This window comes from Pavona decussata, unplaced genomic scaffold (assembly GCF_977016875.1).
Source record: "Pavona decussata unplaced genomic scaffold, jaPavDecu1.1 SCAFFOLD_89, whole genome shotgun sequence".
NCBI classification, from domain to species: Eukaryota; Metazoa; Cnidaria; class Anthozoa; order Scleractinia; family Agariciidae; genus Pavona; species Pavona decussata.
In genome coordinates, this window is record NW_028145506.1 from 1,910,065 (window position 1) to 2,054,243 (window position 144,179).

Here is a 144,179-nt window from a genome sequence, read left to right on the forward strand (position 1 = left end):
GGGTAACGTGTCTCTTATTATGTCTAGATTTTTGCAGAGTGCAGTTTCGCCTCGCGATGCGTTGGATACCCCCCTTGATTTGAGCCGTTTTCAGCATTATTTACAATGCGTTGACGAAATTGCTTTTTGGCTGGTTAACTGTCCTAGTTTAAATTGTAAGAAGTTATTTGAGTATACTCAGCCCGTTTTATATTATTGGTACTGATGCCAGCGATTTTGCCTGTGGGGGACATGCCCTGTTCGTCGACAAGGAGGAGTTTGATTTGTTTTACAATGCTTTTTCCTCCATGGAATCGTCTCTTGACAGTAATGGAAGGGAGTTACTCGCCATTCTTTACGCGCTTAGGTCATTCAAGCCGCTTATCCAGGGTAAAGTTGTCAAATTGTATACTGACAGTAGAAATGCTTCTATTATAGCTACCAAAGGTAGTACGTCCCTTAGGCTTCAGCGTCAGGCTTTGAATATTTTCCAGTTTTGTGCTGTTAACAATGTTACGATCGATTTCTTATGGGTTCCCAGGACGCTTAACGTATATGCTGACTCCATGAGTAGGGTTATTGATTATGATGATTGGAGTGTTTCTAAAGTCTTTTTTGGGCATCTTTCTGCTCTTTTCGGTCCATTTACAGTTGATAGGTTTGCTACCCCAGTTTCGGCTAAGTGCGCCAGGTTCTATTCTAAATTTTGGTGCCCAGGCACTGAAGGTGTCGATGCTTTCAGTGTTAGTTGGGCGGGTGACAATAATTGGATAGTCCCACCTGTGTATCTTATTAGTCGCGCTATCTTTCATTTAGAGGTTTGCAAGGCCCGTGGTGTTATGATTATCCCTTGCTGGCCTTCTGCAGTTTTTTGGCCAATAGTTTTTCCCATGGGTGGTTTAAGGGCATCCGTTATTCAAGTCCTTGAGTTTCCCGACCCTTCTTTTGTTTTTGCTCCCGCTCGTGAGGGCCACAACACAATTTTTGCCCACTGAGGTTTAAATCTGCGGTTTTGGCTCTTCGTCTCGATGGGTCTGCTTGTTCTTTTTGATTTAGTTTTTTGCCTGTGAGCTTCATAGCGGTATTTCAGTTTTTTGTACGCTTCATAGCGTCAGTTATATTTCTTTTGGGCGCTTTTCATAGCGTTGCACTTTTGGTTTCTTACGCCTCATGGCGTTATATGTAATTGCCGTAGTTTGCTCCATTGCAAGATATTTTGCACGCTTCATAGCGTCATGTTTATACATTGTTGTCATATTTTGTTTTGTCTGTTTGCTGCGCTTCTTAGCGCCTACTCGTGCGTTATGCTTCATAGCCTTTTGGCTTGTTTATGGACATTCCGCCTTATGGTGGTATTTTCTTTCCTTGTTGTTTTTGTCATGGGTACTGTTTTCTCGTGATTTCCTGATTATTATTTTGTTTTCTATTTTATGCCGTTTGATTTTTTCTCCTTTTGTTTTTCTTTGCAAGTTTCCATTACTGATGGTGCGGCTGGTATTCAAGCTTTGAAGCCTTTGTCTGTGTTGGTTCCTGTTTTTCTCGCGGCGAGCAGGGCACCATCGACTGTGAAAGGATATCACACGCATTTTCGAAAATGGAAGGCATGGGCTGCCAAGTTTCCTGAAGTGGAATATTGTCCTGCTTCGGATAATCATTTTGCGCTTTATCTCATTAGTTTACTCCAGTCCGGTTATTCGTTTTCTACCATTGTTTCTACTTTTTACAGCATTAATTTTTTCCATAGTTCGTGTGCTGTTCGCAACCCTTGCAATAGTGGTTTTGTTAAAGCTATTTTGGAAGGCTGTAAGCGTCTCGCTGCTAACTCTGTCTCTTCCAAGAAGAGACTTCCTATTTGTCCTGAGCATTTGCATGCTCTCGTTTTGAAGTTTGCGGGTGTAGATGCTAGTTTGCTTGATATCCACGACGTTTGTATTTGCCTTGTTGCCTTTGCTGGTTTTTTGCGTTTTAATGAGTTTGCTATTGTTAAATGGTGTGATGTTGTTTTCAGTGATACTTATTTTTCCTTTTTCATCCCAAGGAGCAAGTGTGATCAATATGGGTCTGGCGCTACTATAGTAATTGCTAGGACTGGTAATCCTACTTGCCCATTTGGAATGTTGTCTCGTTATGCCAAGCTTAGTGGTGACAGTTTAAATTCTACTCAATTTGTTTTTCGTTCCCTGTACAAACGCAAGGATGGGCGTTATGCCCTTCGAGATGGTTCAAATCTCTCGTATTCTAGGGCTAGGGAGTTATTTATTAATAAGTTCAGAGCTATAGGTTTAGATATGAGGCTTTATGACCTCCATTCCCTTAGGATTGGGGGTGCGACTGCCGCTGCCAATAATGATTTACCGGATCGTGTTATTAAGAAGCATGGTCGTTGGAAGTCTGAGAATGCTAAGTATATTTACTGTAGGGAAGATATCCAACATCAACTCTTAGTTACTCTGAACATTGGACTCTAGTTTATTTTTGTTGTTTCTTTTTACTTTTTTCCTCCCATTCGCTTTGTCTATCTTGATAATTACTGGCGGCTCCCTCCACTACTGTTGTGTTCATTACTCATTCCACTTACATTAGAAATGATTTCTATTCGGCTGAGCGTAGCGATAGAGAATAGAAATGTATTTCTTTTGGTTGTTTATTTGGTTGTATTGTTTCTATTCCCATTAGGGGTTTCATGCGCCTTTATAAACCACTCCTTGCGCATATCACACCACTTGACGCCGACCAGTTTTTCTCGAGGCTAATTTTTTCCGTATATAGTTGTTACTAGTTATCATTTAGAGTAAAGTTCTAGCCTTGTCTAGACATTTTTGCTATATCCTACTTCGAAAATGTTTCGCTGAGTTGTACTTTTTGTTATTGAACTGTTCAGCATTTATATTTTGTTTTGTAATTGTATATTTTATATGGACTGTGTTTTGTCTTTGCTTGTATTTTGGGGAGGGAGGGGGGCTGGGAGGGTCTCAAAAGCCAAACCTTTTAAAGGAGCACACAGTCCACTTAGTCCCTAACCTGCGAAACCATACGTATCTCTCTCCGGAGAGAAGCGACAGCCGGAAAGACTTCTGCGTTCGCAGGCTACTAAGTCCCAGGGTGACTTATCGACTTAAACTTAGCCTGCGTAGCTGGCGGTATTGTAGGCGCGTAGGCAAGCGCGAAATAAAGTTTTGGCGGAAACTTTATTTCGCGCGCGCCTACAATACCGACACTCCTTCTCCAATGAAAACATCTCCATAACACGGACATTCGTCTGTCCCTGAAATTGTGTCCATGTTGGTATAACAGGACTGAGGCAGTCCAGTTTCATCTGTAATCACGTTTTGGCATGTGGTCTTGAATTCCTCAGGAGACGTTGCTCCAATGTTTTATGCGCTGTTTTGCGTTTTGTGCGCAAAAAAATCTATGATTATGAGCAAGATTTCCGTTTTATCTTAAAACGAAGCACAAAGCAGTGGATAAAACATTGAAGCAACGTTTCCTGAATCTGGCCTAAAACAGCAAAACGCGATCTGAAATACAGTTTTGGTCGGATTTTCCCCGAGTCCTTTAATTATAAACACAAGCTCTTAAATTGCTTCTGATTGTTGGCTCTTGGTTTAGCTGAGAACTTCACAAAACCAACAAAAAGATCGTAAAAGATGTCAACCAATTCCTATAGCACTAAATTCCATTTAACGAGGGTGTCTACTATTGTTACTGCGCATACGTTCTGCGCATCTCGTGATACTTAGGTTTCCTATGGGTGGTGCCTACCAATACAAAAAATTCTAAAAATTGTCAACCAATTCTTAACGCGCTTAATTCAATTTGATTACATTGCTGTAGTGTTTCACTGTGAAATATTTTAAATAACAGCACAAACCTGCCAAGTTCTGCAGATCGTTTCGCCAACATGTAAGTTATAAGTTCTGTTGCTATTCTAGTTCTTGGCATCCCACCAGTCAAGGCAAATCTTGGAGGAATTGTTAAGTCTGTTTTAAGAGGATCAAAGAGAAACAAATGTCATATGGTAAGAGTTCTGCTTGGTACAACCAGAATAAAGGTAAGATTGTGTCTTTTTAAGCACGCTTCAGTTTTCTGCAGGTAATTCATCTTGTGTTATTTTTTTTTTGATCAACCATACACCCCAGGTACAATGGTACGTAAGGCAAGATAAGGTAAACTTCATTAAGGCTGGGTGGCCTATTCAGGAACTAGGCTGATATCCAGAGGGACCCAGCTAAAACCCATCATCTAGCTAACACATAATATGAAAAAGACATGACAATAAAAGAAATTTTTTTATCAATAACGGTTTGTTAAGACACAAACAAGCAAAAACGAACGATAAAAACCGGCGTTTCGGTGTCATTATGACGCCAATGTCAAGACAAGTTGTGGACTAATGTAGATTTTGACAAGTAAGAAATATTTAAAATTAGAATACTGAATACAGTCAACTGCCGCCTTGCAGACACCTTGGACCACAGCTAAATAAATTGCAGACGTTTGATTTACATAAATTCCCGCTATTTAAGGACTCTCGCTGTTAAGGACACGAACTCACAGTCCTGAGGGTGTATGCAATAAAGGGAGTTGACTGTAGGTACTAAATATTTTGTTTACAATGTTTGATTTGCGCTAAAATGTCTGCTGTTGACAGATTCTCTAACCTTCTATAAGTCACTGCGTAAAATTTGAAGTTGCACAACTTTTCTATTTCAAGGATATCCCAGAAATCACAAACCTAAGTCTTTTTTAGTGAGTGAGACAGCTGTATACTTCCTTGAAATGTTTTAAATGGAGTGTACCAATACACATTTCAGTAACTGTAGGCATTGCTCGATTTGCTGCTTATATGACCAGACAATTAATGCCAACTTCTGTGGTTGATCCAAAAATAACTTATTAAAAGCTGGTCTACTATAATTACTTTTAAAATATGGAATAAGACATGTATGAGGGACACATTCCCTTGTCTTCATACTCACTTGATACATTGTATTGTTAAAAGGCATTATGATATTGATCAACAGGTAGAACTAACTCTGCTTTAAATAAAATAAATAAATCACTTTATTTAACTGTCACTGTATTTAATGCAGAACACTAATTGGGGACTCTCTCCAGATTGAATTGGAATTTGGAAATTTCGGTCTTTGAGGAGAGAGGAAAACTGGAGTACTCAGAGAAAACCTCTCGGAGCAAGGACGAAAACAAACAACAAACTCGACCCACATATGATGCCGAGTCTGGGAATTGAATCCGATCCATATTTGTGGGAGGCAAGTGCTGTCACCAGTGCACCGCGCCGTCACTGCTCCCCAGCATTCATGGAACACTCACCTAATCTCTTATCTCTGTGATCATGCCCATGGTCAGTGGAAATCACTGCTACATTACAGCGCTGTTCACTTTCCACTTTACCACTGATGGCCTAATAAACAAACAAGTAAATCTTGAGTAACTGCATAATTATTATGACCTGGAGGGCACTTACAGTAGCGCAAGAAACTTGTGGCCAGATTTCTTGTTTTAGAACCAAACTATGGACAGAGCTTCTGTGATCACTTGTTGAAAGATGATATTGATAGGGACACCATTCTATATCTGGCTGGGAATAAGTATGTAACAATTCATCGCAATAGTGGGAGTTCCAATAGCTATGCAATGTCAATCACAATTTCATCTATCGATAACTGTTGCAATAGTTTTCTCAAATATTGATAGTTTTAATAGCTTGTTCCAGGGTCTTATCTGTATTTAAAGAGGTGGTAAGTTAAGTCGTTCTTTATAACAGTGCACAAGCTGACAATGGGCGAAGACAACATTACAACGTTATTGCAATAGTATCGCAATGATATTTCAACTTCAACAATAGTCAAAATGAGCTCAATAGTCTCCCTAGCTAGGAAACAGTTAATGCGCATGTACATTGAGCAATCGAGCTGCGTGGATTCAACCTGTAAACAAGTTAACCATTTTGTTTTTCACAAACTCTCTTGATGTCGGAGTCATCTGAAAGAATCCTAGGCGAGAGACCCAGCTCAGAGAGGGTAGGGGTATTTTGCAAAATGCTACACACCAAACGTTGCATTTTACGCCATCTACAACAGTTAAGGGGGAAGCAATGAATGATATTATTTAGGTCTAAGCACTCTTCTATACTATTTAGGGTTAAGCACTTATTATATAAATGGCTAGGTTTTAGTCGTTGCTATGGCAGACATTTCACAACACATGTTTGACACTTCTATGGCAAAATACCCCCGCCGGCTCACAGGCTACAAGCAGTTAAAGCCTGGAGAAAACTTGTTGGTCTTCAAATCTTTCCATATTTCTATGATGAGTTCTGTCACTTGGCTGATTACATTTTCATCCCTCACCTCTTTTAGTAACTTCAGACATTGTATTTCAGTCGTAAAATTCCCCAGCTTTCGATATTGAAGACAGATGTTAAAAAGAGCTTCCAGTTGTTCAAAATCACTTTGAATGGCTTCCTTGAACTTGGATACTGCTGTGTGGTGTTTTCCCTGAAAGCAAAAATTTTACTCTCAGCCCAAAACTAAAATTAAATTTGCATTAACACCGCATTTGTGTTTTGGCAAGGCAGAGTAGTATTACACTTGAGTGTGGCCAATGTGTGAGCCAGCGAGCCAAACGTGCGAGCCATGCAAGCCAAACGTGCGAGGCATGCGAGCCATGCGAGCCAAACATGCGAGGCGTGCGAGGCATGAACAACCCCCAACATAAATGCTAACCGTTAAGCTAACCGGGGAGCTATTTAAGCTAACCTGAGTCCTATTTAGGCTAACCGGAGTGCTTTTTAGGCTAACCGGAGTGCTTTTTAGGCTGACCTGAGCGCCTCGCACGTCTGCCTTGCATGGCTCGCTGGCTCGCAGATTGTCAAGACTTATTACACTTGGCTGTAAATCAACCCAGTCCCTTATTTCAATCCAGCAAATGGACCCTTTTTGCTCTTTTATATTAATAACTGTCAAGATACTCAGGCTAGAGCTAACAAAACAACATGAAACATAGCTTCACATCATTAGGAACCTTGAGACTGTCAACAAGTTAACAAAAGATGCCTGCTATGCTCACACTTCATAGTGATAATGCCATCCCTGCAGGGATAACGCAGTGTTAAGAGCACTCGCCTCCCACCAATGTGGCTCAGGTTCAATAACAGGATTCGGCATCATATGTGGGTTGAGTTTATTATTGGTTCTCATCATTTCTCTGAGAGGTTTTTCTCAGAGAAGTCCAGTTTTCACTTCTCCTCAAAAAGTAACCAATACAATCTGGAGAGTGTCCCCATATTTGTAAAGCGCATTTGATCATCTTGTCATGGAATTATGCATTATACATGTACAAATTAACAGATTTATATATTTTTTCAATTTAACCATATCATGCAGCTGGCTATTTACAAACATGGCCCAGGATTTGAATGTAGGACTGTCATTAATAAAACACATCCAAAAGGAAAGAAGAAAGGAGTACTTGAGCCAGAGGACTTGTCCCACTGTCTGATTTTGTCTTACTTCAGATTCTCATATTTTTAATGTGCCACTGAAAGCCGTCTATCAGCTTGGTCTCACAGGCCTTTAAAGTACAGTTTTAGACTTGCCACTTATTATATGATTTTGTAATTTTGTTTGGTATTAAAATAAAACTGATTTGATACCTTAACAGCACAGCAACAGCCTAACATGTTTAAAGCAGCAGCTTTGTTTTGGCCCTGCGAGACGTGAACACACTGCTGGAACAATGATAATGCCTTGTCCACTTCATTTCGTACATAGAACACATATCCTGTATTTTACCAAACGACAAGCATTGGTTAGTTAATACCCTCTTACTCTCATACTACCTTTTCAGATAATACAAGATCTATAAAATGCTCATATATATTTTGTATAATATGTGCAAGTTCCAGAAAATGTCCATAGTGAAAGTGGAAATTTCAAGTGGGAGCTGTGTCCCAAAAGCCCAAATTTTTAAAAGAAAAGTACAAAGCTAGACTGAAAATTCAGGGGTGGAAGGGGAGGGGGTGGAGTTTCAAACCAGAAAACCTTCCATGGGGGAGGTATGGTTTTTTCCCAGAACCACACAATATAAATTTTTCTTAAAAGTACAAAACGAGGCACTATTTATAAGATCTGATTAAGCTGAATCAATCAAAGAGCTGCATAATGAGCCACATTGCCAATTGACAATGACGTTCTCAAAACTTTATAACTTGTGTCAACTTTCTAAAAGCTTTTGTGGCATTTGTCCTTGGCTATTTCCTGTGACTTATTCCATTTGATTGGGAAAATCTAAAGCCTGGTTTACACGTACGACGCAAGCATAAGCACAAGAAACCTACGTGTAAACCGGTGCGATGCAAGCATAAGCTCCTTGTGCTTGCGCTTGTGCTTATGCTTGCGTCGTGCCGGTTTACACGTATGAAGCAACGACGCAAGCATAAGGACAAGCACAAGAGAATGGAATGATTTCCATTCTCTTGTGCTTGTGCTTATGCTTGCGTCGTTGTGTCGTACGTGTAAACCGGGACGACGCAAGCATAAGTGCGAGGAAAGGAAACTGAAAAACAGTGACAAGTTGTCAGCATACAATCTAGTTACTCATGCGTTGCCATTTTCCGCCATGTTTGAATCAAATCTCAGCTGCTTCTGCGCTTGCGTATGTCACGTTATGCTTATGTTATCGCACGTGTAAACATCCTTGTGCTTGTGCTTATTCTTATGCTTGCGTCGTACGTGTAAACCAGCCTTAAATGGCTGAACTGTGACAGGTGGGGTTTCACATGTGCATGCATTTCCAACAGTAGACGAGAGCTTGCTCACAGGCTATTATAGTTCAGTGACAAGTCAAATCGTTGAAGTTCTAACCTTTGAGATAAAGGTCATTAAAACCAAGATCTTGACCTTCCACTCTTTCCTGAAGTGTTGTCAGCACTTTGTCATAGTCTTCATTTGCATAGTGTGAGAATGCCAGCATACTTGTCACCAGCGCTAACAGGTTCTGTGTATCTAATGAATCAAAATGATTGTAAAAAACATCATCAGACTTAAAGCATTCCATGAGAGCAATGTTTATGGCCCTGCATTTTCTAGAATAAATCCTGAAAGGCTACATGCATAATGCCTCAAATAGTTTTATATCAAATTTTACATTGTGGCTTTCTTCCAAGTTTGCTCCAGATTACCCTCATAAAGTCCTATGTTAGTTCATTACAGAAACATAGTCCCATTTTTTTTTCAGAGTTTGTTCATTCTTTTGTTAAAACCAAAAATCAAATTTGACATGATCACCCGATATACATGCAGCCTTTAGTGAAGTGATTGGTGCATAAAGGGCCTAACAATGTCAAAATTAGTTGGCTGTTTGGGTATAAGGCCTACATCAGTTCACTTCAGAAATGAAACCAACTTTCTTTTTCAATCCTGACCAGTTTGGTTGTAGTTTTGATATCATAAAAAAACCAAAATAAACTGAAATATAACATGCATCGTATCATCTGTACACAATAGATATCCAGCAAGATAAATAATTCGCATTTTGGAAAGAAAAATGGCAGCTTCCTGCAATAAAATTGAGCTTTGTTTGATTTCAATAATGTTAACAAGGTTTTACATATTATTTTCTTGCCTGTTAAATCTCCCGCTGATGAGGTTATAATGCAATTAGTGATTGAAGGAATGTACTCCAGACTAAACAGGTGCACGGGACATCGATCAGAAGATACCTTGGATGACAAAAGCAAAAGGGAAACAAACAAACTTTCCCATTTAAAGTAATGAATGTTTGGTTTATCAACAGAGTTGATGACTTTAGGTATTAGCTGGCTGCCGTAAAGAGATTCAAGTGCTGATGCTTCAAAGGGCCAATGCTAGAAACATCAGCAGTTGAATCTCTTTCAGTGACCAAATTTCCTTTCAGTTATCAACTATGTACATGGCTGTTTTACACTTGGTTCATACCAGAGATGGAAGCGACAGAAGCAGAAACAGAATCGGAGTCAGAATGAAAAGAATCCTCCTAGTGCAAACGGATATGATGGAAAAATGGCTGAAGATCACCATGTTTTCCCTTCTAAATCAATTGGGTATAGAGATTAGGAATGAGCTATGTGATTGGTTGATTCCCCAGCTTAGGCTTATGATTCTACTAAACCAGTTCACACAAGCAACAGAATCATAAGCAGAAGAAAAAGGAAATATTCTGATTTTGTTGGGGTTACAATCACGATTCTGTCTTCATTTTTTGATTCACAGTGGAATCGAAGATTCCTTCTGCTTCCACTTCTGCAGACTCTGCTCAATCTGATTCCGTTACCGGGGTGAACTAGTCCTTAGTGCAGTACCCATTAGAGGGTTAAATAGAAAGCAAATTCAGACCTGTCAATTACAGTTAATAGCACAGTCCTTTACTCTCCCGCCTCTTTCCCTGTCTTTCTCAGTTTTTTACTCACTCGCATCACTCTTTAGGCTTAGTCTCTTTCTCAACTATCCAGAAAAGGACTGCTGTCCAGTTGCTAGAAATGTTTGGAATTTTGTGCAAGCTTACTGTTTGTTATTATCAATAGGCATTTCTTCAACTTTGATTCTCACCTCGTCTATGACATTGCATTGCACATCATCTTTCAAATGTTTTAAATGACTTTGCACCAAAGAAAGAAGTTTTACAGCCTTTACTCTGTTCACTATAAAATGGAAAGTAAATCAAGAAACAAGGGGAAGAATAAATTGAATAAAACTTAAGATTAAACCAAAATACTAGATTTAAAAGTAAAGTACTGTCTAATAATAAGCTCTAGGCTCATTTATTCAAAAAACCTTTCATGGGACTTATTTTGAGGGATTGGCTTGTTTTCAGGGTGGGGTTGGAGGTGGTGGGGGAGGGTTTATAGTGTTCCCAATAGTTCTGCGACCATGCTCAATGCATTGGCACCCACATAACAATACAATGTATTACCACTAAGTATTACTTTCAGGGTGGAGTTGGAGGTGGTTGGGGAGGGTACATAGTGTTCCCAATAGTACTGCGGCCATGCTCAATGCATTGGCACTCACATAACAATACAATGTATTACCACTAAGTATTACTTTCAGGGTGGGGTTGGAGGTGGTTGGGGAGGGTACATAGTGTTCCCAATAGTACTGCGACCATGCTCAATGCATTGGCACCCACATAACAATACAATGTATTACCACTGAGAATTACTGCTCAAATATTTGACAAAGAACCTGTTTTGTAACATGAAATTGCTTTTAGATTTTTCTCCAAGGAAGAACAAACCATTAATTATTTTATAATCAATTTTTAGCTACTTCTTTAAGGCCGCGGTGGATACGTTGACCATGAATATATTCATTAGGCAAAATATTGGCAGGGGTACCACTTTTAAAATCCTAAAATCACGAGCAGTTCAAAGCCGATTTCGCCAAAACTTAGCAGACGTATTGGAGAATGATCAAAGTGCACTATAATCGTTTTATAATGTGTAGATGGCGTCTTAGGGCAATACAGAAAGTAACTTAAATTAAATTTGTTAAAAACGTGATTTTGTGTCCAGGTTTTCTCCTCCACGAAGACGCAGAGAAATTTGATTTTACCACTGAGTGATCTATTGTGTCATATCATAGCCGGATTTTTTAACTTCAAGCTTCTTAAGAAATATTTGCCCTTAAAGGCGCAAAATCTATCATGCTAAAATTCAAAGGCTTCAATCTTACCTTCTAAGGCTTATTTTAAAATTCGGCCCATGATATGACAATCTACAATATGCCTAGTTTATCATCTTGCCGTGTCAACTCGTGAAATTGTCTGTCCGCGCTATATTCTTGGACACAAAAGTGCTTGTTTTTACGCTTCCGAAGGCTTTCCGAGCAAACACGAGGGAGCTGATTAATTCAAACCTGGATTATGGTAATTTTGGTAAAATCTTACTGCACGGGCCATAGATAAGTGCACTCAGAAATCAACAATACTTTGAAATTCACTGCATATATATTAAAACGCACGGCCTTGCGGCGTTTTGCAAGTAGTAGCTGGCGACATGCAGTAAGGATTTTTTGATCAGCTCAATTTTATTACTACCAGTGGTAATTACAAAAACTCATTTTTGTGTCAAATAATGGCAACGATATTTCAACCTATCGTACGTGCATGTCAAAAGTGCTCGCCGACATGCACATGTACAGGTAGTTACATAGTCTTTGTTATTGATTGTTAATTGGTCTTCGTCCATCGAAAATTTCACAATTGTTTCAATTTACAAACCTGTAAAAAAGTAACTTAATCAGTAAGATTTTAAACGTTATACAATAATTAGTTATATTTTGCAAGCATTGTTCTTTTTTCGCACTAGATAAAGAAACTTGAAAAAAAACGAGAAACACAAATCTCTGTTAGAAAAACTCTTATATTACACGGTGACCATCGCAGGACATAATACAAATCTAAACGAAGATAGAAACAATACATAATACTACAGTCAAGCCTAGATCTTTGCCCTCTTGTTGTTTGCGGTACCACCGTTGTCTCTAGCTTTTCTTTTCCTTGCTTCTGTCGTCACGGTGCTAGGCTCTCTAATTGGTAAGCCCTGCGGGTGTCGGGGTGATGCCGTCTCGGGAAGCAGGCAATTAAAATAGAACCACTTGAGATTTGGGAACATCTTTCTCTCCCAAAATGCTGCATCATATTCGATTCGTTCCACATGAAGTCCAGATGGTGTCCAGACTACATAATCACACCATTTGTAGCCTGTAATGTGCAATTGTCCCTGAACTTGGTAAAAATGATTGTGATTCTTCTTGAGCGCCAATTGCCCATTCGGCTTTACTTCCAGGGGTAAATTCTTAATCTTCTTTGCTGCCTCCATTGGAGTGTATGCTTTGCCTGTCTTACGTGTAGCTGAATACGGACATTTAACTTCCACAAGGCCTTTGCGGGAGGGGCTCTCCTTCAATACAACAATTCCGTCGGGAGAAGCAGCAAGGTATCCATGCTCACTACAAATAAATAACCCGGCTTGTTGAACCGAATTCCCAGATTCTTTGCAATACTCTTCTAAGGCTATTTTTTCGTTTTCTGTTCCCCATCGTAAAGACTCGCTTGAGATTGGCCGAGGATAAAGTATTTCCACCACCAGCCTTGCGCACGGTGTTGATTTCCTCCGTTTACAGATTTCTCCAAATCTTGATGCGGTTAGACGCTGTTTCCGTAGTTGGTGCCACAGTGGACAATTACTTTGACCCCTCGTTTGAAGCTCCATTCTTATTATTTCCTCCGGGGACAAATTCGCTCGTTTTGAGTTCTCTTCGCACAGTTTATGAAGTTCGTTGGGATCAATATCCTCATGTGACGCGTTGAGTCCATAATCATTTGAAGGGCCCGTAGTTGACTGTGCTACTTTCGATTTCCTACGAATTTCCTTGTAATGTTCAGAGGCCTGTCGTTTTTGATCTTTTGCTCTTGTCTTTTCGACGCTGTCGCAATATGCCTCCAACACCGGACCTGCTTTCTGGCAGTTGCTCCGCTCCCATACCTCGGAATGCCAACCGGCTCCGTGCTGATAACAAAGGCCCGCTCCGTAACATCTGTGCAAATATGAAAACGCTTAATGTTAGGCTAACTCTGCAAACAGAAAATAGCTTGCGATACTGGACACAAGAAAGTATTCTGATATGTATTTTCTCGGGAATACGTACTTTAAGGCAGAGATTCACACATTCACGTGATTGCAAGGGTCCTTTAAAATTCACCCAAACTCCGTAAACTTTTTAAATATATAGTAGATAACCGAAATATACTCATAAAAGAGCTACACGAACAATCAGAGGACGCGTTATGTCACAAAACGGAAAATATACTTACCGTTAAAAACATGCCTGGTATACTACATATCTTGATTTTTGATTAGTTAACAGGGTATGGTATCTGGCTAATGTACTACGGACGACAAGTATGGTAGGCTCACGCGTCGTTTTTTGCATTGTATGTAGCAGATGTTATTAAGATATTTAACTTAATAGTATATGCTCTGCTATAAATTAGAAAATAAAAACTTAAAAAAATACTTTAGTACCTGTTCTCAAATGATCCTCGTTGTATCCGATTGACTTGTTTCCCACCGTTAAATTTTGCGTTTATAGACATGTATGTCTCAGCCATGTTGCTTGTTTTGTTTGTCACAAGTTGTGCTGCGAGACTGACTATACGATCTCCTTTCTTCAGAACTTCATTCATAAGCCCCGTAGGTAGCTTAATGTCGATAAGATACTGACCACCCAGACGTGCATTTTCTTCATCCTCTTCGTTGATGTCATCGTTGGCCAATCCATCAATCTGATCAGCGATTTCATACAATGTAGGCAGATCGTCGTTTCTCCCCTCCTGTCCCGTCATTCCGTCAAAACGTTGACCTGAAATAGCACTGGTGACGTCGGTTTCTGGTTGTTCGCTGGCAATTCTTGTTGAAAGTACGTCACAGTCCCCAGCAACTGAAGCCTGCTTGACTTTACAAAATGCAACGCTGCAGTTTCTGTGATCACCAAACACATGGTATGGCCCGTTTCTTAGATCTCGCCGTAAGGCATCTGCATTTCCGGTAGCTGAATGCATCCGTATAGCGGCTCTTGCACCAGCGGCAATTTTCTTAATTTTCATTTTTGACAGGCCATTTCTTCCTTTCCACTCAGAATGTGACTCAACTAAGTCGTGCAAAGACTTTCGGTAACATCTTACAGCGTGATTCGCACACTCGATCTTTTTAACACGCCTGCCATATATCGGAACACTATCGATAATGGACCTATGTACACTGCTATCTCCGTCAGCGATGAGCCCAGTGTAGCGTAGACCATGCATGTTTTCACTTTGTTTGAATCCCTCTACGATGATATCCTTTTCCATAGACGAAGATGAATGTTCCCAGTTTTTGTAACATTTGTGAGGTTGCGGTTGCGATTTCTTGTTGTCTGCAATGGCACAAATGCTACAACATTTGTTCCGTACCCCCAGATATAGTAACTTCTTTGTACGCTCTCCTATAATAACTGCCACGCCCGAATTGACAGAGTAGCGATGCTGGTGACTTCTCATCGACCACCCTCCATCGGCGATGACGTTGATGGCTGGTACTCCTTCATCCATGTTACCTGCCGCCATTGCCAGCCGTTTTTCTTCTTTTCCAGATTTGATGAGGTCGGCAGTTATCGCTTGTTTCCATAAGCTTCCGATTTGTTCTTCTATCTTCAGAAAGGTTTTCTTATCTGGTGACGGAATGTCCAGAACAGACAGGATCTCGTTCATATTAGCATGTCCACCACCAGTTGCCATAAACCCCCACACGGCGGCAACGTTTATGCTGTGTCGCATCTGTCCACCTGGCCCTTTTGACTTGGGTTGCGCTTCCACTGCGAGCGACATTCCACATCCACTGCATTTGAATTGGATTACACAAGCTAAGCCTTTCCGTTCAATTTCCTGCTCCAAACGAGGAGTACCCTTACAAGGACAAACTGAGGCATGATCAATTACTCCTTGAAGCGATCTTCCAAAGTGGCCAATATTAACTATTCGGTTGCCTTTTAAATTTAGCGCTGGAATTGATTTCTTCTTCTTTGAACTGGACTTGCCAGTTTCACTAGTCGATCCTTCACGTTGCGCAAGTAATTTGTCTTGCACTCGTCTCAGCGCCAGTGCTGTGGACGTTTTCTTCGCACCCTGTTTACGCAGTCTACCACTCTTTCGATATTGCCTCCCTCTCGCCGACCTCACCATTTTCGAGCGAAAGACACGTGCATGAATATTGCTGGATTTACATTTCGTCGCAAATTTCTCTGGTTCGCATAATTGATACATTTTTATCGTGTCCTGTCATGATGTACACAATCTCCCGAAGCGGACAGAGAGGAGAAGAAATTAATTTTTTTGAAACTCTAACATGTTTATTTTTTGTCACCGTACAGCTTACATTTTGAATCAGTATATCTATATATAGTTGTTTTTTAGCCTTTAAGATTTGCTGTTGTTTATAAAAACCAAATGCAGACTTCTGACAAAGAAACTTGCTGCGCTCAAACGGCCTATTTTAGTAATGCACAAAAAGTTCGTGCTACGCGAAATAAATCACGTGCGATTATTGAGGCAGAAGAGAATATTTTTAGAGACATTTTCATGAATATTTTGCTTTTTGTCGGTTTTAGTCGTTTGACTTCGTGCATATTATTTAAATAAATACATTCTGATAAGAATCCTGTCCACCGCGGCCTTAAAACTTAAAAAAATTGGCCAATTTTTTCAATTTGCTATCCACTTCAATCCTAGCCATCCACAGCCAAACAGTAGTTTCTGTGTTCTAGTAGGTTTATTGTTAACAAAACTCAACCACAACCATTGAAACAAATACGTTTTTTGGCTGTTCATACTGACACTAAAAATATGTGACACTGCCCCTTTAACAATGCCCTGTTAAACCTGACAGCGAGCAGACCACTTACCATGTTCATCCAGTAACCAAAGAAATGCAAGAAGACAGCAACTTAATACAAGAGGAGCACAGCCAATGTTGTTGTTAGAGAATGCTTTAAACAATGAATGTAGCAGCTGCTTCAATGTATGATCAATGTTTGATACACTGAATAAATCCGTCGCATCCCTTGAAGCTCCTTGATCCAAATCACCAATTTCAAAGGCCTCAAAAGCTGCAAATAACAAGAGAAGAAAAATAAACTACTTACAGGTGTATTAATAATTAATGAACTAAAAACAGCTTCTTTTTCTTGACATCAAGACAAATTACCCTAGCATGTACATGTTGTGGTTCAAAAAAAATGTTTGGTTATTTCCCTATTTATTATGGTAATGAATATTGCCCATGGAAAGGAAAATATAAGTTAAACTGGTTTGAAAAATTCTAAACCAAACAAAAAATAATAATAATAATAATAATAATAATAATAATAATAATAAACCACAACATAATATTTTACTGATACAGAACTGAGAAGTATCATTAGGTAACTATTGAGGAAATACTGCTCATTGAAGTTTGTCTTTTGCAAGTTTGGGAAAAAAAATGAACAAGATTAATAAGTTTCAGTACAAACTGAACAAGCTACGATCTTGGTCAAAACTGTACAGAAACGTTTTGTTGAACCACAAACTCCACCAAACAGTGACACATCAACAACATGTATAGGGGAGTACCCCCTTCCCCCCTTCCCCCCCCCCCCCCCCTTCAGTGAAGCTGCTTGACCTTTAAAGCTTTCTGTAAATTCTGGAAAGAAAGAGTGTGAAGTACCTCTTAAAAGGCTTTTGTGAAGAATGAAAGTACTTTTGTGATGCCCACCGACAGGTAGATTTGTGTGTCTCCGCAGCAACAGGTGGCTTAAATTATACACAATGGCAAGTTCATAACATATAAAGGAAGACTCTGGTGGAAGACCTGGAAAAACAAATCAAAATAACATTGGGTTTAACAACATTTAAGGTAGATTCCTGTCACAATCTATGTGAAAGAAAGCATTCAATTTAAGTAAATTATTTAAAACAGCTGTAATCTACTCAATGCAATAAGACTTAAGTTTATCTTGGGTAACAATACAAGTTATAGATCATATTGGAAAAGAGATTGAAAATCTCAGACTAAAGAAGGAGTCCTTTGGCATAATGCAACTCTGGAAGATTCCTGTTTAATCTATAACTTTTCCAAGGTCAGACAAACTACTTTGACGTCTGGTGTTAACAGACAAGATGTTTACACTCACATATGAACCATGCTTATTACAAGTGGCTTTGAAAATAATTACCATTTACGATTTTCATAATTAAAACAAATACCTTGGACTTTTTCCAGCAGAGATTTAAAGTTGTCCACAACTTCCTTTACTGTTTTTTGACTGTCATCTTCCTTTTTTATGGGGACAAAAAAAAAAGAAATGGCTCAGTTGTAATAATTAACTAACTGTCTAAAAAAGCAACATCAATGAAAACGTCTTTTGCAAATTACTACTGTCTGACAAATTCACTGTGAAAAATTTACTGTTAGTAATACTTATTCTGTCTGCTTGAGCCTGTAAAATGTAGCCAAACTATACTGGAAAAGTGTTAATGTTAACAAGAATGGAGTAATAAATTTCACCATTAGATGCTAACATTCTCTATAAAACCTTTCTTTTAGCATGTTGCAATACAATCTGCTACATTTCTATCCTTTGTTTTGTATGGCTAAAAGGCATAAATATCTCTATTCATGTCTCATCAAGTGCTATGTGAATCTCTTGTACAATGGTCTAGTAAAAGTCAGAGTATCACTCTCTTACTGTATAAATTGGCTTACTGTTGGATTGTTAAATTGGATCTACCTTAAGTGTCTCTAATTTTGTAATTAGTTAGGCTTTTACATGATTGTAGGTTGTGTAAGTTTTGGACCTGCCTACAACTTGGCCAAAATAAATATATAAATAAATAAATCACTTTATTTAAGTGTCAATGTATTTAGTGTGGAGCACTAATTGGGGACACTTTCCAGATCGAATTGGAATTTAGAAGTGTTGGTTTTTGAGGAGAGGGGAAAACCGGAGTACCCGGAGAAAAACCTCTCGGAGCAAAGACGAGAACCAACAACAAACTCAACCCACATGTGACGCCGAGTCCGGGATTCGAACCTGTGCCACAATGGTGGGAGGCGAGTGCTCTCACCACTGCGCCATCCCTGCTCCCCACAGTGCTCCAACCCAGTGCTGGTCTTAAATACAGTTAATAGTGCTAGGGAGATAAGTAAGGCTTTATGGTCATGCTATAGGAGTCGTCTGTTGCGCTGATCGCAGAACGGTGTTTGCCCTTTATGCCAAACATCACATTGTTATTGTTTGTCTGTTGAGATCTCTAGCTAAGTTAATGATCATAGGAACTGCAACGTTAAAGGAAACTTAACGGTCCATTATTATGCCAACTATTTTACTCACTTTTAACCGATGCACAAGTAAGTCATTTTCAGTGATCCATTCCTTGACATCAAAGCTCAGAAAAGAAACTGAAATGTAAACAAACTTGAATTTATAGATAGTGTGAATAAGTTGGCTTGTCAAGAACTAAAGGCAACAACCATTTCAAGCAGTAATATTGCAGCCGGAAGAACAAAATAAGTTACCCAATGTCATAGTATGACATTTGTTGCTTTAAAAGCAAGTATGATACTTGCCTTTACCACCCTAGTTGTTGTTACTTTTTTCTTATTGAATAATAATAATAATAATAATAATAATAATAATAATAATAATACTATTAAAAGAGATTTTCTCAAGCATATAACAGCAAAAATGAACAATAACATCTGACATTTGGGAGTGATCATGACTCCATTTTCAAGGGAACTATGTAACAGAGCATGCAAATTACATCATTTAAAGCGCGAGGTACCAAAATTACACAAATACTTTTGCACGAAATTATAGAGCGAAAATTGTAACATGCAATCGGACTCTATTTGTGCGAAAGTATTTGTGTAATTTTCGCACCCCATTATGTTAATTTTTGCGTGAAGATTGCTTTAAATGATGTAATTTGCATGATCTGTATGATCTGTTACATAGTTCCCTTGAAAATGGAGTCATGATCACTCTGAAACGTCCGATAATTAAATAATATTAATAATAATAAATGTCTTTATTTAATTGATTGTCATCAGGAAAACAAATTGTTGGACTCAATATTGTAACAGTCATTGTACTGTAACTGACAAATTATGACAGAAGCTTCCATAAAACATGTTTTGTAATCTTAATAATGTTGTGCTTCTTTGAAGAAAAGAAGCGCCTTCTCTCTATGACAAAAATGTTTATCAAACACAATGTATTGAATTCATTAAATCCTTGAACTAGCTTAGTTGCTTTTCTTGTGGACCCCTGAATATTATATATGCTGTAGTGGATTGTGGTTTAAAGACAATTTAGTGTTTAATATGTGAAATGTTTGCATGCAGTGGATTAAGATAGAATTGCTAAAAAAACAACTTAAAAAGATTATTGTTTTCTACTGCCCTTACCTCTTTCAAAAGTTAATGTAAAGGCACGCAATAAACGCAACAGACAATAATTATTGATGGGCAAGATTGGGCAGGGAATGTACTGGCAAGGCTCGGATGGGGATAGGACCCACCGACCGCATAAGGGATGAGGGGCCTCGGCACATGGCGCCATGCCGAGGGGGTGCCTCATGCCTGTACTGCAAGGCAGACATCGACCTGGGGTAATGTCCTGGCGTAGAATCCAGTCCAGAATGTCAAGATGTCCCCTCCCTGACGGGGCTCCAGCACAGGGCTGAAGAGGTGCCGCAGGCAGCAATTCCCCGCCCTTATTTTATTAATGGTACTTCTTACAGCTTGTTAACAATGCTAGGAAATGGCATGAAAACAAAACCGAACATGCCTTACAAAGGAGTGAAAGCGAAGAACAACAGTAATTAAAAAGGCTACGAAAAAAGGGAGGGTGGGAGGGATTAACCTTGCTGCATAGAAAACTTGCAGCAATATGAGAAGGGGACGAATGATCAATCGATAATATATGCTTGACCGATTTGTGCCTAATATGGTAAACACCCCGCGGGATGTACCGCTGGGACAACGCGGGCCTTGCTTTGCCAAACATTAACTTTAATTTTCTGCGAAAATATCATAAAAAATGCATATTTTTAAAATAAACTGATTTGGTCAAGTGAGGAGACTGTCATAATATGGAGTTTAGTTGTAGCAGGAGTCAAACTCAAGAACAGGTCAAATTATAATCAAACTCAGAAGATTTTAAGCTTCAGTTTATCAGTCACACAATAACAACTCATTAGTCAAACAAAGCAAATAAAAATTAAATACCTTTCTTGAAAATTTCGGAGCATTTAGTCAGACAACTAGCTGACTTTCTCATCTGAACATACTCCCTCCTTAATTGCATAGAAAACTGCAACTATTCAGAAATAAAGCAAGACGATTATGTATATGCATATTTGGAAAATTGCAAAACAGCTGGAGAAGATTAAAAACAACTAACATGAACCAGGCCAACACTGATGACAACCATACCCAGTTTGCAAACTGTCAACAACAACAACAACAATTTATTTGGTATTCCCACATGAGTACATGGTATTACCTAAAATTACAAAAGGCTCTTTCACTAAATTACATAATAATTATTTAAAGTCTGTCTATAATCCATACACGAATGGATATAAGCAGCTGTAAGTCTATCCTCCCACGCAGTCGTTTTTAGGGGACTCGTATTACCTCCTCCCCACAAACGCTTGCTTACCCAAGCGCCACATTCCTTTCCCATTGTTTTACTCCCCAAGCACCCTAGCCAATCGCCAGCGAGTCATTGTCTGATGATATCAAATCAAATTGCTGGTTACAATGGCCGCTTCCGTTTCCCGCGAGCTTTGTACAGTCTCTGGTACAGTCTTGAGAGATGAGGGAGTTAATTGGAATATATACATTTTTTAACTTCTGGAATGGCTGGTCATGGCTGAAATGCCAAAACAAATATCGAATGTGAATACAAGCACTTCTTGTGCGACGTTATCTGCCGGGAGACTCAAAATCTTGGGGAAAGTGTAATCGATCTTCCCCGCCTGATCGAGTTGACAATCGGTGAAGATATCATCTCTTACGAGTGCGGAAACTCTGGAGCAAATTTGTTTGTTTGTACGGAGTGCCACAAGAGAATTGCTTGATTCGAGAAAGCAAAGAAAAATGTAGAAGGTATCAAGGGGAGATCTGCAGTATTTATCAGTCCATTAAAAACTATTAAACGGCAAAGAGCGGATCAACTTGTGGTCGGTCCTTGTGGAAAATGTCGCACATGCCCCCGAACAAATTGCAACAACAAAGCGAGTTTCAACTGCAAAATCTTTAAAGTTTACGGACATATCGGGTAATATTTCGGTTTCCTCCACACCGACAAGGTCGACAAGATTGAAGGCAAAGCTTGATAAATATTAAAGCAACTTTGCGTAACCAGTCGGCAAATTGACGAAAATATCGCTATTTCCCGTCCTAAATTCTTTGATTGTAGTCAGTTTAAACGAGAAATTTTGAACGTGTGCGCAAACCTCATGTAAGCTCGGTAAAGTTCTGTCTCCGCCGTGATGTTTTTCACTGTTCCCGCGAGAGGCGTTCTGAGGTCAAGGTCAACCTTCCAGATTTTAGAGGGTTCACTGTGATTGGCTTAGCGGCAGAAAGGAATGTGGCGCTTGGGTAAGCAGGCGTTTGTGGGGAGGAGGTAATACGAGTCCCCTAAAAACGAATGCGTGGGAGGCTACTGTAAGTCTGCAAATAGTAGGATTAACATTGTTAAAAAAAATGATTTTAGAATTATCATAAAAATCATTCAAATAAGGATATTTTCTTGTTTTGTCTTCAAAAAACTTTGAACGTAAATTATCGTAAAGGTGGCAATGGAGTATAAAATGCAATTCATTTTCAACTTCATTTAAATGGCAGAAAAGGCAAATTCGGAGATTTTCTGGGGTTTTTGGTAGTGTGTGTCTGCCAGTTTCAATCCGTAATTGATGATTTCTGAAACTAAATTTACTTATTGTTTTCTTGTGAGAGGGATTGTTTATTGTGTTCAAGAAATCAGCTTTGTGACAGTCAGTTTTAAACATGGAGTAAAACTTCAATTTCTTGTTTTGTTTCATCAACTTTAATTGACGTTGAGTCAATTCTTTATTAAGTGTTAGTCTGACCTGAGAGATAAATGTGTTTAAATTTAATGTGTTTAGGTTTGAATTTTTACAGAGGTCATTTTTTGCATAAGGCTCATCTGGTTTTTGCCTGCCATATATGCTGATATGTGTAAGAATTGTGTGGCAATACTGTTTTTTAATAAATTATTGCTTTTCTAAATGTATCCAAAATTTGATAACGTTTAAGTCGGTTAGTCCTTTCAGTGACAATCGACCGAGTTCATTTCTACAGGCTTGAAGGTTTGGGCATTGTTTGTTTACACCTAGAACTTGTTTACAAAAATATTAAATATGTGTTTTTTCAGTAATATCTTTCTCCCACGAGTTATAATCATCTTTATCATAAATGCTCCAAACCTCAGAACCATACAGGAGAATTGGGAGATATAAGGAATTAAATATTTTGTTAACGACATCAATTGGCAAATATTTTAGAAAATCAAGGTAGCGACAAGTTGAAAAAATTGATCTTCTGGTTTTCTCCTTAAGGAGCATTTTGTTTTCCTCAAAACTACCAATTTAGTTGAAAATCTTACCCCGATATAAGTGTAGCTATTGACAATATCAATTTTAGCTTCATTCATGTAAAAAATATGTTTATCATGAGTCGATTTTCTGTCAAGGGGTGATACATATTATCCATTAGCCTATGGGCCAGGGGGGATGGGGGTGAAGCAGAACTGGTGAAGTATTTGGGTACCAAATACTCAAGAAGACAATTAGCTATTATTGTTGTCACTTGACAAGAATAAAAACCTAATATTTTGTGGAAAATAATCTTAACAATCACTGATCCAGTCTTGAGGATCCAAATGATTATAAGGCACATAATTTATGACAAAATGTCAAGCTAGCTACACGGTGCAGGAGCATGCACATACTAAAAAATCTAACCACACATAGGGCTGATAGCCGTTGAATTAACTTTGACTGCAGTTTACTCCCTCAAATGGTCGGTGACCCCGAAAAAATATTGCCAGTTCGCAGCTCAACACATTAAACATCACCCGGATCGTTTCCAGTTTTTCTGCAATAAAACTATGCTTTGTATCAGTGTGTTGAATAATAAAACAATTATCCAGTTCAATCTTCTGAGATGTCCCCTGATTTAAGTAGCTTAGTATTAGGCGATGTTCCGCGCGATTTCGTAGGATAATTGTGAAGCTTAAATATATAGTAGATAGCGAGGGTTGCATGCAGAGGCGGTGCAGAAGATGGTCGCTTGCATCAGGCCCCAGATTTGACTCAGATCAAAAGCGACATTGATCAACAGAGAATCAAGCTCACCTCATGGAGAAAAGCATCTGATAACTGTTTGTCTAGTTCGCTGAGCTCTCCCTTCACTACTTGCACTCCTTTGATCATCTTTAAGTACGTTCTTTCCTTGGTTAACTGTGGAAATCTCTCGCCATCTTGATATTGACAGGGCACATTATGCCTCATACATGATATACTGTCTTCCTTGGGATCTCTTCCCTAGGTTCTAAAACTTACAGTCATCTGACTTTGAAAATACATGAAAAAGATTACGGAAAACGTTTTTTGGGGAAATATTTCAAGCAATGGCTCAATATTTAACAGTTTCCTAAAAATCACTTGTCGCTATGTTTTCTTTTGAGATTTTTCTTCAAACTAAGGATATCTACAATCTTGGACAGATCAAATGAAAAATTAAGACCACCCCTCCCCCCCATTTCAATGATGGAAAAATGGCGCATTTTGCTTTGCGCGCGAAATCATCATTGAATTTGGGGGGAGGGGGGGTTTAATTTCTCATTTTATTCTGTCCAAGATTGTCCGACGTTCACACTGACGTTACCAGTAGCTTCATAGGTCAAATACTATAAGATGAAACCTGCGATCACGCTTTTTAAACTAAACCTAGCGCAAAGAAACTTAACCACACGAAAACAGCGGTCCTGTGTGGAAATGAAAACATCACATAAGTACTGTATTTAAAAGGAAATCTTGATAAAGTGTGTGTCGTGTGTATTCTATTAATATGGAGATGAAATAGGCATAGTTGCGTGTCATGACTATTGTCGCATTAGGCTGAGTTATTGCAGCCTTAGTGTTAAAAATTTTTGCAAGGCAAATAAAGAAGTGGAAAACTGAAAAAGCACCTGTCAGAACACGCTTGTACTCAATTCAAGCTACATAGTAACATTACATTCCAGAGGTATTATGAAGGTACTGGGAAGTGAATTCGTGTTAATGAATAAAAGACAAGAGAGGCTCTCGTACATGAGATGGAAAACCATTTTCTTTTTGTTTTTTGTTTTTTGTTTTTTTTTTTTTTGTGCTTACGGGCCAAAGCCCGTGTAAATCAACTAGCTTGCAGCTGTTGAATAGACTGGTGGAAAACTAGAAAAAAGAAAGAAGAAAAGAAGAAAAGTCTAGAAAGATTAAAAAAAAAAAAAAAAAAAGATTATGATGAGGAGACGAGGGGCTCGAACCAGAGGTAACATCTACGTTCAGCACACTGTACGCTATACACGCGCTGAACCCATGTGCTATTGCGTCTACACATTCAAACTCTTGTGAATTTAAAGTTCTAAAACTGTCTTTGTTTACACTGAAGATCTTGAAACAAGACTGTAAACACTTCATTTTATTGATATTTTTCAATTCTTGAGAAGTTACAACGATTTTCTTATTTGAAAGTCTCTATTGGCACGGTTTACAAACTGTTAGCAACGATTTTTCACGATTTACCACGGTTTTGTTGCAGTGAGAGACAAATGAAAGACTTGAATCAAATGTATTTTACTGATAGCCGGAATCGTCCAAAACCGTTTGAAACCGTTCAAAACCAGCCATAAACCGTGCAAAATACATCTTAAACCGTCAATAAAACGTTTGAAGTATCATTCCGGAAACATAGTTCCAGTAGGCGATGGCCGGTCAGTGAGTACTGTGACCCAAGGAGTTAATATTTTAGTCGTTCTCCGTTGTTTTGTATTATGCCGGTGATGCGACCACTCATAGACTGGATAGTTTTATCGATCACCTCCTGAGAAATACCACTGATTGTTCTCTGCACTCTATCACAGCATCCTTCATATGACTCATGTATGATGCCTTCGTTCAGGGCGTCTTTTTCCAACTTTTTGGAAGCAATGTGAAAAATGTTCTCAATAGGATTTAAATCGGGACTTCGCGGCGGTATTTTTAATAGTTCGCAGTGACAACGAGCCATAACTTCACGGGCTGTTTTACTGTTTTGGCTAGGATCACCGTCTTGCAGCCAGAGGCGAGTCAATCCCTTGGCAGATCGTTCAAACATGGTGTTAAAGTGTTGGTCAATAAACGATGCAAAATATTTTGCATCCATTTTTTCGTATCTTTCGCAAATTATTGCTCCTCCACCGTGAGTTATTGCTACCATCATCTTGGCAACTTTACCTCCTGTTCCGACTTTACTTCCCTTAGCCAAACACCCTTGGTTTAAACCTTCGGATTTTTTTCGCCATACTCTCCCTTTGGGTGCTCGGGCTTGGTCCATGGGGTTGGTCTTGTAAATAAACGAGACCCCATCTAAGGAAAACGCGATAGTGTCCGTCCAGACACTCTGAGGGTAATTTGATTGCATCCGTCTAGCAAATTCTACTCTTCCCTCTTTGTCGCTTTGACTCATTAGTCCCTTTTTACGAGCCTGCAGGAAGAAGTACCCGTTTCTATTCAACAAACGCCGAACCGTTCGATCAGTGACATGACGCCGAATTCCTGTCCTCTCTATCAGGCGCCGCGAAGAAAATGAACCCTCTTGCTCTCTTAACTCTTCAATGGTTCTAAGAATCAACGCTTCATGTTCAGGAGTAAGCTTTTTCTTTCTGCCGCTCAAATGTCTCCTGTTCTCATTTACTTCCTTGTATTTTGAGCTCGTTACGCGGTGAACACTTGCTGTCGAGACGTGAAAGCGTTCGGCGATCTCGTTTAATGTGAGATTTGTAGTCATCTTTAGGACTCTGATTGAAGCCTTTGTTTCCTCCGATATCCTTTTTCTCGAGGGCATGTTGTCTGAGGATTTTTCAGCACTTTTTGGAAAGTTGTGCCAACAATTGCGTATTTTATTTACTCTCTGTTACCAAAATATCGCACTTGTAATACCTAAACACAGATACCGCCTTCAGGTTGTGACGCGCGTGACTTCGTCAGACACAGTTGATATAGCCCGATAAATGTGTTGACAAATAATCTACTAATTAGTCACTCCCTTTGTTCTGTCACGTTTAAAGCCGGCTGACAATCTTGGACAGATCAAATGAAAAATTAAGACCACCCCTCCCCCCCATTTCAATGATGGAAAAATGGCGCATTTTGCTTTGCGCGCGAAATCATCATTGAATTTGGGGGGAGGGGGGGTTTAATTTCTCATTTTATTCTGTCCAAGATTGTCCGACGTTCACACTGACGTTACCAGTAGCTTCATAGGTCAAATACTATAAGATGAAACCTGCGATCACGCTTTTTAAACTAAACCTAGCGCAAAGAAACTTAACCACACGAAAACAGCGGTCCTGTGTGGAAATGAAAACATCACATAAGTACTGTATTTAAAAGGAAATCTTGATAAAGTGTGTGTCGTGTGTATTCTATTAATATGGAGATGAAATAGGCATAGTTGCGTGTCATGACTATTGTCGCATTAGGCTGAGTTATTGCAGCCTTAGTGTTAAAAATTTTTGCAAGGCAAATAAAGAAGTGGAAAACTGAAAAAGCACCTGTCAGAACACGCTTGTACTCAATTCAAGCTACATAGTAACATTACATTCCAGAGGTATTATGAAGGTACTGGGAAGTGAATTCGTGTTAATGAATAAAAGACAAGAGAGGCTCTCGTACATGAGATGGAAAACCATTTTCTTTTTGTTTTTTGTTTTTTGTTTTTTTTTTTTTTGTGCTTACGGGCCAAAGCCCGTGTAAATCAACTAGCTTGCAGCTGTTGAATAGACTGGTGGAAAACTAGAAAAAAGAAAGAAGAAAAGAAGAAAAGTCTAGAAAGATTAAAAAAAAAAAAAAAAAAAGATTATGATGAGGAGACGAGGGGCTCGAACCAGAGGTAACATCTACGTTCAGCACACTGTACGCTATACACGCGCTGAACCCATGTGCTATTGCGTCTACACATTCAAACTCTTGTGAATTTAAAGTTCTAAAACTGTCTTTGTTTACACTGAAGATCTTGAAACAAGACTGTAAACACTTCATTTTATTGATATTTTTCAATTCTTGAGAAGTTACAACGATTTTCTTATTTGAAAGTCTCTATTGGCACGGTTTACAAACTGTTAGCAACGATTTTTCACGATTTACCACGGTTTTGTTGCAGTGAGAGACAAATGAAAGACTTGAATCAAATGTATTTTACTGATAGCCGGAATCGTCCAAAACCGTTTGAAACCGTTCAAAACCAGCCATAAACCGTGCAAAATACATCTTAAACCGTCAATAAAACGTTTGAAGTATCATTCCGGAAACATAGTTCCAGTAGGCGATGGCCGGTCAGTGAGTACTGTGACCCAAGGAGTTAATATTTTAGTCGTTCTCCGTTGTTTTGTATTATGCCGGTGATGCGACCACTCATAGACTGGATAGTTTTATCGATCACCTCCTGAGAAATACCACTGATTGTTCTCTGCACTCTATCACAGCATCCTTCATATGACTCATGTATGATGCCTTCGTTCAGGGCGTCTTTTTCCAACTTTTTGGAAGCAATGTGAAAAATGTTCTCAATAGGATTTAAATCGGGACTTCGCGGCGGTATTTTTAATAGTTCGCAGTGACAACGAGCCATAACTTCACGGGCTGTTTTACTGTTTTGGCTAGGATCACCGTCTTGCAGCCAGAGGCGAGTCAATCCCTTGGCAGATCGTTCAAACATGGTGTTAAAGTGTTGGTCAATAAACGATGCAAAATATTTTGCATCCATTTTTTCGTATCTTTCGCAAATTATTGCTCCTCCACCGTGAGTTATTGCTACCATCATCTTGGCAACTTTACCTCCTGTTCCGACTTTACTTCCCTTAGCCAAACACCCTTGGTTTAAACCTTCGGATTTTTTTCGCCATACTCTCCCTTTGGGTGCTCGGGCTTGGTCCATGGGGTTGGTCTTGTAAATAAACGAGACCCCATCTAAGGAAAACGCGATAGTGTCCGTCCAGACACTCTGAGGGTAATTTGATTGCATCCGTCTAGCAAATTCTACTCTTCCCTCTTTGTCGCTTTGACTCATTAGTCCCTTTTTACGAGCCTGCAGGAAGAAGTACCCGTTTCTATTCAACAAACGCCGAACCGTTCGATCAGTGACATGACGCCGAATTCCTGTCCTCTCTATCAGGCGCCGCGAAGAAAATGAACCCTCTTGCTCTCTTAACTCTTCAATGGTTCTAAGAATCAACGCTTCATGTTCAGGAGTAAGCTTTTTCTTTCTGCCGCTCAAATGTCTCCTGTTCTCATTTACTTCCTTGTATTTTGAGCTCGTTACGCGGTGAACACTTGCTGTCGAGACGTGAAAGCGTTCGGCGATCTCGTTTAATGTGAGATTTGTAGTCATCTTTAGGACTCTGATTGAAGCCTTTGTTTCCTCCGATATCCTTTTTCTCGAGGGCATGTTGTCTGAGGATTTTTCAGCACTTTTTGGAAAGTTGTGCCAACAATTGCGTATTTTATTTACTCTCTGTTACCAAAATATCGCACTTGTAATACCTAAACACAGATACCGCCTTCAGGTTGTGACGCGCGTGACTTCGTCAGACACAGTTGATATAGCCCGATAAATGTGTTGACAAATAATCTACTAATTAGTCACTCCCTTTGTTCTGTCACGTTTAAAGCCGGCTGACAATCTTGGACAGATCAAATGAAAAATTAAGACCACCCCTCCCCCCCATTTCAATGATGGAAAAATGGCGCATTTTGCTTTGCGCGCGAAATCATCATTGAATTTGGGGGGAGGGGGGGTTTAATTTCTCATTTTATTCTGTCCAAGATTGTCCGACGTTCACACTGACGTTACCAGTAGCTTCATAGGTCAAATACTATAAGATGAAACCTGCGATCACGCTTTTTAAACTAAACCTAGCGCAAAGAAACTTAACCACACGAAAACAGCGGTCCTGTGTGGAAATGAAAACATCACATAAGTACTGTATTTAAAAGGAAATCTTGATAAAGTGTGTGTCGTGTGTATTCTATTAATATGGAGATGAAATAGGCATAGTTGCGTGTCATGACTATTGTCGCATTAGGCTGAGTTATTGCAGCCTTAGTGTTAAAAATTTTTGCAAGGCAAATAAAGAAGTGGAAAACTGAAAAAGCACCTGTCAGAACACGCTTGTACTCAATTCAAGCTACATAGTAACATTACATTCCAGAGGTATTATGAAGGTACTGGGAAGTGAATTCGTGTTAATGAATAAAAGACAAGAGAGGCTCTCGTACATGAGATGGAAAACCATTTTCTTTTTGTTTTTTGTTTTTTGTTTTTTTTTTTTTTGTGCTTACGGGCCAAAGCCCGTGTAAATCAACTAGCTTGCAGCTGTTGAATAGACTGGTGGAAAACTAGAAAAAAGAAAGAAGAAAAGAAGAAAAGTCTAGAAAGATTAAAAAAAAAAAAAAAAAAAGATTATGATGAGGAGACGAGGGGCTCGAACCAGAGGTAACATCTACGTTCAGCACACTGTACGCTATACACGCGCTGAACCCATGTGCTATTGCGTCTACACATTCAAACTCTTGTGAATTTAAAGTTCTAAAACTGTCTTTGTTTACACTGAAGATCTTGAAACAAGACTGTAAACACTTCATTTTATTGATATTTTTCAATTCTTGAGAAGTTACAACGATTTTCTTATTTGAAAGTCTCTATTGGCACGGTTTACAAACTGTTAGCAACGATTTTTCACGATTTACCACGGTTTTGTTGCAGTGAGAGACAAATGAAAGACTTGAATCAAATGTATTTTACTGATAGCCGGAATCGTCCAAAACCGTTTGAAACCGTTCAAAACCAGCCATAAACCGTGCAAAATACATCTTAAACCGTCAATAAAACGTTTGAAGTATCATTCCGGAAACATAGTTCCAGTAGGCGATGGCCGGTCAGTGAGTACTGTGACCCAAGGAGTTAATATTTTAGTCGTTCTCCGTTGTTTTGTATTATGCCGGTGATGCGACCACTCATAGACTGGATAGTTTTATCGATCACCTCCTGAGAAATACCACTGATTGTTCTCTGCACTCTATCACAGCATCCTTCATATGACTCATGTATGATGCCTTCGTTCAGGGCGTCTTTTTCCAACTTTTTGGAAGCAATGTGAAAAATGTTCTCAATAGGATTTAAATCGGGACTTCGCGGCGGTATTTTTAATAGTTCGCAGTGACAACGAGCCATAACTTCACGGGCTGTTTTACTGTTTTGGCTAGGATCACCGTCTTGCAGCCAGAGGCGAGTCAATCCCTTGGCAGATCGTTCAAACATGGTGTTAAAGTGTTGGTCAATAAACGATGCAAAATATTTTGCATCCATTTTTTCGTATCTTTCGCAAATTATTGCTCCTCCACCGTGAGTTATTGCTACCATCATCTTGGCAACTTTACCTCCTGTTCCGACTTTACTTCCCTTAGCCAAACACCCTTGGTTTAAACCTTCGGATTTTTTTCGCCATACTCTCCCTTTGGGTGCTCGGGCTTGGTCCATGGGGTTGGTCTTGTAAATAAACGAGACCCCATCTAAGGAAAACGCGATAGTGTCCGTCCAGACACTCTGAGGGTAATTTGATTGCATCCGTCTAGCAAATTCTACTCTTCCCTCTTTGTCGCTTTGACTCATTAGTCCCTTTTTACGAGCCTGCAGGAAGAAGTACCCGTTTCTATTCAACAAACGCCGAACCGTTCGATCAGTGACATGACGCCGAATTCCTGTCCTCTCTATCAGGCGCCGCGAAGAAAATGAACCCTCTTGCTCTCTTAACTCTTCAATGGTTCTAAGAATCAACGGTTCATGTTCAGGAGTAAGCTTTTTCTTTCTGCCGCTCAAATGTCTCCTGTTCTCATTTACTTCCTTGTATTTTGAGCTCGTTACGCGGTGAACACTTGCTGTCGAGACGTGAAAGCGTTCGGCGATCTCGTTTAATGTGAGATTTGTAGTCATCTTTAGGACTCTGATTGAAGCCTTTGTTTCCTCCGATATCCTTTTTCTCGAGGGCATGTTGTCTGAGGATTTTTCAGCACTTTTTGGAAAGTTGTGCCAACAATTGCGTATTTTATTTACTCTCTGTTACCAAAATATCGCACTTGTAATACCTAAACACAGATACCGCCTTCAGGTTGTGACGCGCGTGACTTCGTCAGACACAGTTGATATAGCCCGATAAATGTGTTGACAAATAATCTACTAATTAGTCACTCCCTTTGTTCTGTCACGTTTAAAGCCGGCTGACAATCTTGGACAGATCAAATGAAAAATTAAGACCACCCCTCCCCCCCATTTCAATGATGGAAAAATGGCGCATTTTGCTTTGCGCGCGAAATCATCATTGAATTTGGGGGGAGGGGGGGTTTAATTTCTCATTTTATTCTGTCCAAGATTGTCCGACGTTCACACTGACGTTACCAGTAGCTTCATAGGTCAAATACTATAAGATGAAACCTGCGATCACGCTTTTTAAACTAAACCTAGCGCAAAGAAACTTAACCACACGAAAACAGCGGTCCTGTGTGGAAATGAAAACATCACATAAGTACTGTATTTAAAAGGAAATCTTGATAAAGTGTGTGTCGTGTGTATTCTATTAATATGGAGATGAAATAGGCATAGTTGCGTGTCATGACTATTGTCGCATTAGGCTGAGTTATTGCAGCCTTAGTGTTAAAAATTTTTGCAAGGCAAATAAAGAAGTGGAAAACTGAAAAAGCACCTGTCAGAACACGCTTGTACTCAATTCAAGCTACATAGTAACATTACATTCCAGAGGTATTATGAAGGTACTGGGAAGTGAATTCGTGTTAATGAATAAAAGACAAGAGAGGCTCTCGTACATGAGATGGAAAACCATTTTCTTTTTGTTTTTTGTTTTTTGTTTTTTTTTTTTTTGTGCTTACGGGCCAAAGCCCGTGTAAATCAACTAGCTTGCAGCTGTTGAATAGACTGGTGGAAAACTAGAAAAAAGAAAGAAGAAAAGAAGAAAAGTCTAGAAAGATTAAAAAAAAAAAAAAAAAAGATTATGATGAGGAGACGAGGGGCTCGAACCAGAGGTAACATCTACGTTCAGCACACTGTACGCTATACACGCGCTGAACCCATGTGCTATTGCGTCTACACATTCAAACTCTTGTGAATTTAAAGTTCTAAAACTGTCTTTGTTTACACTGAAGATCTTGAAACAAGACTGTAAACACTTCATTTTATTGATATTTTTCAATTCTTGAGAAGTTACAACGATTTTCTTATTTGAAAGTCTCTATTGGCACGGTTTACAAACTGTTAGCAACGATTTTTCACGATTTACCACGGTTTTGTTGCAGTGAGAGACAAATGAAAGACTTGAATCAAATGTATTTTACTGATAGCCGGAATCGTCCAAAACCGTTTGAAACCGTTCAAAACCAGCCATAAACCGTGCAAAATACATCTTAAACCGTCAATAAAACGTTTGAAGTATCATTCCGGAAACATAGTTCCAGTAGGCGATGGCCGGTCAGTGAGTACTGTGACCCAAGGAGTTAATATTTTAGTCGTTCTCCGTTGTTTTGTATTATGCCGGTGATGCGACCACTCATAGACTGGATAGTTTTATCGATCACCTCCTGAGAAATACCACTGATTGTTCTCTGCACTCTATCACAGCATCCTTCATATGACTCATGTATGATGCCTTCGTTCAGGGCGTCTTTTTCCAACTTTTTGGAAGCAATGTGAAAAATGTTCTCAATAGGATTTAAATCGGGACTTCGCGGCGGTATTTTTAATAGTTCGCAGTGACAACGAGCCATAACTTCACGGGCTGTTTTACTGTTTTGGCTAGGATCACCGTCTTGCAGCCAGAGGCGAGTCAATCCCTTGGCAGATCGTTCAAACATGGTGTTAAAGTGTTGGTCAATAAACGATGCAAAATATTTTGCATCCATTTTTTCGTATCTTTCGCAAATTATTGCTCCTCCACCGTGAGTTATTGCTACCATCATCTTGGCAACTTTACCTCCTGTTCCGACTTTACTTCCCTTAGCCAAACACCCTTGGTTTAAACCTTCGGATTTTTTTCGCCATACTCTCCCTTTGGGTGCTCGGGCTTGGTCCATGGGGTTGGTCTTGTAAATAAACGAGACCCCATCTAAGGAAAACGCGATAGTGTCCGTCCAGACACTCTGAGGGTAATTTGATTGCATCCGTCTAGCAAATTCTACTCTTCCCTCTTTGTCGCTTTGACTCATTAGTCCCTTTTTACGAGCCTGCAGGAAGAAGTACCCGTTTCTATTCAACAAACGCCGAACCGTTCGATCAGTGACATGACGCCGAATTCCTGTCCTCTCTATCAGGCGCCGCGAAGAAAATGAACCCTCTTGCTCTCTTAACTCTTCAATGGTTCTAAGAATCAACGCTTCATGTTCAGGAGTAAGCTTTTTCTTTCTGCCGCTCAAATGTCTCCTGTTCTCATTTACTTCCTTGTATTTTGAGCTCGTTACGCGGTGAACACTTGCTGTCGAGACGTGAAAGCGTTCGGCGATCTCGTTTAATGTGAGATTTGTAGTCATCTTTAGGACTCTGATTGAAGCCTTTGTTTCCTCCGATATCCTTTTTCTCGAGGGCATGTTGTCTGAGGATTTTTCAGCACTTTTTGGAAAGTTGTGCCAACAATTGCGTATTTTATTTACTCTCTGTTACCAAAATATCGCACTTGTAATACCTAAACACAGATACCGCCTTCAGGTTGTGACGCGCGTGACTTCGTCAGACACAGTTGATATAGCCCGATAAATGTGTTGACAAATAATCTACTAATTAGTCACTCCCTTTGTTCTGTCACGTTTAAAGCCGGCTGACAATCTTGGACAGATCAAATGAAAAATTAAGACCACCCCTCCCCCCCATTTCAATGATGGAAAAATGGCGCATTTTGCTTTGCGCGCGAAATCATCATTGAATTTGGGGGGAGGGGGGGTTTAATTTCTCATTTTATTCTGTCCAAGATTGTCCGACGTTCACACTGACGTTACCAGTAGCTTCATAGGTCAAATACTATAAGATGAAACCTGCGATCACGCTTTTTAAACTAAACCTAGCGCAAAGAAACTTAACCACACGAAAACAGCGGTCCTGTGTGGAAATGAAAACATCACATAAGTACTGTATTTAAAAGGAAATCTTGATAAAGTGTGTGTCGTGTGTATTCTATTAATATGGAGATGAAATAGGCATAGTTGCGTGTCATGACTATTGTCGCATTAGGCTGAGTTATTGCAGCCTTAGTGTTAAAAATTTTTGCAAGGCAAATAAAGAAGTGGAAAACTGAAAAAGCACCTGTCAGAACACGCTTGTACTCAATTCAAGCTACATAGTAACATTACATTCCAGAGGTATTATGAAGGTACTGGGAAGTGAATTCGTGTTAATGAATAAAAGACAAGAGAGGCTCTCGTACATGAGATGGAAAACCATTTTCTTTTTGTTTTTTGTTTTTTGTTTTTTTTTTTTTTGTGCTTACGGGCCAAAGCCCGTGTAAATCAACTAGCTTGCAGCTGTTGAATAGACTGGTGGAAAACTAGAAAAAAGAAAGAAGAAAAGAAGAAAAGTCTAGAAAGATTAAAAAAAAAAAAAAAAAAAGATTATGATGAGGAGACGAGGGGCTCGAACCAGAGGTAACATCTACGTTCAGCACACTGTACGCTATACACGCGCTGAACCCATGTGCTATTGCGTCTACACATTCAAACTCTTGTGAATTTAAAGTTCTAAAACTGTCTTTGTTTACACTGAAGATCTTGAAACAAGACTGTAAACACTTCATTTTATTGATATTTTTCAATTCTTGAGAAGTTACAACGATTTTCTTATTTGAAAGTCTCTATTGGCACGGTTTACAAACTGTTAGCAACGATTTTTCACGATTTACCACGGTTTTGTTGCAGTGAGAGACAAATGAAAGACTTGAATCAAATGTATTTTACTGATAGCCGGAATCGTCCAAAACCGTTTGAAACCGTTCAAAACCAGCCATAAACCGTGCAAAATACATCTTAAACCGTCAATAAAACGTTTGAAGTATCATTCCGGAAACATAGTTCCAGTAGGCGATGGCCGGTCAGTGAGTACTGTGACCCAAGGAGTTAATATTTTAGTCGTTCTCCGTTGTTTTGTATTATGCCGGTGATGCGACCACTCATAGACTGGATAGTTTTATCGATCACCTCCTGAGAAATACCACTGATTGTTCTCTGCACTCTATCACAGCATCCTTCATATGACTCATGTATGATGCCTTCGTTCAGGGCGTCTTTTTCCAACTTTTTGGAAGCAATGTGAAAAATGTTCTCAATAGGATTTAAATCGGGACTTCGCGGCGGTATTTTTAATAGTTCGCAGTGACAACGAGCCATAACTTCACGGGCTGTTTTACTGTTTTGGCTAGGATCACCGTCTTGCAGCCAGAGGCGAGTCAATCCCTTGGCAGATCGTTCAAACATGGTGTTAAAGTGTTGGTCAATAAACGATGCAAAATATTTTGCATCCATTTTTTCGTATCTTTCGCAAATTATTGCTCCTCCACCGTGAGTTATTGCTACCATCATCTTGGCAACTTTACCTCCTGTTCCGACTTTACTTCCCTTAGCCAAACACCCTTGGTTTAAACCTTCGGATTTTTTTCGCCATACTCTCCCTTTGGGTGCTCGGGCTTGGTCCATGGGGTTGGTCTTGTAAATAAACGAGACCCCATCTAAGGAAAACGCGATAGTGTCCGTCCAGACACTCTGAGGGTAATTTGATTGCATCCGTCTAGCAAATTCTACTCTTCCCTCTTTGTCGCTTTGACTCATTAGTCCCTTTTTACGAGCCTGCAGGAAGAAGTACCCGTTTCTATTCAACAAACGCCGAACCGTTCGATCAGTGACATGACGCCGAATTCCTGTCCTCTCTATCAGGCGCCGCGAAGAAAATGAACCCTCTTGCTCTCTTAACTCTTCAATGGTTCTAAGAATCAACGCTTCATGTTCAGGAGTAAGCTTTTTCTTTCTGCCGCTCAAATGTCTCCTGTTCTCATTTACTTCCTTGTATTTTGAGCTCGTTACGCGGTGAACACTTGCTGTCGAGACGTGAAAGCGTTCGGCGATCTCGTTTAATGTGAGATTTGTAGTCATCTTTAGGACTCTGATTGAAGCCTTTGTTTCCTCCGATATCCTTTTTCTCGAGGGCATGTTGTCTGAGGATTTTTCAGCACTTTTTGGAAAGTTGTGCCAACAATTGCGTATTTTATTTACTCTCTGTTACCAAAATATCGCACTTGTAATACCTAAACACAGATACCGCCTTCAGGTTGTGACGCGCGTGACTTCGTCAGACACAGTTGATATAGCCCGATAAATGTGTTGACAAATAATCTACTAATTAGTCACTCCCTTTGTTCTGTCACGTTTAAAGCCGGCTGACAATCTTGGACAGATCAAATGAAAAATTAAGACCACCCCTCCCCCCCATTTCAATGATGGAAAAATGGCGCATTTTGCTTTGCGCGCGAAATCATCATTGAATTTGGGGGGAGGGGGGGTTTAATTTCTCATTTTATTCTGTCCAAGATTGTCCGACGTTCACACTGACGTTACCAGTAGCTTCATAGGTCAAATACTATAAGATGAAACCTGCGATCACGCTTTTTAAACTAAACCTAGCGCAAAGAAACTTAACCACACGAAAACAGCGGTCCTGTGTGGAAATGAAAACATCACATAAGTACTGTATTTAAAAGGAAATCTTGATAAAGTGTGTGTCGTGTGTATTCTATTAATATGGAGATGAAATAGGCATAGTTGCGTGTCATGACTATTGTCGCATTAGGCTGAGTTATTGCAGCCTTAGTGTTAAAAATTTTTGCAAGGCAAATAAAGAAGTGGAAAACTGAAAAAGCACCTGTCAGAACACGCTTGTACTCAATTCAAGCTACATAGTAACATTACATTCCAGAGGTATTATGAAGGTACTGGGAAGTGAATTCGTGTTAATGAATAAAAGACAAGAGAGGCTCTCGTACATGAGATGGAAAACCATTTTCTTTTTGTTTTTTGTTTTTTGTTTTTTTTTTTTTTGTGCTTACGGGCCAAAGCCCGTGTAAATCAACTAGCTTGCAGCTGTTGAATAGACTGGTGGAAAACTAGAAAAAAGAAAGAAGAAAAGAAGAAAAGTCTAGAAAGATTAAAAAAAAAAAAAAAAAAAGATTATGATGAGGAGACGAGGGGCTCGAACCAGAGGTAACATCTACGTTCAGCACACTGTACGCTATACACGCGCTGAACCCATGTGCTATTGCGTCTACACATTCAAACTCTTGTGAATTTAAAGTTCTAAAACTGTCTTTGTTTACACTGAAGATCTTGAAACAAGACTGTAAACACTTCATTTTATTGATATTTTTCAATTCTTGAGAAGTTACAACGATTTTCTTATTTGAAAGTCTCTATTGGCACGGTTTACAAACTGTTAGCAACGATTTTTCACGATTTACCACGGTTTTGTTGCAGTGAGAGACAAATGAAAGACTTGAATCAAATGTATTTTACTGATAGCCGGAATCGTCCAAAACCGTTTGAAACCGTTCAAAACCAGCCATAAACCGTGCAAAATACATCTTAAACCGTCAATAAAACGTTTGAAGTATCATTCCGGAAACATAGTTCCAGTAGGCGATGGCCGGTCAGTGAGTACTGTGACCCAAGGAGTTAATATTTTAGTCGTTCTCCGTTGTTTTGTATTATGCCGGTGATGCGACCACTCATAGACTGGATAGTTTTATCGATCACCTCCTGAGAAATACCACTGATTGTTCTCTGCACTCTATCACAGCATCCTTCATATGACTCATGTATGATGCCTTCGTTCAGGGCGTCTTTTTCCAACTTTTTGGAAGCAATGTGAAAAATGTTCTCAATAGGATTTAAATCGGGACTTCGCGGCGGTATTTTTAATAGTTCGCAGTGACAACGAGCCATAACTTCACGGGCTGTTTTACTGTTTTGGCTAGGATCACCGTCTTGCAGCCAGAGGCGAGTCAATCCCTTGGCAGATCGTTCAAACATGGTGTTAAAGTGTTGGTCAATAAACGATGCAAAATATTTTGCATCCATTTTTTCGTATCTTTCGCAAATTATTGCTCCTCCACCGTGAGTTATTGCTACCATCATCTTGGCAACTTTACCTCCTGTTCCGACTTTACTTCCCTTAGCCAAACACCCTTGGTTTAAACCTTCGGATTTTTTTCGCCATACTCTCCCTTTGGGTGCTCGGGCTTGGTCCATGGGGTTGGTCTTGTAAATAAACGAGACCCCATCTAAGGAAAACGCGATAGTGTCCGTCCAGACACTCTGAGGGTAATTTGATTGCATCCGTCTAGCAAATTCTACTCTTCCCTCTTTGTCGCTTTGACTCATTAGTCCCTTTTTACGAGCATGCAGGAAGAAGTACCCGTTTCTATTCAACAAACGCCGAACCGTTCGATCAGTGACATGACGCCGAATTCCTGTCCTCTCTATCAGGCGCCGCGAAGAAAATGAACCCTCTTGCTCTCTTAACTCTTCAATGGTTCTAAGAATCAACGCTTCATGTTCAGGAGTAAGCTTTTTCTTTCTGCCGCTCAAATGTCTCCTGTTCTCATTTACTTCCTTGTATTTTGAGCTCGTTACGCGGTGAACACTTGCTGTCGAGACGTGAAAGCGTTCGGCGATCTCGTTTAATGTGAGATTTGTAGTCATCTTTAGGACTCTGATTGAAGCCTTTGTTTCCTCCGATATCCTTTTTCTCGAGGGCATGTTGTCTGAGGATTTTTCAGCACTTTTTGGAAAGTTGTGCCAACAATTGCGTATTTTATTTACTCTCTGTTACCAAAATATCGCACTTGTAATACCTAAACACAGATACCGCCTTCAGGTTGTGACGCGCGTGACTTCGTCAGACACAGTTGATATAGCCCGATAAATGTGTTGACAAATAATCTACTAATTAGTCACTCCCTTTGTTCTGTCACGTTTAAAGCCGGCTGACAATCTTGGACAGATCAAATGAAAAATTAAGACCACCCCTCCCCCCCATTTCAATGATGGAAAAATGGCGCATTTTGCTTTGCGCGCGAAATCATCATTGAATTTGGGGGGAGGGGGGGTTTAATTTCTCATTTTATTCTGTCCAAGATTGTAGGTCCCTTCAACAGAGTAGTGGGGAGGGGAGGGGGAACAATACTCCTTTCCCGCCAAAAATTTCGACTTGCGGGAAAGACTGGGGAGCAAATTAGTTTTACAAAATTTCAATATGGCGAGCGGTCGAGAGCGAGCGACCTCTGAAAGAACATTAGTTTGTCTTTTACAAGCTGTACAAGGTCATAGGACCATTGTAGAACTACGAAACGAATCTTCAGCTGAAGGGCCGATTGATAATGTCGATGGCTTTATGAATATTTCCATGTCTGACGTGAAGTTTTCAAAACAAAATAGACAAGAAGTTAAGCTTATGGACTTTCCAACAATGTTTATACAGGGCAAGCAAATTCGTTACGTTCAAATTCCCGATTTCATTGACATGCGGAAGGCTATTGAAGAACAGCTAACAAAAATAGGGAACACGAGGAAAGCAAAAATCGGACGACCAGTGACGAAGGGAGGCAAAAGGTGACGCTTATACAAAGGCACTTGCTGCCCGATTTGGGGAGCGGAGGATTGCGTGACAGAATTTGTGAGGTGTCACATTATCACAAGCTCCTTTGTATAGCCCTTACTCTTTTTGGGGGTGGCGAATGGTAAATGCGAGACTTTGCGAGACGGCGAGACAAGCGTTTTTCTTTGCGATTCCGAGACATTTTGAATTTTTAGATTTCGAGACCGAGAATTCACAGTGTTTTGAGTGCGAGCGCGAGACGTTCAGAATCTTAAAATTCGAGCCCAAGATTTCGTTGAGAGCTATGAGAATGAGCTAGAATGAGCTCACTGGAATGAGCTTGTACAGTTTTGTAGCTTTTTGTGGAATTCAGACAATTTAGGAGAAGTTAGGATTGACTTTTTCTCGGAAATTAAAAGTTACTTTAATGAATTTCAATATCAAGTGACGAGAAAACGTCACAAAAAATAAAGGGAACCAAGACTTCGAGATCCTTAGCCTTGCAAAAAATCGAGACTCCGAGACACCTTCGTATAAAAATCGAGACTGCGAGACGCACATATCCGCTAAAAAAACGAGACTGCGAGACCCGTGAAATTCGACTTAAATTTTGCGAGACCCAGAGTTTTTGAAGGACCATTCGCCACCCCTTCTTTTGTTTCGGTTGACCACCTAGTGGTCAGTGAGTATGTCGAAGAAACGAGCTGCTGAATTTTTAATTTGAGAGCACAAGTTCGACACGAAGTCAATGTCCAGCGGCTATTTGATCAATTTGTCTCGATCAACTTTGAGAATTTAAGAGGGGACACGAGAACATTGGAGAGCTGGCTTGTGGCAAAATATGGCCTCCAAGTGACATATGAATGCGTGAGGTTTTTGAAGTCTTCTTCACCCTTGCCCTATTCTGCGCGAAAACGTCTATTTGAAAAGTTTAAGCAAACCGTCGTGGATGATTTTGATGCGTTTCATTCTGTGTCAAACGTGTTTTCTGAAGTGCACAGCAGAATAGAAGTTTTATCTCCTCCCACTTCCATGTGCTTGACCTGTGAGAATTCTACTCTCTCTGTAAACAATCAATAACAGGGGTCTATCTATTTCCGGAGTGTTTTTTTAATTCCGGAGTACAAAATTGTACAGTTATTACTCATGACATGTGCACTTTGTCCTTAATAATCTAAAAAAAGTGTACTTTGTAGTTATTAATACTCGTAAACCTCGAGGGAAGGATACACCCATTCTCAGCTAACAGGGACCATTGATGTCACACCTCTTTATGTCTTCTTTTTTTAACAAACCTCGCCCTCTCTAACACAAAAAAACATTTTCTTTTCATCCTCAACATCTAAGAAGTTAACCGGAAAAATTTTGTTGAATTAACCTGTCGAGAAATTTTTTTGTGCATATTTATGTTACCCCAAGTAGGTAAAAATAGGCTGTCCCACGGCAAAAAATTTAACTTCGAGTCAGTTTTTTATCAATACACGCTTTGAAGATTGCACTGAAGATCGTGCCCATTTTAAACTCTTACACATAAGTTTGTAAATATAACAATTGTAAGCTTTACAGCCCTTTTGTCTTCTGGAAATTTTATGAAGAGTTAGTGTCCCACGATTTTAGGTAAATTACGTTACTATGTCTGCAGGGCAAGTTATTCGCTGGCTTATTTTATAATACTCGCATGCTTTTTGCATTTTTTACCCCTGTTTTATATTTACTTCAATATAGCTGGCACATCTAGTTGACTATCCCGACACATTTCGAAAAAAAACATTAAACTAGTCAGTAATTGGGTTATTTTCTTTTTGGACCGTAAATTACGTTACTATGTTTCATTGTAATATCTTACGTACAAAATACAGCAAGTCGGTAACTGGTGTTCGGAAGAAACTTGCCTACTAGGAACTCAAGAAATGATATAGCAGTTCTGCTATTACTGTCATTTTATAATCTTTAGAGAAGATAAAATGACAATGTAAATTACGTTACGGTAACGCAATTTACCACGAATGACATAAGATGACTGTGTGATGGCGTTACACAGGAATGTCTTGACCAAATAGCGTGAGTTTAGGCGTGGGGTGTTATATTACTTGAGATGACGCAACCAAAGCGGCCTTGTGAGCCTTTTTGACCTCATGCTAAGACCGCTTAGGAATCACGTACGGCAGTGCGATAATTATCTGAAATGTTTGCGAAACTTTTCAAACAAAACGAAGATCTTTTCAAGTCTTTTGTTTCAAAACAAGCAAAAAAAAAAATTTGTCTAATGGGTTCACAAAATCAGTCCATTTGACGTTTGCATTTTGTTCGCGTTTCGAAGCTTATAACACACCGTCAAATCAACAAGTGGTCGAAAGCTTCGCTGGTATACTCGCATAATATTTTCGCTAATTTGCACCGTTTCGCGTATAAGTTTTGGGAACACATGATTTCAAATAAAGAAAAAAAAAAGGAAAACGAAAAGTAGGTCGCTTTGACCTGATATTATTTCTGCTTCTGAGAATTTCAACGGAATTAAAACTTAGAAATTGATCACAAACTGGGAAAGAGAAAGCCCGACGAAAACAATTGAAAACGCTATCTCAAAATTCGCGAACGACGTTTTCACTCACCAGCGGTACATGATAAATCAAAACAATAAACCGGTCGTAAAAACTACTCATAAACTGAAGGCTGAGCTTAGATTCTGAATTAACTAATAAATTTAATATATGATGCAGTCTGTGCAGACTACGATTAACAACTGTATCTGGGTCGAAGCGTTTCTAATTATGTATGCAAAGTCGATTCCTTTGACAAAACAGAATTCTGTATCAGTTACAGGTCTGATGCGAATCGAAGCGCCGCCAAAGCACGACCAGAAAACTTCGAAAGCGAGATGTTTTCCTGCGACGGGAATCCAGCGAAATACAATGGTTCGCTAATTCGTCGAATCCGAAGCAGGATTTATCGATGTGATCTCTGCAAGAACACCTTCGATTCGTACGCAAATCTTCAGAAATCTTATCGTTGACGCGGCTTAGCCGCGACTTTCGCGGTTTACGCCCCATTTAAGCCGCAGCTGCACCACTCGTTAAGCAATAACCTTACTGTTAAGAGAGGGTTTTGCCGATCAGCCGAAATTTTCCTGGAAAGTCGCCTACAACATTAAGTTTTATTAAAAAGGCTTTGTTTAATATTTCTTTCAGGAAAACCATGTTCGAGACTTTTTGTGTCTACGGCCTCTAGAGAAGCGTAGACACTATGTCATCGGGTTGAGTGAAAGAGTGAAAGAGTGTAAGAGTGTAAATGCCACAGGAATCCCAAATGGAATCCTATCGAAAGCCGACGCTAATCCTCGACTAACCGAGATCTAAGCGATTGTATTCGCGGATCAGGACAATGGCGACAATACGGTAAATGATGTTTTGCGATGTTGGTTTGCTTTTTACAAATAGTTTAAGTGATGATTTGAACCAGAATTCTGTAACTTCTGTAATTTTCATCGCAAACGTGCTGCGAGTGATCGCTTTGAACAAACACGGAGTGTCTTCAAATTTTACATGCGTGTTTGCACGCACGCAAACAAAAAACTGAAAGTTTTGGCCTCTAATAGCAAATGAATCGTATATTTCAATAAAATGTTTTGTTGGAAAAGCTTTTTGTTGATTTTTGCGTCTTTGTCAATTCATATATGCGTTTGAGAAGCGACAAATGCGTAATCAAGGACAAATGGCATAAGCGGGTTGAAATTTGATATGCCAAAGGTCTTCATCAACAGGCCGTGAATTTTAGATCCTTTTGCGTTCAAGTGTGTTTTTCGGCAAATGATTAATAGTAACGATATTATTTTACGTCACAAAACATTTGGTTAATCATTCCAGTTTAATATGCAGTTAATTTTGGAAGCCAACGATATTTATTTATCTACTGCGCATTTTGAACCGCTGCAGGAAAAAGTTAATTTATGCGAAAACTATGGAAATACGACAGGAGTCAAAGGGTTAAAGAATGCTACTTGCCATTCATAAGTTCAGTATAGATTAATTAATAGTTTCTGTTGCATTTCATGCCTACGTTTCAGGTTAGAACTTTGCTTTCAGTACTTTATGTTTAGAACTTTGCTGCATTGCTTTCAGTACAAAGTTGGGGTTCACGTTGTAAGATTATATAATATATTGTTTATGTTAGAATAAAGTAACACTTCTCTTCTTACAAAATGTTTGTGGTAAACGATACCAGCTTAATCTCAATCTCACCAGTATTCTGTGCAACATTTTTACAACCATTTTTTTTTTATCTCTATCCTATTTCCACTCCTCCCTCTTCGTTTTCATTTCAGTCTTATTTCCCTTTTCTTCAATTCTTTTATATCACATTTCTATACTATAACTGCAGTAGACACATGCAGTCTGAGACTGCCTATTTTTTAAAACGTAGTTCTGCCAATGCGTAAACTTCCGACGTGTTTTGCAGTTTTTATTTTATCCATCAGTCGAGTGGCCAATTTTAATAACCCTATAAACTAGCTAAAAAACGTATTAAACAACAAGATTATATTCAGATGGATAAAATTATTTTTATTCAGCAAGATATACAATTTTTACAAGCAGTCATTCATAAACTTGACGACCAATTCTGTAAGTTTAAGTATTTTGCGCGGGAAAAAAACAGTGAATGAGAAATCAAATAATCGATTGACAAGGCTGTGTAGGATACAGTAGAGATATTATTAATACTATTTAATACGTTCTTTTATCCCTTGGAATTTTAGATAATACATTTACTGAATTTGAACTCACCTTTTATTCCGATGTTTACTCGTTCACCGATAGAAGCCGACGCAAGTACGGAAGGACAGGCCTCAGCGTTGTTGTGATACACAATCCATTCTTTAAGTCTTTACCTTTAAATTTGGTCTTTCCACAGCTACCATTGATTTAAAGAGCTGGCGATGATTAAATGTTTAAAATTGACGTTCAGTCACTCAGCTTCGGCCGCTGTGAGGTAAAATAATCGCATGCAAAATTTAAGTTTGCGAAGTTTACATTTCTTGCCAAGTCCAGGATCAACCGCTGCGAACATAAGCAATTAGCAACGCAAAATCTGTTCCTCTTGTAATTCAGCAGGTATTTAGATCGGCACACAGATATTTCCCAAAGAGAAAGTCAGCGTCTCCGAACATAGCTTACCATGATGTAAAGTCAGTAAATAAAGACATTCAATTTTCATGTGTTCTCACGGAAACTACAGCGATGACCAATTCTGTAAATGTTCCTGGATCCTACTCTTTTGTTTTTTTAGATAACGCTAGCGCTTCTTTTACGGCGAAAGAAATACTGTGACTCGAAGCTCGACTGTGATCAGTGCGAAGAATTTCTTCAACGGTCATTGAGCTTTGTGAGAAGGCGCCAGCTAATGGCGCGTTCCATTTGACCAATTACAGGGTAGCTGTCAAAATGTGTCCAATCCAACCACAGAGCCGGTTGTCATTTATGAGGATACGTTCAACCCATTTAAACTCTGAAACACCGGTAAGAAATCCCTGCGCTCCTGTAGATAATTCGAAAGAAGTTAGCCTGTGAACAGGCTTCCAAGGGCCCTTCCAAGTTGGGTACAGGACAGAGAAAAATCTGCGATCAGGGCGAGCGAAGCGCGGTTCAAGTTTTCTCTTTGCCGTACACACGACTTGGGAACCTGTTTAAAGGGCTATATGATTGACAAATGATTGCCGAGGAATGATATCTTTAAACGATTGGACCGCACATGACGGTCATATTCATATGCGAGGATGTCGATCATCAACAATTTGAAAATGGGCGATTTTGCTGTGGAATGGCTTGTCCGTCAATAACCCTGTGATTTTGGGTGAAATGTCTTAGAAAGGGCCTGAAAATTTTGAATTCTGTCTTAAACAGGATAGGGAAATCAGAGAATTGTGTCTTAAACAGGGTCAGGGTTTGAACGCCCGGGTCGCACCTCCCTTCCCAAGCATCTGTTCAGTACAGTACTCCCCCCCCCCCCCCCCCTCGGGATCTGGAGTAACGTTACGCATCACGCGTACGTTTAGATCCTTGTACGTTTATCAATGTTTCGCTGTTTATATTTTTAAATGAAATTCAGGGGAAAGCATTTGTTATTCACCTTTCATTTGAAGACAGAAACCGTTTCTACATTGATTGTTTTTCTATAGTAATCGTGAGACATCTTTATCTGACTATCTTGGCCCGCGAGGTCATAGACTGATTTAGTTAGCCTAAGGAGCACTCCAGTTAGCCTAAATAGCACTTTGGTTAGCTTAATTCTTAACATTTAAATCGAATTTATAGTGCCATATACATCCATTTTAAGTACTTACAAGGGAAAACGCGCCTTTTAACATGTTAATATAACAATAAAAAAAAAAAAAAAATGAAAAATAATTTGAGCAAAATGCTTCCCCGTCTCTGCTCCCCCCTACCCCCCTCATTGGGGTAGAATTACTGGGCGCAGAGTCTCTGCAGAGTCCCACCCTCACCGGTCCACCCGCTGAGGGAGCTCCAAAAGCCTGATGATGCTGAAACATTATCTAAGACGCGACAGCGTCTTTCCCTCCCATGTGGGACACATTTTCTTAGACGTGCACGAGGCACGGCCTCGTTTTGGTGCTAAGCTTGTTTTCGTCCTATAACGTCATAAAATTACTGTTTTCATTCACAGCTCTGGGAGAAGTCTTGAACTCGTGGATTTCTTGACATCTTTTAGGTAGATGTCGATTACATCAAGGAATTTCTTGAAAATGTTCGTCTTAAGGCGGGGGTAAACCTGAAAGCCGTTTCCATGCCGCTTAAAATCGGTTTAATGGAAATATCTCGTTCGCGTTTCAAGCAATCCAAAAACTCTCTGCTTATCCCGTAAATCTATGTTGTTGGGTGTTTTGGGAATTTTTTAGGTGAATTTTGGGTATATTTGGGAGGAGATAGTTTTTCTAGAAGGATTGGTAAAATTAAGAGAAATAAGAAATATTGAAGATTTAATGAAGTTTTCAATTAGAATTTGTAGTTAATAATTAATAGACGGATACCAAGTTAGTCCACTAGAAACCTGGGGTGCTCTTGCGTGGAGTATCAACTGTCTGTTGATGTTTTAAAAATCATTTCCTTTCTTTTATCTCTTTTTCAAACCTCTTAAAATTCCATTCAAATTCACGTTTATCCCCACCTTAAATAGCTCCCCGGCTAGCTTAACGGTTAGCAGTTTGCCTCGCATGCCTCGCATGTTTTGTTCATGCCTTGCACGTCTGGCTCGCATATTGTAAACACTCCTCACGGCCCGAAAACAAAATGAGTAAAGTAAAAACCGTGGACGATAATCCTGCTGGTAATAAATAGGTATACGTTGGATCAATAGTTGATCTGATCGGCTTAACAAATATAAATGATATTATAAAAGAAGCAGAGACCGATACAACGTAGAATTACGTTTTAAAGGTTACTATATTTCGGCTGGCCAAACCAGCCTTCTTCAGGTACAATGAGAATTTGCATTGCGACATACGCTTATATAACAAATATTTGCGCAATAGCGGAACTACGTAAAACTAAAGTGATTGACAGTATAAAATATGAAGCAAATGAAATAACAATAATAACAACAAAAAAAATAATAATAATAAAAGTAAAAAAAGCTAATAAATTTCTTCGCGAATATTGAGGCCATGTGGAAGAAGTGTTCTGCCTTTTGTGATTAAAAAGGCTTCCCTGGCCTTAAGGATTGAGTCTCGGTTCGAGTAGACTTTTTCTATGGGAATTAATTGCATGTCGTTAGCGGTGTGGTTAGGAGCGGTGAGGAAGTGTTCTGCGGCTGTGGTGGGTTTAGATTTAGTGTTAGGGTTATCTACAGTGCGGCGGTGTTCATTAAAGCGGCCTTTTAAGCGTCGTTTAGTCTCTCCTATGTATTGTAAATTACAGCGATTACATTGGACCATGTAGATTAGATTTTTAGTTTCACAGGTCAGGTTAGATTTGATAGGGCGTGTTTCACCGGTGGAAAAAAAGGTGTAGTTAGTGAGACCATCGGAAATGTATGGGCAAGTGGCGCAATTTTTACCGCAACGATAGGAGCCAGAAGGGGGTTGTGGTTGGGGATTAGTCGAGTTAGAAGAAAGTTTAGCCGAAACCAGTAAGTCACGTTGGTTAGGAGATCGTCTGAAGGCCACAACGGGTAAATTTGGAAAAAAGTTTTTGCAGCGGTCAGACGAGAGCAGTAAATGGTTATGTTTTTTAATGATGTTAGAGATGTGAGGAAGTGATGGGTTAAAAGTCGTTATAAAAGGTACACGTATAGGTTTGTTCATGTCTTTAGTTTGTAAAGCGAGTCTGCGCCGTGGGATGTTGGCGGCACGGTGTATTTGTTTAGTGACAAAGTTTCGTTTGAAGCCTCGTTTGAGTAGGTATGTAGTAAGTTGAGCAGTGCGTATATTAAACGTTTCGTCAGTAGAACAAATACGTCGTAAGCGGAGTGGTAGACTGAAAGGAATAGCATTTTTTGTGTGTAGAGGATGGCAAGATGAATACAGTAGATGTTCGTGTTTGTCTGTAGGTTTAGTGTATAGGTCAGTACTGATGTTACCATCGTTAGTTAAACAAAGAACAAACAAAGAACGCGACCGAGAATTTAAAAAATTTGATAACACGACAGAAAACGTAACTCGTACCAGCCGAGTACAAAAAACGAGACCGAGAACAATAACTCGTGGCCCGAAGTCTTATCTCTCGGCCCATCGCGACCCCAAAGAGGAAAAAGAATTTGATAATGCTACCGAAACCTGAACTCGGTCCGCCTTACGGCCCGAGTAATAAGCGTTCGAACAGTATCACAAATTTATTACTCGGGCCGTAAGGCGGACCGAGTTAAGGTTTCGGAAGCATTATCATGAATTCTTTTTTCTTTCTGGGGTCGCGATGGGCCGAGAGATAAGACTTCGGGCCACGAGTTATTGTTCTCGGTCTCGTTTTTTGTACTCGACTGGTACGAGTTACGTTTTCTGTCGTGTTATCAAATTCTTTAAATTCTCGGTCACGTTCTTTGTTTTCGGGCTGTGAGGAGTGTTTACAATATGCAAGCCAGACATGCGAGGCATGAACAAAACATGCGAGGCATGCGAGGCATGAACAACCACTGCTAACCGTTAAGCTAACCGGGGAAAAACCTAAGTGCTATTTAGGCTAACTGGAGTGCTCTTTAGGCTAACCGGAGTGTTTTTTAGGCTAACCTGAGTGCCTCAAGGTTAGTTTTGTTTAACCCAAAATTTGGCAACTAAATCAGTCTATGACCTCGCGGGCCAAGATAGATAAAGATGTCTCACGTTTACAATAGAAAAACAATCAATGTAGAAACGGTTTCTGTCTTCAAATGAAAGTCGAATAACAAATGCTTTCCCCTGAATTTCATTTAAAAATATAAACAGCGAAACATTGAAAACCGTACAAGGATATAAACGTACCCGTGATGCGTAAAGTTACTCTAGATCCCGGGGGGGGGGGGGGGAGGTGGGGTACTCAACAGATGCTTGGGTAGGGAGGTGCGACCCGGGCGTTCAAACCCTAACCCTGTTTAAGACACAATTCTCCGATTTCCCTATCCCGTTTAAGACAGAATTCAAAATTTTCAGGCCCTTTCTAAGACATTTCACCCAAAATCACACCCTGTTTAAGACTAGAATGAAATAAGAATACACCTAGTTTCTTACTGTATTTTAATGCATTGGCAATCACAATCTGTTTAAGCCATTAGGTCATGTAGGGATACCCTGTTTAAGACAGAAAGTGATGAAATAGGTACCCCGTTCAAGACAAAACACCCTGAAAACCATACCCTATCGGGCCGCACGTCCCCGTTAAGGTCACATAAGGGAGTACCCCCTCGGGTCTAGATCATACCAAAAATTACGATCCGTCATTGACCCGGCGTCACATACATATTAGGACCGTACAAATGGTTTCTGTTTCTAAACGAAAGGTGAAAACGTAAGGATTAAAGCCCGGGGATTATAAAAAGCATTCGTATGACAAATGTCGTTTTCCCCTGTATTTCACTCTGACTGCAAGAAATGCAATTCTATCTGGTGGTTACTTATTGCCTCACTATATCTCTGTAGCTATCTATTTGGTAGCCTGCGAGCAAGCCCTCTTGGGGGTGGATCCTCTTTCCCCCTGGAAGTGGCGATGCTGGAGGTTATCACTGTTAAAAGATTGTAGGCTTTACGCACCCCATAGTCATATATGGCCCGAGTATAAGCTGGAAACAGCTTCTTGTTTTAGAATATAAAGCAGGGCAAGCTTTGGAAAGTGTCCCTACACAAATAAATTAAAGTTACTTACTGAACCTGCTTTGAACAAGCAATAGAAGATATATATTTCTTCTCAGCAATCAGATGTAGCTGGTATTATTCACAGTAGACACCTCCTTATCCACGCAATGAGATAATTTATGTAGAGAGGATTCATCGCACCGGATAACTTAGATAACAATATTAGATAGTTCAAATGATAACAGTTGTCTCCCTTTTTGTGCATTCGTTATAGACAACACGTTTACTTAAACACACCTGCGCTAAAGTTGCCGTTACTGCTGCAGTTTTTTTCTCGTTCAAAAATGCCCGTGATCTTTTTTTTTGCGATGCAATTCTCGGGCTCGTCAGACCCAAAAAACGCGAGTATATTATATATTATAAGTTATACTACAAGTTTTGATGGGTATGTTTAATTTGCAAATCCAGCCAGATATTTCCAACCCATTGTATCAGTCTTATATAATGGTTAATTCACAGTTTGCGCCGATAAAGGCCTTTGTAGATCTTTTTTTCTTGCCTTACTTATCGGCCTATTGTGGTGAAATAAGCCGCGGTTTACTCTGGGCGCGGCTTACATAAAACGGTACAAAATCTAAGGTAAGGCTAGCTTAAGCCACGGCTTGTCCTGACTGAGGGTTTTGGGCTGTATAAATAGTTCCTTTTGCGTTTTATGTAAGCCGCGGCTAATTTTCTCTCGTATGACCGGCCCTATTGTGGCGGACGCAAATATTTCCCATTTCGGCCCCTCAGGAAACATTGTTGCGGACGCATGTCTTGCAAATTTTGCTTTGCGAAACAAATGTTTCCCAGTTTAGCCACCTGAGAAACAATCCCAGGGAAAAGAAATTGATATCCAGATCATTGAGCAGAATGTTAATGATCAGCAGTGGAGACGGAATCCCAGGTGAGCGGCCGCAATTAAAGCAGATAGAGGAAGGACAGCCGCCTGCATTGAATATCTCATTTGATGATTTAAATTAGTTGAACATTTAGCACTTAGTTCTATTGCGGTGTTGACCAGCCTCAAGTTAAAATTTGTATTTTGAGCCGGCACTGGTTAACAGTGGCGGGGGAGGGGGGGGGGGGGGGAAGGGAAGGAGGAGGAGGGAGAGAGGTTTAAGAAGTCGCTTGATGGATCACCTCATAATATCGCGCGGAAGACGGAACAAATTAACGTATACAGGTATATTGTGTGTTTGTGTGCTCTGGGAATAAGGTTGTATTTGCTTTTAAATTTAATTAACCAACTGCTACTCAAATCGTTGAAGATGGAAACAAAGTAACTATGATGGAAACTGTTCTAGAGAGCGCTAAGGTCTTAGAAGAGGAAGGTAGCATCTTTGTTCCCAGAACCCGATGACCGTATTTGTGAACATTATGGCATAACTCTGGCTATGACAGAGGAGGTTAGCAATGATTTGTCTCCTTCCCCGTTACAGCTAAACCCAGCTTTCCACATCGAGAGCAACCACAGTTTCAGGGGCATCCAACAACAAGTTTCGGCAAAAGTGAAACCCATGAAAAACCCGCAAAGCGTTAAGGGGAATAAGGGAACGAAACGGTAGATCTAATCCGGAGGTCATGGGTTCGATTCCCACCGAGGTGAAAAGATTTTTTCTTTGCCTCGTGCCGGGTTCCCTGATGCCCCTTTAGGCTAACACCCAGCGGATTTTCCATGAGTTTCAATTAGCACTTTAATTTAAACTTAAGAGTTAATTCTCTGTTCCATCATTTCCGTTAAGAACGTCTCTATTTCGCTCATTTGTTGTTGTTATTGTTGATTGGTTTTACATAGTTACAACAGGAAACGTAAAACTGCAGGAAGAGTGAAAATGAACTGCCGAAGGGGCGAATTAGACACGATATCGACGACAACAAAGTTACCGGGCATTTCATCATTAGCATACCAAAAAGGAAAGCACTGATTAAATAGGTTTATTTGATTTCCAAGTATGTTCCTCTAACTTCAAAGATACATACTTTTGTAATGAAAAGCATTATTTGAAATCGACCGTCTTGGCATAAACAAAGGCAACACCTGACTGATAATTGTAGGATTTTCAGTATAGTAGAGCCCCTACAAGAAAAAGGAATAAATTAGTATAGCCGGTAATAGCATGATTTGTATTGATAGCGGAGCTCCCGCGCGCGCCGCAAGGCGCGCGCGAGCGGAGCCCCATAGCTAAGAGATTTTGGTAAACCCATCAGTGCGAAAAATTTTGGTTTGGTTATGACGTCACTTCCGTCCGACCGACCGTACAACGCACGTACGTACGCTCCTCTATGTAAGCAATGTGAAATGAGACACTCAAACCTTGTGCTGCAAATCAGGTTTTTTTCGGCGGGAAAATGCATGGCCAACTGCACTGCCGGCCGCGTTTGTTTGGCAGGAAATTGCATCGCCAACTGTGTTTGAGAAAAAAATAATAATAATTTTGAAGACGACGTGTACGACAAAACACAAACTCAAGTTATGAATAAGTCTACAAACATGTAAAGCAAAGAAAGGGAGATAGAAAGAGATCGAGAAAACAGGCGACGAAGAAGTGAAGTTCCACGTCAAAGAGAGCGATTGAGAGCGGTAGCAAACAGGCGAAACATGAGTGACGAACAAAGAGAGAAAGAACAGGAAAGGGTGCCGAAAAAACCCCGTGTTGCGGCACAGGGTTTGAGTGTCTCATTTCACATTGGCTTACATAAATGAGCATATGTGCTGTAACCCGGGTTGTTTTTCGGCGGGAAAATGAATGGCCAACTGCGCTGCCGGCCGCGTTTGTTTGGCGGGAAGTTGCATCGCCAACTGCCTTTGAGAAAAAAACAAAACAGAAAAAAATTTGAAGACGACAAGATACAAAGTCAATTTTTATATGTGACCAACAGCAGGAGAAAGAGCAAGGCAACTAGCGGCGGGAGAAACAAATCGACTGGCACATCATCAGAATCATTTTACTCCGATCCGGCGCCACGAAATGTTGGATTTTTCCTCTTGAAGTGAAACGTTTCGCTCACTTAACGTTGTAAAATGAACGGAAAAATCAGCAATGGAATAAAGGGACTGGTTATTCTCAGAAGAGGCGAGTACATTCATGCAATTTTGTTGACAAAACTTTGCTAGTTTGCTGGTTTGCAAGATATTGTTTTCTTGCAGTTTTGACACACCGTTTAACTTAAACTTAAGGTGATTCCGCTGAAAAAGAAGGAGTATTTAAATTTGTCTAAAACTTGGTCCAGTTCATGACTATGTTATGAGCATTATAAAAATGCAATAAAAAATGGGGGTCACCATGCTCGTTTTTGTGCAACCTGGGTGGCTATTATAGTAAATAGATGACCTACGAGGTTTATATTAGGAACGCTAGTAATCAGAAAAGGGAACTATCATTTCTAGAAAAATTAATTTCTTGCATTAAAATTTCGAAGCAGTTCAACAAAATTTACTGTAATCTTACACAACAAACTATTTTCATTGAACTGGAATTAAGATTATGAAAGAAATTAAAGATTTTGCTGCGTGTGCACGCAAGCGGTACTACCTAAATACGTGCTTTTTAAAGCATTCAAATAAAAATATCTCAAAGTAGAGTATTAAACTTTTCTTTAAATCGCGATATATAGTAGTCAACCGTATGACATTTAAATTGATACATTAAAAAATGGGGGTCACCGTGCTCGTTTAGAAGAAAAGGACCATTTATTTTCCTGCCGAGCTTAACCTCAAGGAAATCCCGTAATGTTGTGTGCGCGCGCGCTCGTGCGCGCGCTAAATGACGCAAAAAGTTATGCGCAGCAAGGATGCGCAATGCAATTCGATGGAATCACCTTAAGCTAATACTGCTAACTTCAGAACAGTATTTTGAGCTCATTTTTTCGGCCCATGTTGATTATTTTCCTTGGAGTTTTATTTTCTGATCTCGTCCAATTTTGCCGTCAAACAGCGGGAGAAAGAGCAAGGCGGATCGCGGCGGGAGAAACAAATCGATTCTTTCAGCAGCTTTTAGAGGCGGCACTTCATAAACAGCGGCCGAATCTTGAAGATAATTTATTTTACTCTAATCAGTGTCTATTCCGGCGCGATGAAATGAAATTAAGATTCGATGAATTTTTTCCTCTTGAATTGAAACTCAACGTTGTAAACGAAGGAAAAAATCAGCAATCGAATAAAAGGACTGGTTATTCTCCAAAGAGGCGAGTATATTCATGTGATTTTGTTGACAAAACTTTGCTGTTTTTGCAAGATATTTTTTTCTTGTAGTGTTGACACTGCAACTTGTTTAACCTCAGAGCAGCCTTTTGAGCTCATTTTTCGGTCCATGTTCGTTATTTCCCTTGGAGTTTTATTTTCTAATCTCATTCCATTTTGCTTCATTTAAAAAAAATTTTGAGCTAAAATAGTCAAACAAACGTCTCCCAACATTGTATCGTTGGCATAAACTACTGACAAGTTTTTCTCGCATATATTTCTGACAATCTTGACAGAGAACAAAGAAAAATACTTAAAACAGTAGGATATAACCGCAAAGATTAAGATGTGTGAATAATTTTCACTGAAAGTGTTTTCAAAGAACGTTAAAAGCGAATGTAAAATTAAAGTGTTATTCCATTTTCATCAAAACAAAGTTTACGCAAAACATTCATTCGCTTGTTTTTTGTGAATTTTTCAAAGATCGTTGTTTAGTTTATTTCTGCACTTATTGCTATGAATTATCGCAGCGCTTTTTTCATTTATTACTCAAAGGTATATTTGAAGTGTGTTTTTTGGTTAGTGTATCCATTTTCTTTGAGGTTTATAGCGTACGGCCTTCTTGATAAGCAAAATTTACTAGACAGTGACGGTGCCGGTAGCGCGCGTTGGCTGTTCACAAACCGTTTTGCCTCGATCATCTTAAAAACTAAAAACAATAATAAAAACAGAAAATATCATTTTGAGTCATTTAAATTCTGCTTTTATAACACAGAGGGCAAAATGTTGCTAAAACTATCAAGGAACTTCGTAAAACAGTCAGTAAAACACTCATCGAAGGCGCAAGCAAACCAATGAACAAATTATTTAATTTTTTCGTAGCGTACAAAACAAACAAAACCGACGAGAACAGTTCCCATTAAACACATGTAATTAAGAGAGAATACAAGTTTAATTCAGGAGCAAACTAACAACGATAAATCAAATGTTAGGCATCAATTAATTGTTCACCTGCGCTGTAAAGCTTCCTACCGCTTGGAAATCACACGAACATAGATCGATACTAAAATAGCAAACGATGGATCCAAAGAAGGAACTTGCGGAGTAATTTCTTCCTTCTCCTTCCTCCCATCAAAAGGACACTTTCATGCTCGGTTATCGTTCGTTGAAAGCACTTGGACGCCACGACTGATTTCAGTTTCTCAACCAAACAAAATAAAATCAATCCGATCCAAGTCTTTAGGTTTTGACACAAATAATCTTTTGCTGTTTCTTGTGAGAGACACCAAAATTAACCTTTAGGAATTTTTCTCCTAGCTGCAGCACTTGATTTCCATGTATTTTTGGTACAAAGAACCCGGCTTAAAGAGTCGAACTTCGAAAGAACCTCAAAGAACTTGTTTTTTTGGACACAAAATGCAGAAACCAACTGAAATGTAAAACTGTCGTGCTCAGCCAATCAGGAGCGAGTATTTTTGCCGCTCGACCAATCAGGAGTAAGTAATTTTGCCCTCGGTGAAAGGAAAATACGAAAAACTGCCCTCTGTTACAACAAATTAGCATTCAGTAATTTTGCCCTCTGTTTTACATTGTTATTGTTGATGAGCAGTTAGCTGCATATGCATTAAAAATGTACTATATCACTGCAGAATTGATGAGGAACTCATGAGGTTATTACGTTCATACAATAAGCAGACTTCTTTTGTGGAGCTCCGCTTTTAGGCTTGGCTAAATATATATATTATTTGGCATAAATACCACAAGTGATATTTCGAAATTGTTATACGTAATTTCGAATAATAATTATATTGAGAAGTAGTAATCCATAGTGCCAATTCATCTGTTTATACTACTCATGAGAAATTTCTGCAATTTGATTGGCTTAGAGCAGTGGCATTTCAGCTTAATTTGAAATACCTACATGTGAAAATTACAAAACCTTTGTGGTAGTAGTATAAACAAATAATAGCATGATTTTTTCGTGATATTTGACATAAATACCACTCGTGATATTTCAAAATTGTCTCAAATTTCACTTGCCTAACGGATCGTGAAATTGTGGTATTTATGCCAAATATCACTACAAGTCATGCTATTACCTATGCATATAGTTGCAACCCTTGTGATACCATCTGATACGGTTTGATGCCTTGTGATATGATGTGATGCCTTGTGATACCGTGTGATACCACAAGGCATCCAACATACCACAAACCACCTTGCGATACCGTGTGATTCTTTGTGATATGATGTGATACCTTATTACCTTAGTGTGTTACCGGTGTGATGTCTTGTGAGATAATATGATGCCTTGTGATACTGTGTGATGCCGTGTGATACGATGTGATACCGTGTGATGCCTTGTGATATGATGTGATACCGTGTGATGCCTTGTGATATGATGTGATACCGTGTGATGCCTTGTGATATGATGTGATACGATGCGATGCCTTGTGATACTGTGTGATGCCGTGTGATACCGTGTGATGCCTTGTGATATGATGTGATACCGTGTGATGCCTTGTGATATGATGTGATACCGTGTGATTCCTTGTGATATGATGTGATACCGTGTGATTCCTTGTGATATGAATTGATACCGTGTGATGCCTTGTGATATGATGTGATACCGTGTGATGCCTTGTGATATGATGTGAAAACGTGTGATTCCTTGTGATATGATGTGATACTGTGTGATGCCTTGTGATATGATGTGATACCGTGTGATTCCTTGTGATATGATGTGATACCGTGTGATTCCTTGTGATATGATGTGATACCGTGTGATGCCTTGTGATATGATGTGATACCGTGTGATTCCTTGTGATATGATGTGATACTGTGTGATGCCTTGTGATATGATGTGATACCGTGTGATGCCTTGTGATATGATGTGATACCGTGTGATTCCTTGTGATATGATGTGATACCGTGTGATGCCTTGTGATATGATGTGATACCGTGTGATTCCTTGTGATATGAATTGATACCGTGTGATGCCTTGTGATATGATGTGATACCGTGTGATGCCTTGTGATATGATGTGAAAACGTGTGATTCCTTGTGATATGATGTGATACTGTGTGATGCCTTGTGATATGATGTGATACCGTGTGATTCCTTGTGATATGATGTGATACCGTGTGATTCCTTGTGATATGATGTGATACCGTGTGATGCCTTGTGATATGATGTGATACCGTGTGATTCCTTGTGATATGATGTGATACTGTGTGATGCCTTGTGATATGATGTGATACCGTGTGATGCCTTGTGATATGATGTGATACTGTGTGATTCCTTGTGATATGATGTGATACCGTGTGATGCCTTGTGATATGATGTGATACCGTGTGATTCCTTGTGATATGATGTGATACCGTGTGATTCCTTGTGATATGATGTGATACTGTGTGATGCCTTGTGATATGATGTGATACCGTGTGATGCCTTGTGATATGATGTGATACCGTGTGATGCCTTGTGATATGATGTGATACCGTGTGATTCCTTGTGATATGATGTGATACCGTCTGATTCCTTGTGATATGATGTGATACCGTGTGATGCCTTGTGATATGATGTGATACCGTGTGATTCCTTGTGATATGATGTGATACCGTGTGATTCCTTGTGATATGATGTGATACTGTGTGATGCCTTGTGATATGATGTGATATGATGTGATACCGTGTGATGCCTTGTGATATGATGTGATACCGTGTGATGCCTTGTGATATGATGTGATACCGTGTGATTCCTTGTGATATGATGTGATACCGTCTGATGCCTTGTGATATGATGTGATACCGTGTGATGCCTTGTGATATGATGTGATACCGTGTGATATGATCTGATGCCTTGTGATACAGTGTGATGCCTTGTGATATGATGTGATGCATGGTACAGTCTGATGCCGTGTGTCTAACCCTTTAATGCCTTGTGGTGCCGTGTGATGCCTTGTGGTACCGTGTGATATGACGTGCGCCTCGTGATACCGTGTGATAGCACGAGATACGTACCGATTCACCGACTGTGACATTGTGACTTTGTGATACTATCACAAATTCAAAGGCATATTTTCGGAATCCCCAAATCGTGCATTGTATATACAAAGGAGCTGAGTTTCAGGTATAACAGATCTTTGGCGAGGGCTGTTAGAATCCAAAACGAAAATTTGCGTTAACCCTGCATATTTCAGAGATAATTAAGCAACAACAATTCTAAAAGCTTTTAAAGATGTAACAATGTATCGCATTTTTCCCAAATTGAAACTTACTATCTTTGAAAAATGCATGGTCTTTGGATTCCAATAGGTGTTTTTTTTCCTCACACATCATCACGCAAGTGAAAAAATAAAATCCTCAACCATTCAATAGATAAAGTCAAGAAATTGATATGTTGTAGAAGAGTGATACATAAACAACGTGTGAAAGCCACAGGGCTGTGCGATATCTCCTAATCGAGTTATTCGAGAAAATGTACCACGGAAAATTACAGAGTTTAGTATGGGACGCCATGTTGGTGCCCCATCTGATGGGCACCAACATGGCGGCCGGAAACCAGCAAAAACATCTGGAGTTTACCTTGGCTATTTCAAAGCCTTTCTTCTCTCTGCTGAACTTTCACACATAATTGGCATTAACGCTTCTATTACATGTTAGCTGATCAGACCTAAAAAAAACACAAGGCGAATCGATGTTTTCATGTACGTGACATGTTTAGAGCAGCAATTCTTCTGTCACGCACTGCGCAAAAATCTAAAATTCAAACTGCTCTATTTTCAAAACAAAGAATGCTATCCGGCTGAAAACAAGCAAGCCGGTGGAAATTTAGATTTTCTTATATGTGATGAAGATAAAAACCCAAAACTGTGTTTAGTTATGAATTTCGGGTTTTTATGACGTCATGTGAAAACCAAGAATAGTCCTTGCTATGATCTGCTTTTCCTGCATAGTCAGAAACCTCACAAAAGTATCTTTATATATATTAGGAGGTACTATTTCATGCAGAATATTCTACAGTAGCAGAAGGAGGTGCCATCCTTAAGGTGACCCCTAAAATGTTCCAAATTCTTGCGTTGTGGGTATGCCGTGAATTATTTTTTATTTTTTTTCTTTATTACAATTTAATAGGCCTTATCACGGTTTTCGATGTCATTTTGACGAGTAGGCAAACAGGCTTGAAATAATTGTGTTTGTATGAAAATCCAATGTCAAATAATTTTCATAAAACATCGCTTCTGAAAAATTCATGAATAATTGGAAACTTTTGGCACTAGGAAAAGGATTTTAAGAAAAAAATTGGAGGGATGTAGCTGTGCCAGAAAGCGTCCAGTCGTGTTTTGAATTTTCCATATATTTCCGGCCCTGTATTTGTCCCCGCGAACTATTTTTAGTAGCAGTTCACGGCTGGTTTGCTATACAGACAAATGTATGGAAAGTTCAAAACACGATTGGACGCTTTCTGGCACAGCTACATCCCTCCAATTTTTTTCTTAAAATCCTTTTCCTAGTGCCAAAAGTTTCCATTATTCATGAATTTTTCAGAAGCAATGTTTTATCAAAATTATTTGACATCGGATTTTCATATAAACACTGTTATTTCAAGCCTGTTTGCCTACTCGTCAAAATGGCGTCGAAAACCGTCATAAGGCCTATGGCAAATAAGAAGTTCATACACTGAATAAAATAGGAGTGGTAACATAATATAAGTTATATAAGTTAAGTAAGAGAAAAAGAGAAAAGAAAGCAGGGAGAGAGATAAAGAGAGTAGAGCAAGAGGAAGAAAAAGCGAGAAAAAGAGAAAGAAGATAAACAGAGTCATAAGGATAGCCTACAAAAGAGTCAGAGACCCCATACAAGGCAGACCACCTAAAGAAACCCTCCCAAGAACCGTTATAATTTAAAGATAAAAATTTAACTAAATAAATATTATTACAATATAAATATAGGTCAAGCTTAGTCATAAGACCAATGACATAAAAAAAACATGAAAAACACTGACCTGCAAGGCTGGCTCAGGTCGTAAGCACAGAATATATATAACAAATAAAAACATAAACATAGAAACTATATCCAATTAAAAAATTAAATAATTTATTACATAATTCTAGAAGATAGGAAATCCCTTACTCCCCTTTTAAAGCTAGAGATACTTGAAGCTTGCCGTACAGGAAGTGGTAACACATTCTATGTGTCAACAATCCTATTAAAAAAGCTAAACTTAAAAGTATCAGTCCTTGCATAGTTCTTTTTCAGTATAAGATCATCTCTTCCCCTTAAAGAGTACCCCTCAGGATCTGAATAAAATTGAACATATGGGGAAACATCTAAATTAATGTACCCATTAAGAGCTTTATAAAAGAACAAAGCATCCAACAAAAAAACTTCTATTCTTTAGGGATAACAAGTTCAGCCTTTCTCTTCTAGTATCAATTACTCAACATCCTTCTTCAATATAAACTTTGTAGCTCTTCGTTGCATTCCTTCCAATTTGTCGACATTTCTAGCTGTGTAAGGTGACCAGATGACAGTGCAGTACTCCAGTTGGGACCTTACCAATGTACAGTACAGGGTTCGCAAGGTGGTTACGTCATTCAGACCCCTACATGTTCTTTTAATGAGGCCAAGAATCTTATTAGCCTTACTTGATATTTTGTCGATATGGGCATTCCAAGACAGTGTACTTGTAGTGACTAAGCCAAGATCACAGAACTCAGATGTTTCCTCCAAGGTGTTATTTCACCTCCTGCCAATAATTTCTCACAAGTTATCATTTTTTGAATTTTCTGGCTAAAAGATAACTTAAATAATCTTGGTCATTTTGTATCCAAAGTGGTACCAAACCAGCATGCCCTGGTTTTTCAAAGAGCTGATAACTTTATCTACTGGATAATTTTTTAATTTTCGGGCTATGTCCATCTAGGTGATGATGAGTACAGACATCCACGTGAACTCAGATAGCCCTCCACTCTTTCTTAATTTTCATGCCAAATGGTCACATGAATTGTCTCAGAGAGCCTCCTGCTTTGGCTAGCTCTATCACTTTTTGAACTGAAGTCTCCCTCCTCTTTTCCATTCCAGCTAAACTTGCTACAAGGCCACCTTAGCAACAAATTTATTTGGATAGTGACTTAATGCTATATAAGTGACTTGTCCAATGATGTGTAAGCTCACCAACAACAATTAACTTATGAGCAAACAAGTTAGATCAACAGTGAACATTCAATTCACATTCATCAGTCAGAGAGTAATACAGACTCTCAATGAAAAATTTTAAACAGGAATGTTTGATACCCACTAGATACCTCAGCCGTACTGGTCAAATCCTGAATTTTTAAAAGGGTTATCCAGTGAGCAGCACTTCTGCGAACTACTTGTGTAGTAAAACTTTTTTATTTTCTCCTACGCGTTTCGTGTGACTAGCGCACACTTCATCAGGGAGTTTTACAAAACTAACAAGTATGCCTATATTTATACCTAGCACAAATAAAGGAATTTTACAAATGATAAAAACACACCTACGGATATGCGTGGCAAAGCTACGCCTGTATTTGCGTCCAGGAAATAGGCGGCAAGAATTTAAAATGCGTGACATATTTTGAGCGTTACATAACTGGTTGGGGTCCAGAGTTTTAGCTAAAACTCTGGACCCCAACCAGTTATGTAACGCTCAAAATATGTCACGCATTTTAAATTCTTGCCGCCTATTTCCTGGACGCAAATACAGGCGTAGCTTTGCCACGCATATCCGTAGGTGTGTTTTTATCATTTGTAAAATTCTTTTATTTGTGCTAGGTATAAATATAGGCATACTTGTTAGTTTTGTAAAACTCCCTGATGAAGTGTGCGCTAGTCACACGAAACGCGTAGGAGAAAATAAAAAAGTTTTACTACACAAGTAGTTCGCAGAAGTGCTGCTCACTGGATAACCCTTTTAAAAAATGCTGGCTAGAATCGAGGTTCTGACAAAGCATGCATCTGAACGAACGGTCCCCTCGGGCCTTAGGATCCAACGCATCAGAGCCAAGGGACAGGATGTTGACGTACTGCAATCCAAATTTGATGAAATCATCTTTGATGCAGAGCTTAAACTCCTGGACGCTGCCATTGACGATCTCCGCCGTGATGTTAAGGATTGCAAGGAGGCGATCAACGCGCGAGAAATGGACATTGATGGCACGATCGGAAGATGGCAAAGTCATCTTGCGAAGCTTGAAGAGATCACAGCTAACCAAGCGAAAGACCTTGTCGATACAGCCGCTGCCTTTGTGGCCAAGCTATCTTCAGACAGCGCCGTCTCGCGAGCATCAAAAGCATTACAAGCGGAAATCTCTCAAAGAGAGAGCAAACGAGATGATATGGATTCAAAAGAACAGTTCATCCCAGATGAATCGTCGATCCGAGAGATCATACGCCAAGAACTTCACAATGCACAGGAGTCAAAGTCAGCCACCGGTTCTCGTCAAAGAAAGGTCTCTTTCTCAGACAACACTGGCGGACGAAGTAGACCGAAGCGTAAGCAACAGCAACAGCGCCGACCGCAGAACAGGTCAAAATCGCCGCAGCATCGTGGCGGTCAACAGAAACAGCGGGGTCGATCCAAGTCACCTCGTTCCAACTCGACCAAACGGGTCACGAGCCCTCGTTCGTCGTCAAAAAACGCAAAAGGGCAAAGGTTCCGGCCCCGTAAAATAGACAGGCGCTCCGCTCATGAAAAATGGCTCTTCAAAATGGCTAAACGACCCTTGTACGACTGGCTCCCTCGAAACTCGGAAATCCATAACTTCTCTCACGTGAATCTTACTGATCGGCAGTCTAGGGTTTTGGGTATGGGGCTGAAATTCAGACCCTCGCTTAAGCCCCCCTCTGTGGATCAGTTTGATTTACAAATTAAAGATTTCTGTCGTCGAGTTCGCCTTCAAGCCTTGTTCGCTGATCAGCCACAGGACAATGATTTCAATCCTCGATTGTACGTTCCCACTGGCTGGAATCCCCCGCGAGAGGACCCTGAACTCGAAGACAAGCTCTTTCATCTACGTGAAACACTGCGAAGGAACATTTCTGAACGCAAGCCTCACTGGCAGGACAATCTTACAAGACAGGACAGAGCTGAGCTTAAGGAGCTGCAAAACAACCGTGCAGTACGAATTCTTCCAACGGACAAGAACTTAGGCCCAGCGCTCATGTCTACTGACTGGGTGAAAAATGAGACACTCAGACACTTGCATGATGACCAATCATACTCAAAGGTCACCCTGGAGAACTGGTATGTCTGTCGTGACAATGTAATTAAGCGTCGTGAACAGCTTATGTCAACATACAGTCAGTTTATTGTTCCCAGTGTAGCTAGATTCCTTCGTAGTTATGACAATTTTGTTACTCCGACTAAATTCTATATCATCCCTAAGATACATAAGTCACCTATGGTGGGAAGGCCTATTGCTGCTAGCCATTCTTATGTTACTAGGCCAATCAGTATTTTTGTTGATGAACTTGTCAAGCCTAAAATACTTATGCCCACTGTGCTTAGGGATTCCAGTGAGTTGATTCAATTAGTGGAGAACACGGTTTTGCCTCATGCTAATTGCTTTCTTGTCACCGCGGACGTAGTCGCCCTTTATCCTAATGTTGACATCAAGAAAGCATTAGTAGCCCTCGATCTCCTGCTTCGAGAGGCACACGTACCCGAGACTCCGCTGTTGGTCCAACTCGCAAGGCTAGTGTTAGAAAATAATTATTTATCTTCTGAATTTAGCCCGGATATATTTCATCAAGAGTTCGGTATCGCTATGGGTACACCATTTGCTGTCACAATAGCCAACGCTTTTATGTATTATCACGAGAAAGATATCGTAGAGCAGTACTCCAGCTATCTTTCTCTCTATCGACGCTTTATTGATGACATATTCGCCATCTGGGTTGGCCCCAAAGATACCCTGCTAGAATTTCTCGATGCTCTTCATAACAAAACCGAGCGCATAAAACTTACTTATTGTATTAGCGACAGTAGCATATCTTTTCTGGATTTATTTCTGTATAGGGATGCGTCATCTAACGTGCTGCATTTTTCTACTTTTCAAAAGCCTCAAAACAAATATCTGTATATACCCTACGAGTCGTTCCACCCCTCAAGCAACAAGAAGGCCTTTATTAAAGGGGAATTAATGAGGTATGCTAGAAATAGCAGCTCCTTTAAGTCTTTCTCGGAGACTAGGGAGAAATTTTGGAAACGGCTACGAGTCAGAGGGTATCCTTTCAGATTTTTGCTCCCGCTGTTTCGCGAAATTAGATACAGTGACAGGAAGCGCTGGCTTAATCCGAAAAGTATACGTAAGGTTAATAGGACTATTGTCTTTAAGACCACTTTCAACTGTAGTCACGCACGTATTAAGAACGCTATTAACCAGATACTCCCAGATCTAGATTGCACTGTTTGTTACAAATCTACTGTTACTCTAGCTAATCTATGTAAGTAAATTTTTTTGGGGTCCAGAGTTTTAGCTAAAACTCTGGACCCCAACCAGTTATGTAACGCTCAAAATATGTCACGCATTTTAAATTCTTGCCGCCTATTTCCTGGACGCAAATACAGGCGTAGCTTTGCCACGCATATCCGTAGGTGTGTTTTTATCATTTGTAAAATTCCTTTATTTGTGCTAGGTATAAATATAGGCATACTTGTTAGTTTTGTAAAACTCCCTGATGAAGTGTGCGCTAGTCACACGAAACGCGTAGGAGAAAATAAAAAAGTTTTACTACACAAGTAGTTCGCAGAAGTGCTGCTCACTGGATAACCCTTTTAAAAATTTTAAAAATATTAAAAATTCAAATCAAGTTAGATCAACAGTGAACATTCAATTCACATTCATCAGTCAGAGAGTAATACAGACTCTCAATGAAAAATTTTAAACAGGAATGTTTGATACCCACTAGATACCTCAGCCGTACTGGTCAAATCCTGGAAGCCCTGGGTCCAGGATGTTCTTGGAGACTGTTCCATGTTGTTCTTGTACCCTCAAAGTTACCATTATAGTCAAATCTTAATTCAGTTTATATAGCTCTAACTATGTGGCTAAAATCCTTAAGGGTAACTATTTTGGACATAGTTTATGCAAAAGTTACTGTTCAAAGAGAATTGAGTAGCTGTATTGTCATAAGCATTTTGACAATTTTTCAATAACTAGGGGGAAATTATTGCAATTATTTTTTATTGCAATTATTTAAAGATCTTTCTTGATCTATTTTATCTAAAAACGTCATATCCATCAAAATAAGCACGAATTTAAAAAACATGTTTAATTAAACCAAGCATAGTATTTTTAGTTGCCATTTTGATTGATCAGAAAAAAATGTCTTGATGCAACTCAAAAAACAGGGTTCTCTCAGTTTCTCAGTGCAACAAGTAAAAGAAATTTCAGTAAATGACATAATTATAACACTCACAGTGGTGGAGGTGATGGTAGGGTGCAAAGGCGGGGTGGAAATTTGGAAGCAGAGTCCATTTAAATATAATTAATAGAAATATGATGTGGGATAAAGTTACATTGTGATATTTTGTAAATGCAAGCATGCAAAGAAAATAAGAATGCAAGAAAAGGGTGGAAAACAGGAGTAAAAAATGTGAACAGTGCTTAGCTCTTCAAACCTTGCTGTTCTCTACTCCTTGTCTTCCAGTCTTTACTGATACCAACTAGGGATTGTTCCAGAAATATCCATACCGCTAGCCTCCCTCCTCAAGATTATTAGATTTTAACCTTCCATCGCACCTCTTTGAAATTCCATGTAGGTTAGCCGTAGATCTTTGATTCAAATCTTGTTTACCACAGGTGGCGTCTGCCTTTTCTTGTTTGGATTGTTAGCAGGTGATTTCATTAGTCTTCGTAGTGTTTTTGCAGGCTTATAGACCTTTGATACGCTGCCTTTAGTTTTTTTTTTTTTCCATTTTTCCTTCACGGTAATGCCAAAAACTAAGGACGACACCGTGAAACCAAATATAATGTTTTTGCTGTTAAAAACACCAAGACCGTTTTGGGATTTGAAATGAGTCAGATTAGTGCCTGGGGGGTATTTTGGAATAGATATTTTGTAGTGGGCTTTTTTGGCAGGGCCCGTTTTTCTTTTCTTTTATGTTTTTTGTTGTTGTTGTTGTTATTGTTGCTGTTGTTTTTTATTGGCAATGATTTGGACTTCCGTGCCAGGGCTCAGGGTTTACTAGCCTGATTCTCAGACGGTCCTGGTCGCGACATGGCCACACACTCTCTCCCTTCCTCAGAGAGCATGTGACTGCGAGCAATCATGACTGTCCGAGAATCAGGCTAAAGGTTGACTTATGATACCTCAAGGGAGGGGGCTTAGAAGGGACAGGGTACTTATTTCTTTTATGAGAAACAGCAAATGTGCGAAATAAAGTTTTGATATTTATTTAAAAAGGAACAATAACGGATACTCGCACAGTGAATATTCACTTAATGGTAGGGAATTTTGAAAATCATCAGTGTATTCAAAGAGATACCTTCAGTGTTGTTTGCATCGATAACAAGTCTTTCCGGCGCAGCATCTTCTACGTCTGATTGGGTTATTCTGTCATAGGGATTTTTGTCAGGTGATTTGCTTATGGCTTGATTTGTACTACCTTGAGCCGTTCTAATCCTATTTGGCAAGGCTACTTTTCCTTGAAGCCGTGAATGTTTTCTATCACTAAAACAGAATAGGGGCATTGATTGGAATTAGGGTGCTTACGCAATAGGGGTCGCTTATTAACAAAAATCAGAAGGGGTGCCAATCAAAGAGGGAGAGCTTATTGAAACAAAGGTGCTAAATCAAGTCATTACAGTTATATGCAAGGATGCAGCTTAACAGGGTAGTTAAAAGCTAGTCATTGTCATAGACAAATTAAAGATGTGGTGATTCTGTGGTTATGGGTACCATGGAAATGAGGTGCTTTTCAAAAGGCAATAACTCTTCATTCCATTGTGTTATTTTAATGTTTTTTTTTTCTTTATTGATTATTCAATATGTTAAATACTGGGGAGAAATCTTAATCTTATAAGCCCCGGGTTTCTTTGAGATTTCCCCGCCACAAGTCATTTTCCTAGCTGTTTTGTTACTTCTCTTTTAATTGTAGTTGTCACTTTTTTGTTATGGATGGATAAAAGTTGCTTGAAACACGGAAGAGGCAATATGTCTTAAGTTCATATCTGATGCTTATGTTTTTTGAACTTCTTTTTCTCAGCTGCAATGTAACTGTTGCAGATGTCTTGCTCTTTCTGGCTGAAACCCTCAAAAGAAGATTCTCTCTCGAGTGACATCCCAGGGCAGCATAATCCGGCCACCAAGAGGAGCACATTCTATCCACAGAAACCTTGCAAAAGACAAGCAACCTTGCAAACAATCAACCTTTAATCAGCCTGCCACTTTAATCACTTCAACTCTTTCTTATGTACATAAGTTTACAGAAGGAAATGAAACCGCCCCAAGTTAAAGAGGCCATTAACTATAAGGAAGGCTCTTAAAATAAGAATAATAGGAAGCAGAATACAAAGATTATTAAGTAAAATCCCTGTAAACAAGAATGATATACAATTCATCAAACTCGAATGCTATTGTGCAGGAATTAAGAGAAACAGTGTCAGTAAACAATATTTGTAAAAGAAAATGGAAATGGCAACACTGACATCTTTGGCAATAATTATTGAATTAAGGATGTAGTAAACTGATAAAAGAAAATTCTGCTGGTTTCTTCACATCTAATCCCGACAGAAAGAGACATTTAACAATTATTACTGTAAAAATTCTTGGGTGCTGATTGGCTTGTAGCTGTTGTCTATAAGAGTACAGACAATAACAATGACGTGAGATGTAACAAGTGTGCTTTATCAATGGAAACTTGGCAGTGAGTTTTGACATTGACATTTTACGACACCATTTTAAGGTGTATAAGAGTATAGAACATAGAAAACTGCCATTGATTTGTTTAATATATGAAAGAAACTTATATAATCTCCTGGCAAGCTGTACATGCACAAAACTTTGCATGCATAAGGCATGCTCAAATAAAACCACCTTGTACACCAGATGAAAAGAACCACAGGAAAGCAGTGCTTGATATCTTTCCCTCAAGCGGGTCGTACTTTAGGATTTTATCCACAGACTCAAAAGTCTGAACACGACATGAGTTTCTACTTCAGCAAGGAAAGGATTAAAAATCATTTGATTAATAGAGGATAATACATGGCTGCGCGGGGATACGAAGTTTCTCTGCGAGTGTTGAAAAATATTGCGAACGAGTGAAATATTTTTCAACACGAGAAGAGAAATTTTGTATCTCCAAGCGGCCATGTAATATTCTATTTATTATATAACACCAATGACATACCAAACCATCTCATTTTCGCTGCGAAAGGCGCAATTTATTTTGTAACCATAGTAACGTTATTTTCACGTGTGAAGATATCACGTTTTCGGGCGAAAGCTCAGCTGGTATTTCACTGGTGTTTATATAATAAAACACATTTAGCCTAAACTCATCACCTATGGTAACAATATCAATGAAAACAACACTACCTCCACAATGTCACATTTATTGTATATCATCTATAAAGCCGTACATTTGCATTGCTATCAAAGTATCCTTCTTCCATTATTTACAAACAATATTTTGGCCAGAAATGTTGAGTCTACTCTAAAAGTAAACATACAAAATGAGTCGTTTTGATTTTTTCAACTCTTAGTTTTTTTATGTTCCAATGTCGTAGGTTTGGCACGTACCTCAATACAACATATACACTGTACATGTTACGTGATATATTTATTCACAAAAATAAATTTAAAAAAAACACAGAGCAAACAGCATACAAAAGAAACGAGTGTGCCTCCTTTCAACTCTACTAATGACATTTGTCTTAAAACAGAACTTTCACGCAGTTTTCTCTTTCTCGTAGCCTTTCTCATGTGCTTTTCCCACATTGTCATAAATGCTTTACACATGTTTCTGTAAAAGGAGGTATTTTTGCGTGGTTTTTGAATACACGCTGGAAAGATCTTAGCAAGTGTACAGAAAAGCCAAAAAGAAAATCGGGAGTAACCATGCACTTTTCAAAGGTAATGAACAATATTTCTAAAACGCTTTTAAATTCATAAAAAAGTATGGGGTTTTTTCCAACTTGAAACATAAAGGGGAAGTATCATGGGGTTTTTGATATCTTTTGTTAAAAATGATAAAATAAGACCTTCAATCACCTGTCAAATAATTCTAGAATGACGAGAGGAATGAAATCAACTCAATTCTTGAAAGAAACAACTTATGATCTATTCTAGTGCATCTTGGAAACAAAAGTGCGAGAACTTGAAAAACATTAACCTCATATTTTTCAAGTTTCAATCCAAACCGGCCTATCCTGTCTCTGGCCAAAGGCACTAATCGACAGTTTTATTGCACTGGGGTGATAATTTTCAACAAACTTGACAATTATTTCGTTGTTTCTGCTGACAGACAAACATTTTTGGGTTTTCAAATGAACAGCACATTTTCGTGATACTTCCCCTTTAAGGACAGTGCCTACTTTTGTTACTGTGCATACGTTCTGTGTATCTCGAGATACTCAGATTTGCTATGGGTGGTGCCTACTTAAACACTGATATTTTTGCGCTGGTTAAAACTATGTGCAGAAAGCAGAACTTAGCAAGTGTTCTTGGTATCCAAAGAGAAAATTGAGGGTAACCATGCATTTTTCAGAGATGATAACGCTTCAATTTGGAAAAAAAAAAACACCATACATTCCTTTATATTTTACTGCTTTTTGGAATTATCGTTGCTTAATTATCTCAAAAAAATGTGTGGTTACCAACAATTTTGGATTCCAAAAGCCCTTGCTAAAATCTGCTTTTTGTGCATAGTCATAAACTGCGCAAAAATATTTATGTATTAGTAGGCACCGCCCTTAATTATCTCTGAAAAATGTGTGGTTACCCCCAATTTTGTTTTTGGATTTCAATAACACTTGTTAAGATCTTTCTTTCCCGCATATTAATAAATTGTGCAAAAATACCTTTGTCTTAGTAGGCACATCCATCCTTAAGAAATCATTTTCTGGGACCATCCTGAGATGAACAGAACATGCACAGTAGAAAAAGAAGGCACTGTCCTTAAAAATTGAACCTGTGAAAAGTAAACAAAACAACAAAACAGAAATCCTGGCCACTTGGCCATACAGCACAAATAAAGGCTGATAGAATTTAAATATCAAGTAAGTAAATATAAAACAGAAGTTTTTAAGTTTTCTCAGTCTTGTACGTTACTCATCAAAATTCACAAACAAGCTTCACAAAAATAAAATGGCATAAGGATCACCTTAAAAGAAATCATGAAAATTATAACTGAAAGGCTCTACCGCTTTTTCATATGAACTTGCTCTGTGTTTTGAACACTAAATTAAAAAATTAATTAAAATGGCTCTTAATAAAACCTATGCGTAGCTTTCACTCCGTAAAACTAAACTCTTGCATTAAAATCTTGCACAAGATAAACACCATGGCAGATGACAACGACAAGCCCTCCTTACTGGAGATTCAAATCCATCTTTTTGATTCTGTTATAATAATTTGGGCTTCAACTTCACTTTCAATGCAAGTGAAAAATTCTGACAGGAGAGAAGAGAGAATTAATAATTTTCAGAAAAGTGACCCCAAAATGGGGGAAAACAGATTTTTATGTAAAGCTTCGGACTGACAAGGATCCAAATTGTTCCTCTTTCCTCATTAGTTCATTTTAAAACGAAGTTTGATTCAAAATGGCGGCCATGCGTACTGCATAGGAAACAGCTCATTTTGCTGCTGTCCTCTGATTGGTTGATTTTGATCCAAAATGGCAGACATGCGTACTGCAGAGGAAACAGATCTCTCTGCTGCTGTCTTTCGATCCAAGATGGCGGCTGCACCTACAGCAGAAACAGTTCACCTTGAACTAAAACAGTTGGAGTTTTACAGAGTTTGGTGTAATTATGTTCAAACATTGGATTCATGTCTCTGATACGATAAAATGCCCGTAAATGAGAATTTTTTAAAGTAGCATTGATAAACACATAAGCTTGGATGTTTGTATGGATAAAAAAGTCCGGAGTTTAATTAGCGCTTGTGGACTGTTCACTTCTTGAAGAACTGTACGAAGTTGAGCTGAAGAATTGAGGAATATACATGTAAATTAGCAATGTTGGAAAGTGGAACAGAAAAGGATTAAAACCCAACGAGTTTTAGATTGACGTCTGACTTTAAGCTGTTCCTGGATTTTTAACCTTGTGTACAAGAAATGTTTTTAACGGAGAAACAGTGATAAGCTTTCTTCACCATCTTTTATTCTGTGTAGGTGAGTTTTGAGAAGTAATAAAATGTGTTTGTTTGAAATGAAATGTTTGTTAATAATTTCTTTGTCCATAACCCGGTCTATCTGATTATATGACATAACTTCATACTTCAATTAAGACAGAAACCATCCTGCATTGAACCAGGTTTCCTGTAAAGTTAAATTTGTACCAAACTGCATCTTATCTAAGATGTTAATCAATATATTGTCGGCTAGGACTTAACGTAAGATTTTAGTTTTTACGGAGCACTTAGATACGTTTGTTATTGGAGTTTTAATTGAGGTTACTTTGTTTCAAAAATACAGATGAAAATTGCGCTTAAACTTTGACGACATTAAATATTGATACGGTCACCATGTGCTGCTTTGAGTTGGTTACAAACACGATCACTTATGCAATTGCCAGACAAAACCAAGAGTCTCAGAGTATTATTACGAGACAACCCTTCACAAATCTGACCAGCGCATACACTGCCGAGTTCATTGCGAGACAAATACAAGTGTGTCAAAGTATTATTATTACCCAACATTTCACAAATCTTATCAGCACATTCACTACTGTCGAGTTCATTGCCAGACAATAACAAATGTTTCAAAGTATTATTATTACTCAACATTTCAAAAATCTTACCAGCGCATTCACTGTCGAGTTTATTGCGAGACAAATTCAAGTGTGTCAAAGTATTATTATTACACAACATCTCACAAATCTTATCAACGCATTCACTGTCGAGTTTATTGCCAGACAAATGAAAGCGTGTCACAGTTGTGTTCTCAGTAAGCATCTTAGCAATGACATCACACGCAACATAACCTAAATTTCTATCCCAGACAAATACACTTTGAAGTGTCAGAAACTTACCGAAAGTACGTGCCAAATCTAAATGAAAATTACTACCTTCTTTTTTGCATTCCTTGATGCACTCCACTGCAACAAAAAACTTTTCATCTCTCTCCTTGCGAGCCTTTATACTCCCGTTCTCTTCGTCAATGTGAGCCGCCAAACTCTCGATAAGAACCGTTGCTTTGCCTTTGGATTCTTGAGCGAGTATGCCGCATGTAAACAACAGCACTTGCTTGAGGTCAGCATGCTTAGAGAAATATCTCTCGTCAGCAGCTAAATCTTCAGGACTCATTTCTCCACTCTGAAGTTGGACACAGAGATAGAAGGAGGCGAACCACTCTTCAAAACTCTTGTGAGCAAACGAGTACTGGGGATGTGGTTTTCGTCTGCTGCTTCCACGCTGCCATGACAGGAAGCCGAACCCTGGGATGTCATCTGTGCGACTTTCAAGTTGATTCTTCTCAAAAAACTTCTTGTTTTCAAGTAGAGCCTTCCACGCTATCAAGCCAAGCTGCTTTAGCTGTGATTTGTACTCTTCAATGACATTTTCACTCGTTTCTGGTAAGTTCTTCTTTTTCTTGTATCTTCTCAGGACATCCTCTACAATCTCCCAGTAAAGTTTGGTTTTACTTCCGGGAAGCTTGCCCTCCGAGTCTTCACAAAGAAGGCAGATGAGTGCAGTGTTGAGGGGATTTGCGATCAATTCTTTTAGGCTCTGATCTTCCTCCAGTTTGTCTAAGAGATTTTGGGCCGTTTTTGCTCCCTGCTCTCCCTCGCCTTCAAAGAATTTTTTAATAAACTCACTGGCATCAGTTGTGGTAAATCCTTCTATTTCCAGTAGCCTGTCACAGTTTTTCATCACTTCTATGCCAGCCTCGTGCCGAGCTGTAACTACAAGGGGACATTTATGGAGCATTGTACTTTTACCTTTGATGATATCTTGTAACTCTGGCAATTTACCACTCGGTAACTCGTCCAATCCATCCAGGATGAGCAAAACATTAGACTGGTTATGTTTAATGAAGTCGAAGAATTTCTCTTGGTCTTGTTCTTTAATATCTGAAGGCAGGACTTGAGTCGCGATGGCGTCCCGAAGGTTTGAATTGATGTCACAACATCTCAGCAACAGAACCAGTTTAAATTTCAGAAAATCTTTTCCTGCTTTACCGGTGGCCCAATCGAATGCAAGTTTGTTGCAGTATGTGGTTTTTCCCATACCAGGGTCACCCTCAATTAACACTGCTCTTGGGTTGGAGCCTTTTTCATGTGGTTGAAAGATAGCAGACATTTCAACAACTTTTTCCGTCAATGTTCCTCTCGTTTTATCCTTGTTGCGCATTATGAGCCGAGTGAAGATTTCTTCAAGGGAAAAGAAGAAATTTCTTTGACACCAAGGGAAGAGATCAAGGCATCCTACATCTCTTGTGTACAGTTCACGTATTGGGTCAATATACTCCGCCTCGCCACCATCTAAAAGTAAAAGGCACTATTAGCAAATGCCATATCGGGTCTTGTTTAGACTATTCATACCTGTTTCTGCTTTAGGATCAGTATAAATTGCAGACTGGATATAAAATGCAGACTGAGACTAAACTCATTTCAACAGGGGAACTAGACAAAATAACAGCATGCACGAGATATCTTTTTATTACCACCAGTTTATAATAATTTATTAGCTTTTAAAAAACGAAATTATTAATAGTGGATTTAAGGACGGTGCCTACTAATAAAGAAGTATTTTTGTTTTGTTTATTACTATGCTGGGAAAACAGATCTTAGCAAGAACTGTTGAAATTCAAAAAGAAAATTGGGGGTAACCAAGCATTTTCTAGAGATAATTAAGCAACAATTATTAAAAAAAAACAGTAAAATAAAAAGAAATGTGTGGCATTTTTTTTCCAAATTGAAGCTTTGTTATCTCTAAAAAATGTATGTTTACCCCCAATTTTCTTTTTAAATAGCAAGAGCACTTGCTAAGTTCTGATTTCTCTGCATAGTTTTAAGCCGCGCAAAAATATCCCCGTATTAGTAGGCACCACTCATACGAAACCCGAGTAGGTCAAGAAGCGCAGAACGTATGCGCAGTACTAAAAGTAGGCACCGTCGTTAATCAGCCTTCAAACAACTGAGTACTCATGTTCTTGACTGTTGTCACACCTAGTCTGGCTTATGGTGTTTAGTTAAGCGAGAAGACGCCGTTGAGAAGCACTGTGACCCTTTATTTTAATGACCGCTCAGACCTGAGACAGCAACTTATAAACTGACTCTGACACCCAAGCGAGGCATGCCACAAACAATGCATATTGTTACATCCTTTTCCTTATAACAAAACCAAAAAAAGCAAAAAAAAAAAAAAGAAACAAGCCAAAGAAAACAAACAAACAAAAAAAAAAAAACGAACACCAACTAGTTAAACTTCTGTACAACGTTTGAGATTGTTACAAATAAAGTTCCAACGAGTGACGTCACACATTCCTTAAGATAACGTTCCAACGAGTTACTATACATAGTCCTTCAGATAACCCGGCCTTCTGACTACTCCGCCCGAACGTGTCGTTGCGCCTTGCACAGGTAAAGCAACAGGCTCCGCATTCCCAGAAGGCAAAACAGGCTCATTGGTTGTGTCAGCTTGACTACTGGGGGTATCTGTCTGGAAACACGGCGCGGCGGGCTCATTACTTGTCTGTCCCCGTCCAGGAAAGGACATTAACTGCTGACTCGGTTGCTTAGCGCCTCCTTCAGCCACTGAACTAGGTTTAGGACCCTCGCAGGGCTCCTTTATTTTCCTCAGGTGACACCGATTGCGACGATATCTGGCCCCATCCTTGGTAACCACCTCGTAGGACCGAGTTCCAACACATCTCTCAACTTTTGCCTTCACAGCTTCTTTAGTCGACTTTCCAGGTGGCGTGAATCGCACAGTATCTCCACTTCTAAGCGCTTCCAGATCCCTGGCCGACCTGTTGTAAGCAAGGACTTGTCGTTCCTTGTTAGCGAGAAGCTTCTGATAAGTCCCGGGCTCAACAACTGGCCTGAGAAGCTGAGGAACGATGGGTAGTTGTGCTCTCGTCCGTCTGCTCATCAAACCTGCACTGGACTAGTACCCAGTCCCTGACTTGGGGTGTTCCTGTACTCGAGGAGTGCAAGATATGGGTCTGTTCCGGCTTTCCTTGACTTCCTCATGACATTTTTAGCTGAGTTAACGGCAGCTTCAACCTTTCCATTGCTTTGCGGATAAGTTGGAGAACTCGTTAGAAGCTCAAAGTTCAACTGGCGACTGAATTCCTTAAATTCGACTAAGGCGAACTGAGGGCCATTGTCTGATACACACGTCTCCGGGATTCCATGCCTTGCAAACTGCGATTTCAACTTCTGTATTACTGTTCCTGAAGCAGTGTTGTCAAGGGGATCGATTTCCCAGAACAAAGAGTGATAATCAACACAAATGAGATAGTTTCGACCCCTGTAAGTAAACAAGTCAACTCCAACTTTCGCCCATGGCCGGTTGGGAACTTCATGAGGAATCGGTTAACGTCGGTTAGCGCTCGGCTCGCATAGGCAATAGGCTGGCCCTTCTGAAGCAGGACTGCTCCCACACCTTTATCTGATGTATCGCACTGTAAGGTGAGGCTTTCTGTCAAGTCAAAATACTTGAGGACAGGCGCATTTGAAACCAGCAGTTTCACTTGTTGGACAGCATCGTCATGTACGTCAGACCAAAACCATTCTACATCTGATAGAGCGAGCTTACGGTGTGGCTCCAATGCATCACTGAGTCGAGGCAAGAACTTGCTTAAGTAATTCGTGAATCCAATAAACCTTTGTACACTGGCCACAGTCGGGGTGGGCATTTTCAACACTGCCTTGATTTTGTCGGGATCTGCTCGAAGACCCTCCTCTGAGATCACGTGACCCATAAATGGGACTTCTTTGCGTCGCAGTTTCACCTTGTCCCGGTTCAACTTAATGTTCTTTTCCCGGCACCGATGCATTAAGGAGTGGAAGTTGTTGTCATGATCTGCCAACGCTTCTTCCTCTGTGGAGCCTTCTCCAAAAACCAAGATGTCATCATGAATGGTTAATACACCCTTCAGGCCTTCAAGCGCATGGTTTAGCCTTTGCTGAAACTCCTCTGGAGCTGAACACAGACCAAAGGGCAGGCGACACCAACAAAATCTCCCAAAGGTGAATTGAATGTTGTTCAGCGCGAACTGTCATCGTCAAGTTCAACATGCCAGAAACTGTTCTTTGTGTCTACAGTGGAGAACACTTTAGCTCGGGAAAGCGCTGGAACAATATCATCAACTGTCAGCGTTGGATAGTGGCTCCTCCTCAGAACTTTGTTGAGGTCCTTAGGATCCAGACAAACCCAAATTTGTCCATTAGGCTTCTGCACGACAACGAGGCTCGACACCCAGGGGGTAGGCTCTGTGACTCTTTCTATGATCCCAAGACTCTGCAACCGTTCCAACTCGTGCTTCAGATTCTCCTTGAGCACGACAGGTACTCTTCTAGGAGGATGAATCACTGGTTTAGCATCCTCTTCAATTTCAAGCTGGTACTGGCCCTGCAACTTTCCAGTACCTTGAAACACATTGGGGTACTTCATTAAGACTTCTTCTTTTGACAGGGGGCATTGACTACTGCACTGAACCTCAGCATTGACAGCCATAACATTTTGGTGTTGCACCCTGACCAAATCCATCCTCTGGATTGTTGGGTTTCCCAGAATCGGTGTCAACTGGTCATTGTCTACAACAACAAATTCCACCTGATACATTTTGGAATTCTTAGGGTTAGATACTGCTGCAGTGTATGTTCCAAGAGGTTTCATGATTGTAGACTGCAAGCAGTCCCTTTCTGGATAGTTGAGAGGTCGCGCGAAATAGCCGAGCGCGAAAAAAAACTAGAGCGAACGAGCGGAAGGGGGCTTGGGGAGAGGTGGAAAAAAGGGGAAAGGAAAAGAAAGGGACTGCGCTCTTAGCTGTAACAGACGCGTTCAGGGTAACTCCGCCCACAATTCGTTAAACCCATTAAAAATCTAATTAAAAATGACAGCTAATAGATAACAACTCCGCATTGTTATTCAATGCACAGAACAGCGGGCCAGAACATTAGGAGAGCGAAGGGGAATAATCGCCGAGCTTCTTTGAAAAGGCCAAAATTCGAATTTTTCTTCAGGGCACAGGGTAAAAGAAATCGACGACGCAAACGCCCGAAGTGTAATTAAGAGCGTGGCTCAAGACAACTGGAAAGCTTTTGTTAATATCATTTTAAAGCATCCTGCGGTGAATTCTACTGACAAAGCTTGTTCCGCGCGGATGCGAAAAATCAAAATTACATTGTACTTGTTGGCACAAATGTCTTTTAATAATTGTGGGATCTTCTTGAAGGCTACTGCTTTTTATAAAACAAAGTCTTTTGACTGCAACTGGTCTTGGAAAATACTGCGAAACGGAACAACAACTAGGCTCGATTTCCGCCGCTCCCTCGGGTCCGGCTTTCCTAAACACCCGGTAAACAACAACCACAATCGAGGCCGTGTTGGCAAAGTCGAAGCTTTGATAAATAATGGATTTCCCGAAACCAGTGGAAAGAACGACCATTACATCTTTTCCGAGAGAGCGCTTCTACTGCTTGCTTCTGTTCCTCTTTTAGAACTAAGCCGCCGAGTTGATCGCTTAAATTTACGAACACATCGCTGCTACTCTCTCACCGAAGCTATTTTCCTAGTGATCTGAAGTGTTGACATCAAACGTGTGAAGAAGTTAATTACACATCAAACTTGTCTGACAGCAGCTCTTGTTTATGGACCAATCGGAATTTTCCGTTGCTGGAGCGACGGGATATTCGAACGTGTTTGTTACTGTTAGCATTGCAGTCCCTTTCATTTCCTTCTCTCCCCCAGTCTCTTCTCGTTTATTTCTCCTCGCTCCAGTCTTGCTGCGCTATGAGCACACCATCTCGACTAACCAGAAAGGGACTGCTTGCAGTCTATCATGATTGTGTTGTTGTACATAGTGGGCAACTTTCGCGTGGGAGTCAGTTTGTCCTCAGTTCCAAGAAACTTAGAGGGAATCAAGTTGCATGTCACGCCACTATCCAGTTGAAACTTGACCGGCGTGTTTCCAACGTTAATTGTAGCAAACAACTTTTTAGAATATTCCTGATCGCTTGCTATATGGACACTAATTACTTCACTTTCATCCACCGAGCTAAGCGTGAGGCAATAATCATCAACTTCGCTTTCACTCTCTGATTCCACGAGATTTACTTTCATTGTGAAAGCATTGTGATGCGAAATGATTCATTCTCCCACAAAACGAGCAACTCTTTGCGAACGCTGGGCAACTTTTCTTGGCAGCCCGGTGTTTCCCGCCACAGAATTTGCATCTTTGTATTTCTTTATGGCTGAAATCTTTCGCGTCCTACTCGGGAGTTTTGCGCCTTTTGTTGTGCGAATTGTCACGCCTCTTGTTAACCGGCACCTTGTCTCGCTTAATTTGCTCCTTCAAAGAATTTACCGCCTCGCCTTCTTCCAAAGTTTTAGTTCGTGTTTTCGATAACTCAGCCGCTCTACAAACGCTAAGGCATCTTTGTAAATCAAGATCTGGGATCTTAAGCAGCTCTTCGCGAAGCTGTCTGTCTTGGATTCCACAAAATTAATGATCCGGTCTCTCACCAGTGAATCTTTAAGATCACTGAAGTTACAGGTCGTCCCTAACAGCATCAAATCTGTGATGAACTTTTCTTGTGATTCGCCCGGTTCCTGACTTCGGGAGAAGAACTTGAACCTTTCAACTGTTTCATTCTTTTTCGGATTACAATGCATGTCGAAGGCTACCAACACTTGTGATAAACTTCTTTCTGATGCGCGCGGGAGCTTCGAAAGCCATCGTATCATAAATTTCTCTCCCTTGACTACCGATCAGATACAGAAAAAACTTTACTTTCGTCGCCTCGTCTTTTCCGCACATTGCCAAATCCATGTATAACTCTAATTCTTGCTTCAATCTTTTCAGACTGTCAGCCAAGTTTGTCACATCGAAGTCTAATTGAGCGGGAGGTTTTAGCTGAGTAATCCTGTCTGTCGCTCCTCCACTTGCACTCACTTGTTGTCCATCTGTTGGCATTGTGCGTTTCGCTCGCTTGTTAGGGTTCGTTAGATTCCTGACACGTTTAGTTAAGCGAGAAGACGCCGTTGAGAAGCACTGTGACCCTTTATTTTAATGACCGCTCAGACCTAAGACAGCAACTTATAAACTGACTCTGACACCCAAGCGAGGCATGCCACAAACAATGCATATTGTTACATATGGGGGGTGTCAACTCTAAGGACTTTAAGCATGGAAAAATTGTTTAAGGAATATTATAGTCTGTTGGTAGTGCCCTTACAAAATAACCAATTGGGTGAGCTAACAAATCCGAATTGGAGCAAGAGAGACACATTCATTTTCTCTCTCCGCAGGAGAAGCAAAACAACAAAGTGAAAGTTCTGCCAGCAGGCTAATGAAAGATCTATCATAGTATAACAATACAATAATCACACAGAAACTAACTCGGTATGTCTCTCTCTCAGTCTAAGAATGTTTGGTTTTATCAAAACAGTTGTCAAGGTAATACGCCCACCGTAATGAGAAGCAAGTGGTGACATTGGAGCCTTGGATTCACTCTGACGAGGGACTGACATTTGAAACGTCAGCAATCGAATCTTTTTACGATGGCTGAATTACCTTATTGACTCTGTTTCTTTAGGAACTAATCCCCTTATCCATTTTTCAGTCTGTCTGTCTGTATCTCTTTCCTCAGTATACAATGTGCATCCACTGTATAATTACGATGTCTGCATTAATTTTTATACTGACAACTGCCCTATATCTAATCAAGTTGTAATTAATTTTTTCACTGAATTAGCAAATAGACTGCATGAACATTACTCTTCGATAATTTACTTACATTTCATGATAAAAAAAACTATATTGTATTTGTATTTTATCGGTGACCCAAATTAGTAAGCCAATGTTGGTAAAATTTAAAAAACTTTCCTGGATGAAACATTTACATTATTTTATGAAATCATTTTAACATTACATTTAAGCTTGATAATGTGTCCACTAACAGGTAACGTGAACTTTGTTGAAATCAAAATCTCTGAGAACGTACTTTGATCCTCAGCTGTAGACACCTTCAGAGTCTCGATCTTCACACTGAAGCTTTTTAATTCACCTCTCATCTGTTTGATTAAGTCTTTGATTGTATCTGGAGAGGAAAAAATGTCTGATGAGAAATGCAGCCAAGATGACAAACAATTGTTAAATTCCATGGTAAGGGTATTACTTTTCTAGGGCAGCTGCAGGGACGGCAAAGTAGTGAGAGCACTGTACTCGTCTCCCACGTGATGTGGCCTGGGTTGGATTTCCAATGTTGACACCAAATGGGGGTTGAATTTGATGTTGGTTCTCGTCCTTGCTGAGGGCTTTTCTCCTGGTACACCAGTTTTTCTCCCTCTAGAAAACCCCAGCATTCCCAAATACCAAGTATTCAACTTGGAAACAGTGAATGAGATCCACTTTGTGGAGGCCACAGAAATTCCGGTTTATTTATTTTATTTACTTTTCATTAAACTTCAACAGATTCTTCCATGGGATAAGCTACAAAATATTCACAATTTTGTGGATTTGATTTTCCTTTGGACTGGATTTCATAATATATGGGCAACTAGGTAAAAGAAAGACATTTACTGTCTCAATGCCGCCTTTCTTCTTCAACCTTTGTTGTTCATTTTTAAGTGTGTCTCTTGTTAGGAAAGGCAGATTTGCAGAAGTCAACTCCTACTGAGGAGGTTTGGAGTTAGTCTCTTGGAACTGACCTTTATCCTCAGTTTCAGTTGACTTCAGGGTCTCCAGCTTCTCGCTGATGTTTCTAATATCACTTTTCATCTGTTCAAGATCATCTCTGACAATTTCTAGGAAACAAACAATTTTGTTGCGTTCAAGTCAATTTAACTGGGAACTAACTTACTAGTAACTACTATATTGTTGCTATGGAATATTCCTATATGTAATCATCAATTATCTTGATTGGAAACCCTAGTTGTTCGGACCATCTTTCTTCAATTACAGTGGAACCCGGTTAATACCAACACCAAAGGGACAGGCCAAAGTGTGATCAGTATTATCCAGGTGTCTGCATTAAGTGGGCTCTCGGAAAAAAAAACCTCACTGACTCATAATAGCAGAAATTTTTCGGCAACAAAATGTTGTTTCATTTCTTAAACGTGTCTCTATAACTGCAACTGTAAAAAAATCAAACTAAGGAAACCTTAGGCTCATTTATCATATCCTCGGACAACGGAATCAAAGTCCTATCAGCATCGCATAATATATAGGCAGAACACTTTATTAAGGACTATAGTAAAAGGGTAAAACACCGGAAAAAGACAGACTGATCAAACATGTCACGCTATGTAGCTACTGATTTTAGTAATAAACTTGTATTAACCTAAAGAAATACAGGGTGCAATAAGTCTACATTTGGAATAATTGTGACAATGAAAATAGACAGTGTGCAGATAACCAGTGTCCGTAAAGCAGGGTCAACGATGTATGAGTTTGTCACTCAGGACACAGAAAAGTGTCTGTTGTCCATATTAAACTCAGAGTTTCACAGTTCAGCGCATATGCGAGCCATGACGTAAGCGTTGTCAAGCTAATTGGTTTTGGACCAATTAGAAGCAAGTACACAATACTGGCGGGATATGGCGGGCAAGTCTTATAACTTGCTGGCATAAAATAAAACTGATCGGCCAGTGTTTTGGTCATGTTTCAGAAAGAAACAAAAAGGCTGCCCATGTAAAACACAATTGGAAGGAAATATGTGAGCTTTTCGTTGGGACAATCAAAACTGTCCATAATATCTGGGTGCCCGTAGAGCAGGGTTCCACTGTGAAAGGTTTTAAACATTTCCGAGTCACAACCATATTTGGCAAGGCAGATGATCAAAACAGAAAAAGCCTTAAACTCAAATGGCGCACACATGTGAAAATTGAAAACAGTGCCAATAGTTAAAGATTGCCAACGTGCCAAATGTGATGTATTGATTTTATTTTTAAATTAGGATATTTGTAGAAGTTATGATGTCAAAAGTACAATTATTATATTTACCCATTTCTTTCAGTAACCAGTTTTAGGGATTTTTAACTCGTGAATGCGCGTAGCGCAATGAACGAGTTATAGCAATAGCTGACTGTTGACTTGGTCGGTCGGTCGGTTTTGTCGTTAACTTTCGGGCGTGCGCAGTGAATGAGTCTTAAATTCAATTAGTGGAAAAAACACACGAACATTTATTGTTCACGGCGCATCAGAAAATTCTTATTCAATATGTAGAGAATAATTTGACGATCGTTCAGTGCAAGAATGGAGATTTTTCGTTCAATCTGAGCAAAGTTACAAGTTTTTTTAGTTTTTCAGAAAGTCCGGGGTCGTAAACTCAATTAGTGAACAAAAAAAAACGTGAAAATTTTTTTCACGACGCGTCAGAATTCTCTCATTCATTCTGTAGAGAATAATTTGACAATCATTTTAGTGTAAGAATGGAGATTTTTCGTTGAATCTGAGCAAAGTTATAGGTTTTTTTCGTTTTTTCTACAAAGTGCGGTTTCTTTTAAGAATTAAAAATAATTTAATTTAGAAATAATTTAATTAAAAATAATTTAATTTGTCAGTTTTCACGCGAAAGCGGAACGCGCCATGTCACGCATCATTGACGTCGTAAACAAAATTATGCAAATTTCTTGTGAAATGAACACTTTAAGATCTTGTCAGCTTTCATAGAGGTTTCAAAGGGAAAAAATGTTTCATTTTCGAAATTTACCACTGGTAATTTATGGGAAAGCAAACGGACGCGGTCGATAAATAATTCTTATTTAGCAAGAGCTTGTCATAGTTCATTATTTTTACTTGATGATTACGTGGACTGAACTCCAAAGGAAAAATTTCACGCATTTATGTCGGGCATGAAATGTAATGCAATACTTTGTTGAACAGATTTCCCTTTGTGAGATTGGCTTGCCCTACAGTAATTTTGTAATTTAAATTCCCAAAAAAACTTCACTTGCCCATCGGGCAAGTGATGGTTAGAATCCACTAGCCCGATCGCAAAATCCAGTAGCCCTGGACTATCGGGGACACGAATTTGCATGAAGTAGCTGCATATGGCGTGCTTCTATGAACTTTGAATCAGAAAAAACACGTGATTTTTTTTTTAATCGGCGCATCAGAATACAAGAGTACAATAATGGTTATTTTTCGTTACATAATCGGGCAAAGATATAGTTTCTTTTAGCTTTCAAGGAAGTTTCCGTAGCCGTCTAAATTTCAATTACTATGTGTCATCTGCATTCACGAGTTGGCTCACAGGAGCCTTTGATTCTGTTTGTTGCAAGGTTGGGGACTGGCACTAGTTCCATGCATGTCATGACAATTTTTTCAAATCCATCTTTTCACCCTCATATATTTCTTTAAAATCCATGCATTTTCCTTCAGATATTTCACCAAGAAAAGCGCCACAAAACACTGCATGCGCAAAACAGAGCTCGAGTATCAGAATATAGCATCCCTAAAAATCACCCAGCAACAACTCTCATTCTGCAGTTAAGTTAGCTCCCCCCCCCCCCCCCCATAATTACTAAATCCTATTAATTTTCCAATTATAGATACGGGGATAGAGTTAGAAGTTAATATCTTGGAACTGACCTTTATCCCAAGTTTCAGATGACCTCAGGGTCTCCAGCTTCTCGCTTATGTTTCTAATATCAGTTTTCACCTGTTCAAGATCATCTCTGACAAGTCCTACAAAAAAATTAATAACTTTGTTATTCAGGTCAATTTAACCTAGAGTTGATAAAGCATAAATGCTTTTACTCGTCTCCCATTCAATATCAAATTGATGAAAAATTACGAAGTATTATATACAATTTTATAATTTTTCAAATGATAGGGCAGCTAGGATTAGGAGTTAGTCTCTTGGAACTGACCTTTATCCCCAGTTTTAATTGACTTCAGGGTCTCCAGCTTCTCGCTCATGTTTCTAACATCACTTTTCACCTGTTTGAGATCATCTCTGACAATTTCTAAAAAGATTAATAACTTTATTATGTTCAAGTCAATTTAAGCTAAAGTTAATAGAGCTTAATTAATGCTTTTATTTGTCTCCCATTCGACATCAAAATTTATGAAAAATTACTTAATATACATGGGGGAGCTAGGGTGAGGTTGAAAAACACTCCAAACAGATACATTAAACCTTTGCTCTGAATAAATGATGATCAATACCGTAATGGATGGGTAATCAATGGGCAATCAGCTCATTATTAAATTCATTGGTTTATTGCTGATAATCGATCAATGAGCAATCAAAGACTAGTCTCGGACAAAAATTTTTGTGGCCTTATTACTTGACTACACATCGATGACACATTGATTACTCAGTAAACGATTACTCATTGATCTGAATTATTTATAGTCATTGATGTTGATTATTACTCATTGGAAAATCATTTGCAGCAGAATCGACCGCATGATTTCGAGAAATACCATTCCCTGGAGTGAAAAATGATGCATTAGTGATTACATTAATGATTATAAGAGTCAAAGTTTTAGTTCACAAACAGAACACAGCTGATCAATAAAATTGTGAATGCAGTGACCTTTTCAATTTGTTTTCTTTTTCACATTTGATTAATTATAATACTAGATAAAATAACATCATTTGTATGCAAGCATGCAATGATATCTGCATGAGTAATCAATGCAATTGATGACATCAATGACTTATCAATGGCCCCTACTCAGAAATTCGATCCAGCAATTTAGGATGCCATTTTCATGAGCACTGAGTTATTTTGGTTATGTTAAATGTCCATGACAATTACCCATAACCAAAGAATGAAAGAATTTCCTTGAAATATGATGAAGCTAGTTTGAAATGGGCAGCTGCACTAAAACCCGGAATCCAGAAGACAGAAACTGAAATCCAGAGTCCAGAATCTGGAATCAGAAACTAAACATTTTGAATGTTTAAACAAGTGGAGTGTTTAGTTGGAATGAAGAGACATCCTGGTCAAACATTCATACTTCTAAACCGTGTGCTGGCCAATCCAAATACATGTACATTCGGAGAATTCAGTCTAACTGTCCTGAGCGGCAAACGTGGCAATTGCATCTCTCTAGAATCAACTCGACCAGTACCACACAAAATGACAAAATTATGGTATCTTCAGGGTGAAAAATAATATTCTAACAAGTAATAATCATGGATTAGTAAGTAAAGTGCGTTGGCATCCAGACCGAAGCGAGTCAACCTGCCTTAGCCAGCGGGATTCAAATCGAGGCGAGTGGTCAGCCACTCCAAGATGGCACCCAAACCCTGAAATCACACAGTATCCAGAAAGAACCAACACAAGCAGTATGCATTCTCCTAATGTCAAACGCAATAAACAAAAGGCTTGAGGGGGACGATCATTTATCGCCATAGCAGTCTTTTCGCCCAATTCACTCCCTGTGGTTTCACTTTGTGACCTGCCGAAAAATTTGACATTTTTTTTTCAAAACAAGTCGACACGAGGTATCTGGAAAATGGGTGAAACAAAAGAGGATGTAAGTGTGCACTCAGAAAACTTACCGCTTCTTAATTGGCAAGTCTGCCATCATTACATGTATACGCCTTGACGGAAAACACACCCCTCATGTTCTCTCTCGATCCCATATTTAACATTGTGTCATGTATGAACAGCAGCTTTTTACGCGGGATGCCCTGAGGGGGCATACCGTGTCTAAAAACAGGTCGATTTCTTTTTTTTTTTTTTCTTTGTCGTAGCCACAAATCTGTACATTAATTTATTCATTAAACTCTCCCCTCTCCTACTCGGGATGTATTGTTCTGATTGTCTTCAATAACAGCAGGCCAATCAAAATCCATTCTTGTCGCTTATATCGCGAGGGAGGGGACCCACTCACCCCTACCTGTGTGACACACTAAAAACTATGGGATTAGTTCAAGCTTGACCGCCATGTGATTACATCTCAAGCTCTACACGGCGTGTAATCGTTACCATAATTGTTCTCAAATTCTTTATTTCGGTTTTGATTTTTTATGTCTTCAATTAGCAGTACAGAATACAACTGTTTTCTTTCACAGAGTGCAAATGTGGCGTTTTTTGACTGGTGTAAAGCCAGCTCCTCAACAGAGAGCTAAATTGAGCGAGACATGCAGATGCATGGTACGAGAAAGAAAAGAGAAAACGAGAACCGCAACAAACATGGAAAGACAAGGAACCTTAGTTGCAGTTCACACTAAATGGCACGATGATTTGCAATTATTGTGTTGATGAAAAATTTTTTTTGTAACGGGCAACCAATGATTCATCAGGGCAACCAAATTCACAGGTTTGGTCGTCCGGGTTTTGAAATAGGGACAACCTGGATTTTTTTTTTTAATTTCGAGCACTGCTATTGCATTACATTCGAGTTCATACTGGAAATTGTTTTCGGAAAATGCCATGACCCGGGCCGGATCATGACTCAGAAGAAAGAAGACAATATTATTGTTGAAGACAAAAATTAAAGACAGACAAAACGTTTTCCTATACACGAAAACGTTAAGAAGAAATTCACAGTCAAACGTTAAACTTTTTTATGAAGTGGATTTCCAGTAACGTCTAGGCATCAGTTTGACAAAGCCTGCAGCGCAGGTAATGTTTTAAGCTAAGCTTGACCTTTCCTCTCTGTGATTGCAAAACACAATCTGGCCAATCAATACCAAATTTCTTCCCCGCGAGCTGTCCATTTTCCACCGTTTTAACTGTCGCGTGCTTCTTAGAAGTTATCCTTTCGATTTACCGCTTCAAAAGGGTTAATTTTCTTTTTGAAAACTGCATAGTGAGTCTAAAACATGTTAACAATATGGCCGCCAAAATAGCCGATAAAAATATCCCCTCTAGGGGAGAGCAGAATTTAATCCAGGTTTAATGAATGTATCAAATGATGATTTGACGTCACACAGGGAGGGATGAGTGGGTCCCCTCCCTCGTGATATACGCACCAATAATGGATTTTCATTGGGCCTTTTGTTGAAGGCAATCAGAACAATACATCCCTACTAGGAGAGGGCAGAGTTTAATGAATAAATTAATGTGCCGATTTGAAGCTACCATGAAAAAAAAAAAAGATAGCAAGCCCGTCTTTAAACACGGTCTGCCCTCAGGGCATCTCTCGTAATGAGTTGAAAGATGCACATTTGCGACTACCATGAAGAAAAAAAACAAACGCCACTGAAATTTCGACACGGTCTGCCCTGAGGGCATCCCGCGTAATAAAGTAATGACTGCCAATCAACAGTTCGGGAGGATACCAGTTCTAGAAGAAAGTGTGACGTCACATTTCTTTTGTTCTTGCGAAAATACGCAAAAATCGGCAAAAATAATAGAGAGAAATTGGGGCCCAATGCTTAAAGCTCCTTACCAGTCTCTAGGCGCAATATCCAGGGACTTTGACTAGCAAATCTGGTAGAAACAAGATGGCTGCTAGCATGGTTGCGTTTTGACGGCAAAAGTACGTAGAGTTAACGGATATTTCAGCCAACGAAAGTTTGTGGATCGTGGACGCCGCCACCATGTTGGCAGACATGAAATGTAAGTATATGTTTTTTTGTTTTGTTTTCTCTATCATGGAGAATTTTTTTTTTGTGTAAGAACCCACAACTGACGTCACTCACTATAAGATTGCACTGCTGGATGGATGGGTTGATGTAACGTTAGATCGGTTTTATGGATCAATGGATCATTGGACTCTCGGTTCTGACGATCTTTGGTTTTCTGGATCGCTGGTTCGTTGGTACGATGGATGGATCGCTGGTTCCTTGGTTCGATGGATCAGTGGTTCGTTGGTTCGATGGTTCTTTGGCACGATGGATTGATTGATGGTTACTTGGCTCGATGGTACATTGGATCGATGGTTCGTTGGTTTGATGGACACAAGAGTAATACATACTTGACATATTTATTTACTTTTTCCGCTGATCAAATGTACCGTTGATACGGTTTGAGCTCCTCTTCCCGCCAAATTTCGCACTTTAGAGTCACTTTTGTACAGCAAGATACACCAAGGTAAAGCCATAATTTTAGGCATCATTTGAAGGTGTGGTAAATCAGTGAGAGTATAGGAACTTAATTTATAGTTTCACTACTTCGAAATAAATTTGAGAGTGTTTGCCAATCGCTGTTTTAAAGTTTGCTGTTGCTTCATCTTTCATGCTCCTACTATTACAGTTTTCATTCCTTAATGCTAAATTTAGTTTCATGTGTCTTGACTGCCTACAGAAATTGTAAGGTAAGAAATAGAGGTTCATCACCAAATTATAGAGAACTCTTGCCGCATTTGTGGAGCTAACAACAAGTTAAAGGAAAACGAAAGACAGAGTGTAATCTCTTCCGGCAACAAATCTCTCAATTGTGGCAACAAAATGTGGCTCTGGATTCCCCAGATGTGCACCCTTTGAATACGTGCAATAAATGTAGATCTCTGTGCGCCAATGCTAGCTATACTTTTATTGAAGAGCTGAGATGCAATCAACGCTGTGTTGTGTGGACCCCACACACAATTTGCAATGCAAAGATTCTGATTATCCCCATAACAAATCACCAGGCTCCAGTTGTTCAAAGGCCGGATAACTTTATCCTGTGGATAAGTCACTATCCGACAGTTTCAATCTGCGCAAAGGTTTCAGTATTTCGTCTTGCACGAGGGAATATGCCCACTCTAACCACATTTAAGTTTGGGAGTGTACGAAAACCTTGGACAACGTTGAACGTGAAGTATATTTTAGACCCTGAATAGTGCCTTATCCAGCGGATAAAGTTATCCGGCCTTTGAACAACTGCAGGGGCCAGGAATTATTTTAAAAGTTATTCCAAAAAATCATATATTAAAAAATTAACTGAGTAGGAGATAAGTATTTTTATATAACTTATAACCAGATGATTTGTGACATAGCATGGCTGTAAAAGTATTTAATACTTTGAGCAACATACCACAGTCATCCTGACTTTGTTGATGTTCTCTTGTTTTATAGTGTGGTTACAAGGATTACCCATGCACAATGACAAAAGCCCCTCCTGCCTCACAAAAGTGGGTCAAAAACAAGCAGGCAGGAGGGGGGGGCCTACATCCCTGCAAATGGGTTCTCCTCGTTCAGCATAATTTTGTGGATGAGGCTGTGGCAGCAATAACAACAGGCCTGACAAATGTTGAAGGAGGAGGGGTGATGGAAGTACAGGTTTGTTGGAAAATATTAGTTAAAGTGCATTTGTATGTGCAAGAGGGAAAACTACAGGAAGAATACGGTAGTCGTTTTACTTTTCTCTTCCATTCCATCTTTGCCAGTGCCCTCTGCTAAATTATCCTGGGCCATTATGTGCATGCTGGGGACAAGGCAGTAACACATTACACTACCTGTCAGGGACATTTATAATGATAAAATTCTTGTTATTAGAGAATCAATAGAGTCTCTGAGTTGTGCCAGATATGACTTGGCAGGGCCGTAGCCAGTATAACTGTGGGAATGTCCATGGTTAAATTCTTTTTGTTGGTATTTACTTTCCTCCATCGAAAAAAAAAAAAAAAACCACACACACACACACACACAAAAGAGACTTACGCAAGTGCCTTGGTTTGCCTCAAAGCAGCTATAGCCCTGCTTAGGGGTTTTCACAAAGCTCCTGTAACTAAGACATAATCCTAAGTATTGTTTCATAACAATAGGCTTTTATTAAGAACCAATACTAGGGTACATCATAGGTGAGAAGGGCTCTGTGAATCCTCCCCATGATATGCTCAGTTATGGATGCAAGTTAAATTAACAAATTAAAAATTGTTTTTGTGATTCGTTTCTCGGTGGATGGAGGAACAAAGAAGAAAAAGATGTAGAGTGTTGACATGAAATAAAATAGTATTAACCTGAAACATTTTGACTGCTTTTTCTTCTTTCATATTTGCATTTTTGTCTTGATAACAAGAACAAATTAAACATTCCCAGGCTTACATGAAATGGATTGCAACCAAGGATTTTTCAATTTACAGTCACAATAAACCCTCTGACACCCTTCAGGATCTGAGATAGACTTGTAAAATTATATGAAAAATGTTCTGCATGAACATAAATGTACTTTTCCATTTACTTATGCACTTTGGCAATCACAGGATTTATATCACCACAGAATCTAATTTTCAGGTGAACCCTACAACCGCAATTAAGTGTGACTGCAAAACAATTTCAAAGACCAACATTTATTCTTTCATTTCACCTTTCTTGGTACAGGCATCTGAAACATAAACCACAGTATTATATCAAGCTCTATGGCACCTTTTCTAGCCACGCTTTATGTTTTACAAAAAATAAACAATATTAAAAAGTCAGAACGAAATGCGATAACATGACAAGCTCCCTCCATATTTTTTCAGCCTTAGATGAAGGAGCGCTTTCAATGATACTTCGCATTACAGGCCTTGAGTAACCAACTTAAAATACTACGATATGTAACTTAAGCCCGGACCAAACGAGTAGGAATTTAATTGATGAGAATTGACTTATGAGAGTATTCGTCGACATCGCTCGAGTGACGCGTTCATTTCATTATACGTTAGAGAAAACTCTCGTCGAATGTCATGACATATTTGAGCACGTTCAAAGTCGAGGAGGGCGCAAGACTTTCAGGCCAAACGAGAGCGAGAGTTTGAGCCTCTCACAAACTCCATGAACAGGATAAACTCTCTTCGATTGACCGGTGATTAAACTAAAATAAAACTAAAAAGGGCAGACTTACGAGAAGAGAGCAAACTCCGATCATTTTCATTTTGGCAATATGCTCTTTTACGACTTTAGAGTTGCAAACACGACAAAGAAAACAGATTACGACACGAAATAAAAAAAAATCATATGTACTTTCCTCGTGCTTGTCCGCCATCTTGAATTTGGCTGCAGAGAAAATTGTTATGAAATGCGATGCAATGTTTTGATCAATGACGTTTCATGACGTAGAACAATTGGTTTCGTTTCTTCCAGTACTGGCCGGCATGATATCCTCCCGAACTGATCAAGTTAAGAAAAAAAATTTAATTCTATGCTGTTGTCTACAAACTGCTCGCATCTAGGTCAAGTTTGTCAATGACAGACAACATGTTTGTACGAAGGGAGTAGAAACTATTCAACCAAGGGATATCACAGCAAACAAAAAACATATTCCTCTCCTTCCTTCATTCCTGTTTTAAAATTGTTATTATAATCTCCTGCAAAACCTCAAAATAGTCGGCAATATCGCCTCTAGCCTGATCTGGAGATAAAGATTGACACAGGGAAGTAAATCAAATCGATCATTCGTAGTTACTAAAACAAGGAATGACCTAAAATGATCTAAAATGACCTAAAATGACCTAAAATGACCTAATATAAATCTAAAATGACCTAAAATGATCTAAAATGATCTAAAATGATTTCATTTTTTTAATTTTATAACAAAGACTAGTGAGCAGCACAACAGAAGACTTGTAGTTTATTTCCGACGCGTTTCATCTCTACCGGAGACTTCTGCAGGGAAATTCCCGATAATTACTGTATCACAACCGCGGCTTTGATTGATGCAAAGTGTCTAGTTTTTCCCCAGCAACGTGATTTTGATTGGTGCGAAGTTCCAAGTTTCGCTCAGCAACGTGGTTTTGATTGGTACGAAGTGCCTAGTTTTTCCCCAGCAACGCGGTTTTGATTGGTACGAAGCGAAGTTCTATGTTTCGCCCAGCAACGCGGTTTGATTGATGCAGCTATTTTATATGGAACTGGCACAGAGTTATCTGTTATTCATGCGCTACCCTTGACTTGTTAACTGCGTGTTTATTTTAGGAAATAGGCCTTATCACGGTTTTCGGCGCCATTTTGACGAGTAGGCAAACAGGCTTGAAAAAACAGTGTTTGTATGGAAATCCGATGTCAAATAATTTTGATGAAAAAACACTTCTAAAAAATTCATGAATTGGAAACTTTTAGCACTAGAAAGAGGATTAAGAAAAAAAAATTGGAGGGACGTAGCTGTGCTAGAAAGCGTCCAGCCGTGAACTGCTACTAAAAATAGTTCGCGGGAAAAAATACCGAAAACCGTGATAAGGCCTATTGATGCACAGATATGCCTTTACATTGTTTACAAAAGCGTTTTATCAGTGTTTACACAAGTATTTAGCCTTGTCGTGTGGCTTTTAATTTATAATGTGCGACCGGAAAACGAACCCGAAAAAAATTGGTCAGTGCCGATATTTTTGGGTCTTTCAGACCGACCAAAAAAAAAAGATTCGCTCTAGTGCGGTTTGTTTACGCAACTTTGTCATCGAATTGGCTTACGTGCAACCATCGGCACTTTTCGAGTCTTCTTCTGACTTTCCGGCAGTTCACAGCAGCTTCCTGGTATCAGCCTTTACTTTGGTAAGCACTCAGTTCTGTTATCTGTACTTTTATCTTGGTATCACTTCATTTAGATCATTTAAGAATATTTCAGATTTATTTTAGATCATTTTAGGTCATTTTAGATCATTTTAGATCATTTTAGGTCATTTTAGGTCATTTTAGATAATTTTAGGTCATTCCTTGTTTTAGTAACTACGATCGATCATTACAGTAGGTTAAGGGCCAGTATACTACTTATATTACTACCTTGGAAATACAAAGCAAAGATCTTGATTAGAAGTTTGTTTTAAACTTGTTTCTCTTAAAAATGACAACTTCCTCAATAAATGGTGATATTGAAATAATTAAACTATAAGTAGCTTTCAAATGGTACAACATACACTGGCACTGAGTATGTATTTACTGAATGGAAAAAATGCCACTCATCTCCAGGGATATAAATTAGGGTATAATCACAGACATTCTTAAGCTTCAAGACCAGCAAGTGATCTTTGTATGCGCATTATACTCGTCAATTTTAATGCTACCTGACCTTTTAGTGGAACACGTAATGTGAAATTGACGCTAACCAAATATTTAATTCTCAGTATAAATAATTATTTATACCTCGCAGGTCATCAAGTTTGTCCTTGATGTCATCATCATCTGTCTTCCACCTTTCCATCATCTCTTGACAGCGCTTTGCGGTGGCAGGATCCATGCATTCATGCTTAAGGCATTTGATAGTGGCTGAATCTGCTTGTAGGCCTATCAGTGCATTCTTAATGTCCTGCCAGTGTGTTTCAAATGTTACATCATCCACAGAAGCCTGGGTCACATGGCCATAGATCATGTTTCTGTAACATTTGACTCGGACTATGTTAGCTTCCATGGTCTTATCTGACACTGGTGGGAGTTTGTCCCAGCTGCCAGTACTAGTGGGAGGACTCAGATGACAAATATTTCTCAGCAGCAAAACTAAAAGCGTGATATCAAAATTTGCTGATGATACTGATGTAGGATGAACAGTGGGATATAGTGTGTCCCACTGTGAAGCATTTAAAATCCGCTTACTTCTTAAGAGCGGATGTCTGTAAATATCAACCAGAGGTGTGCAATAGCGAAAAATTCAAAATTCTCAAAAAAATTCACAACATAGCCCACGGTAAACTATTGCAAGAAATATATGTTTTACTTCGATCCGATAATTATTTTTGATGTGAGGCTATGATCTTGAATTCACCGCTCCTGAAGCGGGTTTTCAGTGTCTGACACCACATGTTGCGAAGACCTTGTTTTAAAAATCAAACCAGTTTTGTTCCAAACGAAAAACATCCAGTCTGATAAAGTACATAATTATGGACATCATGAATGGTATGTTACTCATCTGAAGTGAAAATTAAATATTTAGGAGATTTTTCAATATTTACAATTTTTTAAGCGATTTCTCGTGATGCCAAATTGACAAATTTGCGAGGCTAAAATCATCAACTGGTACATGGCGTTGAGGATAAAGATTTACACCACGTGAAAGAGCATCATTTCTTCTTATAAAATCCGCTTTCAAAACTATGGGCAACACAAAAGGAAATTTTTGAGGCCGCGAATTACAAGTAGTACTTTAGTGAAATTTGCGCTTTTCTGTCACGGCATTCCGTTGCTAAAACTCAGATAAACACAACATGAAAACGTTTCAAACAACAATGGTTTAATAATTCTTGCTACAGGGCACTGCCTGTGCATGACCTATGCTTATAAGACTATTTTCCTTGGTTTTCTATCTTTTAGGGGCAGTGTCAAAAGATTTTAGCGGAGTTCAAAAGCCGTACACGGGTCAGTTTACGTTGTCAACCGGTTGCAACACTAGTAAATATGGAATAAAATGAAACCAGGACTTCTTTCATTCAATCTTACTTTGAAAAAAATGAAGCAAATAGCTAAGAATGCTATATAATTCATACCTTTGAGCGGCCACACTTGATGTTTAAGAAATATGGGACATCTATAGAAAACATCGTAACACTTAAGGCCGTTTTATACATTTGGTCACAAAGATTGTGTTACATACATTTCACCGGTAGACCGCTGACCTTGCACTTACTACGCCCTTGTCCACGGGATAGAAAGCGATGTTTCGTCCAGCTAGACCCCAAAGACAATTAATTATATAAGCAGTTCAAACTGAGATTACGGTTTTGGGTCATCACAATTTTATCTGGTAGTGTCTACACTCGCGCAGTTGTTTTGATTTTTGATAACGTTTTTTCAAATTTCAGTCTAACGTAGCCTGCGAATCCCTGAGAGGCGTTTTGCCAGGCCACCATGAATGCCACTCAAGGAGAGATAACAGCAATGCGACTGTCTAGTTCATCTGGATAAGACCCAATCTTCAATTTATTGTTCACAAAAATTTGTCTGTTGTATGATAGTTTTCATACGATAAAAGATAGTTTATCCATCAGTAATAAAATTTGAGCAGACAAAGTATGGTTTCTTTGGCCTTAATGGGTCAAAGTAAGAACTTGATACAACAAGATCATGTTGCCTGAATATATGGTGCTATGCTCTGAACTTTTAGAGTACTTGCAAAAGCCGACAGGCAGTAATATCGAGGTCATCTTGTGGATAAGTCTAGATTGCACAAATGTGATGCTCCGATCTCCCTTCGTTTGCTTGAAATGATTAGCTGCCAAACTTGGTGGGACCGGCGCAGAATCGGTTTTGGCAGCGCCGTCAGATGCCATAAGCATCTCGATGTCTTCAGCAAATAGACCTGATTAGATGATTGTCATCGATTTCGAAGATATCAAGGGAAATTTTGCCCTGAAGTTTAGTCAGTTAGTTATGTCACTTTGTAGAACTGGCTTTACAGCCAAAGGAGCGTAGCTGTGCCGTCCAGGCTGTGAAACCCTGGCCCTCTTTCTGACAAAAATTGTCCCCCCTACGTCCCTCCCTTATTCCTGCTGACAATGTACTGTGGTCGACTGTAGCAGGTGTGAGTCGTACTGCAGGAATTGGGGAAAATAGGGACGACAGTGGTGACGCAACCCCGTTTCCCTCCTCGTTCTTACCCTGCCGCCTCCCCACTAAGCTCCCCATTCTTTACATCGGGAAACTGTAACAGTGACAAAACACAGGGCCAAATAACTTTAAAAGAAAAATCACTAAAAATCATAAATGTGTGTGGATGTAATAACCAGTAGTTCAGAATCAAATTGCAAGCCTTATTAAAGTGTATATGAAGTAAAAAACAAGTTTGACTTATGTGTTTGTTTATATCCTCATAAATCGAAATATCCGGTTTTAAACTTACTAAAGCTCTTTTATGGGGTATTTTGCCCGCCTCAAAGTTCGAAATTGGCGCTTCGAAGTGTCTCCATCTTGCGCTCGGTCAAAGCGATCAGATTTCACCGGATATGACGTAGCCAGTGGTTCAGAAAGCACGAAAGCACATTCGAAAGCACGAATATTCAGAAAGCACGAAAGCACATTCGAAAGAACGAGTATTCAGAAAGCACGAAAGCACACTCGAAAGCACGAGTATTATGACGGAGAAGAAGGCAAAGAAAGGGGGAAAGAACTATTGCTTGGCCGGTGGCCACAGTGGAATAAACTGCGATAAAAAGACAGGGACACCGAACATCACAATGCATTACTTTCCGTGGGACGAGAAGTTACGTGCAAAGTGGACACGTTTTGTGCGCATTCATCGGAAAGATTTCGTCCCGAGGAAGTCCTCATGTTTGTGTTCGACTGATTTCGATGAGAGCTGTTTTATAAACAGTGTAAAAAGGAAAGAAGATAGGCCTGCGCGACTCCCACTCGCGTGTTTTTAGCCATGTTCAGTTATAGTTTTCTATAACGAGTACTGTATGTCTTTCAGGGAAAGCCCTTTCTTGTATGAGCGGTGCTCCCTGTAAATTTTCTTTTAGCGCTGTATTTTTTTCTTATTAAATACCATTTCTGGTTTGGAGGATTTGCGTGATAGTCACTGAACAAAGCCATGTGCTTAAATGTCGCATGTTTTGGATTTTGATCTCAAAGGTCATTTCTGGTTTTTTTTGCTCTATCTATTTGACCTCTTGTTGTTTCTGTTTAGCGACTGTCGTTCTTATGCCGTTTGTGGCAATTGGTTCAGGCTTCGTATGGCTCATTTCAGTGTGTCTTGCGACAGTATAGCCTCTCTTTTTATCTTTGTAAGGATTGGATTTGAACCGTGTAATAATCATTATCTTGCAGCTTTTGTATTGCCGGGCCCGGCTATTTGCTATTGTGGCAAGATGTTGTGTTACTTATCACGGTTATTTGTCTCTTGATCCTTTCTTTAGCATTGTAGCTCAGTTCTTTAAAAGCTGTACAATGCGTTAATTTGAGGGCTAAAGACCGCTTTAGTTCAGTACGGCTGTGATTTTGGTATCGCTCCGCTCAGCTCCGCTCTGTAACTGTGACGTTTGTGTTTATGTTGCGGGAGCTTAGTATTTTCCTCCTGTGCTTTGACAGGGGCACCAAACGACAATTTTCTCTCAGATCCTTTGAAACGTTATTTTAGGCGATCTGGAGTGGCTTTAAAGCTCTATAGGTTCATTTTAGGCAGCGCTATAATATTTTTATCTGTTCGTTTATTCTAGGGGAACTTGAGTCTTTTCGAAATTACTAGGGCATTTTTGTCCATTTCCCGAAAACCTTAGGTCTTATTTCCTTTCCGAAAATCGTAGCTGACCTTTTTTCGGTACCTGAAACAACATTTTTATCAATCCGAAAACACTAGGCCTTAAATTTCCCATACCACGAAAGTTCGAGGTGAAAATTCCCTTTAGAAAATTGTAGGAGACTAAGGGCCTTCCGAACAGATAATTTACCGAAACGATCCGTTGGGTGCCCCTGTTTTGATTACGCCTTAGACTGATTACTGAGGCAATTCTTCTGTGTTGCTCTGGCTAGGGGCTGCTACGAGTCCTTCAGCCGTTAGTAAATTCTGTGGCATTTTAGGCAATGGTCAGGCAAGACCGCAGTTTCGATCCTAATCTTGTGGATCTCGTCAGTTGCCGATTCCTGAGAAATGATAGGGATGAGTTCTCGGTATCATTTCAAATAAACGCGCTCTTTTCTTAGGATTTATACTCGTTGGAAGGATCGAAAATCCCTCGGGGAAAGACCATCTTGATCCTCCTCGGTGTCTTCCTCCTCATCATTACTGTGAGCAAGCGGCTCACCTGCGTAGGGTTCCACATGTCCGACTACTTCCATTTCATCGGATGACTCGGTGCTGTTGGATGTTTCTTGGCTCGAAACGGACTCAACAGAGGATAGCGTACCATCACTTTCAGACATATTTTCAAAAGCTGTATAGCATTCACTTTATCGTGGTCTGAACTGAGCACGCAAAGATATTTTCGAGCACGCGATAGCAGAAAACAAAGCGTAAACAGAGCCGTGAAACCACTGGCTACGTCATCAGAGCTAAACTCGTTACCAGTCGCCGGAGACACCACTTTGGGCATTTTAAGTCACTTTGAACAGCCAAAACACGGTTTTTTACCTCTCTAGCACTATTCTTTTTTGTGCGTTTCGGAATAAGGGTATAACCACCTACCAATTCATGAAAAAAATTTTTTTTAGTTCATATGCACTTTAAAGGTAATTCTTATTTAAGGTCAGGAGTTTTGCATTACAATAATTCGATACCTGCTCCGCCTACGAGGAGCTCCGCCTCAGTTTTCAGTTTTCAGTCAGCAAACCCCGTAGCCCTTAGATAGTTTCGAATGTCTGTGCCACAATCTCTGATTGGAATACATTGGGTATTCGCTGGATTTCCAGCACTTTGTCTACATTGTCCTCCAACAATCGAAGCATACTCACACGATACCATTTCGGCTCAATTTGTTTGAACGCCATGAAACCAGAATCGAGCATTTTAAAAGTCGGATTGCAGAGCAAAATAAACAAACTGAAGCGATCTGAATACCAACGTGGGCTAACTGCACGTTTAGAAAGTTCAGTGACAGAAAATACAGCTCACAAGTAAATTGCAGTTACAGTTTGTATCGAAGGGGCAGTGAAGAATTACCCTTGGCATGCGCCCGGGGGGTACCATTCGACCAGAGGCCCTTTGATCTTCCTAGATAAGTCGAAGGGCCTCTGCTCGCAGGGTACCCGGGGGGTGAACCTTTATATAAAAATTGACGGGGGTGATCGAGCTTTCAGGCGTTAAAATTCGTGGTTTGGTACCTGTCAAAGGCATGTCGGTACCTTTTAGCCAGTTTTAGGGTATTGAGCGAAAACATATGAGAAAGTTATGATAAATATCAGTAAACTGTCACTTAGCATATTCATTTTAGAATTGGTACCACTAAGTGGGAAAATTATACAGACCACGGCTACAAAACAAATTCTGGTACCTTTTAGTGGTACTTTTCAAAATTTATGACGATCAACTCGTCAATTTGATATAGGAGTCCCCCTCCCCCTGGGGGTAAGTGGTCTCTGCAAACTGTAACGCAATCTCTGCCGTTAAACGTATTTTTAAATCGCGGCAAAATGCATATATCGTTCCTGATTGATGGGATGATTTCTACAATGTACAGAAAGCTCGCTAAAAAGGTATGAATTACGTAGCACTTGTAGCTATTGATTCATTTGTTCTAAAGTAAGATTCAATGCAAAACATTCTGATCCGAATTCAAAACGTTGACTACGTAAACTGACCTTTGTGACCTTTATGTACGCTTTTGAACTCGCCAGTGAGTCTAATAAAATTGCTACAATCTTTTGTGCCTGCCCGAAATGATTAAAAACCATGGAAAGTAATATTATAAACGTGGGCCAAAACCTCTAGCAAGTACCAACAAACAATTGTTGTTTGAAACGTTTTCATGTTGTGTTTATCTGAGTTTTAGCATCGGAATGCCGAGACAGAAAAGCTCAAATTTCACTAAAGTATTACTTGTAATTCGCGGCCTCAAAAATTTCCTTTTGTGTTGCCCATAGTTTTGAAAGCGGATTTTATAAGAAGAAATGATGCTCTTTCACGTGGTGTAAACCTTTATCCTCAACGCCATGTACCAGTTGATGATTTTAGCCTCGCAAATTTGTCAATTTGGCATCACGAGAAATCGCTTAAAAAATTGTAAATATTGAAAAATCTCCTAAATATTTAATTTTCACTTCAGATGAGTATCATACCATTCATGATGTCCATAATTATGTACTTTATCAGACTGGATGTTTTTCGTTTGGAACAAAACTGGTTTGATTTTTAAAACAAGGTCCTCGCAACATGTGGTGTCAGACACCGAAAACCCGGTTCAGGAGCGGTGAATTCAAGATCATAGCCTCACATCAAAAATAATTATCGGATCGAAGTAAAACATGTATTTCTTGCAATAGTTTACCGTGGGCTATGTTGTGAATTTTTTTGAGAATTTTGAATTTTTCGCTATTGCACACCTTTGGTTGATATTTACAGACATCCGCTCTTAAGGTCTGCAGTGTGCGTCTTTGTGACGCCAAAACTCCATGAAAACCTGCTGGGGGATGTATTCTGTCAAATGTGTCCCTCAGTGCCTGGCAGCCCACATCCACCACAAGACGGCAGAGCCGAGCATAATTTGTTGTCTCCTGGGTGGAAGCAGATAGTGCAGAGGCGGCGGAAGCCATGATATGATGACTACACCACTCAGTTAAGCTAAAATAGCAATTAATATCCTTTGATTAGTGAAAAACTAAATGTTACTTTAAAGCCCATTTAAATGGTTCAACATTTGCCCAACATTCGTTCAACAAAAGTTGAATGGATGTTGGGCAAATGTTGGATGAACGGAGTGTTCAAACAGTTTCAACGTCATTCCACATTTTCAAGAACAAAGAAAATGTTGAATCGATGTTGAATGAAAGTTTAAACCAATTTAAATTCGATTCAGCACACACAAGCAACAGCTTACAACATTTTTTTTACGCTTTCAACAATATTGAATGACCTGTTCAAATGCCCCCGAAATTTGGTTCAACAACTGTGTTGAATGAATGTTCACATGTTGAAGCAAATGTTGAAACTGTTTAAACAGGCCTTTAATATTTATTGTTACTTTTCATCGTCCATCATATCCCTCTTCCACTAATTGTTCCTGCTTTGAGACCCACTTGGTCAAAGCCTGATTATAAAGCTAATCCTGCATTAAAGTGAACTTTATATCAATCAACAGACATAACTAATCAATGACGTCGATGAAATCAATGAGTAATCAATAGGTAATCAATATAATCACTTGATTTCTCATTGACTATTGCCAATGATCGATCAATGAGTAATCAATTAATAATTGATAGGCCACAAAATTTTCAGTCATCAATTAGTCATTGATTGCATTGATTAGTCATCAATATAATCTCTTGGCTACACAAACCATATTAAATCAGAAATAAGAACAATTTCATATTTACATTTATAGATCAAAACAACGGCCTAATATAGATGGGAAACTTTTACCCCGGCAGGAAAACTTGTCTATTAAAAATTGCATGTATATTATTTTTCAGACTCCTATAGCCAGGAGAGTGAGACAAACAACTCTCTGACATAAATGCTAAGACCACCCTTAAGCTAAAGCACGATGTCAGTTTGAAGAAAAACACTGTTGTTAGCGTTCAAATAAAGGTACAAACAAGCAAGACACTGAAAAGAAATCTTCGGTAACGTAAGCTTCTCAATGACCTCTTTCCAGTCTCGCTTGTGGTCTAAGACTGTCAAACAAAACACGATTCCATCGCCAGGAACTCACCAATTTCCACCGTTTTAGATGTCGAGTGCTTCAGTTAGAAGTTATTCTTTCGATTCACCGCTTCAAAATGGTGAAATTTCCGTTTGAAAACAGCACACTTGAGTCCAGAACATGTTAAAACAATATGGCGCGACAATTTAATCCGGTTTTGATAAATAGATCAAATGATGCGTTGACGTCACACAGGTAGGGGTGAGTGGGTCCCCTCCCTCGCGATATAAGCGACAAGAATGGATTTTGATTGGCCTGCTTCTGTTTAAGACAATCAGAACAATACATCCCGAGTAGGAGAGGGGAGGGTTTAATGAATAAATTAATGTACAGATTTGTGGCTACGAGGAAAAAGAAATCGACCCGTTTTTAGACACGGTATGCCCCTTCAGGGCATCCCGCGTAATGAGTGCGAATACTGTATATTCAAAGTCACAACAAAAGTAGTTGACTATTAATATCATTAATTGAATCTAGACATGACAACCACTCAGTAGTTTCACAGTTGGTTTCAGGCATTTAGACTATAGCAAATTATCCAATAAAATTCCGCTATGTAGAGTTAATCACTACAGAACTGAGTATTGCTTCATACCTAGCATGTAATTTAGTACTTAACAATTGGCTCACACCATTATCATTTAGGCATCAGAGCATTTGCTGTCTACGAATTCGCTTTTTCAAGTTATCATAATTAGCTTTCCCACCGACCTACTTCAATTCCGACTCAGGTAATTATGATTTTGGTTGTAATTCACATGTATGTTTTTACTATTTTGTTTCTGTTTTTATACTGTATTTGTAATTTTATTGTACAGGTTTTTGATGGGCCTCTGGTTATCGTAGTTTATTGCTAGATTGTAATTGGAATTAATCATTTTCCGTGTTCATGTATGTGTAGTATTTCAATAAACTGCCTGATCCCAAAAATAAGTGGCTCTGGAATGAGTTTCTGTGTTTAGTACTGTGTGTTTAGTACTGTGGCCATATCATAACAATGAATCGAACATCAAGCAGAAAATGTGGAATTAATTTTGCTGACTGTACTCTCACTATAGTGAGAATGTTTCTCAATAAATCTTTTTCATGCAAGGCATTCCACTCATCTTCAAAAGGGGTCTTGAGCAGAGCTTGAGCAGAGAAAAGCATGGGAGTTGCCGACGTCAAGAGACAGAACCTCAACATGTGAATGAAACTTGATGGACTTTAATTTGATCACAGACGATAATGACACTAAAAATCAGTGACATTACTGACACCTTCACGAAATGGAAACTTGGTAACAAAATATAATTTTGAAAAACAGACAGACAAACTTGCTGAATTCCAAAGTGACAAACCATTTCATGACATTAAATAAACACAAACATTTCTTTGGTGTCGTAATAATAAATTCCATCACACTTATCGCTGTTACCTTTATAGCAAGAAGCCACACTCCGCGTCCCAAGAAACGGCAAACGGCAAACTGAAGGGGCGTTATATTCCTGAAACAAACACAGCAATGATCATGACACTTTCATACTGTATCGAGGCCGAGAAACAAGGCTGAGAGAACCAATAAATAAATCCGTCTAGACTAGCAAAACACTCATGTAAACGTTATAAATCTACACTACCTGTGCTTATTGGTAAACAATCAATTTTCGTCATATTATACAGGATAACAAGATGCCCCTAATGGCATTTTCGCGGGATGCTTAATGTGGCCTCATTTATTCCCATAGTATGCTTCGCGGATTTATAAAACTAACCTAGCTAATGGAATAGTTTGGGCGCTTTCCAAAAAAAAAAATTCCGGTTTGAAATTTCGGAAATTCTATGTGTTCAATGGAACGATACATTCCGGTTGCACAGACCCGACCCAAGCCACCATGCGTTTGATTCGCGCCAAATAGAAACAAAACATGGCCGACTCCATGCCAGTTTTATTGGCTTTGGAGTTGTTAGACGATAGTGAAATTAAAGTTGATGAGTTTTTTGATGATAACAATGATGTTATTCATTTAAGTATTGCATGTTGTTTCGTGAGACAACATTTAAATCGAGTGCCCAATTTTTTTTAAACCACTGTTCCGTCGTATTTCCCTGATGAGTTCAAGAGTCACTTCCGAATGACAAGGCAGACTTTTGAACTATTTGCTCAAGAGGTCATGACCACGGGAAGAATACCAATCGGTAATTCATCTGGAAGAGCACCTATTCCACCTGCAAAACAAATCTTAGCGTTCCTGTGGAGCACTGCAAACGAAGAACCCACTCGAGCAATGGCAGACGGATTTAACTTCACACTCAGCGGCGTTGACCATGTTCTTCGGAGAATAACGCAGGCAGCTATTGATCTTTCAGGGCGATACATCAGATGGCCAAATGGTGAGTTACGTTTGGTTTAAGCTTGTAACGTGTCGTTCACTTGTTCTGATAGTGGCTCATCTTGACATAATTCTTTAGAAAATCAGAAGCAGGCCATCAGAACCAGCTTCGAGGAAGGAGGGGGAATACTTGGGGTGATAGGTGTAATTGATGGAACACACATAAAAATCAGAGCCCCAGAAAAGAAGCCAGAAGTATACATCAACAGGAAAAAGGTCCACTCCTTGAACGTCCACCGGTAGTACAAAAAGACAAACAGGATAAAATGTACAACTTATCAATAACAATAACTAAAAATAATACTGAATAATAATAATAAATAACAATATTACTGATAACAATAACAATATTATCAATGGTATCAAGGGACATGCTATGTAAAGACAAGTATGATGATAGGTACGGGGGGGGGGGGGGGATACTCAAAAAACTTTTATATGGGGAGGCTCCGCCCCGAGGTCCAACCCCTTACCCTTTTATATACCAATTTTCACGAAAAAGGTACCCCTTTCATATACCTTCTACTGACAAATTGTACCCCTTTCACATACCTTGTTTAGAACTTTGCATCCCTTTTAACCACTGTAAATGCATTGTCATTTTAAAATAGGAATCCATCACAAAAATAGAATATTTCTTGATTTTATAAAGCCTGAAAATTCATCTGTTAGCCCTTTGGACTCTTTCACATACAGACCCAAATGGCAGATTTCCCTACCCTTTTGTATACTTCAACGAGTAAAATCCCTACCTTTTCATATGCCTGAAGCCTGAAAAAAGTACCCCTTTCAGGCAGAGCCTCCCCATATAGGCCATTAAAGGGAGTCCCCCCCCCCCCCTGCATTTTGCATGTGTTCTAAGTAGTTTAAAAAGGGTAACCTCAAAATGTCTGGTATTCAGTTTTATAATGTGCAGTTCCAGAAAATATCAATACTCCCCCCACGGAAGGTTCTTTTGTTTTGCACCCCCGTCCCCCCAGGAAATTCCAGTTCAGCTTCATACTTTGCTTCTAAAATTTTGGCTATTAAGACCCCCTTCCCCCTAGGAATTTCCGATGATCTTCCATGGGGTGGGTATGGATTTTTTCTGGAACTGCACAATAATTTTATTATTGTTTTGTCAAAAAAAAAAAAAACCAAGTTTTCCTATCAGATCGTATTCACTTGACTCCTTAGGTTGTTTGTGATGATAACCTGGTTTTCACAGATGTTGTGGCTGGATGGCCTGGCTCAGTTCATGACTCCAGGGTCCTTCGAAATTCTCAGCTTTGGAATACCTCTGCAAATAAGTTTCCTGTGCATACCCATCTTCTCGCAGATGGAGGCTACCCACTATTGAGGTATCTAAATAAACAAAATGTTGCTACTATTGTGAATTCAACAGCAGGTATTAACTCAAACTTTGCAAGTTATTGGTTTACATAATTTGAAGTAGTTTTACTTTTTGCTAGTCATTTGGCAAAATAATGCAACTTCTAAATGGAACCTAGGATTACTAGGCCGCTATATTCATTGTTGATTTTTTATTCTCATGTCATAAAGTTGACCAACTCAACTTCTAAGTACCGATAGTCCAGTTCATACTCCAAAGGAGAACTTCCACCAAATAATACCACCTCAAAGATAGCAGCCACTGTGGAATGCTCCAGATCATACCTTTTCAAGGAGTCCACCTGTCCCTTATCACATGGACAGAAGTTTGAGGCCCAACAATAACCATTGGCATCAGTGCAGTCCTCAACCATCTGGATACCGTCGTTACCCCTCTCCAAAACCAAAAGGAAGGAGAGGATTAAAATACAACACAAAATCAGTACTTAGGGGTTCAAAAGGAGAAGTATGGAGAAAGTCGCTTGATACAAGTGCAGTAAATCCAGAACGACTACAGCCACTTTACTACATCCCAACCTGACCCACTAGCACCCCTAGCAACATCAACTCCAATTAATGTAGATTCTGATATCAATGTGGAAGACTCTGATCCTTCTGGTGAAGTGAATGTTGTGGATCCAACTAACAGGGATCAGTAGTGCAGTACATGTAACTTATACATGTACATTTGTGTGACATTTTTTTAATTACAAGGAATTTATTAAAATTCGTCCTAATTAACACTATTACTAGTGAACCAAAAAGTAATAATGTTAATTCTGGTTGCTTTATCAACGTTTTTGTTTTACATGTAATGCTTTACCAGAACATAAGAAAAAAGCTGTTACGAAGGTTGCCAAGGCCTTTACATTTTTTTATACAAACAAATGTTTTAAGAACATGGTTGAAATTTGATGTTTGGCAACATTGTGGCTCATGTAATAGTTGATGAGTGCCTTTATTTGTATCAGTTGGTCATGTGTGATTTGGTTTCCCAAAAACTTGCAGCTATAGCTGACTTCAAGAAAACTGAAAAAGTATGTAACTGTGAGCTACATGTATGATTTGAGAAAAGGCTCCCTCCATAAAATCCTTATTTTCACTATATTCACACGAGACTGCCATAAAAATGTTGTTTGATCTTTTAATCTATATCATTACCAAAATGTTCTATCTTCTTCTTTGAGATGGGAAGGTCACATGACTCAACTGATGCAAAAGGCCCAATGCCTTTCTTTAGAAAGTAATTTGGGTTAATTACAGACATAATTATGAAGATATTTTTTAGTATGTGTAGTGTACTGTAGAAGTTACTATAGTAATTTTGTCGATTCTTGCTGCCTATAAGAACTCTGAACATTTCTAAGAAACTGACTGGTTGAATCTGGGATAGAAAACAATGTATGAACAATTTACGGCCACATTCAAAAAACATGTTAACATCTTCTCAAGTTCTGAGTTTGTCTGTGCTGAAATGTTGAAAAGTGTGGTGCTCAGGATCCTAACACTCACACTTGGACAAATACACAACTTTTGAAAATGGGCTAACACAGGCCTTCCTTTACTACGCTTTTATTTCCTTCCCTTCCTTTCCCAAAAGGCTAGATCTTGGGAATAATCACAGCTGTGAAGTGTTGTAAAAGTTGCCGAAAGTGGCCAAGTTAAAAAGGCCTGAAAAAATTACTGGAAAAGTTTTAGAAAATGGGTAATTTATTCAAATTAAATTTGTTTTTGATAATTTACATCTAAAAAAGTTTTTGCTTGGAAACCTCTACATATATATTGCGAAAAATATCAACTTATACCAGTAGCCAGTTGTGTGATTTCTGCCATACAAGTCTACTGGAATAGGAAATGGCAACAGTACATTGCACTTTTCTTTAAAGTTTTGCAAGAAAAGGTCATTTCTACTTCACCTATCTCAGCATTTGCATCAGCTGGTGTCCCCCCCAGTTGATTTCTGCAAACCTCCCTGGGTCATTTTCTTACAGTTTGGAACAGGCTGTATTATAGATTTGCATGGTATTCATAGACTAAACAAAAACTTGAACACCATTTAGTCTTAAAAAATCTTGCTTATAACAGCAGGTTTCCCTGTGTGGCAAAAGAGTAAACTATAGAGTTGGGAGTTGGTAGGAGGAGGTGCATGAGAGAAGTATAACTTTCAACCCGTAATAAACCCTTGCTATATATTGTGCGCTAACAGAAGTTATACAAAATGCCTACAACAAATATCCACAATGCCGAAAGTAATTAATGCAGTGTCTGGTAGTTATCTTATCTAGTGAATGCAAGTACAATTAATTACAGTCAATTACAGTCATTATATATATCTATATATATATCTTTGTATGTATATATTATATATGTATATCTTTAAATTATATTCTGTAAATATATACTAATCAACTGCACTACCCGCCTAGATTAGCCTATGCTATTTGCGGGCTAGTGCATTCTTGCCTTACCTTTGTGAAAAATGTGCTTTAATAAATTGAATTGAATTGAAAAAATGCATAATGGCAACTTCTGTAAATGCTTCAGAAAAGGCCTCTTAATGCTGCAAGTACTTTTTCATTTGCCCAAAAGAATACTCGCATGGGTTTAAATGGGGGGGAATAGGGAGGCTGAAATACAAGTTGAACCCCTGCATCCTCCAGTATTTCTCTCACTGCCCTCTCAGTTACTCTAGCATGATGAAATCCACAGTTATCTATGACGACTATGTCATCAGGCATAAGTACTGGTACCCGCAAAGTATCTTCAGTTTCTACGGCATACTCGAAGAAGCTCATCAATTCGTCTCCATTTGAGGGGCCTATCAGTATGCTATAATAATCGATTCCACGTACACTTTGCAATAGGTTTACAGTATAGTTAGCATTAGATGCATACCGTTGAACTTCTATTGCGGACCGTCCGACATAAGCGTGACCATAGCAACGATTGCCGGTTGTCTTTATTACAAAGCTTTCATCAAAAAAATGAAGTTTGGATGGATCCATTCTTGAGGTGAGTTCAAGATACTCGTTACACCTCTCGACCTGGGCATTAGTTTGGCTCTCACTTGGTACGACGGAAAGTTTCTTGTAGGACATGCCAATCTTTCTTGAAATTGCTTCCTGGATTGTTGACAAACCTGGTATGCTTCGCCTATCGCATATTCCATCATTAAGCAACCTTTCACGAATTTCCCTTGAATACATGCTAGGTTTCGTTAGCTTGAACAGCTCAATAGATTCAAGGACGTCGTCTGAAAGTTTAGAAGAATATGTTCGACCCCCTTGACTAAAGGCATCATATGCACCATACATCTCATAATGTCGAATGATTTTCCAAACCGCTCCTTTAGTGAGACAAACTGATCTAGAGATCGCAGATGGTCCCTCTCCAACCAAATAAAGGTCGATTATACGTCTTCTCGTTTCCTTATTGACAGGTCTGCCTGGCTTGTATTCGCGACCAAAGGCCGCTAGTCTGAACATTTTGAAAATCCGTGGGCAAACTCCAAATCACTCTTCGATTTTCGAAATGTCGCTCCAAATCTTCGGAAACAACAGGAAATGCCCAAATATGGCAAACAAGAATTCGTTATGTTAATTAAATTTTTGGAATCACTGCAGTTTATGCGTGACCTGGGTTGACTGTAATTACAAACATTTTTCCATTGTGCCTTTGGGATAGGCGAAACAAGTGCTTTAGTCATGGAACAAAGACTCTGCTATAAGTGTTTTCTTAGTTTTGTTGATAAAATTGTTGACTTGGGCCTGATCAACCCAAAAATGCAAGAGGCATACAAGAGCAACAAGTGAGAATACAATAGCAAGTCTTAGGAGGGAGGCAAGTACTCCACTGAACATTGTAACAAATGTCTCGGAGGACATTTCTTTGAGTCGGGGCGTGTGTGAGAGATGACAACTGCATGATGTAGAGATGATGTAAGCGATCATGTGGTTTCAGCGACCGCATGCGATAGGGGTTTTTTCTATCATACATGTTGTTTATTTAAAAGAAATGTAAAGTGCATTTCGCGGATCGGTACAAACCGAAATGAATTAATTAAAGACAATCAAGTTCTAGAAAAACTGTTGTTCGTTTCAGGTCACAAAAACAGGCAAAAAGCTTTCCTAAATGAAAGCTTTTAGTAAAAATTGACAGTCAAATCTTTACTCTTTTTGTGAAAAGGATTTCAATTCGACAAAGTGATCATGATGTGATGTGTGTTTTAGCTTATCTATGACCTCTTCTCCTCTTATCGCGGTTCTACAACTGTCAAACAAAGCATGATTCCTTTGCCAGGAACTCTCCAATTTCCACCGTTTAATTTAACTGTCGAGTGATTCTTAGAAGTTATTCTTTCGATTTATCGCTTCAAAATGGTTAATTTTCTGTTTGAAAATGGCACAGTTGAGTCTAAAACATGTAAACAATATGGCCGCCACAATAGCAACAAAAACATCCCCTCTAGGGGAGAGCAGAATTTAATCCAGGTTTAATGAAAAAATCAAATGATGATTTGACGTCACAAACGTAGGGATGAGGGAAATCCCTCCCTTGTGATATACGCGCCAATAATGGATTTTCATTGGACCGCTTTTGTTGAAGACAATCAGAACAATACATCTTTACTAGGAGAGGGCAGAGTTTAATGAATAAATTAATGTGCATACTGGCATTTACGCATGATGCTGTGCATGATTTATTTCTATTATACGCTTGGAAGATTTTTAAAGCTATCTTCCCTTCGCAATTGAAATATTGTGTTACCGTACTCGAGATCATACCGGCAGTTTTTTTCTGAAAATGTCGTGACAGGGGCAGATGCATATCTGACTCACGCGCTATTCAGGGCTATTTATATTTCCTATTAATCTTCCAGATCATACCGTCACACAGGTAGGGATCAGTGGCTCCCCTCCCTCGCGATACACGTGCCAATAATGGATTTTCATTGGCCCGCTTTTGCTGAAGATAATCAAGACAATAGATATCTACTAGGAGAGGGCAGAGTTTAATGAATAAACAAGATGCCTATACTGGCATTTACGCGAGATGCTGTGGCTAATTCATTTATTCCAACTGTCTGTTTCCCCTATTGATAAACCTATCTTTGCTAATGGTTTATTTTGAGTCACGAAGATCGCGTTATGTTGTTTCCCTTGTGTTACGCTACTAAGGGTCTCACCGGAAATTTCGGAAATTCCATTAAGATAACGTAAGCTTCTCAATGACCTCTTTTAAGTCTCCCATCGTGGTTCGGGACTGTCAAACAAAGCACGATTCCTTTGCCAGGAACTCTCCAATTTCCACCCTTTTGATGTAGAGTGCTTCTTAGAAGTTATTCTTTCGACTTACCGCTTCAAAATGGTGAAATTTCTGTTTGAAAGTGGCACACTTGAGTCCACAACATGTTAACAATATGGCGCCACAATTTAATCCAGTTTTAATGAATAAATCAAATGATGCGTTGACGTCACACAGGTAGGGGTGAGTGGGTCCCCTCTCTCGCAATATAAGCAACAAGAATCGATTTTGATTGGTCTACCTCTGTTGAAGACAATCAGAACAATACTTCCCGAGCAGGAGAGGGGAGAGTTTAATGAATAAATTAACGTACAGATTTGTGGCTACTACGAAGAAAAAACAAGATGCCTATACTGGCATTACGCGAGATGCTGTGGCTGATTCATTTATTCCAACTGTATGCTTCGCAGATTTATAAAACCATCCTTGCTAATGGAATAGTTTGAGTCACGAAGATCGCGTTACGTTGTTTCCCTTGTGTTATGCCACTTAGGGTTTCACCGGAAATTTCGGAAATTCCATTACGATAACGTAAGCTTCTCAATGACTTCCTTTCAGTCTCCCATTGTGGTCTAAGACTATCAAACAAAGCACGATACCTTCGCCAGGAACTCTCCAATTTCCACCATTTTAAATGTCAAGTGCTTCTTAGAGGTTATTCTTTCGATTTACCGTTTCAAAATGGTGAAATTTCCGTTTGAAAACGGCACACTTGAGTCCACAACATGTTAACAATATGGCGCCACCATTTTAATCCGGTTTTATGAGTAAATCAAATGATGCGTTGACATCACACAGGTAGGCGCGAGTGGGTCCCCTCCCTCGCGATATAAGCGACAAGAATGGATTTTGATTGGCCTGCTTTTGTTGAAGACAATCAGAACAATACAACCCGTGTAGGAGAGGGGAAGGTTTAATGAATAAATTAATGTACAGATTTGTGGCTACGACGAAGAAAAAAAAAAAAGAAAAACAAAAGAAAGAAATCGACCCGTTTTTAGACACGGTATGCCCCTTCAGGGCATCCCGCGTAATTAATGTGCAGATTTGTGACTACAACGAAGAAAAAAAAAGAAATCTACCCATTTTTAACTCGTGAATGCGCGCATGCGCAATGAACGAGTTATAGCGATAGCTGACTCTCGACTTGGTCGGTCGATCAGTCGATCAGTCGATCAGTCGGTTTTGTCGTTAACTTTCGGGCGTGCGCAGTGAATGAGTTTTAAATTCAATTAGTGGAAAAAAACACGCGAACATTTGTTGTTCATGGCGCATCAGGAAATTCTTATTCAATATGTAGAGAATAATTTGACGATCATTTAGTGCAAGAATGGAGATTTTTCGTTCAATCTGAGCAAAGTTTCAAGTTTTTTCAGTTTTTCAGAAAGTCCGGGGTCGTAAACTCAATTAGTGAAAAAAAAAAAACGTAAAAATTTGTTTCACGACGCGTCAGAATTCTCTCATTCATTCTGTAGAGAATAATTTGACAATCATTTTAGTGTAAGAATGGAGATTTTTCGTTGAATCTGAGCAAAGTTATAGGATTTTTTCGTTTTTTTCTACGAAGTGCGGTTTCTTTCAAGAATTAAAAATAATTTAATTTAGAAATAATTTAATTAAAAAATAATTTAATTTGTCAGTTTTCACGCGAAAGTGGAACGTGCCATGTCACGCATCATTGACGTCGTAAACAAAATTATGCAAATGAACACTTTAAGATCTTGTCAGCTTTCATAGAGGTTTCAAAGGGAAAAAATGTTTCATTTTCGAAATTTACAACTGGTAATTTATGGGAAAGCAAAAGGACGCGGTCGATAAATAATTCTTATTTAGCAAGAGCTTGTCATACTTCATTATTTTTACTTGACGATTGCGTGGACTGAACTCCAAAGGAAAAATTTCACGCATTTATGTCGGGCATGAAATGTAATGCGATACTTTGTTGAACATATTTCCCTTTGTGAGATCGGCTTGCCCTACAGTAATTTTGTAATTTTAATTCCCAAAAAAACTTCACTTGCCGGGCAAGTGATGGTCAGAATCCACTAGCCCGATCGCAAAATCCAGTAGCCCCGGACTATCGGGGACACGAATTTGCATGACGTAGCCGCACATGGCGTGCTTCTATGAACTTTGAAAAAAAAAAGAGACACGTGATTTTTTTTTTTAATCGGCGCATCAAAATAATCTTATTAAATCTGTAGAGAACAGTTTGACAATCATTTTTATAGTACAAGAATGGTTATTTTTCGTTACATAATCGGGCAAAGATATAATTTCTTTTAGCTTTCAAGGAAGTTTCCGTAGCCGTCTAAATTTCAATTACTATGTGTCATCTGCATTCACGAGTTGGCTCACAGGAGCCTTTGATTAGACACGGTATGCCCCATAGGGCATCCCGAGTAAAAATAAGAAACGGAACCCATTTTTAGACACTGTATGCCCCTTAGGGCATCCCATGTAAAACAAAAAGATAGGCAACCCATTTTTAGACACAGTATGCCCTCAGGGCATCCCGTGTAAAAAAAAAAAAAAAAAAGATACCTGACACAAACCTAGACACGGCCTGCCCTGCGGGCATCCCGAGTAAAAAAAGATAGGGAGCCCATAAGTTTTTAGACACAGGATGCCCTGAGGGCATCCCGCGTAAATATCTCCACATAACCGTGAATGAAAAATTAACGTAATGAGTTCAGTTTTTGCACTTTGAAAGAGGAGAGGTTGACAAAACTGTTTTTCGAACCAGGCATAAGGCGCATCTGATCGCGTGAAGGTCAGATGATCAGACAGCGATGTCACATGATGCAGTAGACGTCAAAGCGATCCTGAGCAGCTTGCTCAAGGAAGGCTTACTCTGAAGTTATTGGAAAAAGTCACTCTAAAAATTCACGCAAAACGAAACTTCTTCCGTTTAACAAATGATAAGTAATTTTGTACAGGCCATGGGGATGGTGATGAAATCACAGCGTATAATTAGCTTTTAAAGCACGCTTCCTCGCAATCAGAAGTACAGAATGTCTTGTCTCTCGCTGCATCTGGCTTTTCACTTCACACCAAGTGATCCGCTCATTTTAACAAACGGTCTCCAAAGAGAAAACCCCGGGAGAAAACTCACCGACTTGACCAAAAAAATGCACTTTTCCTGGAGCGTCAAAGTGTAGAAGACTCGGTGGCCTCGTAAAATATGAATGTAGCAGTCGACAAACTTTACTCGCGAAACTAACACGGATCTATTCTTAGATATTACAATTTCAGAATTTACAAGCGTTCAGCTCACTATCTTAATGGCGAAATCCAAAATATTTCTTCAACTGGGGGCAAATCTGGTTGGAGTCACCACAAAGTTACATTGTTGTAAAGAGTCTCAGTTTATAATCGATACGTTTCTCAAATCATGCGAGGTGTCCATATTGTTTGCGCGAGACGATTGTTCACATGATGACAAAAAGATGTTTAAAATTATTTCACGCAAAATGAGTTGTGAAACCTCTAGGGAACTTCTCATATCTTTTTTCATATCAACCAATGTAGCTCAGTTCTCAAAAGCTTTCGAAACGAGAATGGCCGTCGAATGAACAGATGCAGTTTTCTGCACGGATGATCTGATCAACTGTGGATATCGAAGACGGCAACGGAATGTACGTTTACATATGTTTACTCGAGCGCTTGCAGGGAAATGCAAGAGAACTACTGGGAACAAATGACCACTAAACAGTAATTCACCTTAAAAGAATCAAATTTGCTGAAAAGAAAACTACGGTAAACTTTACCGCTTGCAATATCATCAAACAAACATGCCTACGGGTCGTAAATTTCATTCCACACATCTTTCTTACCAGGAATAGACGAATCTTCCCAGCTACGATTATCCAGCTTTTTGGCAATGTGTTCCTGTAACAAAGAATTAACATTGAACACCAAGCTTAATTAATTGTATTCATCAACTTAATCTGGACAAACAGCGGAGACAAGAGAATTATCTGCAATCATCACTGATACCTGTAGTTGTTGAACGCTTCCGCCCAAAATGTTCCTCGAAAAGCAATTCAACAAATTTATCAGCTAAGCCGCGTCAATCAAGCCGCACCCTGAAAAATATGAGGGGCGTACGATCAGGGGCAGGAAGAAGACAAAAAGTCACGCCAAAAAAAAATCTGGAAAAAAAAAACACCACACACAGTGATACTCATACAAATAATTACTACACGCTGTACTGATTTTCATTTACCCAATAATCAACGCTCAGAATTAAAGTCATCTTTACTTGCACGGCTAAGCCAGGATGCAATCACAAACAAAATGTTTCACCCAGCCGTGATTGCTTGCTGCAAACAGTGCGTGATAAACTGATATGAAATCCCCCCCCCCCCCGGGTATGAAATGCAAATCAAGCAAATCATTGGCCGTTTGCCGAGAAAAGATCAGAAAAAGATCAGTGAGTGCCGACGTACCCAGATCTTCTCAATACGTTTTGTGACGTCACAATAACTGGTCAGTGGTAATCACCATCAGGATGTCGTATGCTTCGATGCAGGAGGGAGTGATAAACGGCGCAGATATCGGCGTTGAAAAAATTCGAGGTGTCCGGCCATCGTGACGTCACATGAACGCATTTCAAAGAGACACTTTTTCTTGGAAGCCGTTTGTTTACCTAAAGCCCAATATTTCAAGTGGTCCATTACAACACTATGAAAGAACTCAAGCTATGCTACATGCTATTCAATCCCTCCCTTATCACTCCCTCCTGCTTCGATGTGTTCTTCGAGTTCGATGAAAGGATCGGTATTTTGCGTGGTTTTAGGTAGAAAATAATCTTGACACTTCTCGCTTTTTGTGAATTCGATTCTCTTAAATGGGCTTTAAATACTCAAACCACGTCCGTCACGAATAACGGTACAAGGGAGTCATTTTGCGAGGAGAAGTGTGGAGTTTGCCGACTCGAGGTGACGTAGCGTCGATGCGTGCTGCCCTGGCCTTCAGAATTGTCAGAAACAGCGATGGGTAGGTATCTTGGCAAAGTAGAAGATTGGTTCTGTATGAAGCTGTTGGAAGAAGTGTGAAGACTGGCTGGATTTAAAGTGTTATTTGCATGAAGCGATAGAGGTAAGTCGGAACCATTTTTGTGTTGTGAAAATATTGCACTATTAACGCGCGCCGACATGTGGCACATGCAGTTTATTTGGAAAACAAGATGCCCCTCTAATGGCATTACACGGAATGCTTAATGTAGCCCCAATTATTCCCCATTGTATGTTTCGCAGATATTTAAAAAATATCCTCCCTTGGCCATTGAAATAATTGTCTGAATGGTTTTATTCAGATATATTGCGTGATACTTATCGTTGTGTTACTAGGAATCATACCAGAAATAACTATGCAATAACGTCATGACCCCGCTGAACTGGTCTGGCCTCCTCTAGCTCTATTAATCCTTCGCGTTGATCATTCGATCTGTTTTTTAAAGCGGATTTTCTTTGCTGTGAACTCTCCCAATTTCCGCCGTTTCAACTGTCGAGTACTACCTAGAAGTTATTATTTCGATTTACTGCTTGAAAAAGGTTGGTTTTCTCTCTGAAAACGGCAGATCCGGAGTCTTCAATTCAGACATGTGGCCGCCATTGAACGAAAACAACTTTTCCAAATGATGATTTGCTTTGACGTCACACAAGTAGAGATGAGTGGGTCCCCTCCCTCGTGATATACGCGTAGATAATGGAGTTTGATTGGGCCGCTTTTGTTCAAGACAATCGAAACAATAGATCCCTTCTGGGAGAGGGAAGAATTTAATCTAGTTTTAATGAATAAATCAAATGATGATTTGACGTCACACAGAAGTGATGAGTGGGTCCCCTCTCTCGTGATATGTGCCTGAAAAATAGATTTTGATTGGGCCGCTTCTGTTGAAGACAATCAGAACAATATATCCTTACTAGGGGAGGACAGAGTTTAATGCATAAATTAATGTGCACATTTATGACACCGATGAAAAAAAAGATACCCGACCGAAACCTAGACACGTCATGCCCTGCGGGCATTCCGTGTAATAATTCGCACCTTGAAGACTCGCGTCAAAGAAACTTTGATAAGAATTTTGCCTTTAAAGACTGGCTTGTTTCCTTTTTCAATCACTTCTCTGACTTTCAGCGCCTTTTGGAACGGGTGAAATCAATTTTTTCTGCCTGCCGCCGGCAGTCAAAACAAAACATTAAAATGTGTTCATTTCATTTACTAGCAGTTTTAACAGCAAGTTATCATTAAAGATTGAAGAAAGCTTGTTTAAGCCTATATAATGGTGATGTTTTCTAAAGGGAGTAGAAATCGAAAGTATTGTGATTTGTTTGCTTCTGCGAAGGCTGGACAAAGATTATCCAAGGTGATTCAAGGCCACTTGTAAATTGAAAATATATTCGGTTCGTTGACAATATTCCTGTTAACAAGTGATTTTAGATTTCGATTACTCGTTGATAGTTCATGCAAGTTTTTACAAACGACTCCTGACCGTTTGTTTCTACTTGTAGCTACTATAATTTGAAAGTGCCCAACTGCTGTATACACGAAACTGTTTGCATTTGTGGGGTGTGGTCAAGTTTCACTTCTTTTGACGCTGAAAAGACAGTCAACAGTTCAAAGAGGCAGCAATGTACTTGTGGTATTCGTACTTGTCAATAAAACCCTGTAGTTTATTTTATTTATTATATAAACAACAGTGAAATACCAGGTGAGCTTTCGTGCGAAAACGTGATATCTTCACACGTGAAAATAACACCGTTACTATGGTTACATAATAGCCTTTCACAGCGAAAATGAAATGGTTTGGTATTTTATTGGTGTTTATATAATAAATATGCGCTGACTCTTGAAATATTTTTCAACACTCGAGAAATTTTGTATCTCCACGCGGCCATGTAATATCCTATATTTATTCAGTCATCTGAAGCTTTCACAGACACACTGTGCATGTATCTTTCTCAATTTTTATTTCAACTATCTTACATGTGCATTGCGTCTACGTACATAAATAACCAACTGTTGTTTTTCTGCCATTCATCTAATTTTTTAGATAAGCTTTGCTTTGTTTTTACATTGAATGTGCTCAATGAATCATACACATCACATGCTCAACCAACATTAGGATAATATTATGATCCCCATTACTAATATTGCATCAATGCTTACCGCATCAACTCCCCCCTTTTCACAGCATTGCAATTTATATGTACTGTGGGTTGCATCTCAGCGTGGACACAAGACAAAAAAACAAGTTCTTATAGGGTGCCAGACATGACGTGTTTTGAAGTTTGACAGCCGTTAAGTAAACTGTCGGGCCAGGGTGCGTTCTACTCATAAGCTTTTTTAATTTTTCTCAACTTGCAGGAATATTTCTCGCCCAGAAATAGCACACTTGTCTCTAGAAAGTATTCTTAACATCTAAAAATGCTTGCAAAGAATATTTTGTTGATCAAAAACTAATCAAGTCAACAACAGGTGCCTACTCCAAACTTCAAATGCTTGGCGCTAAAACATGTCATGTTTGCACCCAAGTAGAACATGTCTTTCCCTCCCGTGTACACGCTTAGATGCAACTGATGGTATCTTCTGCAAGATTCTTACTTGACTTGTAGACATTTTATTTCAAGACACTATAACACCTAGTGGTAATATATGTACTTATTACTGAACTGTTTATTGTTTACCAGCTTTTGGTTACTAAGTCAGCTGTCAATGCCCAGTCAACATTAAGTCACGAGGTTACTCCTCGTGACTTGATGTTGACTGGGCATTGACAGCTGACTTAATCTTGTCAACTTTCTCCTGAATGTTTTTAACAAACAGGGGTGACTTGAAATACTTGCGATCCTTTTCTTTAGGCATTTCTAACGTGGATAATTTGTCACCATCATCATCATCTCCATCAATACCAGACAAGAGTCCTTTGTTCCATGACTGAGACAGCTTCTGGATTTCAGAAATCAAGTTGGGAAGACAGATGGTACATCCAAGGCTGTTGCCATCCTCATCAGCTATGCATGGAGAGTGAAATGTGTGGCCACAGGACAGCCGCTGGATAGTTGCTTGAGACGGATGATGACAGGCTTCTGCATCACAATCTACTAAAGGCTGTGGTCTAGAAGAAGGCCATCTGTACCCCAAAGGCAAGGACTTGGTACTGAATTCCTTCTTGAAACTTGCTAGATAGTATGGTGCTTTGCCATAAGGCCGTCCAGCTCTGTTCATTGGCCTTGGTAGCATGTAAGATTTGCCCAGGTTCAATGACACCCTCTCAAACATGGCCAGGATTCCCTCAGATGCCAAACCTGTAGATTAAAGGTAAACTGTTTTTTTTTTTTTTGGATAGAAGGCAGGCATTACACTGCATTTTAAAATGAAATTAATATGAACTGATAAAAATCTAGGTGGAGATATTTTGTTGTTGATGTGCACATGTATCTTTGACTTCCTTCTTTGATAAAGCAAGTGGACAGATTTAAGGGGATCAATGAAAACTCCCAGACCCCCCCCCCCCTTAGATCTTCCATTGATAAATACCTGAAAGTACAAGTAAGTCTTGGTCACTATATCCTCTTAGGTATTGTGGAACATAAGTCTTCTCAAATCCATCTTCTTGAAAATTTGATCTTGCAATCAGCCTTGCTGTTTCCTGGATTTTATCTCCTTTGTCTGTCTTTTTTATTCTAGATCTCAACGTGGAGTGGAAGATCTCAACCTTCTTCTCATTCAACACAGAACATAGCGCAGCCTTGGCGGCATGGTACTCAGGGAAGTTTTCCTGTTGGTGTTGGACATCACTGATCCATGAGAGAGATGCCTTATTGTAGTGATGTCTGTCCATTGCCACAAACATGATGGCTAGACGTTTCATTGATGATGCGAGCTGTTGAAATTGCCCACCTCTCGCAATTACTGGATAATGCAGGAAGCACAGAGGGATGAGCTCTTCAAAAAGATGTAAGAGACAACTATATTCAGTGTCCTTACATTGTCCAAATGCCTGAATAACCTGCGTACGGATGCTCAACCAACCACAAAATGCTAGTACAATACACAGTGCCACTTCATCTGGCTTGGGCTTTTCAGCCAATCTAACTCTCTGACCAAAAACGGATGCATAGACCTCTTTGAAAATTGGATAGTACTGCTTTACAACATCTTCTGAACTGTTCAAGTAGACATGAAACTGGCCTAACTCAGGGATTAGGGATGTGACTTCCTGATCCAATTTAGCATGACAAACAATCTTCTTTTGATGGTACCACGTTGGCCAGTCACCCACTGTAGGTACCACATTCAATTTAAGGAATTCTTTAAATTCTGGGATGACATCAAAAATGTACTGATGACAGGCCTGGTAATCATCTTTGCTGCGCAAATTCTGCTCAATTTCGCCAATGAGGATGGTTGATTTCAAGGTAGAGCACTCCTCTTGATCTTCTCTTGAATAAACCCTGTAATGACCAATAAATTGTTATTATAGGCAGATAAATGTTGCAGACTTACAAACTAGATAATGTGTAGGAGAAACTGTTTTAAACAAAAAGCACAAGTAGAGAAATCTGGGTATTAATCAGAGAACTGATTAAATGACGCACTGGTCATTTATAGAAGTTGTGCCAAATCATCAAACTTTCCATACATCTTGTAAAAGTGGACTACATTAAACAATCACGCTACACAAATTTTAAACCAGTTTACATTGTAGGTGCTGAAGGTGTCTGCGTTATAAAAATTGAACATAATAATATTTATGGTAAAGGTTCGCTTTGTGCGCTAAAATGTACCATGTGCACTCAGTCAACAAAGTGCACCTTGTACTTAGTACAGGCTACTCTTTTGACTGTTTCACATGTTAGTTGGATGGTTACATGTATTTTCTATGTCTTGCCTTAGCTCTTTTAAAGAGTGATGCATTGTACAGAGATTGATTTCCTTGAAAGGCTGGGGCAAGCTCTCCAGGAAGTAATTTCTACAAAAGTCTGGCCAAAATGTTGTCATTTCACTTATGACTGCACTGGTTGATATTCCTCCTCTACACAGCTGGGGTGCATTTCCAGGAATTGTAACCATCACATATCTGTGAATGTTGGCTGGGTCAACTGGACCAGGTACTACATCAACAGATGGCTGAATGTCCAGGAGAAGAGTTGCCATATGGACAGCATTGGTCAGTACTCTCTCAGTTGGTGTTTTTACGGCATTGATGTTGTGGAAATCATCCATGGACAGTATCTGGAAGGATTTCTGCTAATCCAAAGTAGAAAGAAAAGTACATACAATGGTAGAATTTTCTATTAGGAAATCCAGGGATATTAATAATAAGTACATGTATTTAGGACATCATACAAAGTCTCATGTTCTAAGGGGATGGGCTTATAACCTGGGTGGCCTTATTATCAGACAATTGTTGTGTAAACACATGGATAGGCCTGTTAGCTTTTCATACATGTAACAAGAACGAGAAGGGTTTTAACTAGGAAGTGTTATTAACCAAGATTTTATGGTGTCATTGTTGTCTTGCAATAACACATACACAGATTTTTAATTACCCTTTCAATAGCTTTGCAAGCCATGTCTTCAGCCCTCTTCGGATGATCACATGCAATGTTGTGCCTCTTTTGGGTTTTTGTTTTTTCATCCCTAGCAAACCCCAGCACCTTTCCAAGAGCCATTCCACTAGAAGACAGCCCATGCAATTCCAAGAAGATGGAACTTTCATCCATGAATTCGCCATGTCTCTGATTTCTGATTATAATACCAAATAGTTTTAACACAATTAGCATTAATGCACATACATTGTAAAACAAGAATGCATAAATTGTTAATCCAAAAGCGATGCTAGGCAAGGAAATGAAGAGGAGCACATTGGAGTTGGGTTAGCTAGGCTTAGACAGAAATGTAAGAAGTGTCAGGCACAAACCAGCCCCTCCCCCCCCCCTTCCCCCGCTCACACACCCTGCCACTTTTGAGATTCTGCTTTACAACAACTGCAAGCTTACTTCCATGTTATTTTATTTTATAGTATACATGCGATTGTCTGTCAACTTATATATTTTTTATTTCATTATTTTTTAAATGATTTCAATGCTATAATTTTTGTAAATAAAATAATTATTATTTTGTTGGGTCTTGTTTTGTAATTTTTTGTGTGGCAAGTAAAAAAAATGACCGTAAATTATACATTTGAATATGATCTATTGCATATACTGTGAATGTTCTTGATCTGCTGTGAAATCAGCATTATAATTTGATTTGTTTTATAGGTACCAGTGTATCCTACATGTACTACTTAAAATACCTGTAATATAGTAGCTGCCATATAAGAGCTGCTGCCCTTTTCTCCTGTAGGTAGGCCCTTTTTTCCCCATGACGTTCAGACAGGATACTGTCAAGGATGAACTTATACAGTTTTGGTGCATTTGATTCCAGAAACTCTTTAAATACTGGTTGGCTAACAAGTCTCTGCCGATCTGAACATTTGTCCATTTGCTTACTGAGAGTGTCTACGAGGTCTTTGAATGTTGGTTCTGTTAAGATGTAAACAAAACTTGGGATGATTCAAAATGGTTATACAATAAATCTGTACTCTTCATACATAAGTGCTATTTCATCACTGGTGTGTTTCAACAAAATGCTAATACTTAATGAATATTAAAGTTGCATTACATATCAACTCTATGAACATGGCAAGATTATGAATTTTGTGATTTAAATCATTTCTGCAGTGTATTATCTTCTGAAAAACAGGAGCCAGAATGAGGTTGTTATTGTTTACCATTTAACTTCTCCTGAATTTGTTTCCAAGTTGATGCCTCAAGCATAATATCCCCATCTTGGCCTACCAGCATTTCACCAAACTGTCCTTGGACAATCTTCCAGTAATTAGGATTCTCGAGCTGTGACACAAAAAGAGAAAAACTGCATGTGCTTTTGGTTCATAATAAAATTATTGTTATTATTATTATTATTATTATTATTATTATTATTATTATTATTATTATTATTAATAAATGTTTTTGTTCTTAAAACTACATGTAGTACTTTTATTAACACTTTGGTGTAATATATGTTGTAATTACAAAATCTTCAACTTACCATTGATTTTGGTTCTTGCTCAAGAATGGATCCGGCACCAGTATTTTCCTCTTGGTTGCTTCCTTGATCAGTCTGAAATAATTTTCAGGGAGATATTATGATAATCGACCAAGATCCCAATGAAATTGATAGCAGTTAATGTGTGGTGATTTGTGTCCAATCGATTGGTCGTGGATTAGCCAAGACTAATCTATATCATTCACTGCAAGGAGCTTAAAAAGGTGACTGCTTTAAACTAATTCACGTTCTTTCATGGGATTTTAATCCAATCAAAAGCCAACCTGCAAGCTGTCCTCAGCTTCTGATTGGATATTGACTGCACAAAAGAATGTGAATTAAGTTACATGCAAGCAAAATAGTTGCTGTTTACTGTAAAAACTGTACCTTAGAGACCAATTGATCTTCCCCAGCTTCACACTCCATTTCTGCTGTCTCTTGACACACCTGTTTCAAAAGAGTTACAATGGGGGGTGAAAATGGAGTTACCTACAAAATAAATAGCCCATTAAAAAATTGGTGTCTGTGCATGTGTATAAACCCAATGCATGGCAGTTATGATAATGCACTCAGTACAATCGTACCTCTTGGTACACACTGTTTGTCCCAGCCGTTTCTGCATCACACATCTGTGAATGGACAACAGTTTTTATTGTTGGAAACCTGTCTACTGCTGACATAGTCTGCTTTATCAGAAGGTAACTATATGTTCACAGTAGGTTAATTAGCACAGCTCCTACAGGTAATTACATTTTTTTTGTTGTTCCTGGTTTTGTTACATGCAAATGGTTTCAAAACAATTTTCACACTTTGGAGGCATTAGAAAGAACTTCAACAATTCGTAATTATGACGAGAAACAAACACTCGTTGGAAAAGTAAAATAATAGTTGTTGTTCAGAAAAAACAATAAATGTGAAAAGTGAAAAATTTATTTACGCGAATTATCCTTATAAGTACAGTATTAAAATGGACATTTTATCATAGAACATACCTCGGTTAATTCTTCCTCGAGTTGAGGCCAGTTTTTAAACCTTTTGGGGGCTTCGGTTCTACACTTGTTACACCAACGTGTCCCAGGTTTATACGACGCGCTGCTTCGGCCAACTTGATCTAGAATTCGGTAAAACCGAAAGGGAACAGGATGGCCGTGCAACTTACGTGAATGCCCCCAAGTGGACGGACGAATGTCAGACAACTCGCCCCCCAGACTATGGTCGTCCAAATGTTTCAATATCCGTTAAGTTGTATTCGCTGTCGCTAAATTGTTCATTTGCTATCGCTAAATTTCATTCGCTGCTGCTTAAACTCATTCGCTATCGCTAAATTACATTCGCTGTCGCTAAATTACATTCGCTGTCGCTAAACTGTTCATTCGCTATCGCTAAATTTCATTCGCTATTGCTAAAACTCATTCGCTATCGCTAAATTACATTCGCTTTTGCTAAAACTCATTCGCTATCGCTAAATTTCATTCGCTGTTGCTAAAACTCATTCGCTGTCGCTAAATTTAATTCGCTGTCGCTAAATTTCATTCGCTGTTGCTAAAAATTCATTCGCTATCGCTAAATTTCATTCGCTGTTGCTAAAACTCATTCGCTATCGCTAAAATCCATGTGCTGTGGCTGAGTGTTTCCATTTCATGCGCTAAAAATTAACTCAGGGTGTCCCCACAAGGGAAAGTTTGTGGAAAGCCGCTAACCGCAGATTTGCATTCAAAAGCATGTAAGATCTCACGATGGCCGACGAGGTATGGAAATGCTCTTCTTCATTTTAATTTCAGATTTAGTTCGCTTCGACGCCGTTCCTCAGTGAAAATCTGGAGCTAGTATACGAAAAGGCCTTCTGTGGGGCTTTGTTTTCAACCGTGCACATGAACTTAAAGTCTGGTTCATGGCACCATCGTGCTTCGTCGAGGAGGGAAAATACGGGACTCTGTAAAACGAGGGTACGGACGGGTGGATGTGGACGGCGGATGGCGGATGGGGCTTTAAAAAAAAAAAAAGAAAAGAAAAGAAAAACGAAAGTAGGATGGTGATACAGTTAAATTTTTTGGTTAATTGTCACCTTTTAAGAAATGATAACTTTGGCTATTTTTTTTTAATTTGAATTAATTTATATCTTATTGTCAGTCAAACAGAGAAACCGCTACAGAATGTTTCTTCTCGTTTTTCAACCAAATCAGTCTGAGTTTGCAGTGGAACTCCGTACATTCGACACACCATCCGGCAAAACAACACCTTCACATCCATGAACAGTTACGGGATGGGGAAAGTACTTTATGAGCTCTTGTTAGGCATTATAGATTGGAAACCGTGGTTATTGTTCGAAGATCGAACAGACAGATCGATACAAGATATTAAAAGATTATTTTTAGATGTCCAAAGATTTATCTGCGTAGGATTTGCGAACGTGTCATTTTCTTCCTTTTCAATTTGCACACAAGCGAAGTTTGCCTTGCAATAGGAGGACTTTTTTTGATCGGATTTTGCGTCTTTTCGGTTTTGATATTCATTGCGGATTTTGGTTTTTTTTCTCTTTTTTGAACATTCAGTTTTTTCGGTCAGTTTCTGGTTTTCCCCAGTTGCCTCGCCGGCGGCCTTCAGTCCCTAGTTGTCAGGGGTCGTCTTCTCCGTGAACTTGGTACAGTCGAGCCTCTATTATCCGGACTCGTTGGGACTTGAATAAATAGTCCGGATAATCGAAAATATTAATGAGACATTTATGTAAAGAAACGAAACAAAGAAAACATAATTTAATTGTGAAAAGATTTTTAAACTTATCTAACCAACCGGTTGATGCTTTGAAGCTTTCGCGATCGGTCGACTCCGCGTTCAACTGCGCTGAGAAATGTTTCGCTTTCTCCTGAAGAAGCGGACCTGAAATTGGTGTTCCACTGCTGAACAAACCGAAGAATTCTGGCTTTTCTAACTCGTCGTCCTCTACATCAGACATCTTGGCAGAACGTAACTTTTTCGTGACCGCAAACCGCGTCCAAATATGGAACCCATAAAATTTTCCCAGAGAAGAAAAGTGACATTTTTTCAAGCACGAGAAGTTCATGTTCGTTGTTCAGCGAGGGACCACAAACAAAATCGCAATCTTTAATTCGTCACGATTGTTCAAGACATGCCCTGCTCTAAATCAAAACTTGAAAGGAAAAGTACTTGAAACGTAGCTTGTGTGCAGATTTCCTGGGAGGAAAATGACACGTTCGCAAATCCTACGCATATAAATCTTTGGACATCTTAAAATAATCTTTAATAACTTGTATCAATCTGTCTGTTCGAACAATAACCACGATTTCCAAACTAAAATCGCCTAACAAGAGCTCACACAGTACTTTCCCCGTTAATCAGATTATCCCGTAATTGTTCATGAATGCGAAAGCGTTGTTTTGCCGGATGGTGTGTCGTACTAATGTACGAAGTTCAACTGCAAACTCAAACTGATTTGGTTGAAAAACGAGAAGAAACATTCTATAGCGTTTTCGCTGTTCGACTGACAATAGGATATAAATTAGAAGGTGACAATTAACTAATAAATTTAACAGTATCAACATCCTATTTTCTTTGTTCTTTTTTTTTTTTTAAGCCCCATGCGCTATCCGCCATCCGCTACCCGGCATCCGCCATCCGCCATCCGCCATCCGCCATCCGCCATCCGCCATCCGCCGTCCGCCATGCGCCGTCCGCCGTCCGCCGTCCGCCCGCCCGTCCGTATCCTCCATTTACAGAGTCCCGCTGCATTGGCCTGAATGCCATGAACCAAACTTTAAGTTCATGTGCACGGTTGAAAACAAAGCCCCACAGAAAGCCTTTTCGTATACTAGCTCCAGCTTTTCACTGAGGAACGGCTTAGAAGCGAACTAAATCTGAAATTAAAATGAAAAAGAGCATTTCCATACCTTTTCGTCGGCCATTGTGAGATCTTACATGCTTTTGAATGCAAATCTGCGGTTAGCGGCTTTCCACAAACTTTCCCGTGTGGGGACACCCTGAGTTAATTTTTAGCGCATGAAATGGAAACGCTCAGCGACAGCGAATGAAATTTAGCGATAGCGAATGAGTTTTAGCAACAGCGAATGAGATTTAGCGACAGCGAATGAAATTTAGCGATAGCGAATGAGTTTTAGCAACAGCGAATGAAATTTAGCGATAGCGAATGAACAATTTAGCGACAGCGAATGTAATTTAGCGATAGCGAATGAGTTTTAGCAACAGCGAATGAAATTTAGCAATAGCGAATGAACAATTTAGCGACAGTGAATGTAATTTAGCGACAGCGAATACAACTTAGCGAATATTGAAACATTTGGACGACCATACCAGACAACTAGCCCCAGACTACTCGCCCCCTGATATATAGACAATTGATAACCCGCGAGCTATCAAACACGTAGTAGGCCTGGGTTTAAATATTGCAATTCAATGTTGTGTTTACGGTAAAAGTCGTGTTCAAGCATAATGGATCGGTCGTTTGCTGGGCAGACTAACTCGCTAAAATCTCACGCTAAAATCAACACTAAAATCAACGAACGCTAGAATCACGTTAAAATCAACGAACTTGAAATTTTAGGTTACGAAATGTTCATGTGTTACGCGATTGATACGCTCGATCATGTGTGCTTGAAATTTTAGTTTACAAAATGTTCATGTGTTACGCGATTGATGCGCTCGATCATGTGTGCTTGAAATTTTAGGTTACAAAATGTTCATGTGTTACGCGATTGATACGCTCAATCATGTGTCCGTAAGTTTTGGTTTCATATTTACTTATATTTAGCTTTCTTCTTTAACGAAATTTATTTCTTACTATTATCGTCTTTATACTGGGGGCTAGTTGTCTAAAGATCGGGGGGCTAGTAGTCTGGGGCTAGTTGTCTGGGGCTAGTTGTCTGGGCACAGGCGGCCCAAGCTCAAGCTGTGAGTTGTGGTGATCATCTTGCGTAATAACCGTCACGGCGCAAATTTAAGAGTTTGTATGGAAATATTTACGATCGGGTTTAGGAGGTAAAAATTCCAAAAATTTCTCAATAAAAATTACATACATTGTTTATACGGTGTACTTTTTGTTGTTTCTCTGTCTCCTTTTGCTGATTTGAGGTCATTTTAGCGAGTTATCGTTTCCCGGGTTTCACACTCCTAAGAGAAGGGCAAGGCGTCACAGTCCGTTTCGGAGCGCCCCTTCCGAGAAGCGAAAAATCCCACCTCAAAATGATCGAGCAGCCACAAATCTAACGCAGAATCCCAGCACAAATGTCCCAGTTTCATTTGAGATAAATGGCAACGCAATCCGGGCCCTGCAGCCGACGCCAAGCGGCAGTTTAGTTCCAATAATCTCAGATCGCAATAGTGTAAATGCCTGTGTACACATTCACCACGACACACGACCGTTGAAAACATAATTTTTGTTTTGAACCCCGGGTGCCCTCGGGTCAAATCGACAGGCACGAATTTGAATCAGTTGAATGATTGATTGAGACAATGGTCTAATCGACAGGCGCAAATTTGAATCAGCTGAATGAGTGATTGAGACAATGGTCTCCTGTCGATTTGACCCGAGGGCACCCGGGGTTCTAAACAAAAATTATGTTTTCAACGGTCGTGTGTCGTGGTGAATGTGTACACAGGCATTTACACTATTGCGATCTGAGATTATTGGAACTTAACTGCCGCTTGGCGTCGGCTGCAGGGCCTGGATTGCGTTGCTATTTATCTCAAATGAAACTGGGACATTTGTGCTGGGATTCTGCGTTAGATTTGTGGCTGCTCGATCATTTTGAGGTGGGATTTTTCGCTTCTCGGAAGGGGCGCCCCGAAACGGACTGTGATGCCTTGCCCTTCTCTTAGGAGTGTGAAACCCAGGAAACGATAACTCGCTAAAATGACCTCAAATCAGCAAAAGGAGACAGAGAAACAACAAAGAGTACACCGTATAAACAAGGTATGTAATTTTTATTGAGAAATTTTCGGAATTTTTACCTCCTCAACCCGATCGTAAATATTTCCATACAAACTCTTAAATTTGCGCCGTTACGGTTATTACGCAAGATGATCACCACAACTCACAGCTTGAGCTTGGGCTGCCTGTGGTCTGGGGGGCGAGGGGGGGCGAGTAGTCCGGATACCCGTTTACCGGATACCGGACGACACGAGCATGTTTTGTCGTCTTCCCGACGAATTTGATCGAAATGCCGTTGACATATGTATTCATACGGCTCAAGCCTACCAGCTCTACACACTTGAGCAGTTAGCGTCCTCAGAACACCGCTGCAGCAACACAAAAACCGCCTGGACTTAGCCTTGGCACACAACATTTTCTGTAAAACAAAACTTACTTGCCACTGACTCGCCGATTGCGAGTATCGCAACAACAATTTCACATCGTGTGCAGCTTCAGTTTGGCTCTGGCAAAAAATATGGTATTAAATGGGAACTGTCCAAAAGATGAGCCGAGTTTAAAAGCTAAGTTTACAGTGTGCGCTGTAAGTTTTAACTTTTTTTCGCTGTCGACAAGACTCACGACGAAAACAATTTAAAAGTTGCCGGCCGGCCATTTTATGGTTTTCTTGCGGTGTACCGCTGACCAGCAAAATACGGTATCGCGCACCTAAAAACGTATTTCCGCAGTGTCGTCTCCTTCGCAGCCGCTCGGGCCGGAGTCACGCAACGCTAGTCTCCAGCTGATGAGAACAGAGATCATCTTTTTGTCCACGCCACGCCAAACATCAGCTGACTTGTCTTTCAGTATCCCGTCGTAGCTGCTCTTTTTCCAGACGCCATTTCACGCTACGCGAAATACAAATTTATCCTGGAAACGCGAGGCCATTTAGCCATGTGGGACAAGCTCATTCTGTCTATAATTCAAGCTGTAACCAAATGAGTTGATATTCTCAAACATAAGTAAAATTTATCTTGGGTAATTTTATCTACGCTTCGTTCGAGCGACGTAAAGTTCGAGGAAATCTTCTAAAATACTGCAACTTGAAGTAAACAAGTTGCCCGCCGTGATTCTGTTTTCGCTGACATTCACCAGAAGTTAAAAATGATTGGTTCTCATGTGACATTTGACGTGACAGTGTAGGCCCCAAGGGAGCAAAGCCATTTGCGGGCGTTCGGTAAAATGTCTGGGCTCAGCGGCAGGCGTTTCCTTTCCTTCCCCGCCCCTCCCCCCCGCTCCTACGTTTTTGCTCCTTTTTGCCCAATGCCCGCGCGCGCTTACCCCGCTTGGCTTGAAGGAAACGGAAACGACTGCTACGCAGGCTAACGCGAAAGCGGAACGTGCCATGTCACGCATCATTGACGTCGTAAACAAAATTATGCAAATTTCTGGTGAAATGAACACTTTAAGATTTTGTCAGTTTCAAAGGGAAAAAATGTTTCATTTTCGAAATTTACAACTGGTAATTTATGGGAAAGCAAAAGGACGCGGTCGATAAATAATTCTTATTTAGCAAGAGCTTGTCATAGTTCATTATTTTTACTTGAGGATTACGTGGACTGAACTCCAAAGGAAAAATTTCACGCATTTATGTCGGGCATGAAATGTAATGCGATACTTTGTTGAACAGATTTCCCTTTGTGAGATCGGCTTGCCCTACAGTAATTTTGTAATTTTAATTCCCAAAAAAACTTCACTTGCCCATCGGGCAAGTGATGGTTAGAATCCACTAGCCCGATCGCAAAATCCAGTAGCCCCGGACTATCGGGGACGTGAATTTGCATGACGTACATGGCGTGCTTCTATGAACTTTGAATAAAAAAACACGTGATTTTTTTTTAATCGGCGCATCAGAATACAAGAGTACAAGAATGGTTATTTTTCGTTACATAATCGGGCAAAGATATAGTTTCTTTTAGCTTTCAAGGAAGTTTCCGTAGCCGTCTAAATTTCAATTACTATGTGTCATCTGCATTCACGAGTTGGCTCACAGGAGCCTTTGATTTATGTCCCCCTTTAAACGTGAAATTAGGAAATTTCATGTGGTAGTCTGCGTAAAAGAAACGGCAAAGAACTGTACCAAAAAGTGTGATGCAGGTGCAAAGTTATTGTTTTACTTACTAAATCTACTGCTTTTTTTGTTGTTCTCGTTGCATTTTAAACTGCCTAATCGGTCTGTTTTTTGAGTGACCGGTTGTTTTAGCCTTGCTACGGGCCTGGGTCTAGATCATACCGAAAATTACGATCCGTCATTGACCCGGCGTCACATACATATTAGGACCGTACAAATGGTTTCTGTCTCTAAACGAAAGGTGAAAACGTAAGGATTAAAGCCCGGGGATTATAAAAAGCATTCGTATGACAAATGTCGCTTTCCCCTGTATTTCATTCTGACTGCAAGAAATGCAATAGGCCTTATCACGGTTTTCGACGCCATTTTGACGAGTAGGCAAACAGACTTGAAATAACAGTGCTTGTATGGAAATACGATGTCGAATAATTTTCATAAAACATTGCTTCTGAAAAATTCATGAATTGGAAACTTTTTGCACTAGGAAAAGGATTTTAAGAAAAAAATTGGAGGGATTTAGCAGTGCCAGAAAGCGTCCAGTCGTGTTTTGAACTTTCCTTACATTTCCCTATATCTTTTTCCCGCGAACTATTTTTAGTAGCAGTTTACGGCTGGTTCGCTATACAGACAAATGAATGGAAAGTTCAAAACACGACTGGACGCCTTCTGGCACAGCTACATCCCTCCAATTGTTTTCTTAAAATCCTTTTCCTAGTGCCAAAAGTTTCCAATTCATGAATTTTTCAGAAGCGATGTTTCATGAAAATTATTCGACATCGTATTTCCATACAAACACTGTTATTTCAAGTCTGTTTGCCTACTCGTCAAAATGGCGTCGAAAACCGTGATAAGGCCTATTCTATCTGGTGGTTACTTATTGCCTCACTATATCTCTGTATCTATCTATTTGGTAGCCTGCGAGCAAGCTCTCTTGGGGGTGGGGGGCAGGAGGGGGAAAGAGGATCCACCCCCAAGAGAGCTTGCTCGCAGGCTATCTATTTGGGGGAATTGGCGATGCTGGAGGTTATCACTGTTAAAATATTGTAGGCTTTACGCACCACACAGTCAAATATGGCCCGAGCATAAGCTGGAAACAGCTTCTTGTTTTTATTGATAGATCGATTCCCTCTTCGATTTTACAAACGATAGTTGTTCTCTCTTTTTTCCTCGACCGTTGCCGACGTCATCCGCCTTCATACTGATCCGTTTGGAAGCCAACAAAGCGCTTCAAAGGGGGCGTGTCCTTCCCTTTTATAGGCTCGCTCCGTGTTTAAATTGATCGATTTGTCATAGAAATTGTGCTTTAGTGACCCGCAGATCGCTTGGATCGGTCGCCTCGACAGTTAATTTCAGGCGTGAACACAGGTCTGTCTGAATAAATTTTCAATTAAGAAAGCTTATTGTCTGTTTATGTGTGTGTGTTGATTCACGGAATTTCTTCACCATGCGATCTTATCGATAGCCTGCGAACGCAGACGTATTTCCAGCTGTCGAGATTCTCTCCGAAGAGAATCTCGACAGCCGGAAATGCGTCTGCGTTCGCAGGCTATCTTATCGATGTGTAAAAAAGTGTGAACAAATCCTCCAGCGCATTACAAATTCGCCCATCATGACAACACGATCAAATTACGCTGAACAATTTTGGCAGTGACTAGCAGAGCTGTCCATTTACTGGTCTCCCTCGCAGCCGTTTTTGGGATGTCACGCCATCCCAAAAACGGCTACAAAGGAGACTATTCATTCACCCCTCTGAAATTTATACAACATTGCTATTTTACTGCAATATTCTACAAAAATAAAGCAGTAGCCAGATGCAGTCACAGACTGCCTTTTATTCACAATGATTTTGTGTTCAGTTGTTTTGCACCGATAACGAGACAGAATTAGCCTCCAATATCCAGCCATCTTGACCTCACGCTTGGTCAATAACGCAGATATAGTTATACACAAAACTTGTGTGATCGTTGGAGAGAAACCTATAATGGCAGCCTGAAAATCCCCCTTTATCACTTGGAAAATAACTTCCTACAAATTTGCAACCCCACTAAGGCACCCTTACCATACACCTACCGAAGTAACACCCCACCTTTGCAACTTTTTCATAAATGTGCAAAAAGGGAGTCAATAAAGCAGACAAAAAACCTACAGTAAATGTAGCAGTCATATATAATTTATTAATCTTTGAAGAGATTCCCTTTCATTTTCTTACGATGACTTAACACAGAGTCACTCGAACACAGGCAATAACTTTCCAATATGGTAGCTGAAACCACATGCACTCCTTTGAGTGCCTATTTTTTTCCTGTTTCCTTGGAGACGACTTTCCACATGGTGACTTTACTTCGCCCTGGCCTCATTCTCGTTTGTTATAGGGCATCGTTTCAAATTTGCTTTATCCCGTAGAAATGCTTCCTGGGCTTTATTCCATTGAATTACATTGCGCATTCCTACTGCGTATAATTTCTTACTTCATAAGCGCGCGGAAGTTCAAAACGTGGTCTGTTTTCCTTGATGCTAAAGCCCAGCCAATAACCAATTAAATGGCTATTTCCTCCTAAACGAGCATGGTGACTTATCTTTCTTATCTCGTTATATCAACTCACCTATTATCCTCTCTATGTTTAAAAGTTTTAAGAAAAAATTGACAACAGAAAAATGTGATATTGCCAGAAATACGATCTTGCCCACCACTCACGGGCTGAGAACTTGCACGCAAGTATTGGGATCGATGCTGCTTCATACCGTGCTTTCCTGCCAAGAACGTGAATTCATCTTTAATTGCCGATTATGCTTCATACATTTTATGTTTAACGTTTTTCTAAGTTCTGCTTTATTTGGCAACTTCTGTTACCACCAGACATGGCAATAACTGGTCAAATCCTGGGTCAAATAAACTGATTCTGAAAGCGAATATTGCAGTCAATTATGGGGTAAATTGAGTGGGTCATAGCTCGTTCGCGAACATACTGACTTTATTTTATATTGTTATATATTATTTTATATTTTATACATTTCTCGAAATAATACATAATAGTGAAATAATTAACAATTATTCCACGAGCGCGCGTTGGATATGAGATGATAGATAGCCAACGAGGCGCGTAGCGCCGAGTTGGCTATAATCATCTCATATCCAACAAGCGCAAGTGGAATAATTGTTTTATTAAAAACAACCGAGAAATATTGCTAGATCTTACTGATTTCGCAGTGCAAGAACGACCAGAAGGCAATATAACGGTCGCCATTTCTCGGCCATGGTATAATTGCTCATATACCATGGCCGCTAAGCCAATCAAATCCCTCGAATTGCATTATACAATGATGCAGTTTTTAATAATACATATTAGTATATACCACATAAGTGAATAGTGCTTTTCGCGCGCGCTGATTGGCTAGCTCGGAGGTGATTAACCAAGTACTATTCACCTCCTAGCAACCGAAGAGAAACAAGATGGCTTCCCGTTTCGCCACGGTCACTTAAGAGGAAAACATTTCGATAAAAGAGACGGCTATTACAAAAAATACAAAAATGGCAACAAATTTTGGTTTGACGGCATTACATGGTAAGTTACTTAATCTTTCAAAACCTCATATTCTAAGGCGAAAAATAAAAATACAATGCATTGTTTACGAAAACTGTCGAGCACTATAATTTAATACAATGTAAACAATGAAACATCTAATGTTTTGTAGTATGGTTTCAACAACAGGACAAATTTTACACAACAATCGAAGAAAAGACACGTAGCAACTAAACAAGTGCCTCCAGAAGTTTTATTTGTCCGAAAGAAAGCGAGACAGAACTTTCTACAGTAAGAAATCGTTTACCGCGCGGCACGCGAGATTTTAAAACTTCCCACCACTTGTTGGTATATTGTCAAAAATAAAGTAATTTTTGGTCCACTTCTTATTCAGCCTGTGTGGTACATCCTAAAACAATTATTCACCTCAGTGTCGATAAAAGTGATGGATATTTACCTCGCCGCTTTGCGGCTCGGTAAATATCTATCAACTATTCACCTCCACTTTGGTGAATAATTGTTAAATAGCGGGGGGTGGGGGGGGGGGGGGGGGTTGGCAGCAGAGGGGGCTGCTGCCCCCTCCAGGAAAACTTTTTTTTTTCCTAACATGGTGTTTGAGTTTGCTGAGCTATTTCTTGTAGCTATATTAGTCCGAAATCACAAGAAAATCAACAAATTGACTGAAAAAACATTCCTTCAATGTGAATTCCAAATAATTATTTTGGAAAATCTTTCGAGGCAAAAGCCAATACAAGTTTTCTTATGAAAATAATGATTTTGGAGTTTGGGCTGCCTGTGGTTTAGAATTTGATGTGTAAATAAAGACTGACAATTCTGCACCACTCCCTGGAGCAGGTTCTAGTATTTTTAAATCTTGCTTACACGAGTATATCTTTTCGGAGCTAAATTGTGCTACTCCCAAGTATTTGTAGCGGGTTTGGAGGGATTTGATAGAGCCTTCTTTTCCTCTTTTGAATTCTCTTCATTTTGAATATGACCTCTTATTCTGTGTGTTCAAGGACGGTGTTTTTATGCTACATAGGGCATTTCAGCTGGGTTTGGTTTGGCTCATTTAAGTGCGTGATAGTTTTGACTGCCTTTCTTGTTGAGATTTGCCTAAGGTTAGGACAGGAATTAATAATTGCTTGTATCGTGCAATGAGCTTTCTGTAGTTGTTGTAATGCCGGGTCCGGCTATTAGTTTCTGTCATAAGGTCTTGTGTTTCTTGCCACGGCTATTTGATTTTTTGGTTTTCTAGTATGCAACGTGTTACAGTAACAAAAGGCTTGAATTGTACGTAAATCACGACTGTGTTTTTGCAAATGCTTTACTCCACTGTTATACTGCGTTTGAATTGTGGGAGCTCAGTGATTTTCTCCCTTTGCTTACAGCAGTGCATCGACTGTGCTTTGAATTTACCATCAAATGAGAGGCAATGTTTGGTTCAAGCTAAGCAAGGTGCCTATGCCATAATCAAAGGCTCCTGTGAGCCAACTCGTGAATGCAGATGACACATCAGTAATTGAAATTAAGACGGCTACGGACACTTCCTTGAAAGCTAAAAGAAATTATATCTTTGCCCGATTATGTAACGAGAAATAACCATTCTTGTCCTATACAAATCGTTTTGGCCCTCGTGCCCGGCTTTGCGGTGAGCCCACCCATAAAAACCGCCAGCTAGCTACGCAGGCTACTTTGCTCTACATTTCATGCCCGGCCGAAATGCGTGAAATTTTTCCTTTGGAGTTCAGTCCACGCAATCTTGAAGTAAAAATAATTTAAAATATGACTAACTTTTGCTAAATAAGAATTATTTCAATGAGAGCTAGTTGTCGTCTGTATTTTGCTTCATTTATATCAATGAACGCACTGAAAAGGTTTTGATCCTGTACACATGCATTTCAATAAATTCTTCACGGTATGTATTAAACAGTTGATCAAAATTCATCGACCACGTCCTTTTGCTTTCCCAATGAAAATTGCAAAAATGAAACATTTTTCCCCTTTCAAACCTCTATGAATGCTGAAGAGATCAAAAATTGTTCATTTCACCAGAAATTTGCATAATTTTGTTTACGACGTCACTGATGCGTGACATGGCACTTTCCGCTTTCGCGTGAAAACTGACAACCAAACTAATGTTTTTCAGCAAACTAATCTACTTGATATAATACTTTTGTATGTTTAACAAAAATATGATGAAAGATGTCGAGTTTTCATGTATACAAAAAGTTATGATTAGCAGTGAACTTATCAGTTAAGAGTGCTTCTTTCAGCCAGACTTTTCTGGCGGAAAATATTTTTTGGCGGCAAACTTTCATGTCACGTAAATGCTCTGGTTTATTCAAAGAGCTTGCCGACAGTACACTAATTGAATTTTAAAATTAAATTATTTTTAATTCAATTATTGTTAAATTCAATTATTTTTACATTCTGAAAAGACACCGCAATTTGTGGAAAAAAACGAAAAGACCTATAACTTTGCTCAGATTCAACGAAAAATCTCCATTTTTTCACGAAAATGATTGTCAAATTATTCTTCACAGATTGAATGAGAATATCCTGACGCGCCGCGAACAGAAAATTTTCGCGTGTTTTCTTCCACTAATTGAATTTAAAACTCATTCACTGCGCATACCCGAAAGTTAACGACAGAACCGACCAACCAAGAAAAGTCCACTATAGCTATAACTCGTTCATTGCGCATGCGTGCATTCACGAGTTAAAAAGTCATGACATTTAAAACAAAAAGCGTCAGTGTATTTTTTTTTTCTTAAAAGGTCTTAGAGACAGCTTTCCGTGTAGGGGTGAAAACAAAACGTCCAATTGGAAACCCTGTATGTATACAAGAGACCCCTGTGAGGGGTGTGCGGAGTTTGTCCCCCCACCCCCCAAAGACAAAAAATCCTAGGTATGGCCTTGAGGACCATGTATGGCTTTAAAAGTAGTTAACAAAATTTTAAAAACTTTATGGTATTTTACAGGCAGCCAGTGCAGTGACTTGAGGAGAGGTGAGATGTGACAAAATCTGCTCTCCTGGACTACCAGTCGCGCAGCTGCATTTCGGACTCTCTGTAATTCATGAAGACGGCATTCAGGAACTCCAAATAAAAGACTGTTACAATGGTCAAGGCGGCTTGATATAAAGGCATGAATCAGTTGTTCTGTGCATTCTTTAGTCAGGTACCTTCTGATTCTTCTGATGTTGTAAAGATGATAGAACGCTGCAGAACTAGTCTTAGTGATATGGTCCACCATAGATAAGTTTCAGTCAAACCAAACTCCAAGATTATTAACTGGAGAATGCGGAGCTATATTTGCATTACCAACTTTCAGTAACAAGCGGAATACTTACTTTGGTGAGCTGCTGTTTTGTGCCAATCAAACGAAACTCAGTCTTAGCCTCGTTCAATAATAGATTATTGTCATGCATCCAGTTCCTGATAACCTGAATACAACGCTTGATAGCGGCAATAGCAGCTGAATGACCTGTCTCCTCTGCGCGGCTAAAGGAGACGTAAAGTCCCCTTGTTAGGTTCTTTAGAAAGATAACTGATGAGAGCTGTAAGTGCTCAAACTAAGTTCGTGATATCGAAGACAACGACTGCAGAACCTTAGAGTTTCTTTATGTCAAATATTGTGTTAGACAATTTGGATCAACAGGCTTTCAATATTCTAGATTTGCAATCTCCGCCTGTCAGAGAGGTGATCTACGTAGTCACACCACAGCATGAGAATGTTATAATTTATCCTTGATTCTTCTTTTCTATTCTAAAGCTTAGTTGAAGTACTTTTATTAATATGTTTACACTCAGTTATCGATTCGTTCCTAATCCACTGTCTATTCTGGTTAAGATGGCTGAACACAGTTTACACGCGCTCTGTAGCTGTGGATTTTATCACTGACGAAAGTAGCGCACGCAGCGGAAGGGTTGAGAAAAACAACCGTGGAGAGCCGAAACAGCAATCAAACTATTTTTTTCCTTGTTAAGATTCCAGGTGGATTGAAGAGCGCGTAAAACCACACGGTATGCCCTGCGTTAAGAAAGTAATTTTATTAATATGTTTACACTCAGTTATCGATTCGTTTCTAATCCACTGTCTATTCCGGTTAAGATGACTGAACACAGTTTACGCGCGCTCTGTAGCTGTGGATTTTATAGCGGGAGGGTTGAGAAAAACAACCGTGGAGAGCGGAAACAGCAATCACCCTACTTTTTCCTTGTTAAGGTTCCAGATGGATTGAAGAGCGCGTAAAATGACACAGTATGCTCCGTGGTAAGGAATAATTTCTAGGATTCAATGAGGGCAGGCACCTGGTCGAACAACAACGGCTGTGACTTGCTGATATCGTTTTGAACTCCCAGAAAAAGTATAAGGTAAACACGAACACATTGCGGGGACAGGGATATGATGGAGCTGCCAATGTGGCAGGAATCAATCCGGAATGGTGTCCAAGGCAAAGTAAAGGAAGACTACCCAGATGCGTCATACCTTCCATTTTCAATCACGCCTGCATTAAATCTCAGCCGGCATTGTCCACAATTATTGCTAACATGGAACTGGAAGGACCATAATGTCTACGGTTCAGGAAATTGCATTCTCATTTTCTCTCTCAGCTAAGCAACTGCACCAATTTCAGGAGAAGTTTAAAGAAACACCTAAAAGTCACGAGCAAATGGGAAGACGAGCAAAGCTGGGAACACTTTTAAAACGTCATAGTGATACGTGAACACGTAATACCCCGTAAAGTTCCGATAGTAGCGACCCTCGTTACTTTCGGAATTAGCAGCGTTTGGGGCTCGTTACTTTCGGGGAGTCGTTACTTTCGGGGGTTCGTTATTTTCGGGGAACAAAAACCATGAAACGAGCTAGCACTACTGGCTCTTTTGTTTGAAATAAAAAATTATATTATTCTTGCAGAGCTAAAAAAAAAAAAAAAAACAGACAGAATCAGATTAGAGGAATAAAGATAAACTCAGTGCTTTTAGTCCATGACACACCAATGCGTTTTATACTGCAGTATATATAGAGTTTTCAATTTTAATTTGAAGAAACGTTCCTGTTATTAATTAAAACGAAATTCTACCTTGCCAGTTTAGTTTTCACATTACGCCATCAGTGAACTGATGTCAAGGACAAATGATGGCTAGGCTTTCCCTTGTTGTAAAGTGCCTTATCGTGATCAATTTGTCCGTGCACGAAGATATTAGTATTGTACATTAAAAGTTTGACTATGGATTGGAAAATAATAAAGACATTCGGTATTTGTATAAAGTAATAAAAAAAAACCTGCATGGTCTCGCTACTTTTTGGGCGACTCGCTACTTTCGGGGGGGGGGGGGGGTCGTTACTTTCGGGGGCTCGCTATTTTCGGGATTTATTAAAAGCCACAAAGTTTTGACGTTACTTTCGGGGGGTCGTTACTTTCGAAGGGTCGTTACTATCGGAACTTTACGGTAGGTTGACATGTAACTGGCATGTATCGTTGAAGGAATCGAAGACGCTTTTATTTGGTAATGAGTTCAATTGCTCAAGTTATAGGTACGGTCTATTGATTCGACTAACTATGCATACAATCAACAAACAAACAAACAAACAAAACACGTTTTTGAGGATCTGTGTAAAAGAACAATTCTGGGGCAGCATATTACTGGGTCCCGTCAGTGGCGGGCCGGCCTTAAGGGACCAGGCTTCAACATGTCGAAAAACCGGCTACGGCCCTGACTGAAACACCTAAAAAAAAGCTATTTTAGTATTTATTCCAGCTTTACAGCTCAAGTGGCTCGTAGGTCAGATGCTGTCATTTCGAAGTTCATTGGCGTACTTTCAGGTTCTCAGTAGGTATTAAGAAGCATAAGTAGAACGGTACCAGTTAATCAAGGGGGGGGGGGGGGGGGGGATTTACACGCTTCCCATCGTGCTTTGCGTTGCTTGAGAATGAATGACTTCCAGTGAAAGCTTTGAACATGTGTTTTTTAGTCGAAGTTCGACATGGATTTTCTCGCTTCATAAATGAGAAATGGCAAGTAAACAGTTTTTACTATGTTACTAAATTCTCAATAATGAGATTAATGTGTTTCTTTGAACGATCTTATAAAAATAATTTTAGGAGCATTATTTGTTGGCTGTCATCAGCGACTGTTTCACAATGAGTGGTAATAAGCATTTTGAATCGTTCATGCGGCACACAAAGTAACTGGTCGAAAGCCAAAGATTTTTAAAAATCAACACTTTAAACCTCAAAGTTTGCTATGAAAAGAATTGACCTCTATTGAACTCTCGTTTTCGCCCCAAAATTTGCTGTTGAATGTAGGTTATTTCTGGTGTCATATCAGTCAGATGTGAACGACTTACCGCCGTGGCGAAGATTGTTTTCCTAACGTTAATTTCTTTATAAATTGCTTCTCTTACTCGAAATGTCGGGTTATACGGGAAGTAAAATTTTATTCTGTTGGAATCGATCAAAACGAAGCCATGAAAAAGGCGATTTAAGGACCGTGCCTACTAAAACCGAAGTATTTTTGTGCGGCTTATGACTATGCGGGAAAAGCAGATCTCAACAAGGCCTATTGGAATCCAAAATGAAAATTGGGGGTAACCACGCATTTTTCAGCGATACTCGAGCAATAATATCTCTAAAAGACGACAAAATATAAAGCAATGTATGGGATTTTTTCCTAAATTGAAGCTTAATTATCTCTGAAAAATGCGTGGTTACCCCCAATTTTCTTTTGAGATACCAAAAGCATTTGGTAAGTTCTGCTTTCTTCGTATAGTTTTAAGCCGCGCAAAAATATTCCTGTATTAGTAGGCACCACCCATAGGAAACCCGAGTGTCTCGCGATGCGCAGAACGTATGCGCAGTAACAATAGTAGGCACCGTCCTTAACAGAAGCTAATCAGTTAATCGAAGCACCAGCTTTCACGGCGTCGCTGTAATCAGCTTAGGAGATTTCCCGGTTCGCAAGTATGGTGTTGCCGCTTAAACCGCTCAAACCGACGCCTCTCTGGCTCCTAATTTCATCTGAAATGTGATTTCCAGCTTTAAAAAGAGAAGATCTTTCTTACATCAAGTGAAAATGTCCTCATAAAGAAAGAACAAATACTCCTTTCCCGCCAAAAATTTCGACAAGCGGGAAAGACTGGGGACCAAATTAGCTTTATAAAATTTCAAAATGGCGACCGGTCGAGAGCGAGCGACCTCTGAAAGAACATTAGTTTGTCTTTTACAAGCTGTACAAGGTCACAGGACCATTGTAGAACTACGAAACGAATCTTCAGCTGAGGGGCTGATTGATAATGTCGATGGCTTTATGAATATTTCCATGTCTGACGTGAAGTTTTCAAAACAAAATGGACAAGAAGTTATGGACTTTCCAACAATGTTTATACAGGGCAAGCAAATTCGTTACGTTCAAATTCCCGATGTTATTGACATGCGGAAGGCTATTGAAGAACAGCTAACAAAAATAGGGAACACGAGGAAAGCAAAAATCGGACGACTAGTGAGGAAGGGAGGCAAAAGGTGACGCTTATACAAAGGAGAGTTTCAGGTATAGCAGATCTTTGGAGAGGGCTGTTAGAATCCAAAACGAAAATTGGGGTTAACCCTGCATATTTCATAGATAATTAAGCAACAATGTATGGCATTTTTCCCAAATTTAAACTTATTATCTTTGAAAAATGCGTGGTTACCAGTCTTTGGATTCCAATAGCTTTTGCTATGATCTTTTTCTGCAGTCAGAAACCCCACAAAAGTACGTACACTGTCTATATATATTATACTAGTGGTAATCAAAGATTATAGTGCGTCGCCCCCATGGGGCCCCACTCACATATTTTAATGACGGGGGGCTCCGACAGAGGTTCATATTTTATACCCAGAAAAATACCAACTTCAGAATTTGTCTACCCAAAAAAATCCCTACTTTTTTTAGCATACCCAAAAAAATCCGTCATTTTATTATTTATCTTCTGGAAAGCCAAAACATGCCAACTTCAACTTTGGTTTTGGTCAAAAACAAAACTATACAAAAACAAATACAAAAAGCTGGCATGACTGTGATAGTGTCTCTTTATCCTATCTTCTGACGGTAATTATTTTTCAAATAGATTACAATCTCAGAAATGATGAAAAACGATTTAGAGAAACATTTCAACAGGAAAATTAACGATAATAATATAGCATGACGTTTCGACGACTTCATATCGTCATTGTCAAATGAGTAAAAATGGAAATAACGGAAACGCATATTTATAGGTATTGAAAGTGAGAAAATAAATTAGCATGAAAGCATTCAGGTAAAGAGTTTCGCGCGAATAGAATCCGCTTGCGTGTTCAGTTTCGGTCTTTTGTTCTTGATCCACAGCATTTCGTAGACCAAACATTCAAATTTGTCACTGCATTTCTTTATGACTTTAAAGTTCTTAATTAAGTTGTTAGGTGTTAAACCATGCGCGTCCCTGAGATTTCATGCGCGTTCATGTGTTCAGTTGAAGAGAAACTAGCGAGTGAGAACAAGCTTCCGAGCTTCTACAAGAGATACGTGGACGACACGCTGGCTCTGGTACGCGACCTCTCCAATGCCACCGATTTGCTTACATGTCTTAACGAAGCCCATCCCTCCATCCAATTTACGATGGAAGTAGCAACCAACGATCGATTACCATTCATTGGCTTGGAAATCATCAAAACCGACGGCAGCCTTGAAACCTGTGTTTACAGAAAGCAAACAAATAAAGGGCTCCTCCTACATTACCAAAGCCATGTTGACAGCCGGTACAAACGGTCACTTCTAAGAACAATGCTAGACCGCGCAAAACGCTTATCGTCTACACAAGACTTCCTTTGGCAGGAATGCAAGACCTTAAAAGGGATATTTTTGAAATTAAAATATCCCGAAAAACTCATCGACTCAGCTATCAATCGCCTCCAGCATCCTATAGACCCAGTTCAAACACCT

General features: G+C 39.4%; 4 protein-coding genes, 1 long non-coding RNA gene and 1 pseudogene across 9 annotated transcripts in view; 1 reads left to right on the forward strand and 5 right to left on the reverse strand.

Moving 5' to 3' along the window:
- The window catches only part of LOC146474519 (uncharacterized), a 36,976-nt gene extending 12,754 nt beyond the window's left edge, over window positions 1–24,222 (reverse strand). The window contains exons 1-13 of one of the 4 annotated variants that reach the window (XR_014866172.1): window positions 24,013–24,221; window positions 20,855–20,945; window positions 18,954–19,021; window positions 17,827–17,896; window positions 17,288–17,431; window positions 16,485–16,688; window positions 10,590–10,681; window positions 9,628–9,724; window positions 8,868–9,008; window positions 7,658–7,785; window positions 6,354–6,500; window positions 5,314–5,404; window positions 3,851–3,959 (exon numbers count right to left, since the gene is read on the reverse strand). Coding sequence is in view for 2 of the 4 variants with exons in the window: in XM_085117127.1 (XP_084973253.1) it covers window positions 3,851–3,959; window positions 5,314–5,404; window positions 6,354–6,500; window positions 7,658–7,785; window positions 8,868–9,008; window positions 9,628–9,724; window positions 10,590–10,681; window positions 16,485–16,688; window positions 17,288–17,431; window positions 17,827–17,896; window positions 18,954–19,021; window positions 20,855–20,945; window positions 24,013–24,168 (1,538 nt within the window). In the remaining 2 variants the exon portion in view is untranslated. Of the gene's footprint in view, window positions 1–3,850; window positions 3,960–5,313; window positions 5,405–6,353; window positions 6,501–7,657; window positions 7,786–8,867; window positions 9,009–9,627; window positions 9,725–10,589; window positions 10,682–16,484; window positions 16,689–17,287; window positions 17,432–17,826; window positions 17,897–18,953; window positions 19,022–20,854; window positions 20,946–24,012 lie in introns of all 4 variants that reach the window. The other 3 variants (XR_014866171.1, XM_085117127.1, XM_085117126.1) reach the window with 3 other exon arrangements.
- LOC146474520 (uncharacterized) lies at window positions 12,256–14,231 on the reverse strand. Its single transcript, XM_085117129.1, has 2 exons — window positions 14,069–14,231; window positions 12,256–13,580 (listed from the first exon to the last, which is right to left on the reverse strand). Exons 1-2 carry the CDS (start codon window positions 14,227–14,229, stop codon window positions 12,482–12,484), a joined length of 1,260 nt encoding a protein of 419 aa, XP_084973255.1. The 5' UTR covers window positions 14,230–14,231; the 3' UTR covers window positions 12,256–12,481.
- Window positions 24,223–60,447: 36,225 nt separating the features above from the next.
- Window positions 60,448–61,817, reverse strand: LOC146474521 (uncharacterized; annotated as a pseudogene).
- A 10,387-nt stretch (window positions 61,818–72,204) lies between these two features.
- On the reverse strand, window positions 72,205–115,663 carry LOC146474522 (uncharacterized). Of its 2 annotated transcripts, none has more exons than XM_085117106.1 (10): window positions 115,575–115,663; window positions 115,412–115,466; window positions 103,946–104,015; window positions 101,234–101,444; window positions 94,388–94,835; window positions 85,314–85,409; window positions 85,033–85,128; window positions 82,149–82,244; window positions 81,443–81,538; window positions 72,205–74,749 (listed from the first exon to the last, which is right to left on the reverse strand). In XM_085117106.1, the coding sequence occupies exons 4-10, from the start codon at window positions 101,414–101,416 to the stop codon at window positions 72,771–72,773; spliced, it is 2,994 nt and encodes a 997-aa protein (XP_084973232.1). In that variant the 5' UTR covers window positions 101,417–101,444; window positions 103,946–104,015; window positions 115,412–115,466; window positions 115,575–115,663; the 3' UTR covers window positions 72,205–72,770. The 2 variants fall into 2 exon arrangements, with proteins under 2 accessions (XP_084973232.1, XP_084973233.1); XM_085117107.1 differs by having other exon boundaries at window positions 94,388–94,829; window positions 101,228–101,444.
- Window positions 115,664–116,129: 466 nt separating this feature from the next.
- On the reverse strand, window positions 116,130–119,449 carry LOC146474523 (uncharacterized). The gene is made up of 3 exons (XR_014866176.1): window positions 119,329–119,449; window positions 117,630–119,282; window positions 116,130–116,772 (listed from the first exon to the last, which is right to left on the reverse strand). It is a non-coding gene; the product is annotated as an uncharacterized LOC146474523 (long non-coding RNA).
- A 24,241-nt stretch (window positions 119,450–143,690) lies between these two features.
- LOC146474524 (uncharacterized) overlaps window positions 143,691–144,179 on the forward strand; it is a 1,053-nt gene continuing 564 nt past the window's right edge. The window contains exon 1 of the mRNA XM_085116966.1: window positions 143,691–144,179. This exon is cut by the window's right edge and continues 564 nt beyond it. Within this exon, the coding sequence (XP_084973092.1) occupies window positions 143,700–144,179 (480 nt within the window). The 5' untranslated portion in view covers window positions 143,691–143,699.

Bases quoted from the DNA above. Each gene is read 5' to 3' on its own strand.
- LOC146474520 (XM_085117129.1), bottom strand. From the start codon at position 14,229: ATGAATGAAGTTCTGAAGAAAGGAGATCGTATAGTCAGTCTCGCAGCA. The intron at 13,581-14,068 runs GTACTAAAGTAT...ATATTTGCACAG, and splicing joins CGAGGATCATTTGAGAACAG to ATGTTACGGAGCGGGCCTTT.
- LOC146474522 (XM_085117106.1), bottom strand. From the start codon at position 101,416: ATGGCTTCCGCCGCCTCTGCACTATCTGCTTCCACCCAGGAGACAACA. The intron at 85,410-94,387 runs GTATAAATAATT...TAATCTTTTTAG, and splicing joins CAAACTTGATGACCTGCGAG to AAATTGTCAGAGATGATCTC. The intron at 85,129-85,313 runs GTCAGTTCCAAG...ATTTTTTTGTAG, and splicing joins AATTAAAACTGGGGATAAAG to GACTTGTCAGAGATGATCTT.